This window comes from Acomys russatus, chromosome 13, assembly GCF_903995435.1.
Source record: "Acomys russatus chromosome 13, mAcoRus1.1, whole genome shotgun sequence".
Lineage (NCBI taxonomy): Eukaryota > Metazoa > Chordata > Mammalia > Rodentia > Muridae > Acomys > Acomys russatus.
In genome coordinates, this window is record NC_067149.1 from 47,581,483 (window position 1) to 47,709,945 (window position 128,463).

The window sequence follows — 128,463 nt, forward strand, 5'->3', positions numbered from 1 at the left end:
GCAGCTGGAAAAGCCCGGCCGGGGGCTATACGCTTCCCCGTGTGGTGAGAAAGCACTTGGCAGCTGGCGGTTAAGGCCGGCCGACGTGAGCACGGAGACGGGCTGAGACCAAGCGGTCACGGAGAGGCGAGAGGCCGCGGTGAGATTCTTCGTAAACATATGAGAGAATAAAACAAGAGGCACGGAAGTTCTGTCAAGAGTCAGATGCTTGTCCAAACACAGACCATAGGGTTAAAAAGCAGAGCTCGGGGGCCAGCCGAGGCGGACCCGGCCACAGCAGGGGGCCCACCTTGTTTCCGCGTCCCTAACACACAAAGAGGAACAGGAACCGCCTCACCGGAAACAGAACCTCTGCCCTCTCTGAGGCATTACACATTCCTCCGCGCGCCGGAAAGAGCGCGTTCCACCTTGCGGGATCGCGTCTCCGTGGCCTTTCCTCGAGGAGAGGTCGTGGAGCCTTCAAAGGCCACGCACCCGGGGTGGGCGGGGTGCGCGGAGCTTTGGCGGGCACGCCGAGAAGAAGCCACGCCGGCTGCCCTGAAAGGGAGGAAGGGGACAGGACCCGACTAGGGAGTCGCGGCGGCGCGGGGGATTTTGTTTCCTGCGGTGGCGGACTGATTTAGCAGCACGTTAACTTCCGGAAGCGTCCGGTCCCTGAGAGGAAAAGCCCTGAAGGAAACAATAACAAACGACGGGAGGAAGCGGCTTCTGGGGTTTCTGTGAGGGCCAGTTCTCTCCTGAGAAGATGCGCTGCGGCCCCTGTGAAGAGACGTGAGAGGGCTTTAGGTGGCCGTCACCCAGCTTCTCCCCCCCCCCCCGCCTGTCGCCTCAGGGCCCCCCTGGCTGTAACCATGGCGGGCGTGGGCCCGGGGGGCTACGCGGCGGAGTTCGTGCCTCCGCCCGAGTGCCCGGTCTTTGAGCCCAGCTGGGAGGAGTTCACGGACCCGCTCAGTTTCATCGGCCGCATCCGGCCTTTGGCTGAGAAAACCGGCATCTGCAAAATCCGTCCACCCAAGGTAGCCGAGCCCGGGTGGGGGGGGGGCGGGCGGGGGTCCTTACTTTTGCTGGAACTTTCCTGTAGCTCCTTCCTCGTTACTCGGTAGCCGGAGGCTACTTTTGGGGATGTTTTTAAATTTTTTAATTTTAATTTTAATTTTTTGCCTTGGTTTCTTCGGCAGTTTCAGGTCCACTTTTACATTTATTTTAATGGCGTGTGTGTGTGTGTGTGTGTGTGTGTGTGTGTGTGTGTGTGTGTGTGTGTGTATGCGCGCGCGGAGAGAGGTCAGAGGACATTTTGTGGGAGTCGACTCTCTCCTGCGTTGTGAGTCTCAGGGATCGAACGCAGATTGTCAGGCTCTGCCCTTCCCACTGGGCCGTCTCCCTAGCTCTAAGGTTCACCTTCACACGAGAGAAAGTGGTGTCCCGGCGACCTGTCTGACTTCAGAATTGATTTGGGCACGGATACTGTTGTGTGGGTCGGCGCTAAGGACGACAAATGGCTTCGGGCCATTCCTAGGAAAGGTGGCTGAAGTGCCCTGTCATTCGCCCGTGCACAACCATTGTGTTGCCGTCCTAAAAACTCCACTTTCTGTCGGCTGTTCTGTGTCCGAGCCTGCTAATGCTCCAGTTATCAAAGCTTTCCCAAGATGTAATCTGAGCTCTAGTTGTCTACAGAATGATGTCACGAGGCTAGAACCCCCAAGCTAATTATTACTGCAACAAGAAAGGCATCCTTGAGTTAGATAATGAGCGTCAGCTATTTATTCATTTTTTTTTTAATGTAGAGGTTTACAAAGAGTTGATCAATAAATGGGGATGGAGGAAAACGTTGAAGTCTCTTGATGTAAGAAAGAAAGTTAGGGACAAAGATTTTAGAACTGTAATATAAGTGACCAAATTTGCCTATAAATTGGTTAATTTTCCTTACCTTTTAAGGTTCGGAAAGCAAATGATATCCCCATGAGAGGAATTAATTTCCTAAGAGGTTAAGTGATAAGCTCAAGGTCAAAGGGGTTTTTTCTTTATTCATTAAGCTAGTGCTTTCCAAGTAATGTTTTTGGGGTGGAGAGAGTGCTGCAAGACCCTGGATTCAACCCCCAGTAACATGGGAGAAAAACAACATTGGAAAATCAGCACCAGGGTCGACTGGATATTGTTAAAATGAGTTCTGTAAGCCCTGTTAAGAGTAGAACCAATTTTTGACTGTGGGCATTTTGCAGTACGTTTTTCTTTTGTTGAGATGGTCAAGCTATGTAGTATGGGCTGACTTGGAACTCTTGATCCTCCTGCCTCTACTTCTGAGTACCAGGATTACAGGCATGTGCCATAACCAATCATTGGATTATTACCATTTTTTAACTTTTACTTGGTAAATCTGTGTGTTTATTGGACACTGTTTTGTGTTTCACAAGCTCATTGTATTCTTACTGGATAACCTTGGAGGTATAATTGTGTATTGTGGGGTGGTAAGATTTGAGAATTTCGCCGGGCGTGGTGGCGCACGCCTTTAATCCCAGCACTCGGGAGGCAGAGGCAGGCGGATCACTGTGAGTTCGACGCCAGCCTGGTCTACAAAGTGAGTCCAGGATGGCCAAGGCTACACAGAGAAACCCTGCCTCGGGGGAAAAAAAAAGATTTGAGAATTTCTTTTCCAAGTAATATTAAAATGAAAACTTTCTATAGGAATATTGCTTTGTTTTTTGTCTCTACAGTGAAGATTTACATATACTAATGTAGTGTTACTATGATTTGTGGCAGCTCCATGCAAAATAACCAGAATAATTCTTCCCACTTAGGATTGGCAACCTCCATTTGCATGTGAAGTGAAAACCTTCCGTTTCACTCCTAGAGTCCAGCGCCTGAATGAACTTGAGGTGAGTATTAGACCAATATTTCTGCCTTCTGTTTTGTTTTACTTCTTTCTTAGTGGCTGTGGTGTGTGGGGCTCAGGGCTTCCCACAGACTGAGCAGATGCTCTACTATGGCTTTGTAGCTCCAGCCTCCCGATTGTTTACCTCAGGATATAAATGGAGAACTTTGAAAAGTTCATGTACCAGGGCCCCAAGTTTGTGTTAACTGGGATTTAATAGAATAGTTAGTTGATATTTGAGAAAGGTGCCTTTTAAGACTGTTTGAAATAGTTCAAGTTACTACATTTTTTATTTTAATATTTTGGGCTTTTCAAGCCAAGATTCTCTGTGTAATAGCCCTGGCTGTCCTGGAAATCTCGTTGTAGACCAGACTGGCCTAGAACACACAGAGATCCACCTGCCTCTGCCTCCCAAGTGCTGGGGCTAAAAGTGTGCTTCACCATGCCAGGCAGTTACCTTTTTTCTTTGTCACTTAACTGGGATAATAGAAAAGTATTTTTTAACATTTTCATAGTGGAAGCCGGGCGTGGTGGCGCACGCCTTTAATCCCAGCACTCGGGAGGCAGAGGCAGGCGGATCACTGTGAGTTCGAGGCCAGCCTGGTCTACAAAGTGAGTCCAGGATGGCCAAGGCTACACAGAGAAACCCTGTCTCGAAAAACCAAAAAAAAAAAAAAAAAAAATTTTCATAGTGGAAAAACATAGTAGTTACCTTGAGATAACTGGAAATCTATTTTTCTTTCTTCTTTTTATTTGGCCTAAGATGTTACTTATCTTTTTTTGTTTTGTTTTTGTTTTTGTTTTTGTTTTTGTTTTTCGAGACAGGGTTTCTCTGTGTAGCCTTGGCCATCCTGGACTCACTTTGTAGACCAGGCTGCCCTCGAACTCACAGCGATCCACCTGCCTCTGCCTCCCGAGTGCTGGGATTAAAGGCGTGCTGATGTCACTTATCTTGATACATAGCCCAGGAGCACCTGGCTCTCCTGATCCCCTGCCTCTCCCTCCTGTGTGTTGGAGTCACAGGTGTGCACTGTCTTGTCCAGTCTGTATGATACTAGGGATAGAACCTTGGGTTTCAGCAAGTGCTCCTCCAATTGAGCTACTTCCTCCCGTCCGTTTCCACCCTCCCACCTCCATGAGCCAGGCTTTCTTTGTAGCCAATATGGTTTAGTCTGGAACTTACTATGTAGTCCAGGCTAGCTTTTGAACTCACGGAAGTCCTGTCTGAGCCTGCTGAGTGTTCTGGGGTTACCAAAGGCTCTTGCTATGATGCCTAGCTCTGTACTTGGATTTTTTCCCCCTAATTAAATTTATGTAAGATAGCATACAAAAGTATGATGTTTTCATATTGTTGGATATAAAAAGGGAGGCGGCAGTGGTTGGTTCAGTAAATAAGCTGACAAGTGATTACTCTTTGGGAATAAAGTTTATTAGAGAAAGGGCCTATAGACCATGCTTGTGCTTTTATGTAGGAAAGCATTAGAAAGAAGCAGAATTACATTTAAAATAGCATAACAGTGGCTAGAGAGATGGCTCAACAGTTAAGAGTACTTGTTGCAGCCAGGCGGTGGTGGCGCATGCCTTTAATCCCAGCACTCAGGAGGCAGAGGCAGTAGGATCTCTGAGTTCTAGGACAGCCTGGTCAACAAAGTGAGTTCTAGGACAGCCAAAGCTACACAGAGAAATCTTGTCTCAAAACAACAACAACACCCCCCCACCCCCCCCCCCCACCCCCAAAAAAAGGATTTGTTGCTCTTTTAGAGGCTCTGGTTTGGATTCCCAGCATTGACATGGTGGTTTCTACCTTCTGAAACTCATTTTCCAGGATCAGGTGCGAGATCTGTAGACATACTACATTTATACACATTCAAAAAACCCCAACTGTTGTTGTTGTTGTTTTAGTTTTGGTTTTTAGTTTTTCGAGACAGGGTTTCTCTGTGTAGCCCTGGCTGTCCTGGAACTCACTCTGTAGACCAGGCTGGATTCAAACTTAGAGATCCCCTGCCTCTGCTGATTGTGGAGTTAAAGGCATGGACCACCATGGCTGCCTGATGCTTTCTTATTTATTTATTTATTTATTTATTTTTTAAAGATTTATTTATTGATATGAGTGCTTTATCTGCAGAAGAGGCCATCAGATAACATTATAGATGGTTGTGAGCCACCATGTAGTTGCTGGGAATTGAACTCAGGACCTCTGGAAGAGCAGGCAGTGCCTTTAACCACTGAACCATTTCTCCAGTCCCCTGAGGCTTTCTTTTAACATCTAGCAAAGAACTTTATTAAGAAAGATAGCTTTTGGGACTAGAGATGGCTTAGCAGTTAAAAACACTGGCAGCTCTTCTAAAGGACACAGGTTCAAATCCCAGCACCCACATGGCAGCTCACAACCGTCTGTAACTCCAGTTTCAGGGGATCTGACACCCTCACACAGACATATATGCAGGCAAAACACCAATGCACATAAAATAAAAATAAATTTTAAAAAAGGAAGATAGCTTAAAATAAGAGTAAGAGAGACAGCGGTCACAGACAGAATAATGGGGAAGAAGGCAGAGCTGAGGTAGGGGGTAATTTAGGCACTGCTACTTTTTTTTGGATTAGAGGCAAAGGTAACAAAAGGTTTCAGGCTTTTTGTTGGTCAGTAGGTGTTGAAGTATTGCGACTTGATATACCCTATTGCTCTTCACAGTCACAGTTATCATTGGGCTTCCATAGTAGAGGTCACTTGTGTTGCTGTTTTCTGTGTCCAAGCCTGCTAACACTCAATTTATTAAATCCTTTTAACGTGGCCACACAACCGGAGTTCAACCCTCAAGTCCCTGCCCCCTCTGCTGTGTCTCCAGCCCTGTGTTGCTGATTTCTGTATTTTAATACCTTTAGGCAATGACTAGAGTAAGATTGGACTTCTTGGATCAACTGGCAAAATTTTGGGAACTTCAAGGATCTACGTTGAAGATCCCCGTGGTGGAGAGAAAAATCCTGGATTTGTATGCTTTAAGCAAGGTGAGGCTGATACTTGGCTTAGAAGTTGAACAGAAGAGCTGAGATGCAGCTCAGTGGTGGTTAGTAGTACATGCTCAGTTTGTGCCGGATCTCCCATGAAGAAATTGATTCTTGAATTCTTGATTCTAAAAATTTTAAATAATGTCTGTGTAAAAGTCTTGGGTATCCTAGAACTTGCTTTGTAGATTAGGCTGCCCTCAAACTCAGATCCTCCTGCCTCTGCTGCCCCCCACCCCGGGCTGGTGTTAAAGACATGAGTCACCATGCCTGGCAAATTTTTCAATTTAGTTTTTTTTTTTTTTTTTTTTTTTTTTTTGGTTTTTCGAGACAGGGTCTCTCTGTGTAGCCTTGGCCATCCTGGACTCACTTTGTAGACCAGGCTGGCCTCGAACTCACAGCGATTCGCCTGCCTCTGCCTCCCGAGTGCTGGAATTAAAGGCGTGCGCCACCACGCCCGGCTTCAATTTAGTTTTAAAAATACTTGAACTTTTTGCAGTGCTAGGCAGCCACTTTGCCATGAGCCATATCCTAGGGATTACACTCGGGTCCTCATGCTTTCACCATAGCCACTGTAACTGTGGAATCATCTCCCCCGGCTCTATCACCAACACTGCCCCATTTTGTTGTGGTTTTTTTTTTTTTTTTTTTTTTTGAGACAGGATCTTGCTTTATGTCCCTGGATGCCCTGGAACTTCTTGATCCTCTTGCTTCCTTTAAATGTTTCAGTTACAATTACAGGTGTGTGCCTGGGGGTGGAGGTGTGGTGGTGGCAGTGGCTGTGCACATCTTTAATCCCAGCACTCAGGAGGCAGAGGCAAGTGGATTGCTATGAGTTTGAGGCCAGCCTGGTCTACAAATCGAGTCTAGGACAACCAAGGCTCTGTTATACAGAGAAACCCTGTCTCGAAAAATCAAAACAAAACAATTACAGGTGTGCATCACCATACTAACTCTTTATTTATTTATTTAGGGGGAGAAAAAAAAAGCTTTTTTTTTTTTTTTTAAAATAAATTTGAGGCAGTGTTTTGCCTTATTGCTGGCCTCAGATTTTCTATTTAGATCAAACTGGCCTCAGACTTTGTATGTTTGTACACACTTGCAACACAGTGTGCATGTGGAGGTCGGATGGCAGCCTTGCGTGTTGGTCCTCATCTTCCAACTGTTTGAGATAGGGTCTATTGCTTGATGTTCTCCACTGTGTGTGCTAGGCTAGCAGGTCAAGTTTCTAGGGGTTCATGTGTCTCTTCCTCATCCATAGGAACACTAAAATGATAGACTCAGTAGCTTGCCTAGTTTTTGCATGGGTTCTGAGGATTTGAATTCAGGTTCTCACACTTACTTGTGTGCTGTCTTAGTTTCTTTTATTTTTGCTGGGATTAAATACTTTGGCAAAGCTACTTCAAGGATAAAGGGCTTATTCTGTCACATAATTCCAGGTTAGAGTCTATCATGGTGGAGAAGGAGCTTGAGGGAGGCTTCTGGTATCTATAGTAAGGAGCAAAGAGCAATGAATGCCTGTGCCCAGCTCTCTTTCTGCATTCTGGGTAGTCCAGGGTTTCTACCCAGGGCATGGTTCTCCCATATCAGTTAACCTAAACAAGATGACCCCTCACAGGCACAGCCAGACCGTATCTTCAGGAGATTCTAGATCCTGCTGATAGTGAATACTAATTGTCACATGTGGCAAAGCTGTTTACATACTATGTCCCAGCTCTGCCCTCAGCGGCATCAAACTTACATAGGTACACAAAAGCATGCTTGGCCCCTACAGTTGCTTATGTGTGCATGTGTATGTGACAGTGTGTACCTATGGACGTTTGGAATCCAGAGGAAGGCATTGAGTGTCTCTCTCTATCTCACTCTTCCTTATTCCAGTGTTTTTCAACCTGTGGGTCTTGACCCTATAGGGATTGCCTATCAGATAATCCTACATATCAGATGTTTACATTACAATTTATAACAATAGCAAAATTAATAGTTATGAAGTAGCAATGAAATAATTTTGTGGTTGGGATGTCACCACAACATGAGGAACTGTATTAAAAGGGTTGCAGCTTTAGGAAGGTTGAAAACCACTGCCTTACTTCTTTGAGGCAGAATCTTGAAATCTAAATTCATAAACTCTTAGTTTTTTCCACTGGGGTGGAAGCCAGCAAGCTCTAGCAATCCTTCTGTTTCTGTTCTCCATCGCATCAGCATTAACAGGTACACACGAAACCATGCCTAGCTTATTACATGGGTATAGTAGCAAATTTAGGTCCTCATAGTTGCATGGTAATTGATCATAACTATCTCTTTAGCCCCTATAAGTTTCTTTTAAGAATTCTTTTTTGAGCTGGGCGGTGGTGGCTCAAGTCTTTAATCCCAGCACTCGGGAGGCAGAGGTAGGCAGATCTCTGTGAGTGCAAGGCCAACTTGGCCTACAAAAAGAGTTCAGGACAGTCAACGCTATGTAGAGAAACTGTCCAGGGTAGCGGGGAGGGGAGAGATTGTTTTTTGGAGCTGGGTAATTGGTGACACACACCTTTAATCTCAGCACTTAGGAGGCAGGGACAGGCAGATATCTGAGTTCCAGGACAGGGCTACACAGAAAAACCCTGTCTTGAGAATTAAAAAAAAATTCTCTTTTGGTTAGACATGGTGGTCCATACTTTGAATCGTGTCACTTGGGAGGTAGAGATAGGTCTCCCTCAGTGTGAGGCCAGCGTGGTCTGAGTGAGCTGTAGGCCAGCTAGGGTGACATTGTGAGACCCTGTCTTTCTTTTGAGGGGGGGGGGCTGGAGAGTGGGTGGGGCATGGGGGGGCATGACACACACCACATACACACATTCTTTTTTTGTTTTTTTGAGATGGGGTTTCTCTGTGTTGCATTGGCTGTCCTGGACTCCCTTTGTCCCTTTGTAGACCAGGCTGGCCTTGAACTCACAAATCCGCCTGCCTCTGCCTCCCTAAGTGCTGGGAGTACAGGCATGCCTCACTGCCACCTGGTGTCATTACTTTTCAAAATACTGTTTTTGTGTGCCATGGTGCATATATGGAAGTCAGAGGACAACTCTCAGAAGTTGGTTCTCCTTCTATTGTGGGCTCCAAGGATTCAAACTCTGTCAGGCATGGGCCAGCAGGTACTTTTATGTGATGAGCTGGCTTGCTGGCCTGAGTAATAGGCTTTACAAAATAAATAAGATTTCAACTAACCCTCTTTTGAACTCTTTCGCATTTCCAAGTACTAAATTTATGATGCTTTTCCCTTTTTGGCACTATGTATTATATATGAATTTTTTACTGAGTTGTAGATCTAGTGAAATGGCTCAGTGGTAAAGTGTTGTGCCACTTCATGATTTGATTTTGATCCCTGTAATCCAAGTAAAGGAAGGTAGAAAGAAAGAACAAACTCCACAAAATTGTCCTCTGACCTTTAGGAGAGCGTGGTGGTACACATGCACTGCTTACTATAAATACCCAGTAAATAAAAAGATCTTTTTATTTGTTTGCTGGTTTCTTAAGACTGGATTCCTCTGTGGAGCCATGGATATCGTGGAACTCTTTCTGTAGACCAGCCTGGCCTCAAACTCAGAGATCACCTGCATCTGCCTCCTGAGTGCTGCTGGTATTAAAGATGTGTACCACCATGCACAACATAAAAGGTCTTAAATCTAGGACACTATATGTCCTTACATTCTTTTTTTTTTTCTTCCTCTCTTGAGAGACAGGGTCTCATGTGTCTCCAGCTTATTGAGTGGCCCAAGACAACCTTGAAATTCTGATCATCCTATCTCTACTGATACTCCAGCCCATCCTTTTAGGATTTTTGTTTGTTTCATTACATAAATATATTTATACCCAAACAAAACTTTTTTTTGTTTTGTTTGTTTTTTTGACATAGGGTTTCTCTGTGTATCCTTCCTTGGTGGTCCTGGACTAGCTTTGTAGACCAGGCTGACCTCTGAACTCACAGCGATCCACCTGCCTCTGCCTCCTGAGTGCTGGGATTAAAGGCATATGCCACGACATCCGGCCTCCAAACGAAATCTTATGTGACTCAAAACTACTTTTGTATTCACTGTGAAGCTGAGGTTGGCCTTGAGCTCTGATTCTCTTATTTGAGTCGTGGGATATGCATAACTGGCATGCTCAAGCTTTGAGCATGTCCCCGACCCTGTATGTGTGTGTGTATACATGTATATGTCTTTGTGTTTATGTGTATATGCACATGTGCATGCGGGTGCCTCTGGAGTCCTAAAGAGGTAGACATTGGATCCACACAGCAGCTAGAATTAACAAGCTTAATGAGCTTCCTCCCAGTTTGGGTATTAGGAACCAAACTGGTCCTCTGCAAGAGGAGCACTTTTTTTACTCTCACCCTCTCCTGGACTCACTTTGTAGACAGGCTGATTCTTGAACTCACAAAGATCCATCTGTCTCTACCTCCCAAGTGCTGGGATCTTTCTCTCTCTCTGCTTTGGTTTGGTTTTGCTTTTGGTTTTTCGAGACAGGGTTTCTCTGTTTAGCCCTGGCCATCCTGGACTTGCTTTGTAGACCAAGCTGGCCTCGAACTCACAGAGGTCCACCTGCCTCTCTCTGCCTACCTGAGGACTGGGATTATAGGCATGCACCAATGCACCTGGAGATTATCTTTCTTTGGAAGTGGACCCAGTAACTATTAAGTTTAAAGATTAGATATTTATAAAAATCATTGTTTGTTCCTTTGTATGTTAACAGAGTGTCAGTTTAATAAAAGAAAAATTGCATTTTAAGATCTGCTTATTTATTTTATGTATTTGAGTGCTTTGTCTGAATGTACACCTGCAGACCAGAAGAAGGCTTTATATCACATTGTAGATGGTTATGAGCCACCATGTGGTTCCTGGGAATTGAACTTAGGGCCTCTGGAAGAGAAGCTAGGGAGGGCTCTTAGCCACAGACCCACCTCTCCAGCCTGAAAATTTCCATTTTAAGTTCATAATAGTTTTTCATTTTGTTGGTTTTTTGAGAGAAGGTTTCTCTGTATAACACAGCCCTAGCTGTCCTGGACTCTTTATAGACCAGGTTGGCCTTGAATTCACAGAGATCTCCCTGACTCTGCCTTCCAAGTGCTACGATTAAAGGCATGTCCCCCCCCCCCACCCCCAGCATAGTTTTTATATTTACAGACAAGATACATTGTTAGGATGCTGGAATTTTACTTGCCTGGTGAAACTTTTTTGTTTGATTTGTTTTGTTTTTCAAGACAGGGTTTCTCTGTTAAGCCTTGGCTGTCCTGGACTCGCTGTGTAGACCAAGCTGGCCTCAAACTCACATCGATCCACCTGCCTGTGCCTCCCGAGTGCTGGGATTAAAGGTGTGTGTCACCATGCCCGCCCCCAGTGGAACTTTTAAAACATTAATTTTGTATGTGTGCACATGCATGATCTCAGACATGAAGTATTTGTGGAAGTCAGGACAACTTGTAGGAACTGGTTGTCTTACCCATGTGGGTTTTAGGGATGCAACTCAAATCATCAGGCTTGGCAGCAAGAACCTATCTGCTGAGCCATCTTCTTGGCCTACTTATTTTATTTTTACAGTCAGAATCTCATGTATCCCAGTCTGGTCTCCAACTTACTATGTAGCCAAAGATGCCCTCCTGTCTCCACCTCCTGCGAGCTTGAATTACAGATGTGCACTACCACACCTAGGTTTTGGGGTACTGGGCGTCAAACTCAGGGCTTTCATGTGAACTAGGCAAGCACTCTACCAGCTGCTCTGGAGGAAAAGCTTTTATCTTTTAAGATCATAGAAGTTAGGATGCTTGAAACTAACATCTTTCCCTAAAGAATTCCAACTTCTTTTTTTCAGATTGTTGCCAGCAAAGGAGGTTTTGAAATAGTCACCAAAGAGAAGAAATGGTCTAAAGTGGGTAGCCGCTTAGGATATCTGCCAGGGAAAGGAACTGGGTCTCTTCTGAAGTCACACTATGAAAGAATTCTCTACCCATATGAGCTTTTCCAGTCTGGTGTCAGCCTTATGGTGAGATGCATCATTGTTCTTAGAGTTCATAAATCTAATTTGCCAATTATGAACTAAGTGATATCATTATAAGTGATATGTTTATGCATAACAAAGTGGAATAGCTGCCAGGTGTGGTGGCGCATGCCTTTAATCCCAGCACTCGGGAGGCAGAGGCTGGATGATCGCTGTGAGTTTGAGGCCAGCCTGGTCTACAAAGTGAGTCCAGGACAGCCAGGGCTACACAGAGAAACCCAGTCTCAAAACACAACACACACACACACACACACACACACACACACACCATGGAATGGCTTTCTCTAGACACCAAAATTTGACAAGAAAATGTGTTAAAGTCTAAAAATCAGAGCTATTTCTGTTGGCTCTGTTTCTTAATAATTAAACTTTATTATACAACCCAACTAGCTTACACAAGAAGGGAAAAAGGTTAAAGGGACAAAAGAGTGAACCTTCCGGTATCCGTTCTACTGGATGGGTTCTTACTTAGGTGTCTCTCTGGCCCGCGTGCTGGTCCAGCCAGTCCGCTGCTCCACACCTGCTCAAGCCCCGGCTCAACTTGTTCTCTCCTCCTCACCTGCTTGAGTCACATGGGAAGGGCCGTCTCCTTCTCCCATTGAGGGTCAGTTAGAAAAACAATAGCCCAGTTGGGGTTCCCAGGTCTGCTTCCTGAATTCCAGGCCCAGGATGGCTCCACTCAGTCTGTCACAAGGTATTCATGGGGTGCCCCAAGGATAAAGCCCACCAAGACTGCTTCCACCTGGGACAAAGCTTAATCTTTCCCACATATTTCTAGTGGTTTACAAGGTAAAGGATAATGAGAATGAATGATGTGTTCATATTTAAGATAAATCTTTGATTTTTGTAAAAAGTTTTGTTTTGGCCTATTTTGGATTTTTAAAAATGGTTTTATTTCATCTTTTGCTTTTGTTTTCTGTTTTGTTTTTTGAGGCAGGGTTTCTCTGTGTAGCCTTGGCTGTCCTGGACTCAATTTGTAGACCAGGCTGGCCTCAAACTCACAGCGATCTGCCTGCCTCTGCCTCCCGAGTGCTGGGATTAAAGGCGTGTGCCACTGAGCTTAGCTTATTTTGGATTTTTGAGACAGGGTCTCACTGTATAGCCTGGAACTCACTTTGTGGCCCAGATTGGCCTCCAGTTTATAGAGGCCTACCTCTGCCTCTGCCTCTTAAGTGCTGGGATTAAAAGTATGAGTTGTGCCAGGTGTGGTGGATCACTTCTTTAATCTTAGCACTCAGGAGGCAGAGAAGTTGGATTGATATGAGTTTAAGGCCAGTCTGGTCTACAAATAAGAGTACCAGGACAGCCAGGGCTATTACACAGAGAAATCTTGACTAAGAGTGGCCAGGTCCAGCCCTCGCCCCACTTCTCTAATGTTGCCTAAAGCTTAAAGTGGCCATTTCCGAGGTCTGAGCCTTAAATAGTTTCTTATTCTTAGCACTTTGGCCAGTTAAAAGTCGTTGCAGTAAGCACCACATACTGCAGAAAGAAGCTTTTCTGATCAAAGCTGACACCAACATTAATACACGATCATAAACATTTAAAATGCAATGTGACAGGGATATTCTGGCCATTTAGCAAAATAACAGCGGTAAATTCCTCACTAGGGTGTATCACCTTTCTAGCCATAGGCTTTTTTTTTTTTTTTTTTTTCCTTTTCTTTTTTTCCTTCCTTTGAGACAAGGTTTCTCTGTGTAGCCTTGGCTGTCCTGGACTCAATTTGTAGACCACGCTGGACTCTAACTCAAAGATCTGCCTGCCTCTGCCTCCCCTAGTCTGAGATTACAAGCATGTGCCACTGCGCCTGGCTAAGCCATAGGCTTTTTGATTATGTGTATAGTATGGCTTCCAGTCTGTGGAACAGACTTCAAATACAAGCATGAAGTGGTTGGTCACCACCATAGCTGTCATGCCACTATTATGTTAGTAGGTCCACCATGTCTGTCAAATTGGTAATGCACCATGCATTACTGAATAAGACTGATGATGTCTTTGTAGCAGCCTACATAGCATTTTCCAGTACTCTGAAAGCTAGCCAATATGAAGAAGCTTCTAGCTCAGTTCTAACTTACTTTGTGAGGAATGTAATGGGTCAATTTTGAATGTTACTCTTTTTTCTCACTGGCCTTCCTAGTAGTCAGGATCTTACTGTGATTAATTTACAAGTTGAAGTTTTGGGCTCGGAGAGATAATTCAGCAGCAGAGAGACTTGCTGCTCTTGCAAAGGACCCAGCTTCAGTTCCTAGGCACCTACATGGCAGCTACAACCATCTGAAACTCCAGCTGCTGGGGATCTGGTCCCCTTTCTGGTCTTCCAGGGCACCAGACATGCATGCACTTATATGTATGCAGGTAAAACATTCAACACACAAAATCTTTTAAAAATCTTTGCAAGATAGTTTATTCTAACTGTAAGTGTACAGGAAAAGTATATAGGGTTCAGCACTATGCACATTTTCATTTTCAGACCTCTGCTGGGGCGCTTAGAACTAATGCCGCACAGATAGGAGGGGCTTCCCTATCACCAATACTATGCTATCTTTGTTGGTTTTTGTTTTGTTTTTAAGTTCTTTGAGACAAGGTTTCTTTGTGTGGCATTGGCTGTCCTGGACTCAACACTGTGCCCGGCTTTAATGGCTGGGCCATCTTTTCCGTCCAGTTTGTGTATGTCTGTGTGTGGGTATGTGCAAATGAGTGCAGGTGCCCACAGAGGTCAAAGAGGTTGTCTTCTCCAGAAGCTGGAGTCTAGGCACTTGAGAGCTGCCTGATGTGGGTTCTGGGAACCATAATTGGGTCCTCTGTAAGAGCAGCGTATGGTCTTACCTGCTGAGCCATCTCCAGCCCCTAGTGCACTCTTTCAGTATTGTTGTTTTAGAGTACATTTTGATAGCTAGTAGTATAAGTTCTCTAATTTTGTTCTTTTTCATTATTTTCAGACAGTTTGCATTTTCATATAAATTTTAGTGTTTGCTTTTAATTTCCATAAAAAGAAACCCTGGTGGGCATGTTAAAAAATACAGACAAGTAGGGTCTAGAAAGATGCCTCAAAGGTTAAGAACACTGGCTGTTCTCTCCCAAAGGTCCTGAGTTCAATTCCCAGCAACTACACAGTGGCTCATAACCACCTAGAAAGAGGTCTAGTGCCCTTTTTTGGCCTGCTGGCACACATGCAAGCAGAATACTGTAAAATAATAAATAAATCTTTTTTTTTAAACCCCCCCAAAAAAAAGGAAGGAAGAAAGAAAAATACAAACAAGCAAAGCCCATTGGGAGCTTGGTGTAGTGATGGATGCTTATAATCCTAAAGAATCAGAACTTCAAAGTCATTGTCTGCTACTTAGGGAGTTCTAGGCCTACAAGAGACACTCCGAAGAACAAAGCAGATGTTGCTTTTTCAGGGATTATTTTGAGCTTATAGATGAGTTGAGGTCAGGATTGCCATCTGGTTTCATGTACTGTTAGGAAGTTACCAAAATTTTGCTAATTTTCCATTCATTTGAAAACTTGTTTTATTAGTGTATTTTCTCTTATTTTGTGTCCTTCTTTTTTAGGGTGTACAAATGCCTGACTTAGATCTTAAGGAAAAAATTGAGGCTGAAGTTCTCAGTACTGATATCCAGCCTTCCCCAGAGCGGGGAACAAGAATGAATATTCCGCCAAAGAGAACAAGACGTGTCAAGTCTCAGGTATCTGTCAATGTCTGTGGAGCATTTAAAATTTTCTTGTAGCCAGGTGTAGTCTCGCACTTCTGTGCTCAGCACTCAGGCCAAGGCTACCCAGGGAAACCCTGTCTTGGAAAACAAATCTATTTTTTTTTTGTCTGTGGTGTGTGTTTATGTACATACCATAGTATGTATGTGAAGGTCAGAGGACAACTTTTGAAAGTCAGCTCTCTCTTACCATGTGGTTCCCAGGACACAATTCAGGCTTGGTGGGACATGCTTTACTTGGTAAGCCATCTTCAGTAGCCCCCTGGACCATTCCCACCCCCACAGGGTTTCTCTGTGTAGCTTTGGCTGTCCTGGACTCGCTTTGTAGACCAGGCAGGCCTCGAACTCACAGTGATCTGCCTGCCTCTGCCTCCTGAGTGCTGGGATTAAAGGAGTGCGCCACCACACCTGGCCTCATTCTTTTTTTTTTTTTTTTTTTCTTTTTCGAGACAGGGTTTCTCTGTGTAACAGCTTTAGCTGTCCTGGAACTTAACTCTGTAGACCAGGCTGGCATCGAGCTCACAGAGATCCGCCTGCCTTTGCCTCCCAAGTGCTGGGATTAAAGGCGTGCGCCAGCACGCCTGGCCAGATCCTTATTCTTGTATAGCAATCTCTTTAAATATTGAAATAGTTTCCCTAGGTCCCAGATTCTATTTTCTTTTAATTTTAATTTAATTTATGTGTATGGGTGTTTTAACTACATGTATATCTGTGCACCACTTACACCCTTGGAGGCAGGAAAAGGGTGTCGGATCACCTGGAACTGGAGAAACAAATGGTTGTTAGTTCCCATTGTGGGTGGTGGGAATTGAACTTTGGGTGCTCTGGAAGAACAGCTAATGCACTTAACTGTTGAGCCTTCTCTCTCGCTCTCCCCTAACTTCTCTTTGGTTATTTGTTTTGAGACTGGATCTTTCTACATTGCCTAGACTGGCTTAAGGGTCTCACCTGCTTCTGCTTCCCAAGTACTGGGACTAAAGGCCTGGGCCATCACTGCCCAGCTAAGACCTTATCTCTTAAAGAAAACTAATTATGTGATTCAAACTAGTAATGCTAATATTAATTTTATTTATTTATTTATTTTAGTCAGATTCTGGAGAAGTAAATAGAAACACAGAACTGAAGAAACTTCAGATTTTTGGGGCTGGACCCAAAGTTGTGGGCCTGGCAGTAGGAGCAAAAGATAAAGAAGGTAAAATCTGTTACTGGTATGAAAGGATGTGCAGTGGCATGGTTGTCAAAAGGCTCAAGTGATATTTGAATTTCACTCTGTACTGGGAATTCTTAACATTTGTAAACTTGCTACATGGTATGTAGGTAGACTGGCTTTTTTTTTTTTTTTTTTGGTGGTAGAACTATTAAACGTAATATGTAAGGAACAAATATCACACTGCATTTTTGGACTTTTAGAAGAATTATCTGTCCTTCTCCATATCCAGGATACAACATGGAAATTTAGTGTCTAAAAGGTAGTTTAGTTTCACTAATGACTAAGTTACTGCTTGCCATGTAGTGCTCTCAAAGTAGTTGTGGTTTGTTTGTTTGTTTGTTTTCCTTTTTTTTAAGAGATAGAGTTTCCCTGTGTAGCTGTGGCTGTCGTCAACTCGCTTTATAGACTAGACTGGCCTCGAACTCACAGAGATCTGCCTTCCTCTGCCTCCCAAGTGTTGGTAGTACAGGCATGCACTATCATGCCCAGCTCCTGGCTGTTTTTTTGTTTTGTTTTGTTTTGTTTTTTAAAGATTTCTTTATTATATATACAGTGCTCTGCCTGCATGTACACCTGCACGCCAGAAGAGGGCATCAGATCACATTATAGATGGTTGTGAGCCACCATGTGGTTGCTGGGAATTGAACTCAGCCTCTGGAAGAGCAGTCAGTGCTCTTAACCTTGGAGCTATCTCTCCAGCTCCTGGCTGTTATTTTTAAAGTAAAGGGATTCTCAGACTTCTAGTGTGAAAACATACTGAGAAGAGGTAAACTTTTAAACTCTGACCATCATTTTAATGCTTTAAATAATTTGTCCTTTTTATGTTATACCATTGAAATAATTCTTTAAGGAACCTAATTTAGCGTCATATTAGAAAATTTCCTGAGTAGAATTCCTGATGTAGCAATCACGTTGCACTATTCTTACATACTTCGGTTTTTTGTTTTGTTTTGTTTTTTTGGTTTTTCAAGACAAGGTTTCTCTGTGTAGCCTTGGCTGTCCTGGACTCACTTTGTAGACCAGGCTGTCCTCGAACTCACAGCAATCCTCCTGCCTCTTCCTCCCGAGTGCTGGGATTAAAGGCATGTGTCACCACGCCTGGCTTTACTTCAGTTTTTTTAGACAGAGTTTCTCTGTGTAATAGACTTGGCTGTCCTAGAACTCTCTTTGTAGACCAGGCTGGCCTTGAACTCACAGAGATGCACCTGCCTCTGCCCCCGAGTGCTGGGATTAAAGGGATGCACCACCACACCCAGCTCTCTTCTATACATGTTAACTTAAAAAATTATTTTCATGAAGAAGAGGCTGCACATACTTGACTCTAATAATCTAATGAACTATTAAGATCACATATCACTCTGGTTTTTTTTTTTTTTTTTTTTTTTTTTTTTTTTTTTTTTTTTTTGGTTTTTCGAGACAGGGTTTCTCTGTGTAGCCCTGGCCATCCTGGACTCACTTTGTAGACCAGGCTGGCCTTGAACTCACAGTGATCCGCCTGCCTCTGCCTCCCAAGTGCTGGGATTAAAGGCGTGCGCCACCACGCCCGGCTATCACTCTGTGTTTATGAGATGGGTATTTGTGAGTTGAACTGTAGGGGATCCGATAATATTGTTCTACTCTCAAAACTTGTTTGCTATATAATTCCGGCTATTCAGAAGGCTAAGACAGAACATAGGTTTGAGGCATGGCTGGACTAGAGTAAATTTCTCACCAATCTGGGCAGTTTGGAGAAACAAAATAGCATTAAAGAAGGCTAGAGATATAGGTCAGTAGTATTTTGCCTATACAAAATCAGTCGGGTGGCCGGGCATGGTGTCGCACGCCTTTAATCCCAGCACTCGGAAGGCAGAGACAGGTGGATCACTGTGAGTTCGAGGCCAGCCTGGTGTATAAAGCAAGTCCAGGACAGCCAAGGCTACACAGAGCGACCCTGTCTCAAAAAAAAAAAATCAGTCTGGTATTACAAAAATGAAAAAAGAACAACACACAACCAGTGTGATAATACTTATCAGACATGTTTTTTAAAATTACCCTTTTAAGAATAAGTCCTGGGGCTGGAGAGATAGCTCAGAGATTAAGAACACTTTCTGTTCTTCAGAAGGTTCTGAGTCCAATTCTCAGCAACCATATGGTGGCTCAGAACTATCTAGAATGAGATTTAGTGCCCTCTTGATGTTCAAGTCTTAAAAAAAAAAAAGAATTAAGTATCTCAGACAGACATTGTGAGACCCTTTTTCCAAAATTAAATGAATAAATAAATCTTTCAACTTTTGTTCTGATTTGCTGGTTACTTTTCTTTATTCTTTTTGGCAACCCTCCTGTTTTGCCTCACAAGTCTGAGATTACAGATGTGAGCCACCATGCGGGTGTTTTGTGATGTGGTTTCACTGTGTAGCTGTGGCTATCCTATAAATTGCTATGTAAACCAGTCTGGTCTCAAACGCAAATATATCTGCCTGCCTTTCCTCCTGAGTGTTGACATTAAAGGTATGCACAACCATTCCTGATCTTTTGCCATCCCTACAGTTATTGTTTTCCATGTAGTCATCTTAAAGAAAAAGCTGTAACTACCTTAAGAGCCCCTCTAAAGCATACATATAGACAGAACGTAGTAAGTACTGCATACAGGCAGCATTGAAGGATTTAACTCCCTGGATTTGTCTAGATTAGAATCCCAAATCTGCTATATAGTGACTGTGATCTTGAAGAAGTTATCTGATTTCTCTGTACCTTAGGTTCTTATCTTCAGCTGCAGACAATAACAGTCTACCTCATAGTGTCGTAAGACTTTAATTTAAATAATTTAAAATAGTTTGTTGTCTGTAGTAATCGCTCAACTTCAGCTTTTACTTTCATTGTATAACTTTTTATTTCAAGATGAGGTCACCCGAAGACGAAAAGTTACCAACAGGTCAGACTCATTTAACATGCAAATGAGACAACGGAAAGGAACTCTCTCTGTTAACTTTGTAAGTGCTTTGGGATTTGTCAGGAGGGAAAGAATTTATTTTTTATTCTGGTGTTTCTTAATATATGGTGTTAGATTAGCTCACTTGACTAGAAGGCATGGTGGAAAAGCTCAGCTTGTAGCTTTGGTTTATGTAATGTTAACTTTGCTTTGTCTTGTGTACACTCCCCTAAATAATATGCGTGTGGGAACTGAGTTAGAGAAGTCAATATAAATCTTTATAGTTAGCCATTTATACCTTGAGGTTCTATTTCCACTGATTCAACTAAATACAGATTGGAAATGTTTTTGTTTGTTTGTTTGTTTTGTTTTTCCAGATAGGGTTTCTCTGTTACACAGAGCCCTGGCTGTCTTCGACTCACTCTAGATCAGGCTGGCCTCGAACTCAAGGCAGTCCACCTGCCTCTGCCTCTGCCTCCCAAGTGCTGGACTTAAAGGTGTGTGCCACTATACCCGGCTCAGACTGAAGACTTAAGAAAAATTGTTTCTGGAGCTGGAGAAGTGCACAGTGGTTAATGCACTGGGTGCCCTTCCACTATCTGTAATTCTAGTTGCAGGGGATCTGATGACTTCTTGTGTCCTTTGGCTTCTGAGAGCACCAGGCATGCACATGGTACACAGCAAAGAAAAACAAAAGAAAACAAAACAACAACAACAACAAAAAAACGAAAAACAAACCCTCCATACACATTTAAAAAATTACTACTGTGCTGAGCAGTACAGAGTTGTTTTGGTTTTTGTTTTTAAATGAGGTAGGTTCTGGCTATATAGGCCAGGGTGGCCTAGAGCTCAGAGTGAAGCCTAAGTGGCCTTAGGCGTGAGGTAATTCTGGCTTAACCTCTTGTGCTGGGATTACAGGCATGCATCAGCAAACAAGCCCACCATACATCAACCCTTTATTTTGACATTATTTACTAAAGAATGTAGTGTGGCCTTTTGGCTTTTTTAAGGTAGGGTTTATCTGTGTAACAGCCCTGGAGCTCTCTGTAGGCCAGGCTGGCCTTGAAACTAACAGAAATCAGCCTGCCTCTGTCTCCTGAGTCCTAGAATTAAAGGGCTTAGTGTGGCAGTTTCTAAAGCAATTACATAGTATAAGTAATCTGTAGATTACTTGCTCTGAGTGAGGATATGTATAGAACATAGACAAATATTATGCCATTTTATTTTATATAAAGAATATAAATACCCATGGGTTTTGGTATCTACTTGGGTAGGTACTGTGGTTGGATCCTGGAACCAAACACTCGTGAATTTCTTTTTCTTTTAAATTTATTTATTATGTATACATTGTACATTAGATCACTTACAGATGGTTGTGAGCCACCATGTAGTTCCTGGGATTGAACTCAGGACCTCTGGGAAAGCACTTAGTGCTCTTCACCGCTGAGCCATCTCTCCAGCCCCAACACTCGCAGATTTCAAGGATTTAAACAATTTTACATTTTTATTTGTTTATTTATTTTCATGTGCATTGGTGTTTTGCCTGCATGCAAGTCTGTGTAAAAATGTTGGATCTCAGCCCGGCATGGTGACCCACACCTTTAATCCCAGCACTCGGGAGGCAGAGGCAGGTGTATCACTGTGAGTTTGAGGCCAGCCTGGTCTACAAAGTGAATGTAGGACAGCCCAGGCTACACAGAACCAAAAAAAAAAAGTTGGATCTCCTGGAACTGGAGTTACAGATAGTTGTGAGCTGCCATGTGAGTGCTGGGAATTGAATTTGGGTCTTCTGGAAGAGCAGCCAGTGCTCTAGATCACTGGGCAGTCTCTCCAGCGTCTTCCAAGGATTCTTAAAAATCATTAAGGAGCGGTATTTGATAGTTCTCAGTACTCTGTATTATAGTATTTGTATGTGGAATGAATGAATGATGCTTTTGAAGTATAAATTTACTTTTCCATACCCTTGGTTATAGTGCTTTTGATTCTGGTACCTTCTTATATTTTTGCTAATTTGCCTATAGAAGTTCTGGGGAAAACTGTTTGAAATAGATATTTTTAGGATTAAGCTATGTTTAATTATTAGTGTACGTTGTTTTATTTATGTTAAGGAGTAGTTCATGGGAAAAATACTTTATATTATAGAAAATATACTTATTTTTACTTACCTTCTTTCATAGGTTGATCTCTATGTTTGTATGTTTTGTGGCCGGGGAAACAATGAGGATAAATTGCTTTTGTGTGATGGATGTGATGACAGCTATCATACATTTTGTCTGCTTCCACCACTACCTGATGTGCCCAAAGGAGACTGGAGGTGTCCTAAGTGTGTTGCTGAGGTACGAACTTAACCTTATGGGTCCATTTAAAACTAAAGACAGTAATTCATGCATGCAATATAAACTCGTTCCTAAAAGCTTGTCCTGGTCTCGTTTATAATTGTTGAAAAATCTCTAGGATTTTAAAAAGCTATTTTGAATGGATGTGTAATAACCGTATTTGCTGCAGCTTGTCTTAATTTTTTTTTTCTTTCTCTGACTATTGGTTAATTTTATTTTAGTTGAATGAGACATTTTTTGGGGGGTGGGTATTGAAGACAGGGCTTCTCTGTGTAATAGCCCAGGCTGTCCTAGACTCACTTTGTGGTCTAGGCTGGCCTTGAACTCACAGTGTACTGCCTACCTCTGCCTAATGAGTGCTGAGATTAAAGGCGTGTGCCCCACATCTTTTTCTTATTCTCTGTCTCTCTCTTTTCTTTTTCTTTTTTTTTGAGATAGGATTTCTCCGTGTTAGCCTTGGCTATCCTGGACTCACTGTGTAGACCAGGCTGGCCTTAAACTAACAGAGATCTGCCTGCCTCTGCCTCCCAGAGTGCTGGGATTAAAGGCGTGCCTGGTGTTAAACGAAGCTTTGTATAGATGGGCTTTTGGAAATAATCATTTTGAAAAACAGGATTTTTTTTCCCCCTCTTTGAGACAAGGTCTTATATTGTGTCCCAATCTGCCTTTGAACTCAGTGGAACCCTCTTGCCTCATCCTCCCTATTTATTTTGCTAGAATAAAAATTAAGGTGACATATAGAGGTTTTCTTTTTTTGTGAGTGTGTTTTGCCTGCGTTTATATTTTTATACCACATGCATGTTTGATACCTGTGGAGGCCAAAAGAAGAGATCACATCTACTATTAGTTACTTTGTTATTGCTGTGAGAAAACATTATGGCTAAGGGAACTTGTTGAAGAAAGTTAACTGTAGACTTGATACCAGATGGATAAGAGTCTGTTATGGCCAAGATACACAGCAAAGCAGCAGGCATAGCTACAGGAGCAGAAAGCTGAGTATTCACACTCTGAACCATAATTTCAAGAAAATAGAATGAACTAAAGGACACAAGTGTTTACACTCTAAAAAGCCTGCCTCCAGTGACACATTTCTGTCAAGAAGAGCATACTTTCTAAACCTTCCCAGACCAAGCATTCAGATGCCTGAGAGTATGGGGAGTGGTACAGACCATCACAGATTCCCTGACCTGGGGTTAGATGTAGTTTTTGGGAAATAAACCCAGGTCCTCTGAAAGAGCAGCTGGTGCTCTTAACAGCTGAGGCATTTCTCCAGCTCCTATGGATGATTTTTAAATTAAATTTAGAATTAGACATGTCACTCTAAAATTTGAGATTTATCCATCTATTATAAATAGATGATGCTTTTTAGCTGTCCAAATGTGACTTGATAGTACTTTTTTTTGTTTTTGGTTTTTTATTCTACTTTTATTTTTAATCTTTCTTTTTTTCTTCATTCTGTCTCCTTCCTTCCCTTTCTTCTTTTTCCTTGACAAGATTTTCTATGTAGTCCTAGGCTGACCTGGACTGCTTTGTAGACCAGGCTGCCCTCAAACTCAGAGGTCTGTCTGCCTCTGCCTCCCAAGTGCTGGGAGTATAGGGGCGCACCACCATGCCCAGCCTGGCCTTTTAATTACTACTTGCTTTCTGCTAAAAGACTTAGAAGTATTTGAATTTCTGGTGATGGTAGTATGGAGAAACCATTCACCCAGCCTAATAGTCCCATGGATAGTCTACAACACAGGCCTTTCTTTCCTCTGAGTATTTATTTACTTCCTCTTAGAACTTGTCTTGGTGGCAGAACATAATACTAGCCCCAGTACCTAAGGCAGTCTCAATACCTTAGAAGAATTAACATGGAGTGAGATTCTGGTTTCAAGCAATAATATGTTGTAAATAACTGATACTTGTTTTGCTGTATAAGGGTGATTATATTTGTTTCAGCTAGAGAAATGATTAAGAAAAGCCATATTTGAGGCATTTACTTGTTGTATGGATAGATATCGAACCTAGGACCTGATAGCATGATTCCATTGAGTTACCATCCATTTTTCTTTATATCTGAAGAGTTTAATGCTTTCTTTTTCAGTTTCAGTGAGCTTACCCTTAGATATCTTTTTCTTTCCCAGGAATGTAACAAACCTCGAGAAGCCTTTGGATTTGAGCAAGCTGTAAGAGAATACACACTTCAAAGCTTTGGAGAGATGGCCGATAATTTTAAGTCTGATTATTTCAATATGCCAGTCCATGTGAGTAGCTATCATTTAGCTTGATTTGTAGAGAAGCAAAGATTTTTTTTCTGTCAAGTTTTATTAGAAATCAGGAACAATAAAAAAAAAAAAAAAGCTAGAGAATACCAAATCTCAAAACTGAGGACCTGTTAATTTCTTTTTCTTTTCTTTCTTTCTTTTTTTAAAATTTATTTCTTTTTTATTTATTCAGTATTCTGCTTGCATGTCAGAAGAGACCACCAGATCTCATTATAGATGGTTGTGAGCCACCGTGTGGTTGCTGGCGATTGAACTCAGGACCTTTGGGAGAACAGACAGTGCTCTTAACCTCTGAGCCATCTCTCCAGCCTGGGACCTGTTAATTTCACTCTTTTGTTTTTTTGTTGTTTTTGAAATGAGGTCTCACTGTGTAGCCTTGGCTGGCCTGGAACTCAGAGATCCACTTGCCTCTGCTGAGATCAAAGGCGTGCCCCACTACAACCTGTATGAAAAAATCTTAAAGTTCAAATTTTAGTTATGTTTAGCTTTTCCCTATGCTCAATGGAGAGATATGGGAATTGATTCTGTTCTAGGAAATGGGATGATTTGTTTGTTTTTAGTTATGTTTTTGTTCAGTTGGTCTGTGTATTATGTTTAAGAGGATTATAGTTAAAATGAGTTAGTTATTATCTTTGGCTTTTTGTTTTGTTTTGTTTTTGGAATAGATGGTTCCTACAGAACTAGTAGAAAAGGAATTCTGGCGGCTAGTAAGCAGCATTGAAGAAGATGTCATTGTAGAGTATGGTGCTGATATTTCTTCAAAAGATTTTGGAAGTGGATTCCCGATAAAGGATGGTCAGAGAAAGATGTTGCCAGAAGAAGAGGTGTGTATACTGTTATGTAAACTACGTAAAATGTTACGTAAACTCAGAAGCTGATACTGCGTTTCACAGTAAACTTTCTCTAATCCTAAGGGACCATGCCAGTGTAAAATATGAAATAGGTAGCATTTAGGCAACATAAATAATCTTTAATTTTATGAACAATGCTTATGAAATGGCCATGGGTGTCCATGCCTATAATCCCAAGGCTTTGGAAACAGAGGTAGGAGAGTTATGTGTAGTTCAGCTTGAGCTGTATATTGAGACTGTCATGAACAAATCATATTCAATATTCTTTTGTTTCTTGTATTCTGAGACAGGGTTTCTCTGTGTAGCCTTGGCTGTCCTAGACTAACTTTGTAGACCAGGCTGGCCTTGAACTCACAGAGATCCGTCTGCCTCTGCCTCTGCCTCCTAAGTGCTGGGATTAAAGGTGTGCGCCACCATGCCCGGCTTCAATATTTCTTTAATAATTATTTTATCAGGGGCTGGAGAGATGGCTCAGAGGTTAAGAGAACTAACTGACTGCCCCTTCAGATGTCCCGTGTTCAATTCCCAGCAACCACATGATGGCTCACAACTATCTATAATATGATCTAAAGCCCTCTTCTGGTCTGTGGGTGTACATGCAGGCAGAGTACTATATACATAATAATAAATGCATAAATCTTAAAAAATTATTTTATCTCTAAATTTTAAAACTAATTTAGTTAAAATTGTAATCCATTTTGAAAGTTGTTTGTTAAAAAATTTATTATACTCTTGATGCAGAGGCAGGCAGATGTTTCTGGGGCCAGCCTGATCTACCAAGTTCCGGGAAAAAAAAAAAACAAAACAAACAACAGTTTTGTTTCATATATGTGTGTGTCCAGCCTGATCTACCAAGTTCCGGGGGAAAAAAAAAAAAAAAAAAACAAACAACAGTTTTGTTTCATATATGTGTGTGTCACACAGGCTGGAGGATCGTTTGGGGTACTAAAAGGGCAATTTATGAGAGCCTGTTCTCTTTTCTATAGAGTGAGTCTTAGGGATCTAACTTAGGTTGTCAGGTTTAGCAGCAGGTACCTTTTCTCATGCAGCCACGTCACTGGCCCTAGTTCAAAGGTTTTGCCTAGCTCTTTCTGTTCCACAAGAAAGTGGGCTGGAGAGATGACTGGGTGGTTAAGAATACTTGTTCCAGCCAGGCATGGTGGCACACACCTTTAATCCCAGCTCTTGGGAGGCAGAAGCAAGACAGATCGCTGTGAGTTCGAGGCCAGCCTGGTCTACAAAGCTGGTTCAGGACAGCCAAGGCTACACAGAGAGACGCTGTCTCGAAAAACCAAAAAAAAAAAAAAAAAAAAAAGAAGAAGAAGAAGAAGAAGAAGAATACTTGTTTCAGCTGGTGCAGTGGCGCATGCCTGTAATCCCAGCACTGGGGAAGCAGAGGCAGGCAGATCTCTGTGAGTTCAAGATTAGCCTTGTCTACAAAGAGAGTCCAGGACAGCCATGGAAACCCTGTCTACACAAATCAAAAACAAAAAGAGAAACTCTTCCAGATATCCAGGATTCTCTTCTGGCCTCTGAGGGTACACATGCATACATGCAGGCACACTTACAGTAAGTAAAATCTATTAAGTTTGATGTATGCAGCTGGGTACTTGTTGGACACTCATAAATCTACTTGGAATGCTGAGCAAAGAGAATTGCTTGCACCTACAAGTTTGTGTCCACCTTGGTAATATAGTAAGAGACCATTTTATTAAAAAAGAAAGTTTTTTTTTATTTTTCTTTTTAGTTTTTTCGAGACAGGGTTTCTCTGTGTAGCCTTGGCCATCCTGGACTCACTTTGTAGACCAGGCTGGCCTCGAACTCACAGCGATCCACCTGCCTCTGCCTCCTGAGTGCTGGGATTAAAGGCTTGCGCCACCACCGCCCACCTCTTATTTGTAATTTCTAAAATAAGTTTTCTTCAAGTGCTGGCTAGGTAGAGTTTCTTGTATGCTTTTGAGATCTTTGCCCTGTAAAGATGCACAAAGCTAAGTTGAGTTGATCTTTTTTTCCCCCTTTTTACTTGTTACCTTTTCTATTTCTTTATTGCTATCAGTAATTTGTTTGTTGGTCTGTTGAGACACGGTTCTCTGTGTATCCTTGGCTGTCCTGGACTCACTTTGTAGACCAGGCTGGCCTCAAACTCACAGAGATCCACCTGCCTCTGCCTCCCCAGTGGTGGGATTAAAGGCGTGGGCCACCACATGCGGGGCTTGTTGGAAATAATTTAAGCATTTTGCCTTAATTAGGAAGAAGCAAGTAATTAAGGACTAGGGAAATGGCTCAAGTATGCTCAGTATATGCCTATAATTCCACACTGGTGGAGACCGCGCCGTCCCTGGACTTGTTGGCCAGACAGCATAGGCAGGTTCAGTAAGTAAGCTTCTCTCAAGAGGTACGGTGGTGTAGAGTGTGGTGGTGCATGCCTTAATCCCAGCATTCAGGCTAGAGGGTTTTATGAGTTCAGAGCAAGCCTGGTCTATACAGCAAGACCTAGGACTACATAACTCTGCTTCAAAGATACACACACACGCACACGCACGCACACCCTACGTGCGTGCGTGCATACATACATGCCAATGAATTTGAAAAGTGTGGGTGACTTTCAATTTTAGATCAGTGATTCTCAACGTGTGGGTCACAACCCCTTGGGGGGGTTCAAATGGTCACCTAAGGCTATTAGAAAATATAGATATTTACATGATAATTAATAACACTAGGAAAAGTACAGTTATGAAGTAGCAAGAAAAGTAATTTTACGGGCTTCCCCCCCCCCCCCCCAAAGGAAAGGGTTTCTCTGTGTAACAGCTCTGGCTGTCCTGGAACTCGCACTGTAGTCCAATCTGTCCTCGAACTCATAGAGATCTGCCTGCCTGCCTGCCTCTGCCTCCCAAATGCTGGGATTAAAGGTGTGTGCGACCAGTGCCCAGCACAGTTACCAACTTTCTGTTGCAGGTTTTATTCCTCTATTCGGTTAGTGTTCCTCTGGAAATTTCATACTTGTGCAAAGTAAAAAAGACAAATAATGTGTTGGAATCTTTAGGAAAATGTTTAAACATTGTGGATCCTCTAGTATCCAGTTTGAGAAGTGCTCTGCAAAAAAGTGATAAGTACTGAAACATATGCCCATTTTCTTCACCCATAGAAGTGCCTGTATTAACACTGACAATACCTTTTACATTCTGTTTCTAGAAACTCGGGATTTTCATATTTTTTAAGTTCATCTATAAAATAAGCTGCTTTGTTAGTCTTAAATTTTATCCAGTTTTTCCTGATGTATATCTCCTGAAGGGAGAGGATATAATTATTTTCTGCATAATACCAACTTAACATAGTACTGTAAATTAAGAATTATGTATCTTGTCAATGTCTAGCACTGTGCTCTTGCTAAATACTGTGATGATCATTCTGGAAAGTTATTGCCTTTTTAGAAAGATTCTCATTTAGCACTTGTAAACTCTGATTTTTTAACTTTTTTTTTCTTCTTTTATAGGAATATGCACTTTCTGGTTGGAATTTGAATAACATGCCTGTTCTGGAGCAGTCTGTTCTTGCACACATTAATGTGGACATTTCTGGTATGAAGGTGCCATGGCTCTATGTGGGAATGTGTTTTTCCTCTTTTTGCTGGCATATTGAAGATCACTGGAGTTATTCCATTAACTACTTGCATTGGTATGTCCACACTTGTTACAGCGTATGTACTTGGGTTTTGGTTTTTTGTTTGTTTGTTTATTTGTTTGTGTTTTGGTGGCAAAGCAGGGAGTGATATTAGGAATTAAATCCAGGATGTCATATGTGCCAAGTACTTGGTCTACCAATGAGCTATCTCCTCGGCTCTGATTTTTTTTTTTAAACCATTGTTTAATTTTTAATTTTTTGAGATAAGCTAGCCTCAAACTTCTGTGTAGTTCACCTTGAGCTGCTGGATCTCCTGACTATAGTACTACCAGAGTGCTAGAATTATAGGCATGTTCACCACGCTAGGCCTGGTTACTTATTTTTTAAGATGGAATAATATTAGCTGATATATTAGGGAGAACTGACTTTAAAAGTACTTTTTACATAAAAGCAAAATAGTGTATTGAAATGGAGAGGGGAGCTGTTTCGGACCAACTTCTCTTTCAAAATATGTGTAATAACTAGATCCTAGAGTAGGTTCTTTTGGTTTGTGTTTCGAAATGTTATTTGTTATTTTTTATTTTATGTGTATGGGTGTTTTACTTGTATGTATGTCTATGGGCCACGTGTGTTCTGTGCCACAGAGGCCAAAAGAAGGCAGGCACCAGATTTTCTGGAACTAGAGTTACAGTTTTGAGGAGCCATGCAGCTTCGGGGAATTGAAATCAGATAAGAGTTCAGATAGAGTGGCCAGTACTCTTAACCACTGAGCCATCTTTCTAGCCCCAAGTTTTAAATTGTGTAGTATATGTGAAAATACTTAATGATGACTTTTATTTTGCAAAGTGAGGGATTAAAAGACCTTGTTCGTAGTAGCATTAAAGTTCTGAGGTATATCCTCAGTCTAATTTTGACATACATTTTAAATTTATATCTTATGTATATATGTAGGTGTGTGGGTGTGTCTGAGTGTGTGTGTGTATGCCACATGTGTGTATGAGCCTTTAGAGGCCAAAAGTGGGTATCAGATTACCTGGACTAGGAGTTTTGTGTGTTTGTGAGCTGCAGGTAGGTGCTAGGAACTGAACCTGGTCCACAGAAAGAACAATAAGTGGTCTTAGCCACCAAGCCATTCCATTCCTCAAGCTTTGAAGTATCTTGAAGGTAAAATGGGGTATGTAAGATAGCTAAGAGATTTGATTTGGCATTTGAAACTTGAAGCAATTTTTCATTTTTATAACATTTCCTCTAAAAATGCCTAAGGTGCATTAAATAAATTCATTTGCTACATTTTTTGTTTTGTTTTGTTTGTTTGCCCCCCCCCCCTTTGCTGATTTTTTTTTTTTTTTTTTTTTTTGATTTGGACTCAAAGATTTTTCATTCACTTACCAAGTTCCTTATGTAATATGAATACTATTTTAAATGGGTGCCTTTGTTTTTCCTTCATTTTTAATAACTAGTTAAAAGTAAGTGAAGGTTGGAGATACAGCTCAGAGGTTAAGGGCACTGGATGTTCTTCCAATCCTGAGTTCAATTCCCAGCAACCACATGGTGCCTCACAATCATCTATAATGAGATCTGGTGCCCTCTTCTGGTGGGCAGGCACACATGCAGGCAGAATATTATAGACATAATAAATAAATAAATCTTAAAAAAAAAAAAAAGTAGGTGAAATTGAAATTTTACTACCTCAGTTGGAGTAGCCATATTTCAAGTGCTTTATGGTCATATGTGATTAGGAGCTATTTGATTTACTAGCACAAACAAAATATATTTTTAAAAATACTACCTTTTAAAGATTTATTTTATTCTATTTATGTGTATATATATGAGCCTCTCTGTGTGTCTCTCCTCTTTTCTCTCTCTTTCTCCCTCTCTCTCCCGCTCTCGCTCTCTCACTCTTTCGCCCTCACTCTCTCTGTGTCTACCCCACATAAGTACAGGTTCCTGAAGAGACCAGAAGAGGGCATTAGATCCCCAGAACTGAAGTTACAGGCAGTTGTGAGCTACCCTATGTAGGTGCTGGGAATTGAGCCTGTGTATTCTTGCAGAACCAGCAGCTCTCTTAACTGCTGAGCTATCTCTCCAGGATCCAGCTCAGTTATTTTTTATCACTACAGTGAATCCTATAGGGCTCAAGGAGTAGCTCTCATCTAGAGGTTTCTGAATTATAAGAATTAGGAAATGCAACTATTTTGTAAATAGTTTGATTAATTGAATTCATTTCTTCTTGGGTTTTTAAAAATTACTTTGATAAAATAAAACACCATGATCAAAAGCAACTGAGAGAGGAAAGGATTTATTTTGTTTTACAGCTTATAGTCAGTCATCCAGGGAAGTCAGGACAGAAACCTAGAGGCAGGAACTGACTCAGAGCTCATAGAAGAGCGCTTTTTACTGGCTTCCTTTTCATGGCTTTCTCAGCCTGCTTTCTTACAGCACCTAGGAGCACCAGCCTAGTGGTAAGGTACCCATGGTAAGCTGGGCCCTCCTACATTGATCATCAGTCAAGAAAACATACCACAGGCTTGACCACTGGTCAGTCTGGTGGGGGCATTTTCCCAGTTAAGTTCCCTCTTCCAAAATGACTCTTAGCTTTTTTTTGGGTTTACATAAAACTAGCCAGTACTATTTCCTATGTATGTATTTAGTATTCTAAATGAACTCTAATCCATAATATACTAGACTAATGCTGCCTGGTTTTTGTTTGTTTGTTTGTTTTTTGTTTTTTGTTTTTTTTTTTTTTGTAGACCAGCATGTTTAAAGGTTGAATAGTTTGTAGTATTAGCTTATTTACATGGATAGGAAAATTGAAGTTAATGAAGTTATTTATACATATTCTGAAAATCATTGACTCTTTGCTTTACCCATTGTGATGGTAATTGGAAGACTCCTGAGAATCAAGGCAGAATGTCCATATCCTTTTGAACAGTGACTTCCATGTATTACATTTTCTGTTGGAAGGGTATTTTTATTTATCCCTTATTTATGTACTTTGGGTCATTTTCCCAGTGGCAGCAAGTGTGCATCTTATCTGTCCATATATTCTTGCCTTATTTACTGTATTAATAACAGCATGGATTTATGAGACATTTGCCAGGATTGTGGGCATATCACTTATGGACATGGTTAATTACAATTTAGTGGATTTGAATGAAAGACCCTGGCTTCATCGGTACCATGTTCTACCTAGCTAAACAGTTATTTCTTTTGCTAGGGGCGAGCCAAAGACATGGTATGGTGTGCCGTCTCATGCCGCAGAACAACTGGAGGAGGTGATGAGGGAGCTGGCCCCTGAGCTATTTGAATCACAGCCTGATCTCCTACATCAGTTAGTAACCATCATGAACCCAAATGTGCTCATGGAGCATGGTGTGCCTGTGAGTCTTTTGTGTCTTCCTTCAGCATTTTCAAAGATTTTTCTAGCTTTTGATTAGATATACTCACAAGGATTTTTGTTTTATATTGGGCAGGGGAGTTGTAACTATATGTGAAAGGCCCTGTAGTATAGCCAAATTAGAATTTATACTTTAACTGGAACTTTAATCTGATTAAAAAGGGAAGCTTTAAAGTATTTTGAGTCATGTTTTATATCTTACAGTCGTCTCTTTGAATAGCCTTCTGTTTTTCAATAAAAATTGTTCATTCTCTTTTTCTTTTTAAATTTTTGTTGTTTGTTTTGTTTTGTTTTTTAGATAGAGTTACTTGGTGACTCTTCTGTGGTCTCCACAGCAAGTGTGGACCAGGCGGTACTAGAGAAATCCACTTGCTTTTGCTTCCTGAGTGCTGGCATTAAAAGTGCACACCACCATGCCCAGCTCTTCTTGAATTTAAGAATGGTTTTTAAAAACTTGTATGGTCATTTTCACAATTTGAAATACATTTTTGTTTTTATTAAGACATTCAGTTTTGCCAGGCGGTAGTAGTGCATGCCCTTAATTCCATCTCTCAGGAAGCAGAGGCAACTATCTCTATGAGTTTGAGGACAGCCAGGGTTGCTACACAGTGAAATCCTGTCTTAAACACAAAAAAGAAAGAAAACAGAGAGAGAGGAGAGGAGAGGAAAAGGAAAGAAAGCATTTTTTTTTTCACACATTACTTAAATGTGTGTTGTGTGTTTTCTAAATATTTGGGTTTTTTTTTTTTTTTAAATTAAAGATTTATTTTATGTGTATGAATGTTTTTCCTGCAAGTATGCATGTGCATCATGTACGTATATAGTGCCTGAGGAAGTCAGAAGGGGCTTTAGGTCCCTTGGAACTGGAGGTAAGGATGGTTGTGAACCACAGTATGGGTGCTGGGAATCAAACCTGGGTCCTCTGCAGGAGCGATAAGTGCTCTTAATGGATGAGACATCTCTCCAGCCCTTTGGAATTAATTAATTGGTTTTTTGAGACAGGGTTTTTCTGTGTGGCTCTGGCTGTCCTAGAACTCACCCTTTAGACCAGGCTAGCCTCAAATTCAGAGATCCACCTGCCTCTGCTGGGATTAAAGGTGTGTGTGAGCTACTGCTTACCCAGTATGTGTATGAGTGTTTCACTTGCGTTTTTATGTGTGTGCTATGTGTGTTCCTGGTGCTTTCAGAGTCCAAAAGAAGACACTAGATCCCATGTAATAGATGTTACAGCTTATTGCCAACTGCCATGTGGGTTGTGGAAACTGACCTGGGTCTTTTAGAAGAGCAGTAAGCGCTCTTAACTGCTAAGCCATCTCTCTGGTCCCTTTTAAAACGTTGTTGTTCTTGTTGTTTTTTATTGTGTTTTCTTGTTTTGTGTTTTTGGTTGTGAGCCTATCCTTTAATGGCCGAGCCATCTCTCCAGCCCTGTTGTTCCATGGTGCATGTGTGGTAGTTTTGAGAACACTTGTAGGGATCAGTTCTCTAATGACACCACGTGGATCCTGGAGATTGAGTTCAGGTCATCAGGCAGGGTAGTAAGTGCCTGTGCCCACTGAGTGACCTCAGTGACTCTCAGATCTTACGTTCTGTATTCTCTCTACTTAACTACAACTCCTTTAAAATGATAGCTGTTGTAGTTTCATTCTGTTGTGTCATAAAACACTGACCAAAACAAGTTAAGGAAAGGATTTATTTCAGCTTAAAATTCCCAATCATACTTAGTCTATCATCGAGGGAAATAAAAAGCAGGAAGTTGAAGACAGGCCTGCATGACTGTTCAACACAGCATCACCTTAGGGCAAAGAACTCAAATCAAAAAGATACTGCAGAAACCACGGAAGATGTCTGTTGCTGGCTAAGGCAGGCTGATGCTTAGCTTCCTTTTTTATATAGCCTAGGACCATCTTCCCAGGGAATGCTACCACTACATGGAGGGAGCTGAAGTAGTAGTACACTGACTGGCTACATTAATCAAAACAGTCTTCTTCCACAGACCAGACTCATCTAGGAAATTCTTCAGTTGATGCACTTCTAATTAAAAAATTTAAGCTGGACATGGTAGTGCATGCCAGTCAGGGAGTTCATGTCCAGCAAATTTGAGTTTTTATGTTTCATTTTAATTTCTATTTTTAAACCTTTTTATTCATTTTTATTAGATAATGTTTTTTTCAAAACAGGGTTTCTCTATAATAACCTTGGCTGTTCTGGATTTGATTTGTACACCAAGCTGCCTTGAACTCACAGAAACCCACCTGCCTTTGCCTCCCAAGTGCTAGGATTAAAGGCTTGCATCACCACCACCCGGCTAGAGATAGGGTCTTAACAATGTAGCTTCTAACTGTCCTGGAACTCATTATATGAGCAGGATGGTCTCAGACTTGTAGATATATTCCTGCTCCTGCTTCCTGAGTGCTGGCATCACACTTCAGTTTTTTTGTTTCGGTTTTTTGATACAGGGTTTCTCTGTGTAGTCTTGCCTGTCCTGGACTCACTTTGTAGACCAGGCTGGCCTCGAACTCACAGCAATCCACTTGCCTCTGCCTTCTGAGTGCTGGGATTAAAGGCGTGTGCCACCACATCCAGCACTACACTTCAGTTTTTTATATAGAAGATAACAACATAAAAATGTTCTTTGGACTCTCCTTTTAGCTTAGATTTTGGTGGGGTTTTTTGAGACTGGGTTTTGTTGCTTTGTCTCATGTAGCAGCTGGACTTGAATTTGCTATAGAAGTTTGCTACAGACAATATGGCATTTGGTACAACTTATTTTCCTCTTTTTCCTTTTTCTTTGTTTCTTTGAGCTACTGAGGCTGGAACTCAAGGCTTTGTGCCACTAAGCTACATTTCCTTAGGGATTATTTGTTTTGTCCAGGTTTGGCACTGAATTTATAATCCTGTTTCTGCCTGCCAAGTTCTAGATTTACAAGTATCTGCTACCATGCTCACTTCATATAATGGTAGTACAAAGGTAGATAAAATAATTTAAATTACCTTTGTCTTCACTAGGTGGATTTATACTAGAACTCAAGAGTATTTAAGGCTACTTGAAACAGTTGTTGCCACTGTCTTGAAATACCTTTCATATATATATTTTTTAAAATAAGGACTCCTTTTATTACTATTTGCTCATTTATTTATTTTGGCTTTTCGAGAAAGGGTTTCTCTGTAGCCTTGGCTGTCCTGGACTCACTTTGTAGACCAAGCTGGCCTCGAACTCACAGCGATCCGTCTGCCTTTGCCTCCCAAGTGCTGAGATTGCAGGCGTGCACCACCACTGCCTGGCCATACCTTTCATATTTACTTGCTAATTTTCTCTGAATCAAAAACTGATGTGTATCTGTTGGATACACTGTGTGTGTGTGTGTATATATTTGAGACAGGGTTTTTCTGTGTAGCCTTGGCTGTTCTGGACTCACTCTGTAGACCAGGCTGGCTCAAACTCACAGAGATCCATCTACTTGCCCCTGCCTACCAAGTGCTGGGATTACCACGCACGGCTGGTAAATATATTTTTGAAGGTCTTAAACTGTTATTAAACCAGCATGGTGGTGCACGCCTTTAATCCCAGCACTTGGAGGCAGAAGTAGACCGGTCTCTTGAGTAGGGGCCAACCTGGTCTACAGATAAAATTCTAAGATAGCCAGGGGTGTTACATAGAGAAACCTGTCTCAAAAAAAGAAAATAAAATCGGGCATGGTGGTGCATGCTACACAGAAAAACCCTATTAAAATTAATTTTAGGGCTGGAGAGATGGCTCAGCAGTTGGGAGCACTGACTGTTCTTCCAGAGGACCCACATGGCAGCTCACAACTGTGTGTAACTCCAAAATCTGACACCCACAGACATAAAATGCATATAAAATAAAAATAAATTATTAAAATTAATTTTAAACATACTCATAATATTATCATAAAACACAGTAACATTTGGGAAACTGACTGGGAGATATCCCATTACATCCACTGATCAATTTAGTTTCTAAAAATTATCCACAATTGTAGGAAATTTATTCTTTTACTTTAATTTACAACACAGGAACAAAAACCAAGTTTTTTAGTTTTAAATAAAAAAACTTTTTAAAGACAGGGTCTCATTTAGCCCAAGCTTATAGCAATGAATAATCTTGAGCTCTTGATCCTCCTGGTTCCTTTTCCCAAGTGCAAGAATAATAGACATTCACCATTAAGTGTAAGAATTTTAACTTAGGAAGTGAGTACCATTTTCTGTTTAAGAGTTTCTTTTGGCTGCTAATTCTTGTTGTATATTATAACATTAATCAGTATTTTAAGACAGCAGAGTTCTGTTGTTTTTTTTTAATCCTATTTTCTATGATGTACATAAGGTAATGTTCTATATTCTCTCTTCCTAATTTGCATTTAGGTGTTCAGGACTAATCAGTGTGCTGGGGAGTTCGTTGTGACGTTTCCTCGTGCCTATCATTCTGGATTTAACCAGGGATACAACTTTGCTGAAGCTGTGAACTTCTGTACTGCTGACTGGGTCTGTTCTATAGCACGTGGCTGTTGTACGTCTACTAACACCCCTATAAAATGCAGTATTTACTTAGCTGGATTTTGATAGAGCCCATGAATATTTTAGGGCATATTGGAGTGGCTATTGTAATTAGAATTTTCATTGTGTTGCTTACTTACTATTTTCCCTGGTATGTTTGCAATTAAATGTGAGGTTACTTGTTTGTCACTTTATGAGGGAATATATATGTTTCCTCTAGTCTTCATTTTCTCTGAGCACTTTTGAATCTTAAATGTATAAGTGGTGGTACTGAAGAGATTCTCAGCAGTTGAGAGCTGTGTCTGCTCTTCTATAGGACTTGGGTTCAATACCCAGATCCCGCATGGCAGATCATAACTATCTGTAACTCCAGTTCCCGGGGATCTGACATCCCACATTCAGACACACATGCAGGCAAAACACCTCAATACACATAAAATAAAAATAAATACATCTTTTAAGAAAGTATAAATGATAATGCAACACTTGCTAAATAAAAACATAATGAGTTATGGCTATATCATGTTGATTGGCAAAAGACTGCCAAAGTTATTTTCCTGTGTATAAGACGACCCCCTCTTCCAATGCACACCCTGTGCAGCAGACTCAGGCTGTAAACTCTATATTATAGCTGGAAAAGTTAAAGTTGGAGGGTCGTCATATATACTGGAAAATACGGTTACTTACTACACGCTGTTTTTCTCCCTCAGTGATGCTGGGTTCTTTGGCCTTTTAACAGTTTGGTAGGGGAACACTTTAGTAACATTGATCCTAACATTTTCTTTTTTTGTTTGTTTTTGGTGTTTGGTTTTTTGAGACAGAGTTTCTCTATGTAGCCTTGGCTGTCCTAGACTAACTTTATAGACCAGGCTGGCCTCGAACTCACAAAGAACTGCCTGCCTCTACCTCCCAGAGTGCTGGGATTACAGACACACGCCACCTTGTCCAGCCTGATCTTACATTTTCTGTGTGTAACTAAATTGTTAAATTTCATGATTAGTCATACAGAGAAAATACAGTAATAAAATGGGTAATGTTTTGTGTTTTGGCGTGGAACCTTGCTCTGTTGCTTAACCTGCCCATGAACTTCTAGGCTAAGAACTCTGGACATGGCCTATGAGCTGTGTCTTGTTTCAGTCCAGTATTCTAAACTTCTTCCTTATTTGGCTGTGCAATAATGTAGTGCAATTAAAACTCAGCTAAGGGTTTGCTTTGGGCCTGAGCTCTTTTGAAAAATAACTAACAATTATGATTTAATGATACTGAATAGGTATAGGGTAGGATACAGGATGATTCAGGTAAGAGTTGAAGACTATTTATTGATTTCGGTTTTTCAAGACGGGGTTTCTCTGTGTAGTTCTGACTGTCTGGGACTCTCTTTGTAGACCAGGCTAGCCTTGAACTCACAGTGATTCACCTGCCTCTGCCTCTCTAGTCCTGGGATTAAAGGCGTGTGCCACCATGCCCAGCAGGTCCATTTTCTTATTTTTCCATTCTGTTACAGGTTTGAATTTAAGTAAGAGGTTTAACCACATATATACATACATACATACATATATATATATATATATATATATATATATTTTTTTTTTTTTTTTTTTTTTTTTTTTTAACTGAGCATAGGAAAGATGAAAGGAGAAAATGTATGTAGTTTTTATAACTTCGTTTATGAACTGGCTGTAGAAACTTTCAGATTCCATCTTAAGGAAACTTTGTATTTCGGTTTGGGTGGCTAACCCAGGACCTTGTGCTTGCTAAGGCATGCTGTACCAGTGAACTATACCTCCCAACGACAGAGTATATCTGTTGATTTGTTTAAAATGTCATTTATTGGGCTGGAGAGATGGCTCAGCTGTTAAGAGCACTGACTGCTCTTCCAGAGGACCTGAGCTCAATCCTCAGCAACCACATGGTGGTTCACAACCATCTATAATGTGATCTGATGCCCTCTTCTGGCCTGCAGGTGTACATGAAAGCAGAACGCTGTATACATAATAGTAAATAAATCTTTTTTAAAGAAAATATCATTTGTTTTACTGCTAGAGAAAACAAAGTATATTATCTAGGAATTTCACAGTTTTGAAATCTTTCTGCAAGGCTAGCTGTAGAAGCTGGAATATAACTCATCTTTTGCTTTGCTTCTTATTTTTTAAAAAATGACAAGTCAGGCTATGTAAGTTGCTTCTTTTCATTTTTGTCCCTTCTGATAATGCTTTACTTTTTGTTCTATGGACTCTTACGTTTTGAATACTTCCACTTAATACTTTATGACCTGAACTTTAAATTTTTTGCAATATTTTTTTTTCTTTTTCACCTAAGAGTAGCCCTATGTTAGACTGGTTTTAGAATTTGGTACCTCATATAACAAGACACCTCACTTTTTTATTTGTTTATTTTTTTTAATGGAGTTTTGTGTGTCCTAGTCTATGTGCCCTTGAACAAAGGATGGCCTTGAACTTCTGATCTTCATCACTTCCCAAATGATGGAATCATAACTTTATGTCGCCCTGTCCTGCTCTTCAGTTTCTTTTTTGTTAGGTTTGGTTGGGTGGTGTTTTGCTTTTGTTTTGTTGTTTGTTTGTTTGAGACAAGGGGTCTCACTATGTAGATGAGGCTGGCTTTGAATTCAGAGATCCTCTTGCCTCTGTCTCCCAAGTGCTGAGATTAAAGACATGTGGTACTAGTCCCGGCTCTCTTCAGTTTCTTGATATACACAGTGAGTTAGAAAATCTACAGCTTAGGGCAGAAACTTAGCATCTCAGTTTATGGACATTATCTGGGGAAAGAATTTGGCTGAGTTACAAAGCATTATTTTATGTTCTTTATAATAAAAGTGAGAAGGTAAATAAAGGTCTATTTGGTAGAACATATGGTAAGTAATTTAATAAAGAAATCTGTTGTTTTCAGTTGCCCATTGGACGTCAGTGTGTAAATCACTATCGTCGGCTAAGGCGCCATTGTGTCTTTTCACACGAGGAACTCATTTTCAAGATGGCAGCAGATCCAGAATGCTTAGATGTAGGGTTGGCTGCCATGGTTTGCAAAGAGTTGACCCTCATGACTGAAGAAGAAACACGATTAAGGCAATCAGTTGTTCAGATGGTGAGTATGCTGAGTACATTTCTTTCCTGCCTTCCCTCTTGTTTTAATAGCTATTTTATTTTGTTTTGTTTTTTGTTCTTACAATTTTTATATATATATGATGTGGTGATACAGGCCTTTAATCCCTGTACTCTGGAGGCAGAGGCGGGTGAATCTCTGAATTCCAAGGCCAGCCTGGTCTACAAAGTGAGTCCAGGACAGCCAACGCTACACACAAAACCCTGTCTTGAAAAACCAAAAAATAAAAAATAAAATAAATTATATATGAAGTGTATTTCATCATTCCCCACTCCTCCTCTAACTCTTCCCCTATTTCTCCTCACCTCGACTTAAATTTATGGCCTCTTTTTCCTTAAATTACTATTTAATTTCTTAAATTAATGTATATGAGTTAATATATAAACACAACCTTCAGAGTCCACTTAGTCTTGCTTGTATGTTTATGTTTTGGGGGACTGACTACTTAGTATTAGATAACCAACTAGAGGACTCATCACTGGGAAGCCTGATTCTCCCTCTGGGCAGTCATGACTTAACCTATAGCTCTTCTGGGGGTGGGCCCTCTTGAGCTTTCCCCGTGCATACTGGCATGTCAGCTGGTGGTGTCATTGTCTAGGTCTTGTTGAGGCTACTGTGTTGTTGAGGTTTCATGAGCGCAGCTTCCCTGTCATAGACAGAAGACACATCTCCCATCAGACACTCTGACCATCTGTCTTTCCTTGCCCCTCTTCTGTCATTTTTCCTGAGCCTTATGTTTAGGGTTTATGTTGTTAGATGTGTCCGTTAGTTCTACATAACCCCGTCAGCTACTGTCTCCATTTGGGCTAGTTTATTGAGTTTTTGTAATGGTCTCTGCCCAAAAGAAACTTTTAGTCTGTGGATATAAAGGTAAATATTTAGAATGCAGCTAGAAATTGTCCCGATTTAGGAAAGCAACAGATTCTTTTCTAGGTAGTTGAGTAGGTCTCTATAGCACCAGGCTTGAACTCCTCCCTGTTGAGCAAGCCTAAGTCCAATTCTGCAGCTGCTGGTTACTGCCAGGATATAAGTGCCACTATTGAACCTCTGCTGATATCTTGCCATGTTGGTCATTATTGTGCTTTGCAAGTGTCACACTGGATAGGACTATTGACTTTTTTTTTTCCTTTGGCAGCCTGCATAGTTCCTCTGGTGCCATAAAAGCCAGGCTGCAGGCTTCTGGATTAGAGCGAACTTGATTTTTCTTCGTCCTGTCTCCAAAGTGTACGATGTCTTCAGCAATAGGGACATACCCTCAACTTGTAGGAGGCAAACAAGGGCAACAACATTAGCCTATATTCTTTCGGGCGTCACTTAGACTCACTTGGCTAGCAACTCAAAAGGAGCTTTCTTTTCCATGTCTAGTACTGGGTTTTTTTATTAGATATTCTGTGGTACTTAGGGGGAGCATTATCACCCCAAGTATCATATAACTTCACTTAAATTTGCGTGTGTGTGTGTGTGTGTGTACATATTATCTATATTCTGTGCAAGTTTAGATACACAGTTTGAATCTCTATGGCATTTACAAATATCCTGAGTTTCTAGTCTTCTTTATCCTTTGTTCCTTCTCACTCAGTATTGTGTCTGCTTTCTCCTCACGTTTCCTATTTCCCTCTTAATAGCACTTGTGTACTGCTATTCTCTAGGGTTGTTCCCACACAGTCACCACCCTCTGTGATCCTCTTTTATTTTCCCAGTTTCTGTGGTTACTCCAGGTTATGTACTTATATCTCAAGACTTGGAGCTAGGAACTGCAAATAAAGAACTTGCAGTGTTTGTCTTTCTGGGTCTGGGTTACCTCACTCAATATGTTTTCTACTTATTTTCATTTACCTGCAAATTTAATATCATGTTTCTTACAGTTAAGTAGTATTCCATTGTGTATATGAACAACATTTTTATTATCCATTTATCAGTTAAAGGATATTTAGGTTGTTGCCATTTCCTAGCTATTGTGAATAGAGCAGCAGTGAACATGGCTTAGCATCTATCTATGGAAAAAAGTGTCAAGTCCTTTGGGCACAAGCCAAGTAGTGGAACAAGTGAGTCATAAAGAAGATTTATTTTCAGCTTCGAGTTTTTGTTTTGTTTTGTTTTTAGAGATAGGGTTTCTCTGTGTAGCCTTGGGTGTCCTGGACTTACTTTGTAGACAGGCTGGCCTTGAACTCACAGCGATCTGCCTGCCTCTGCCTCCCAAGTGCTGGGATTAAAGGCGCGCGCTACCACTCCCAGCGCTTTTCTAAATTTTTTGTGCTGTTTCTAGTGATAGAATTTTAAGGTTTTTTGTTTTTTTAAAAGACACAGTCTCACTATGTAGTCCTGGCTGTCCTGAAACTTTCAGAGAGATCAGCCTGCATCTGTCTTCTGAATGTTGGGACTAAAAGTATGCTACCATGCCTGATTTTTTTTTTTTTTTTTTTTTAAGCTACTGTTTTATGTTTCAATTGAGACCTGATCTGATAATACAACTTATATTCTAGGGTGTCGTGATGTCAGAAGAAGAAGTCTTTGAACTTGTTCCTGATGATGAGCGACAGTGTTCAGCATGCCGAACCACGTGTTTTCTCTCAGCTCTCACATGCTCCTGTAATCCTGAGCGGCTTGTATGTCTGCACCATCCAACTGATTTGTGCTCATGCCCCATGCAGAACAAATGCCTTAGGTATTTAAAGGGTTTTTGTTTGTTTGTTTTGTTTTGTTTTGTTTGTTCGTGAGAGATAGGGTCTCTCTGTTTTTCTGTCTGTTCTGGAGCTCACTATGTAGATCAGGCTAGCTTTGAACTCACAGAGATCCTCATGAGTGCTGGAGTAAAAGCAGTCACACATTATCTTTTACAAAAAGAAAGTCTTAATGTTCTTTGCTTTCTTTCCTGTTCCTAAACAAGGAACTTCTCCTTGATACCTACTTATCAATTGAAGGACCAGTCCTTTAAAATTAGCCCTAACTAGCCTCACTGTAATTAGTTTCATGGCCAGTTAATGCCATATGTTTCTTGTGTCTGTCTCTCTCTCCATTAAAACTGTGAGTTTCTTTGATTCTTTTCTCTTATTTCCAGCTTGTTGTATTTTGAAATCTTTACTTATATGGTTTTTATTTTTATTTTTTATAGGTACCGCTATCCACTAGAAGACCTCCCATCTCTACTTTATGGTGTAAAAGTGAGAGCACAGTCCTATGATACTTGGGTCAGCCGTGTTACAGAAGCATTATCAGCTAGCTTCAACCATAAGAAAGGTTAAGTTTCCTCCTTTATTATGAAAACTGTCACTTTAAAAGAAACCTTTAATTGCTTTTTATTCTATCCTAACAAATGGACTATGCACTTACCTTTCTCATATCCATGTACTAAACAGACCTGATATAACTTAGCTTCTGAGATCAGATATTAGGTATGGTGGTTTGCTATGGCTGTAGGCTATGCCTAGTTTTAAGATAATCTCCTGTGACCTGGAATGTGCTTTGTTGCCCTAGCTAGCCTCAGTCTAATGACTTTTCTTCCCTTGGTGTCAATACTGAGATTACAATACTGTATCACTACATCTAATGAGAATCACTTTTAAATGAAAAGGCTGACATAAAATGGGACAGATACATTGTAGTAGGTGTAAGTAGAGAGCTAAATTTAGTAAAGACACTGAAAGTCTTTGTTTTTTATTTAACTTTATTTTTTATTTTTATTTTTTGGTTTTTTGAGACAATGCTTCTCTGTGTATCCTTGGCTGTCCTGGACTCACTTTGTAGACTGGATTGGCCTCAAACTCACAGAGATCCACCTGCCTCTGCCTCTGCCTCCCTGTTTTTGAGAGAGACAAGGACAGGGAAGAAGGGAATAGGGGTGAAGGCAAGAGATTAAACTTACCTTATTTGAGTGAAGTCTTCAAATAAGCACCTTGTCAGAAGCATTTATACTGGAGACTTCAAAGCTTCATCATTTCTACTGGTGTGTTAGTGACTCTCTTGGGTGAGCTTTGTGACTGTTGTGTAATAGTCCTTTGTGCCTATCATGGTGTTTATCTTTACAGATTTGATTGAATTAAGAGTGATGCTGGAAGATGCTGAGGATAGAAAATACCCAGAGAATGATCTCTTTCGAAAGCTCAGGGATGCAGTGAAAGAAGCAGAGACCTGTGGTTCTGTGGCTCAGCTGCTCCTCAGCAAAAAGCAAAAACACAGGTAAATTAATAAGAGTGGGATTCTTCCTGGATTTCTGTTCTTTTTATTTTAATTGGCCTATAAGGCTCTGTGTTATTTTTGCTATGGCCATGTCTCTTCCATCCGCAGTAACTTCCCATCTTCCTCTTCATGTCCCACTTCTCTATGCTCATAAATTGTAAACAGTTTTTTAAATGTAAGCTAGCTGTAAACTACATCAATAAAATAGCAAATACACCTGCTAGTTTCAATACTGAAAAACAATGCTGATGTTTATGTAGTGTCTTTGGAGAAAAGACTGGGCTATATATTCATCTTTATCTGAAGTAACTAAAGACACATAGGCTCAGACTCTCAGCGATTCTCCTGCCTGTGCCTCCCAAGTAGTAGGATTAAAGGCGTGCACCACAACACCCAGCAAATTAAGCCTTTTGTTTGTTTATTTTTTGTTTTTTGAGACAGGGTTTTACTGTGTAGTCTTAACTGTCCTACATTCACTTTGTAGACCCGACTGCCCTCGAACTCACAGAGATCCGCCTGCCTCTTCCTCCCAAGTGCAAATTAAGCTCTCTTAACAACATGGGTCAAGTTTTGTAATAACAGAAGATCTGAACAAAATATTTTTAGTTCAGGTAATTAGCTTTATTCTTACTTTTAGTTAGAAGTGATTTACTTTTTAAGGAGAAGTTATATTTCTAATTTCACATTCTTCAACAAGCTCTTGTTTGACTTGTTCTTCATACATCTCAGGTGTGCTATTGTTTAGGGAATTCCCATTTCCTTCTCATTTAGTTCAGAGTTTTCTTTTTTAAGATTTATTTATTATGTATACAGCGTTTTGCCTGCATATAACACCTGCATACCAGAAGAGGGCACCAGATCTCATTATACATGGTTGTGAGCCACCATGTGGTTGCTGGGAATTGAACTCGACTTAGAAGGACAGCCAGTGCTCTTAACCTCTGAGCCATCTCTCCAGCCCCCCTTCCTCATTTTTTTTTTTTTTTAAAATTCTATACATTCTTAATATTTGTACAGCTTTTTCTCATAATTCTTTGCATTGGATTTTTAAGTTTTGGGGTTTTTTTGTGGTTTTTTTTTTTGTTTTTTTTTTTTGTTTTGTTTTGTTTTGTTTTTCTTTCTTTTTTCTTTTTTCTTTTTTCTTTTTTTTTTTTTTTTTTTAAATCTAATCAGAGAACCTTTGCTAGAAATATTTTTCAGTGGACATTAACTTGCTTTTAGGACACTGACCTCTTTTGAGAGTCTCATAAAAGCTTGGCCATATTTTTCTATGTCTCGATATTATTTCATTTCAGGCAGTGCTCAGCCCTTACTCTTTTTTTTTTTTTTTTTTTTCCTTTGAGACAGGGTTTCTCTATGTAACCTTGGCTGTCCTGGACTCGCTTTGTAGACCAGGCTGGCCTCGAACCCACAGTGATCCACCTGCCTCTGCCTCCCAAGTGCTGGGATTAAAGGCATGCACCACCACACCTGGTGCTCAGCTCTTTTCAAAAAAAGTACCTATGTAAAAGATTTTTGGGGAACACCTGCGCAGAGGTGACAACATGAATGAGATTGGCTCTGTGGGTGTGGCGAGGAGAGACATGAGGCTGAGCTGGGTCCTGACAATACTGTCCATTTGCCTCAGTACCCTGGCCACAGCCCCAAGCCGAAGGCAAACAGAAGCTGCAGATTGATGTGAAAAAATGTGTGGGCCACTGTCCCATCAAGTCTAGAAAGGGAGATGTCTTACACATGCATTGCACAGCAAAGCTAGAAGATGGGACAGCAGCCTACTACAGAACCAGCCCTTTGTTTTCTTCCTTGCCACTGGCCAGGTCATCAAGGGCTGGGACCAGGGGCTGCTGGGGATGTGTGAAGGAGAAGAGGGGAAGCTGGTGATCCCATCTGAGCCAGGGTATGGGGAGTGGGAAGCTCTCTCAAACATCCCAGGTGGAGCAACCCTGGTGTTTGAGGTGTTGCTGCTCAAGACTGAGCGATGTTCAGAACTGTAGCAAGTTGCTGAGGGTTAGGAAGCCCCTGTCAGGGACCAGACTGCTTTAAAACAAAATAAACAAACAACTTTTAAGCCCCCCCCAAGAATATAAACAAAAACATTTTGAGGGAAACTGAAGAGATGGCTTAGTGTTAAGACCACGGACTATCCCAGAGGACCCAGGTTTAGTTCCCAGCACCCACATGGCTTCAGTTGCAAGAGATCTGATGCCTTCTTCTGCCTTCCTAGAGCATTGCGCTCACGACATACAGACATACGTGCAGGCAAAACATGAATACAAAGAAAATAAAAATAGCTTTAGTGAAACAAAAAAAAAAAATAATAATGTGGGATAGATTTGGGGAGTTCATTAGTCTGAGGCAACTGAAAAACCTGTTTCCAGTGTGAGTGTCTTAAGACACAAGGATTTCATCTTCTCAGTGAGCATCATGTTTCACCATGGGAATTTACTTAATGTTTCAAAGGTGTAGCAGTTACAGATTAGAAGGACTGTTACTTGGTGAGTTGTGTTTTATGTTAACTGTCTGTGGGGGTTTAGTCAACACTAGAATTCTAAGATTGCTAAGTGTTGGATTCTGAAGGGAGTAGGAGCCCCATTTACTATCAGAATGACTGTATTTTTTCTATGTAATTTTTCTGTACTATTTCATATCAGGCAGAGTTCAGATAGTGGGAAGACTCGGACCAAACTGACAGTAGAAGAATTGAAGGCCTTTGTCCAGCAACTCTTTAGTCTTCCATGTGTCATCAGCCAAACTCGACAAGTAAAGGTGAAACATTAATCTGTTTTGTTTTGTTAATGAGCTTCTGTTCCAACTTAGAATTATATGTTTAGACTGGTGTTTGGTTTTACTTATTCCTTTTCCTCATATATATGTTATCTAAGGTTACTTATTAGGCAGTCTTTTGGCTTTCTTTCTTTCAAGTTATTTTGTCTGTGTGTGTGCACCTGTGTACCAAGTGTGTAAGGTACTCGTAGAGGCCAGGACATCAGACCCCCAAGAACTGCAGCTACAGATCGTTTTTATCTTCGATGTGAGTGCTAAGACTCAACATGGGTTCTCTGGAAGAGCAGCCAGTGCTAGTGCTTTTAACCACTGAACCATCATCTATCCAGCCCCTTAGCTTTATTTAAAAATCCTGAACTATGACCAATTTAGAATTATTATTTATACACATTTTGGGTCCGAGCCCCCATATAACCCAAATGTATTTTAAATGCACTGTTAATAAAAAGAATCAGGGGTGTAGTGATAAGTTACCAATAACGTACGAGCTTTTACAATCAGGCTTTGGCGTTTCTTGGACTATTATTATTTAATGATCACATAGAAATCTTTTTTTTTTTTTTTTTAGGGCTGGAGAGATGGCTCAAAGGTTAAGAGAATTGACTGCTCTTCTAAAGGTCTTGAGTTCAATTCCCAGCAACCACATAGTGACTCACAACCATCTATAATAAGATCTGGTGTCCTCTTCTGGCTTGCAGGTGTACATTCAGGCAAAACATTGTATACATAGTAAATAAATGAATCTTTTTTTTAAAAAAAAGCCTTTAAAAAAAGAATTTATTTTTATTTTATGTACGTTGGTGTTTTGTCTGCATGTATGTCTATATGAGGGTATCCCTGGAACTGGAGTTACGGACAGTGATGTGGTTGCTGGGAATTGAACCCAGGTTCTCTGGAAGAACAGCCAGTGCTCCTAACCACTGAGCTATCTCTTCAGCCCCTGATCACATAAAAAAAATTTTTTTTTGGCCAGGCGCGGTGACGCACGCCTTTACTCCCAGCACTCAGGATGTAGAGGCAGGTGGATATCTGTGAGTTTGAGGCCAGCCTGGTGTACAAAGTGAGTCCAGGACAGTCAAGGCTGTACAGAAAAAACCCTGTCTCGAAATCCCCCCCAAAAATATCTTTAAATAAAAAAATTTTTAAATAATTTCTTCAAATTACATCCGATTATTATCCCTTCACTTGTATCTTCCTGTTCTCACCTCTCTCCCACATAAAAATCTTAAAGGTGGCCAGGCAGTGGTGGCCTACACCTTTATCCCAGTGATAGGAAGGTGTAGGCAGGTGGATCTCTGAGTTGGAGGCCCGCCTAGTCTACAAAGCAAGTTCTAGGATATACAGAGAAATACTATCCTTTTGTTGTTGTTTTTGTTTTTTGTTTTCTGAGACAAGATTTCTCTGTGTAACAGCTCTAGCTGTCCTGGAACTCCCATTGTAGAATCGTCTGGCCTTGAACTCACAGAGTGAGGCCTCTGCTTCCAGAGTGTTGGGATTAAAGGCATGGGCCACCACACCTGGCTAAAGATACCCTGTCTTAAAAACAAAAATTAAATAAAGGAGAGGGGAGATAGAGAAAGAAATTAGTTACTAGGTAACATACTTAAGATTTTATTATGTCTGGGGCCAGGACAGCCAGGGGGCAGCGCTAGAAAACCCATCTCAAAAAAACCAAAAAAAAAAAAAAAAAAAAACAGAAACAAAAAGGATTTTATTATGTCTGATTTTTTTTTTTTTTTTTTTTTGGTTTTTCGAGACAGGGTTTCTCTGTGTAGCCTTGGCCATCCTGGACTCACTTTGTAGACCAGGGTGGCCTAGAACTCACAGATATCTACCTGCCTCTACATCCTGAGTGCTGGGATTAAAGTGGTGCGCCACCACGCCCGGCCAGTGTCTGAATATTTTTTGTGCTATTCTGGAAAGATTATAATAGGGCTTAAAGGCCGGGCGTGGTGGCGCACCCCTTTAATCCCAGCACTCAGGAGGCAGAGGCAGGTGGATCTTTGTGAGTTCGAGGCCAGCGTGGTCTACAAAGCAAGTCCAGGACAGCCAAGGCTACACAGAGAGACCCTGTCTCGAAAAAACAAAACAAAAAAGAGGGCTGAAAATTGATAGTTTGCCACTATTTCTTGCATTTGCTCTTTTTTCTTTTTCTTTTTTTCTTTTTAATAGTAGTGTTGAGAGTTGGGGATCAAACCCAAGGCCTTGCACATACTAAACAAGTATTCCATAAGTAACTGTATGCTCAAACAAAATTCACTGTTTATTTTTGGTCTGTTTTTTACCTTTTCAGAATCTGCTGGATGATGTAGAAGAATTTCATGAACGTGCCCAGGAGGCCATGATGGATGAAACCCCAGATTCTTCCAAACTCCAAATGTTGATAGACATGGGCGCTAGTCTCTATGTGGAACTACCTGAGCTGCCTCGGCTGAAGCAAGAGCTACAGCAGGCTCGGTGGCTGGATGAAGTAAGACTAACCCTGTCAGATCCACAGCAAGTCACTTTAGATGTCATGAAGAAATTGATAGACTCAGGAGTAGGCTTGGCACCTCACCACGCTGTGGAAAAGGCGATGGCTGAACTACAAGAACTCCTTACAGTCTCCGAACGATGGGAGGAGAAGGCTAAGGTCTGCCTGCAGGCAAGGTGAACACATTTTGTCTCTTTAATAACTTAAGTAAAGGGGTAGGGAGAGATGTCTCAGTGTTTGGGTGTGCTGGTTATGTCTGGCTTGGTGGCATACACCTATACTCGGCAGACAGAGATAGGCAGATCTCTGAGTTCGAGGCCAGCCTGGTCTCCAAAGAGAGTTCCAGGACAGCCAGGGTTACACAGAGAAACTCTGGCTCAAAAAAAACAAAAAAAAGAGCATTGGTTGCTTTTCCAGAGGACTCAGTTTCAAGTTTCAGTACAGGCAGCATATAATTGTCTGTAAAATTAATCCTAGAAGATTTTGATATCCTCTTTTCACCTCCTTCACTCCAGGTACACACATAGTGGGCACATAGATATATGCAAGAGAAAACACTCATACACATAAAATAATAAGTAGAATGAGATGGAGGAACAAAAAGCCCATTTCATCAGCTTACATTTGTCTTGTGCCTTCTTGACTAATCACTAGTTATCAAATGAGCCTACATGTAGAGAGTTTCAGATATGTTCACACTCTTGTGTAGTGGATCTTGTTAAGTAACTACAAATGATAGGAAATAGTATTGTTTCAGATCCATGTTGTTAACACAATTAGAAAATCAGAATTATGAAATGCTTCTTGATGGTGTAGAGTGCTGGCTTAGCAGCTAAGAGTGCTGGCTATTCTTCCAGAGGCTCTCTGGTATGACTCTTAGCACCCACATGGTGGCTGACAACTGTCTGTAACTTCAGTTCCAGAGGATCCAAATGCAGACATACACACAGGCAAGACACTAGTATAAGCATTTGATAGGAAACACTTGAGGTAGCTTCATAGTTTTAAACAAACTGTTTAACTAAACAGTTAAAAGGAGCCCCATGTAGTCTGGAAATTGAACTCAGGACCTTTGGAAGAGCAGCCAGTGTTCTTAACTGCTGAGCTATCTCACTAGCTGCTGCTGCTGCTGCTGCTTCTTCTCCTTCTTCCTCTTCTCCTCCTCCTCCTCCTCCTCCTCTTCCTCCTCCTCCTTCTTCTTCTTCTTACTACTACTACTACTACTACCACCACCACCACCTTTAAGTCTTTTTTTTAATTGCTCACTTTACATCCTGATCATAGCTCCTTCCCTCCTCTCATCCTGATCCCACCCTCCCTCCCTATTTCCCCCATATCCCCTCCTTTACTCCCCAGAGAGGAAGAACCCCACCCACCCACTCCAGCATATCTAGTCACATCAGGACTCAAGGCATCCCCTTCGCCTGTGTCCCAGCAAGGCAGTCCTGCCAGGGGAAAGTGCCAAAACAGCAGGTAGCAGAGTCCATGTCAGAACCAGGCCCCACTTCCCTCACTAGGGTATCCACATAATGACCGAGCTGCCCATCAGCTACATCTGTGCAGGGGCCCAGGTCCAGTCCATGCATGGTCCCTGGCTGGAGCCCCAGTTTCCACAGGCCCTCATGGGCACTGGTTAGTTGGCTCTGTTGATCCTCCCATGGAGTTCCTGTCCCTTCTGTGTCCTCCATCCTTACCCCACTCTTCCTCAAGACTTCCTGAGCTCCACCCCATGTTTGGCTGTGGGTCTCTGCATTTGTTTCCATCAGCTGCTGGGTGATGCCACTCAGAAGGCAGCCATACTAAGCTACCATCCGTAAGCACAACAGAGTATCATCAATAGTACCAGGGGTTGGCTGTCTTCCATGGGTGGGTCTCAAATTGGTCCAGGCACTGGCTGGACATTTCCTCAATCTTTTTCATCTCTGGTCCTACAAGATGTACAAGTTCTGGGTCAAAGTTTCTGTGTCTAGAAATCATCATGTCTAGTTAAAGGGTGTCCTCTTCAGTCCTCATGACCCCTGCTGTACTAGGAGTTTCAGCTGGAGTCACCCTCATATCCTCCCTGGAGCCTAACCTGTCATAGGTTTCCAGCTTGTCACGGAGAAGCCCCTGCCTAAGGTTTCTCCTCTCTCTGTAAGCCCTCTGTCCTCTCGCTCCCACTCACTCCAGGTCTGATGTTGACTCTCATTTCTCTCCATACTTGCTCTCTTATCATGTTCCCTCTCTTTAACCACTTCTGAGTCCTCCTTGTTACTTATCTTCTTTTGGTCTGTGCATTGTAGAATGGTCATAATGTATTATATGGCTAAAATCCACGTATAAGTGAGTTCATACCATGTGTATCTTCCTGGGTCTGGGTTACCTCACTCAGGATGATCTTTTCTAGTTCCATTCATTTGCCTGCACATTGCATTATTTCCTTGTTTTGTGTGTGTTTGTGTGTTTTGTTTTGTTTTGTTCTTGAAGCTTGTCATCGCCTATATTTGATTAGTCACTAAACTCTGATTTTTACTTCAGTATGTTTTTGTCTGTCTTTTAAGTCTATTGCCACTAACCTACTTATAATATTCCTTATATTTTTTCTTGAGTTTTGTAATGTGTTTGTGGAGTACTTACTTCATATCACATACTATTTCTACACTGTGAGGACAGCAGTGAACAAGACCCAAAAGGTTCCAATTCCCATAGAGCTAATATTTTAGTGAGGAGAGAAAGTGGGTAAATGAATTTTATTTTGTTTTTGTTTTTTTGAGACAGGGTTCCTCTGTATAGCCTTGGCTGTCCTGGACTCACTCTGTAGATCAGCCTGGCCTTGAACTCACAGTGATCCCCCTGCCTCTGCCTCCCAAGTGCTGGGATTACAGGTGTGTGCCATCACACCCGGCCTGGATAAATGAATTTTAGATACTTAATGCCTTGAAGAAAAGAAAAGGTGGTGGTGTTTGGCCAAGTGATGCACTCAGGAGGCAGAGGCAGGTGGATCTCTAGTGAGTTCTAGGCCAGCCTGGTGTACAGAGCTAGTTATAGGACAACCAAGTCTACACAAAGAAACTGTCTCAAAAATCTTTCCCCCAACAGAGGTCGTGTCATTGCTTGATTTTATATCTAGTCTCATCTTTTGCCATTATTCTTGCATATTTCAAATAGTGATTCACATCTTCCACCCCAGTCCCATTTCCTCAAGCATTTCATCCTCTTTCTTCATACTTTGTCTATTTATTTCGTTCCCTCGTCCTGTACCATCTGTGATATATTTCTTTCTTTTTTTTTTTTTTTTTTTTTTTTCTGTGATATATTTCTACACTATGCTTGTCACCACCATTGTTTTTTACTGTCTTATTTTAAAAGGATAAGAAAAGTTAGGATCATTTTATTTTTAAGAAGCCTTCCTTCACCTATTAAGTCAATGAAATACTCCTATTTTGCTTTTGTTTTATTGGTTTTTCTGAGACAGGGTCTCACTGCATATCCCTGATTGGCCTAGAACTTGCTTTATAAACCTTGAGCTTAGAAAAATCCACCTTCCTTTGCATCCTGCATACTGAAATTACGTGTGTGTGTGTGTGTGTGTGTGTGTGTGTGTGTGTGTGTGTGTGTGTCCATATATGTTCCTACTCTATTTGATGACACCTTTCCTTTACCATTGTGCCTATCACCACAACTCATATGTCCTTATTAGTAGTCCTCTTCCCATGTCTGGATGTGGTGGCTTACCCTAGGACTTGAGAAGTAGAAGCTGAAGGATAAAGAATTCAAGGCCAACCTAAGCTATATAAGAACCTTTCTACACACACACACACACACACACACACACACACACACCCATGAAATCATCCTTCCAAGTTTGAAAATACTTATGAGTTAAAAAAGAAAACAAAACAAAAGTCACTCTGGCTCATAGACAGTCTTCAATACCTGGAATGCCTCCTGACATGGAATTCATGAGTGGTGAGACTTCCCATTGCTACATAGTGGATGTGTGGGACTCAGGATTCTGCATGTGTTTACTGCCCAAATTCTTATATTTCATGCTCACTCATACTCCACATGTTCCCTGCATCCACCACACTATCTCCCATCTCAAGCAGAAGCTGCCAACTTAACAAAGTTTGTCTGTACTTTTTTCCCCATTACATAATATACTTGTTTAGCACCTTGGTCAAAGCACTTTAAATTTTCTAGGAAGAATTATTTACTACTGTCTGTGCCTATGAGCCTAAAGTAATTTGTTCCTAGTTTCCAGTGCCAGTATAAGTCCTAGATTTTAACTAATGAGAATGAGGTCTTAGTTTTGTTCATCAGTGAATAATTACATATTAATGAATGTAGTTGAAGGAAAGTAGATAGCCAGCATTAGTGGTTTCTGTTCTATTGCTCCCTGTATTGTTAGCCATGCCCATCTCTGATCATTGCAGGTAGTGTAGAGAGGCAGAGTAGTAGTAAAAGGAGCCTGGAGCCAAGATCATTCTGATTCAATACATCATGTGTGTCTTGTACTAAATTCAACTATTTTATGAGAACTCTAGTGTTGTCTGTAAAATAGAAATAACAATGGTAGCTTGGTAGCTGCTTTGTTTGCCTTATGGGAGTGTGATAAGAAATAAGTGAGTTCGCTGGGCGTGGTGGTGCATGCCTTTAATCCCAGCACTCGGGAGGCAGAGGCAGGCGGATCGCTGTGAGTTTGAGGCCAGCCTGGTCTACAAAGTGAGTCCAGGGTGGCCAAGGCTACACAGAGAAACCCTGTCTCGAAAAACCCAAAAAAAAAAAAAAAAAGAAAGAAAGAAATAAGTGAGTTCATGAATATGAGTTACTTAGGCATTATAAAATGCTATTTTAGTTCTTTCAGTAATTGGACTTTTACTTAGTATCTTACTGTTTTATTGTTCATTTAGACCTCGGCACAGTATGGCAAATTTAGAAAATATTGTGAATGAAGCCAAGAACATTCCAGCCTTTTTACCCAATGTGTTATCCTTAAAAGAAGCCTTACAAAAGGCTCGTGAATGGACAGCTAAAGTGGAAGCTATTCAGGTAAAGAAACATTCAGATTAGCCTACCTATCAGGTAAATGCCTTCTCAAAAACAAATTGTATAAAACTTACTTTATTAGAATAAGTATAGTAAAGTAAGTGTCTGGAGCTCACCTGTTCTTTCCTCTGATTTTACTTTATTTTTTATAATGTTTAACTTTTTTTTTTTTTTTTTTTTTTTTTTTTAAGATTTAGTTATCATTTCTACAGTATTCTGCCCACACATGTGCCTGCCCACCACAAGAAGGGTCGTAAGGCACCATGTGGTTGCTGGGAATTGAACTCAGGACCTTCAGAAGAGCTGACGGTGCTCTTAACCTCTGAAACTAACTCTCCAGCCCTTTCCTCTGATTTTAAAATTCAGAATAAATAATAAATATTTAAAGGTTACTAGTTTTAGTTAAGAAAGTTGATGGAGTTTGGTGTTCTCCCATCTCAAGTTGAAACTGCCAACTTAAAAACAAAATTTATCAGCCGGGCATGGTGGCACACGCTTTTAATCTCAGCACTCGGGAGGCAGAGGCAGGTGATCGATGTGAGTTCGAGGCCAGCCTGATCTACAAAGTGAGTGTAGGACAGCCAAGGCTAACATAGAGAGACTCTATCTCGAAAAACCAAACCAAAACAAAACAAAAATTTCTCAAAAAAAAAAAAAGCATATATATATACACACACACACACACACACACACACACACACACACACACACACACACACACACATATACATACATACATACATACATACATGGTGGCACATGCCTATAATCCCAGCACTTGGGGAGGTAGAGGCAAGCAGATCTCTGAGTTCAAAGACAGCCTGGTCTACAAAGTGAGTCCAGGACAGCCAAGGCTACAAGATAAACCCTGTCTTTAAAAAAAAAAAAAACAAAATTTATCCATACTTTTTTCATTTTCTTTCATTAGATAATGTGCTTTTTTAGAGCCTTGGTCAAAGCACTTTCAATTCATTAGGCAGAATTATTTATTGTCTGTGGCTATGAGCCTAATTATCTTTCCTGTAAGCTGGTTTATTGGCATAGCAGGGGACAGTTGGGGAGCAGTGTTTACACAACATTGAGACAGCAGAGTCTCAGAACAAGGATTGCAACCAGATATGGGGCTACAGAAATCAGCACAGTAACCTTATGCATACACTTCTCTTTGGTAGAGTGCTGATTCGGAGATTCTAAGTGAACAGGTCTTTTACTAGGACAACTCTTCAGGTTACATGACTTGTAGGTGGACCTACAAGTTATTCTGTAATCAAGGGACAGTAGTTTGACACCAGAGTAAGTAAGTAAGTGAAAATATTATTTGTTGACCCTGTCACTATCTGAGCACTTTTATTTATATCTTTAGCTAACTCTTTTTATTCTGGTACCTTAGTGCTTTATGCCAATATGGTGTTTCATAATAACATAGTATATTATTACTTAAAATCACTGTTTATGTATTCGTGCCTTAGTGTATGTACATGTAACACATACATGCAGAAGTTCACAAAAACTAGAAGAGTGTATTAGACTTCCTGGCCCTGCAGTAATAGGCTGTTGTGAGCTATCATGTAGGTGTTGTTAACTGAGCCTGGGTTTTCTGCATGAACAGAAAGCTCTTAATCATTGAATCATTGCTCAGGTCCCCAGTCTCTGAGTTATTATTTTAAAGAATTCATAGATTTATTTGGTTATTTTTTTGAAACAGTGTTTCATATAGCCTAAGCTGCTTCAAATTTGCTATGTAGCTGAGGTGAGCCTTGAACTCTGACTCTACCTCCTATCTTCTGAGAGCTGGGATTATAGGCATGTACCACCATTTCTGGCATAAATTCATAGACTTCCTGTTTTTATTTTCCCAGATGTATCAGCATATCTTTCAACATAAAAATTTTAAGCAAGTATATCAGTTACTACACAAGAAATAACCTTTTACTAGAATGTAGTATAATGGTTCTGAAAACAGTAGTGATTTTATAACATGGAAGTACTAACACACCATGAATTTGGGAGGAAAATAGTTCTTCATAGCTTTCATTGTATAACATAAGCAGTAGGTGGTTGTCCAGTCTAAGATACTGCTTTTAAAATATGTCCGTAAAAATTTATTTGGAGTTGTAATGGTAAAATGGATTTCCACTTTATAGTAAACATTCTTCCATTGTGACTTTATTTATGGGGCATGAAGTAATGGCTCAGGGTTAAGAGGACTTACTACTTCTTCAGAGGACCTGGGTTCAGTTCCCAGCACCTACCTGGCAGCTCAGTCATCTGTAACTCCAGTTCCAGGGGACCCAGCACCTCTGGACTCTGAGCACTCACATGCTACACATACATACAGGCAAGACAGCCATACTCATAAAATTACAAAAGATTTTTTTTGCATCTAGTAGCAAATTCATTCTTCATTTCTAATTACATTTATATATTTCTGTTCTTCACCTTGTCTTTTGAAATACTTTTTTTTTTTTTTTTTTTTTTTTTTTTTTGTGTGTTTGAGACAGGGTTTCTATGTGTAACAGCCCTGGCTGTCCTGGACTTAGTTTGTAGACCAGGTTGGCCCCAAACTCACAGAGATCTGCCTGCCTCTGCCTCCCAAGTGCTTGGATTAAAAGTGTGCGCCACCATGCTCGGCAATACTTTTTATCTTACCGCTGCCTTTATTGTTAAAAGAAAATTTTTGGTAACTTGTTCATTCAAAAACTTAATTCTTTGCTGGGCGATCGTGGCACACATCTTTAATCCCAGCACTTGAGAGGTAGAGGCAGCTAGGTATCTCTTGAGTTTGAGGACAGCCAAGGCTATGCAAAGAAACTCTATCTTGAAAAAAAAAACAAAACAAACCAAACAAACATATGAAGTCCTTGGGAGGCAAGTGGATATCTGTGAGTATGAGGCCAGTGGGGCCTACAAAGGGAATTTGAGTCCATCAAGGTCTACATAATTGAGATACTGTCTCAGAAATAAAGTAAATTTAAGTTTTAATTTTTACTAACCTTTTCTGTAGAAAATTTGAAATGAAATTCATTAAAGAGATCCAATTACAGGGCCAAGCATGGCGGTGCACACTTTTAATCCCAGCACTCAGGGGGGAGAGACAGGCTTATTGCTGTGAGTTTAAGGACAGCCAGGGCTACATAGAGAAACTCTGTCTCGAGAGAAAGAGGGAGAGGTAGAGAGATGGGAAATTGGGGGTCAGGGGTAGCCAATTGTTTTATTTAGAAAAAAACACTAAGACTGAGGATGTCCCTAAGTGGGACCAGTGCCTGCCTAGTGTACAAGGCCTGGGTTCCATTCCCTTTTTTGTATTTAAAAAAAAAAATGTTAACATTAACTGAGTTCCTCCAAGTATATTGCCAGACTCCATTGTTTGTGAATCTACTTTTTCCAGAGTGGCACCAACTATGCTTACTTGGAGCAGCTTGAGAGCTTATCTGCTAAAGGACGCCCTATCCCTGTGCGTCTTGATGCATTGCCTCAGGTGGAATCACAGGTAGCAGCAGCTCGGGCCTGGAGAGAACGGACTGGGCGGACCTTCCTTAAGAAGAATTCGAGCCATACATTGTTACAGGTAAAGAGAAATGCACGTGTATGCTTCAGTGCTCTGACAGAAGTTGGTAATAAACCAGTACCTGTGAGGTGTTGGTGAAAGGTTCTTTCAGTTACATTAGTCTTCAATATGACTGACTTAGCGTTAGGTAGCGTTAAATGTCAAGTTGAAACCTGGAGTGGTTTTTTTGGGGTTTTGTTGTTTTTGTTTTTGTTTTGAGACCGGGTTTCTCTGTGTAGCCTTGGCTGTCCTGGACTCCCTTTGTAGACCAGGCTGGCCTCGAACTCCACAGCAATCCGCCTGCCTCTGCCTCCTGAGTGCTGAAACCTGGAGTTTTAAGCAAACTTTTTTTTTTTTTTTTTTTTTTCATAAATCTGTGCTGTATCCAGACAAAGCAGCCAGCATATATTGTAACCTCTGTTATTAGACTTTACTGAAGAATATTATCCCTCAAAGACAAGTTTAATATCTTGAGCAGTTGAACATAGTAGTTAAAGAAGATAGACTGGAATTTCAACCTTTATCCTTGGTCAAGTTGTCCCTTGACTGAGTCTATTTCTCTTACCAATAAAATCTGGGAAGTGATATCTGCTGTGTACAGGTGTGAAAATTTAATTAGATAACATACTTGGAGCTATGGTAGCTGAGGGAGGAGGATCGCCACAAATTATAGGCCAGCCTGGGCTAAAGAAGTAGGATCCTGCCTCTAAAACATTAAAGACAAATAAATCAATTAGGTACCTTGGACATGGCGAATGTCAAGTGTTTTCAATTTTTTTTTCTAAACAAGAGTTATATTTAAAATTTTGCAGGTGCTAAGTCCACGAACTGATATTGGTGTATATGGAAGTGGTAAAAACAGGAGGAAAAAAGTAAAAGAAATAATAGAAAAGGAAAAGGAGAAGGACCTAGACCTTGAGCCTTTGAGTGACTTAGAAGAAGGACTGGAGGAGACCAGAGATGCAGCCATGGTGGTAAGGAGCTACATGATGGACCTTGAATTTGCTTTCTGAATGCAAAATTCTGTGAAGATGTTAACAGGTTTTTAATGTTCATTTACGTGAGGGAGAGAGAGAGAGGGAGGGAGAGAGGGAGGGGAGAGAGAGCGCACGCAAAAAGTTTGCTATTTGTTCTCTTCCCAAAAGGGTTTTTATTTCTACCTTTTGGGGGCGGGGTGGCAGGGTGCTGCTTTTGGGAATTGAACTTAGGATCTCATGTACGGTCAAGTGCTATCTCACTGAGTTATATTCCCAAGCTCCACATTTATTCCTTATTGCTCTTCTAGTACTTACGAGGTACTCCATAGAAGTAGTCCATACTTTACTGAGTAGTTTTATTCGTTTTGTGGTCTTAGAATTAAATGTGGGTGTCGTGACTCCTAGAATGCTCTACTGCTGAGCTGTACACTTTGTCTGCTCAGCAGTCGTTCACTGTTAAGTATTTTGCTTGTTACTAAGCCTTTTCTACTATAGGTAAGAAAATGAATTTCCTAGTATGGCCTCCTCTTTTCATCTCAAATATTTACTATTTATTTGTGGCAAGAATATTTAAAGGCATCTTTTGGTGGTCTTGAAATAATACTTTACATTATTACTACATGGATAAAAGCTACTCTTAAATGTACTTTTAAAAGTAGCCCTTTTTAGCCAAGCATAGTGGCGCATGCCTTTGATCCCAGCACTTGGGAGGCAGAGGCAGGCGGATCTCTTGAGTTCACAGCCAGCCTGGTTTACAAAGAAAGTTCAGGACAACCAAGACTACACATAAAACCCTGTCTCAAAAAACCGAAGGGGAGAAAAAAAGAACACAGACTAAGAAGAGTGGGCTTATTAAGAGCCTGAGAAGTAGAATGAAAATAAAGATTAGTAAGGGAAATGCATAATTGAAGGGAGTTGTATACATGCAACAAACTATATATATACTATATAACTTAATAAGATTCTGTCTATAAGTAACCCAAATTTGAGGCCACAGAAAATGACCTTCCATTATAGAGCCTGCCTAGTAAGTCAATCTTGTTGGCAAATAGAACTGGAAATTATTGCACAACTGTTTTGGACCTACCAGCAATTTTAAAAGAAAATGTGTTGATGGTATGCATCATCTTTAAGTTCTATTTGTTATTTAGTGGGTTAAAATGACTTTTATAAGATACTGTTCTAGTAAATCATTGGGCTTTGTTTTGTTCCGAAATGAAATGAAGATGTCTTCCAGAGGAAAGAAAGAATGTATATATGAACAGAACTTGCCCTTGAGGAATGGTACACTAATAGTTCCTATTTGTGTCATGCTGGGTATTGGATGAGGCACTTTGGTATATTATTGTATTTAATCCTTAAAACAATAAAATGTAGTTAGCAAGCCTGTACTTTTCAGAAGACTTAAACCCAGAAAAGTTGTGCTGCAGATCAATGGTCAGCAACTCCAGTAGCCAGGCTTGTTACCTAGGCTGCTTGATCTCAAGACACACCCTCCTTATACTGTCCCCTATAGAAAGTACTATGATATGTCGATTTCACAGAGGAGAAATGTTTGTGTGGAAACTGGAAGGAGAACCCACATGTCAGGAAATTGCCACTGGTGGTGTTTAAAGTACAGGCAGTACTTACTTATGATGCTGGAACTTTGGAGAAACATCCCTCAGCTTGAGCATTTGCTACTTTGTGGGTACTTTAGAATGACTCCCTTTTTTTGGTATTTTGAGACAGGGTTTCTCTGTGTAGCCCTGGCTGTCCTAGACTAGCTTTGTAGACCAGGCTGGTCTCGAACTCACAGCGATCCGCCTGCCTCTGCCTCCCGAGTGCTGGGGTTACAGGCATGCAGCACTGTGCCCAGCAGAATGACTCTCTTTAATTAAATGCTTGTTGTGTACAGGTGGCAGTTTTCAAAGAACGAGAGCAAAAGGAGATTGAAGCCATGCATTCCCTCAGAGCAGCCAACCTAGCCAAGATGACAATTGTGGACCGTATAGAAGAAGTGAAATTTTGTATTTGCCGCAAGACAGCCAGTCGGTTTATGCTACAGTGTGAGCTCTGCAAAGACTGGTTCCATAATAGCTGTGTTCCCCTTCCTAAATCAAGTTCCCAGAAAAAGGGATCCAGCTGGCAGGCTAAAGATGTAAAATTCCTTTGTCCTCTTTGCATGAGATCTCGAAGGCCGAGGCTAGAGACTATTTTGTCACTTCTGGTATCCCTTCAAAAGTTGCCTGTGCGGTTGCCTGAAGGAGAGGCACTACAGTGTTTGACAGAACGAGCCATGAGTTGGCAAGATAGAGCACGGCAAGCCTTAGCCACAGATGAGCTGTCCTCTGCCCTGGCCAAACTCTCTGTGTTAAGCCAGCGTATGGTGGAACAAGCAGCTCGAGAAAAAACTGAAAAGATTATCAGTGCAGAACTCCAAAAAGCAGCGGCCAATCCAGACTTACAGGTGAGCTTCTAATTTACCCTTTTGTTTTATGTGGTAATGTTTGTCGGTGTGTGACTGGTAAATTAAATGTATTTAACCTATTGACTTAGGTAGGAAAGCAACTATAATTTGTTAGCAGTTATATGATCCATAGCATCTTCCTCCTTCTGCGTACACAGCTTTGCTTTTCTTCCTTTAAGTAAAAATTCAAGTCATTTTAGTGAAATACCATCTGAAAGTTTTCACGTAGATTAGAGCACATTTATTTTCTGCTAACTATTGAAATCTTTAGTTACATTTTGTTGGTGTTAAGCATACATTGATTACCTATGTTTGTTTAGTCTGTCTGCTCACCTTTGTTGTTTAGGGACACTTACCTAGTTTCCAGCAGTCTGCTTTTAACCGAGCAGTAAGCAGTGTATCATCTTCCCCCCGCCAAACAATGGACTATGATGATGAAGAAAACAGATTCTGATGAAGATATTCGGGAGACATACGGCTATGACATGAAGGTAATTACAGGGAGAGGATAGGGATACGTATCTGGTGAGTTCTATTTTAAAAATAGATGACCATCGATATTTGAGGACTAAGGGTGGAAGAGAAGCCTAGTCATACATTTGTATTGAGTATGTGGTGACAGCAGTTTTTCAAAATTTAAAGAAAAAAAAACTGAAACTTTAAAAAATAATTTACATTTGTGGTGAAGTACCCCTGGGCTTGGTGGCGCACACCTTTAACCCCAGCTCTCAGGAGGCAGAGGCAGGCAAAGAGGCCATCCTGGTCTAGCCTTGGCTGTCCAGGATCTCACTCTGTAGACCAGGCTAGCCTTGAATTTACAGAGATCCTCTTACCCCTGCCTCCTACATGCTGGAATTAAAGGTGTGCACACCACTGCCCTATTTTAGTGTAGTTTTAATTGGTATTTCTCTAATAGCTAATTATGTTAGAACTTTCATGAGCTTCTTACTCTATGGGCTTCTTTGAAAATGTTTATTCAGTTTATCTGTCTATTGATGAATTATTTGTTTCTTTGGGTAATTTTGTTTTAGAGTTCTTCATATATTTCCCATTATAATCCTCTCAGATATATGACTGACAAAGATTTTCCCCCATGCTCCTCTCTGTTGTTTCCTTTGCTATGCACAGACCTTTTAATTTTAGCCAATCACTTCTTGGTATTATTTTCTTGGTGATTGAAGACTTATTTAAAAATGTTTATCTCTGACTATATCATGAAGTGATTTTCTTGAGTAGATTCAAAGTTTCATGTCCTATATTAAGGTCTTTCATTCATTTTGAGTTTGTTTTTGACAGGATATCCAGTTATCTCATTTGCTGAAAAAGCTGCTTTTTCTTCAGTGTTTGTTTTGGGCACCTTTGTGAGAAATCAGAAAGCTGTAACTGCGTGGGTCTGCTGGGTTCTATATTATAATGTTAGTCTTGTCTCTTTGTACGCTAGTATTGTTCATCTTTTATTACTGTGGTTCACTGTTTGTTTGTTTGTTCGAGACAGGGTTTCTCTGTGTATACTTGGCTGTCCTGGACTAATTTTGTAGACCAGGCTGGCCTCAAACTCACAGAGATCAGTCTGCCTTTGCCTCCTGAGTGCTGAGATTAAAGGCGTGTGCCACTATGCCCAACTATTACTGTGGCTCTTTAATATACTTTGAAATCAGGGTTGATGCTTCCTTTGCTCAGAAATATACTTTGGCTACTTGAGGGCTTTTTATTTCTGTGAAGGCTGCCTTTGGATTGCATTGAATCTGTAATTTTGGTAATTTCTACAATATTCTATTGATTTATGAAATGAGAAGTTGTTTTGTCTAGTGTCGTGAGGTTTTTGGTTTTTTGGTTTTAACTTTCAGTGTAAACGTTCTTAGTATGTTTGTTATTGGGATATAGAAAAGCTAGTGATTTTTATATTTTGATGTATATGTGTATATACATATTTATGTGTGTGTGTAGGTGTGCATGAAGGCCAGGAGTTGATAGGTTCCTTTGTTGCTTTCCATTTTTTGTTTGCATGTAAGTTTGTATATGTTGTATGTGTGTTTACCTATGTATGAGTGAGAGTATGTGTATGCATGCTTGTGTGCATTTTATGTAGAGGTCTGAGGTTGATATTAGGTGTGTTTTTCTGGGCCAGTTTCTTCTTTATTTGTTGGTACAGTGTCTCCTGTTAACTCTGTGGCTCTCAGATTCCAGCTAGTTAGTTATCTTGCCCCCAAAGATCCTGTCTGCCTCCAGGACACAGATAGTTGCCTGCTCAGGTTTTTCATTTAAAAACTCTAGTCATCACACTTTTGCAGCAAGCACTTTTATCCACCAAGCCATCTTCACAACCTGGGGCCAAAAAGTCCCGGGGCCTTTCTGTCTCTGCCTCCCCAGTTCTTAGTGTTCAGGTGTGCTGCCATATCTGGCTTTATTTTTCTGCCTAGGTACTGGGATCCGGCTTGAAGTTTTTTGTTTGTTTGTTTTGTTTTGAGACAGGGTTTCTCTGAATAACAGCCTGGGCTATCTTGGACTCACTTTGTAGACCAGGCTAGCCTGGAACTCACAGTAATCCATCTGCCTCTGCCACCTGAGTGCTGGGATTAAAGGCACGTGCCACCATGCCCAGCTCAGACTTGACATTTTTGTTTTTATGCAGCAAGCATGACTGACCCATCTCCCCACCTGAAGCTAGTGATTGTTCTGTTGATTTGAGAGAGAGAGAGAGAGAGAGAGAGAGAGAGAGAGAGAGAGAGAGAGAGAGAGAGAGAGAACTTTGCCTGCAGAGAGAGAGAGAGAGAGAGAGAGAACTTTGCCTGCAGTGCACCAAATGTGTGCCTGCCACCCACAGAGGCTAGAAGAGAGGATCAGACCCCTGGAACTGGAGTTACAGATAATTACAGACTACCATGTACGTTGGGAATCCGGTCCTCTAAAGGAGAGCAAGTGCTTTTAACCACTGAACCAAAAATTTTGTGGTGTTGTCTTATATGTATGGAAATAGGTGTGTGGGTATGTGTGCATGTGTGTGGATCCACAAGTCAACCATGGTATGGCTTCTCAAGGAGCCATCAGCCTTATTTTAAGTTTTAAAAATCACATTTGTTTTCATATACATACTCATTCCCTTGTGACACATGTATAGAGATCATAGGACAACTTGTGGAAGTTGGTTCTTTCCTTCCAATACAATACATGGCTCTTGGGAATGAAACTTGGGTCATACTTGACAGCAAGTATCCTTACCAGCTGAGCTGTCTTGCTGCTCTACCTTGTTGTAGTCCATTCCTTTCCTTTTCCTAGCCAGCCTGGAACTCCATATCTAGACTATGCTAGCCTTGAACTAAGTAGAGATAAATCCACTTCCCTCTTCTGATTTTATTTGGGGTTTTCTTAGTGAGCAGTACTCTCTTGATAGCTCAGTGCCCAATACCACTTAGAGAGAAGACAAATCTCTATGATTAGACAAATTAGACATAGAAATACAGTTATTGGCCAATTACTACCACCAGAGGAATGAAAATGACCAAGATTTCCTAATTTTTGAAGTTAAAATTATTAAAGTGATAATGAAAAATTAGTGAGAGGAAAAAAAATTCCTTGGAGAATCATCTGAGACCTAACTAGAACTGTCAGAAATGTATAATTTGTATATTGTCATTCAAGTTCATCATTGTATTACACAAGAGAAGTTGGTACGGTTGTAGGTTTGAAAACCTTTGGAAAAGATTGCCTGTCTTTAAAAAGTCACATTTGAACTTTCCTTCATCTTCTTAAGTCCATTTTGTATTTCTGTTAAAAGGTCAAGAATTACTAATTTGGGACTAAAGAGATGGTTCAGTGGTCAAGAGCACATACTTCTCTTGCAGAGGACATGAATTTGTTTTTCAGCACCTACATTGGATAGCTCACACCCAGCTCTAGGGAAAGCCAATATTTCTGACCTCAGTGGGTACCTGTTCTCACATGTACAGTCACACACACACACAATTAAAAATAAATTCTAAAAAATGATTATTAGTAGTAAGGATGTTTTTATGGGCAATAGATTCATTCCAGGAGGTAGATTACTCTTTAAAAAAGATTTATTTATTTTATGTGCATTGATGCCTGTATGTATGTCTGTGAGGATGTCAGATCCTCTGGAACTGGAGCGACAGACAATTGTGACCTGCCATGTGGGTGCTGGGAATTGAACCTCGGTCCTCTGGAAGAGTAGCCAGTGGTCTTTACCCCTCAGCCATCTCTCTAGCCCTTGGAGGTAAATTATTTAGTTGTACTTTTGTACCTTATCTTTGTGGATTATTTTTTGCTTGACTTTCCCTTTTGGGCTCAAGTCATTAAAGCTGTTTTTGGTGTGCAGGAGGGTGCCAGGTTGATATTTTCTGTATTATTTAATATTATAGTTAATTCTGATATCATATTTTTATCCAAAAAGTGTCTTATATCAGAAGTTTATAGCCTGAAAACCTTCATTTATAGTTTTTTGTAGACTAAGTGGTTATAATTCTAACATCTCTTTGTTCTTTAGGATACAGCCAGTGTGAAGTCCTCTAGCAGTCTGGAACCCAACCTCTTTTGTGATGAAGAGATTCCCATCAAGTCTGAGGAAGTGGTCACTCACATGTGGACAGCACCTTCATTCTGTGCAGAACATGCATATTCTTCTGCTTCTAAGAGTTGTTCTCAAGGTATTAGTTACTTTTGGAAAGGTGTAGAATCTGGGCGTATTGGCACATGTTTGTAATCCAAGCACGTGGAAGGTGCAGGCAGGAGAGAGAGCCCAAGAGCTCAAGTTAATTCCTGACTAGATAGCAAATTTGAGGCCAGTGTAGGCTACATGAGACCTTGTCTTTATAAAATCAGAAATGGGCCTGGGAGGTGTTTCAGTACCAGCCATGCAAGTTTGACAACCTAAGTTTGATTTCCAGATCCCTCATAAAAATGCAAGATGCCATGGCATACATCTATAATCCTAGTGCTGGTGTAGTAAGTCAGCAGTGGGGATAGGAGATTTGACTGGGAGTTCTCAGGCCAGCCAGTCTTCAGTAAACACCACAACGAGAAAAACAATAGGTCCCTCAACAAAGGATTTGGAACATGCTGTGGTGCATGTGTACCTGTCCTCATGTGCGCACACACACATATAAATAAAAAGGAAACAAGGGTTGGAGATGAAGTTCAGTGGTCGAGGATTTGTCTAGCAAGTACAAGGTCTAGGTTTGGTCCCAAGCCCTAAGACAAAAAAAAAAAAAGAAAAAAAGAAAATGTATTTAGTAAGTAAGGTAAAACAGATGGAAAAGACATCATATTACTGCACATTGTCATTTCCTCTTGAATACATAACCTGGTTGTCACTTACTAAGAGAACTTGAAAACACTATTGTGGTTGTAAAAAGCCGAAATCTGTTTTCATTTTCTGTAATTGGATGATAGCCTGAAAAGGTAATAGAATATAGAGTCCTAATTAGGGAAATTTTTACAACTTGCATGATCACGTGTCATGTTTGTATGGACTCTCGGTCAGACCTTTGCTTACCCTCTGCTTGATTAGCACCAGCTGTTAAGGAACTCATTGCTGCTTAAGACTGTTCATACTGGCCCTGGATATTCTTTTATTTTGTATAGATTTTTCTGTTTTGTTTTGTTTTTGTGTTTAGAGACAGAGTCTCAGTCTGTAGCTTTAACTGGTCTAATTCCCTTTGTGTAGCCTCCATTGGCTTCAAATTTACAGCAATCCTCTAGCATCCGCTTTTTTATTTTTTTTTTTAATGGTTTTTTGAGACAGAGTTTCTTTTCTCTCTGTAGACTTAACTATTCTGGACTTGATTTGTAGACCAAGCTGGCCTTAAACTCACAGAGATCTACCTGCCTCTGCCTCCTGAGTGCTGGGATTACAAGTGTGTGTGCCACTGTACCTGCTTAGACTTCAGTATTTGTTTGTTTGGTAAGTTCTTTTTGTTTGGTTTGTTGTTGGGGTGGTGGGGGTGGTATTAAAGGTATGCACCACCATGCCCAGCTGGGTTTTTCATTTTTGTCTTAAGTTTTTTGTTTTTTCCATTTTTCGAGACAGGGTTTTCTCTGTATAACAGAGCCCTGGCTGTCCTGTAATCTCTTGTAGACCAAGCTGGCCTCGAACTCACAGAGATCCGCCTGCCTCTGCCTCCCGAGTGCTGGGATTAAAAGTGTGGGCCACCATGCTCGGTGTGTATGAGTGTTTTGTCTTCTGTGTACATGCCTGGTACCTGATGAAGAGGGCATTGGATCCCCTCTGTGATGGGACTCTGTGTCTTCTGCAAGAACAACAAATGTTTTTTGTTTGGTTGGTTGGTTTTTTGTTTGTTTTCTAGACAGGGTTTCTCTGTGTAGCCTTGGCTGTCCTGGACTTGCTTTGTGAACTCATAGTGATCTGCCTGCCTCTGTTTGCGGAGTACTCAGATTAAGACCATACGCCACCATGAGCAGCAAGAACAAATGTTCTTAACCACTGAGCCATCTCACAAGTCCCAGGTTTTAGTAATTTTGATGCTAGGAAGGTCTTTCTTTAGGCGAATGCTTTCTCGGTGATGTTCACTTTTCTTGTGCCGAGAGAAAATGAGTACTACTTTATTTTACTCCTGGAATATCAAATTATTTTCTCTATGAAAAATTTTTAGGATTTTATGGATCATTATATTATTATCATTATATTATTGTCTGTTTATTAGGAAGATAAGTGTTTCTATAGCTAACGTCATAATTTTTCTGTATTATATAAAATGGAGAGAACATGAGTTGTGTTTTTATTTTTTTGAGGTAGGGCTTCTCTGTGTAGCCTTGGTTGTCCTGGATCAAGCTCTGTAGACCTGCCTCTGCCTTCTGAGTGCTGGGATTAAAGGTGTGTGTGGGTGTGTGTTGGTTTTTTGTTTTTGTTTTTGTTTTTTTCCTCTTTTAAAGCAACATGCATAAAACCCTATTTTGTATGAATAAAATGAATTAAGTTATATAAATTTACTATAGAGGGGAGAGGTAAATTTTTTCTTAACATTTACTTTTTAAAAATTCATATACCATTTTCACTTCTTTGCTTTATTTCTTGTTGTCTTGGGGAAAAGGATCTAGCACTCCGAGAAAGCAGCCTCGGAAGAGCCCTTTGATTCCCAGGAGTTTGGAGCCTCCAGTATTGGAATTGTCTCCTGCAGCGAAAGCCCAGTTGGAAGAACTCATGATGGTAGGAGACCTCTTGGAAGTGTCTCTGGATGAGACACAGCACATATGGCGGATTTTGCAGGCCACACATCCACCCTCAGAGGACAGATTCTTACATATCATGGAGGTATGACTTCATACTAACTTTATTAGGAATTTATCATGCATATTTTCCTTAGGAGCACCACAGATACTGGCAAAGGGATGGCTGAGTGGACAGTAGTTTCAGAGTCTTGTTCTCTCATATGTACTTCCTTGTTTCCTTTATTGAGATTCTTTGGTTTTTTGAGACAGGCTTTCTCTGTGTAGCCTTGGCTGCCCTGGACTGGCTTTGTAGACCAGGCGGGCCTTGAACTCAACAGGGATCTGCCTTCCTCTGCCCCCAAGTGCTGGGATTAAAGGCGTACACCAACATGTGGGCTGGCTCTTTATGGAAATTCTATGTAATAATTCTTTTTTTTCTCACCCCCCACTTCCCACTACTGGGAACAAGTTTCTCTTTGTTGTCTTGGCTGTCCTGGAACTCACTGTGTAGACTAGGATGTTCTCAATCTCAAGGAAATCCACCTGCCTCAGCCACCTGAGTGCATGCATTAAAGGTGTGATCCACTACTGCCTGGCCCAGTAATTCTTTTATTTCTACTTGAAAGAAGGAAGAATTAAAAAAGTTTAGCCAAGTATTATGGTGAAGGCTTTAATCCTAAAACAGGGGAAATGGAGGCAAGAAGATCAGGCATTCAAAGTCATCTTTGGCTCAGCCACACAAGCCCTTGTCTTAGAAACAAAAATATCAAGCAGTTTAGGGGCTGGAGAGATGTTAAGAGCATATATATGCTCTACATTGGTTCCCAGCACCCAGGTTGTGTGGCTTACAGCCACCTGTAACTCCAGATCCAAAAGATCTGAAACCCTCCTGTACTCTGAAAGTCCCTATACTCACATGCATATACCCATACAGAGACAGACAGACAGACATTAATTTAAAATATCTCTTCTTTTAAAATCGAGTAGTTCTATAACAGGTATCTTAGTTAACTGGGTAAATGTTCTAATTTTTAAAAGGTAGTGCTGAGGAAGTGACTCAGTGAGCAAAGTGTTTGCTGTGCAAATATGAAGACCAGAGTTTTGCATGTACATATTTTTTTTTAAGTATAGCTGGACACAGTGCCACATGCCATTAGTTCTCGCACTCAGGGAGGCAGAGGTAGGTGGATCTCTCTGAGTTCAAAGCCAGTTGGTCTACAAAGCAAGTCCAGGACAGCCAAGGCTACACAAAGAAACCCTGTTTCAACCAGCCCCTAGCCCTCCCACCCCCAGACAGTCAGTGTTCTTGGTGGCCTACCTATAATCCCAGTTTGTGGGAGGCAGAGGCAGAGTATCTTTGCAGTAAGCTGGCTAGCCATGCTAGTCAAAATGGTGAGTTCCATGTTCAACATGAGACTGTATCTCAGATTATAAGGTAGAGAGTGATTGAGGAAGATACCTGAGGTTAACATCAGGCCCCCACACACGTTGGAACTTGTATACACATACCACATGCACTTGAACCTGCATGTGTGTGCGTACATATGCACCCAAAGGAAAGAAAAGGCTAGGAGTGGCTAAGTAGAATCGGATGAGTTGGAAGGGAGTTCACACTCATGTACTACATTTGTATTAGCAGTTTAGTCTTGTTTTGGGGGGTTTTTGTTGTTGTTTTTTGTTTTGTTTTTTCAAGACAGGGTTTCTCTGTGTAGCCTTGGCTGTCCTGCACTCGCTTTATAGACCAGGCTGGCCTTGAACTCACAGCAATCTGCCTGCCTCTGCCTCCGTAGTGCCCGGCTTAGCAATTTATATTTCATAATGATGTTTTTACATCCATGATCCCTTTTTATCATGCTAGGATTATAGACATGATCAATCCATTTCTGATTGGGGTTGCTATTGTTTTCTACTCTTTTTTCTTCATTGAATATTCTTTCTGTCTTTCAAAGAGGTCACACTGTGTCACCTTGTCTGTCTTTGACTTCAACAAGATCTACTTGCTTCTGCCTCTGGAGTTCTGGGAGACTAAAGTTGTACAAAACCACAGTTAGCTTAATCAGTCTCTTACTTTCCTTTTTTCTTGAGTCAGGGACTTCAGCAACCCAGCTTACTGTCACACTTTCTGAGTAGCAAAGGATGACCATAACCTCCTGATCTTCCTGCCTCTACCTCCCAAGTGCTGGGACTACAGCAAGCAGTCCCCACGTCTGGTTTTATGGTTTATGATGTACTGGGCATCAAACTCAGGGCTTTGTTAACATTCTACCAGCTGAGCTACATGCCCAGCAAATCTGTCTCTTAAACAGCTTTAGAATAATACACTTTTTGTTGTATAAAGAATGTTGGTACAGTGGCTACAACACAAAAGCCATCATTGTTCCTTTTTGAGTAACTAGTTCACTTGTATTATGTACATTCATACTGTATGCAAACATCATCACAGTCCATTCCTAGAACTCATTTTGGGGAGTGGGAAGTGGAGGAAAAAACCAAGCTGCCTTTGAACTTGCAGCAATCCCAGTGACTGCCTCCCATGTGCTGGGATTACAGATGTGCATCACCCATGTGCATCATGCCCAGACCTGTACCATTAAAATTAAGTGTTTCCCCTCTTTACCTCATATTTTGTTTTTTGTGTGTCTGCTAATTTTCTTGTTCTAAAGTACCTCAGTTAAGAGAATGACACTATTTTTAAAGTTTTGCATTGATTGTTTTTTTTTTTTTTTTAAAGGATGATAGTATGGAAGAGAAACCATTAAAAATGAAAGGAAAAGATTCTTCAGAGAAGAAACGGAAACGGAAGCTAGAAAAGGTAGAACAATTTTTTGGAGAAGGAAAACAGAAGACAAAGGAACTAAAAAAAATAGATAAGCCTAAAAAGAAGAAATTAAAATTAAATGTAGACAAATCAAAAGAGCTGAATAAATTGGCCAAGAAGTTAGCAAAAGAAGAAGAGCGAAAGAAAAAGAAAGAAAAGGCTGCTGCAGCCAAAGTAGAGCTTGTGAAAGAGAGTACTGAGAAGAAAAGAGAGAGAAAGGTGCTGGACATCCCCTCCAAGTATGACTGGTCAGGAGCAGAGGAGTCTGATGATGAGAATGCTGTATGTGCAGCACAGAACTGCCAGAGGCCGTGCAAGGACAAGGTGAGCTGTAAGCGTCCGCTGGCTGCTGTGAAAGGGCCAGCGCTAATGGTTGTAGAGATAGATATGTGTAATACAACAGTATAGTTGTGATTCTAGGATTTGAACTTTAAGCATAATTTTTTTCTAAGTTTATATAAACCATTTTAATAAAGCTCCTTAAGTGTGCTTTAATGGAGGAAACACAATTTTTAAAAGTCATTTACAGCCAAGCAGTGGTGGCACACACCTTTAATCCCAGCACTTGGGAGACAGAGGCAGGCAGATCGCTGTGAGTGAGGCCAGCCTGGTCTAGAGAGTGAGTCCAGGACAGCCAAATATACACAAAGAAACTCTCTCAAAAAAACCAAAGACAGAGCCGGGCGTGGTGGCGCACGCCTTTAATCCCAGCACTCGGGAGGCAGAGGCAGGCGGATCGCTGTGAGTTCGAGGCCAGCCCTGGTCTACAAAGTGAGTCCAGGATGGCCAAGGCTACACAGAGAGACCCTGTCTCGAAAAACCAAAAAAAAAAAAGGAAAAAAAAAAAACCAAAGACAAAACAAAAAGTCATTTACCACCTGGAGGGATAGCTCAGAGGTTAAGAGCACTGCCTGCTCTGCTCTTCCAAAGATCCTGAGTTCAATTCCCAGCAACCACATGGTGCCTCATAACCATCTATAATGAGATCTGGTGCCTTCTTCTGGCATTCAAGTGCACATGTAGGCAAAATAGTATATACTTAATAAATAAATAATTTTTAAAAAGTCATTTACTAGAAACATAAAAAAGTTAATTGACACTCTTGGCAAGCATTGTACTTCATAATCAATGTGCAGGTCAAGCTTCAAAATACTCTTTCCACCTCCCTTCCTGTGGTGTGATTCAGAGCTGTTAGCCACAGTCACCTGAAAAGTCTGTCTTTATCTTATTCACACTCTAGATGAAGGTACTCTCTTAAATGGAATGATTTTTTTTTTTTTTAAATCAGACTGTTAGGTGTATTGCAGATACATGTAGTAACTATTTAACCATAAATTTTAAGTATATAATTTAGTGTTGACGTTACTAGGGGCATAAAAACTCAATTCTCCCTCTCTCTCCCTCCCCCGCCCCCCAGTTGGTTGGTTGGTTTTTGTTTTGTTTTGTTGAGACAGGGTTTTTCTGTGTAGCCTTGGCTGTCCTGGACTCGCTTTGTAGACCAGGCTGGCCTCAAACTCACAGCAATCCACCTGCTTCTGCCTCCCTAGTGCTGGGATTAAAGGTGTGTATCACCACACCCAGCTCAATTTTCTTTTTAAGATTTGTTTGTTTGCTATATATGAGTGTTCCATTTGCATGTAAACCTGTATGCCAGATCACATTATAGATGGTTGTGAACCACCATGTAGTTGCTGGGAATTAAACTCTGGAAGAGCAGTCAGTGCTCCTAACACTAAGCAATCTCTCCATCTTCAAAATCTCAATTCTTTTAAGTGACTGGAGATATCTTTTATTCTTCCTGTTAAGAATACTAGTAAGGAGAGCTGGAGAGATGGCTCAGAGGTTAAGGGCACTTGACTGCTCCTCCAGACGTCCTGAGTACAATCCCAGCAACCACATGGTGGCTCACAGCCATCTATGATGAGATCTGGTGCCCTCTTCTGGCCTGCAGATGTACATGCAGGTAGAGCATTGTATGCATAATAATAAATAAATAAATCTTTAAAAGAATACTAGTAAGGAGCCATTGTGGTGATACAGATTTGTAATTCAGTACCTGGGAGGCTGAGAAAATGTGGAATTCAAATTAGAGGCTAGTTTGGGCTACCTAGTGAGACCCTGTGTCAACAATATGTATAATTTTAAAGGGCTCTGGGGAGAAGGCTCAGTTGAAGGGCTTGCATGCAAGCATAAGGTCCTGAGTTTGGATCCTTACACAAACTGGGCATAAAAGCATGTGTCTGCAATGGTAGCTCTGAGGTGAAGGAGAAGGAAGGCAGGTGTAGCCCCCAAACTTGATGGCCACAGTCCAGCACTTGCTGTGCTCTCGGATCAGTGAGAGATCCTTTCTCAAAGTAAAATGGAAAGCATTAGAGGAAGACATGCTGTCAACTGCTGCCACACACAGCTTATAGTTTTAAATGTAGTCTCATACTGTTTGATATTTAGAATTTTATTAGCTCCTCAGTTTGAAAATAAAGAATAAACTGTACCACTGTTTCCTGAAATTGTACCTCATTTACCTTCTGAACTAAAATCTTAGCATATTTTTGGAGCCTAAAAGAGACATATGAGCATCTTATGTTTACAGATGATGATATGACCTAAGTTACATAACGAACTAATGGTAGAACCACAAACCAAAAGTCAACCTTGGCCCTTTGACTGTTCCAGACTCACATTCTCTGCTAATACCCCAAGTCGTGAATCCTTTTTTTGTTCATTTACTAAAGAGGCCGGCCAATAGAAAGTTAGCTTTTCCTCTTTAGCTATGAAAACAGCAGCTCAGTGTTGTTAGATCTTTCTTATCTCTTCTTTCTTCTTTAGCTAACTTTTAATCATTTCAATGCTAACACTATGTCACTTCTCTTATCCCTCTCATCTTCCTTCAGCATGTAGCCACCAAAGGCACCACCACTGCATTCACTATATATACAATTAAGTATAAATTAACTTATGAAGCTGCCTCAAAAATTCCAACTATCTTAATCAAATGTTTGATGTACAACTTCAAAACAACAAGATAATAAGAAAAACACTTTTAATGCCGGGTGTGATGGTGCATGCCTTTAATGCCAGCACTTGGGAGGCAGAGGAACAAGGATCTCTGTGAATTCGAGGCTGGCCAAGATAACACAGAGAAACCCTGTCTCAAAAAACATCCAAAAAAAACTTTTTCAAAAACATATCATATTCTTTAAAACATCATACTGAATGTCCCTTCATCATTTCTCCTATCAGTAATGGCTGTTATTTTTTCTAAAAATGGAAAGATTGAAAAAAAAAAAAAAAAAAAAGATTAAGTGGCTACTTGAATGTACATAACTTCAGTTTCAAAACAGCTTACAAAGAGTAAAGAAAGGTAATATCTTTGGGCCCAGGGGTCCCGCTCAAACTAAGGCACCAGCCAAGGACAATACAGGAGGTAAACTTTAAACCACTTCCCAGATCTAGCCAATGGTCAGAATATTCTCCACAGTGGAGTGGAGAGTGTGATATGACTTTCTCACGTACTCTGGTGCCTCACATTTGACCATGTCCCCTGGAGGGGGAGACCTGGTGGCACTCAGAGGATGGACAGCAAGTAGCCAAGAAGAGACTTGATACCCTATGAGAATATATAGGGGGAGGTAATCCCCCTCAGGAACAGTCATAGGGGAGGGGAATAATGGGAAAATGGGGGGGGGAGGAATGGGAGGATACAAGGGATGGGATAAACATTGAGATGTAACAAGAATAAATTAATAAAAAAAAAAAAAAAAAGAAAGGTAATATCAGAGGAAGGGGAAGTTTTCTGAAAGTTTGTTTCTTTCATCAGTTATGCAGTTTGAGCTGAAATTAACTTTTAATCCCAGCACTCAGATAAAAGTGTGCCCCCCTCTCAAATATATTATGTATACAGTGTTCTACAGGTATACATGCAGGCAGAAGAGGGCACCAGATCTCATTATAGATGGTTGTGAGCCACCATGTGATTGCTGGGAATTGAACTCAGGACCTTTGGAAGAGCAGAACAGGCAGTGCTCTTAACCTCTGAGCCATCTCTCCAGCCTTCTCTGAACTCTCTTTGTGGAACTTTTTATTATTCACTTCTTCATAAGAAGTTTGCTATGAGCTGGGTGTGATGGTACACACCTTTAATCCCAGCACTCAGGAGGCAGAGGCAGGTGGATCGCTGTGAGTTCAAGGCCAGCCTGTTCTACAAAGTGAGTCCAGGACAACCAAGACTACACAAGAGAAACCCTGTCTTGTGTGTGTGTGTTGAGGGGCGGGGGAAGTTTGTTACAGTAAATTAAAATATTTACATTTATGAATATTTGTCAAATATTTAGTATTTGCTACCCTTTGGTGTTGAAAGAATTTTGTGAAGATGTTGGTCAACCAAATAATTTATATTATTGGCTTTACCAGTCATAGCTCCTTTTAGTGTGGATTATCAAAAGCTAGATGAAGTAGCTGTTAAGACACGTACCTGGTACTAAGATAGGTTTGTGACCAACTGTCACAGTTTTCCCAGGGCTGCCTAGATTTTAACACTGAAGATTTCGGAAACTGGGAAATCTGTCATTCTTAGACAAACTGAAATGGTTAGTTAGAGTGTTCAGAGTACATAAGTTGGTTAAAACTAGTAAGCTGAGATATCACTAAATATCAACCCCCAATAGTATTATGCTGTACAGTGTCAATAAAATACAGATTGCCAAGACCTTAACTCTGAGTATGAAATCACACAACAAAATAAGAATGTCAAGCTATCATTATTTCTCCTCTTCCATTTCCCTCCATTTCCCCTTCTATTTCTTCTTTCTCTTGATGGTGCTGGGGATAAAGCTCAGATCCTTAAAAATGCTAGGCAAACATTCTTAGCACTAAGCTGATAGACATCCAGCTTACTATATTACTTGATGTAGGGGGAGAGGAGGAGCGAGTCATGTGATAGTCAGAGAACAGTAGCCAGTTCTCTCCTTCTACCATGTGGCGTCTACCCAAAGAGTCAACTCAAGTTGTAAGGCTTGGCAGCAAGGCCTCTCACTTACAAAAGATCTTTCTGGCCCTATTTCTCTTGAACAGACATCTGAGCACAGTAACTAATTTATTATACTGTATTATTAGATTGGGGGGGGGGGGTTGAGACAGTGTAGCCTTGGCTATCCTGGACTCACTTTGTAGACCAGGCTGGCCTCGAACTCACAGCAGTCTGCCTGCCTCTGTCTCCCGAGTGCTGAGATTAAAGGTGTGCGCCTCCACGCCCGGCTTTCAATTTCTTAGCTATACTTTTGCTTTCTTGTGAGGCAAAGCATATAGTTACAAATGGAATTTAGTTGAGGTGGGAATAGTTAAATTGCTCTGAATTAGCCAGACATTGTGGCACACACCTTTAATTCCAGCACTCAAGAAGCAGAGGCAGGAGGATCTCAAAAAACCAACAACAACAAAAGAAAAGTTGCTCTGAATTTATAGGAAGCACAAAGAAGAGAGAGCAGTGGTCTGACTTAAATTTATAAGAATCATCTAGAAAAGCCGGGCGTGGTGGTGCACGCCTTTAATCCCAGCACTCGGGAGGCAGAGGCAGGCGGATCGCTGTGAGTTCGAGGCCAGCCTGGTCTACAAAGCGAGTCCATGATGGCCAAGGCTACACAGAGAAACCCTGTCTCGAAAAACCAAAAAAAAAAAAAAGAATCATCTAGAAATCGACGCTTTGTTCTCCGAGTGTGTACTTTCCTTTGCTTAATAAACTTATAACTTAGCCACAGTAATCCCAACATTGTGAAGGCTGAGATGGGAGGTCTCATGTTTGAGCCTGGTAGAGTGCTGGACTGAAGATGAAGTTTGCAGCTAGCAAGACTGTATGCTTAGGAAGGAACGCCTAAAGGATGTGATTATAGGAATAAAAAAAGCAGATATTTAAGAATGCTTATAAAAGACATGATAAAAGCTAAATGGCAATTTTTTATAAATAATTTTTCCATCTCTTTTACAAGTGCAAAACTTACTAACATGGCTCTCGTAAGCTTTACAAACTATGGAAGCATTTTGAAAACCACTCACCTTCCCTAAATAAAACTTATTTACCTAGCCAAGGCTTCCTTGGTTCTTATTCACTGGCTGTGCTGAGAGACTTTTTTGATCCCTTCGTATTCCTTTGCCCCAAGGTCTGATAAAGCTCATGGTTTTAAGTGGCTTCCTGTATGGACACCACAGTGATCAGTCAGCCTTTATATTGTGAAGGGGGATGGCCGTAGCTCTTTTCATCTTAATGAAAGAATCTTGTCTTCCATGACATTAAGTATAAGAACTGCAATCACCTTCCAAACCGAAAAGCCTCAAGTTACACATTCCTCCTTTACTGTTAACTCCAAGGTTCTAAGTCACCAAACTAAAGCCCTTTCCTGCCTCTTCTAGTCACTGTAGGCTATGAAGAGTCAGTGCTTGTCTGGCATGTGCCGCTGACACCTGTCATTTTTTCCAGACTAATTTTAAACCCCAGAATAATCTATTGACCTGTGTCTTTGACTGTTGTAATTGGTTAACTTGTAAGATTTGACCTCTGATATTTGCTAACTTTTTATAGGGAGTTGTATTTGTAACGGAAGAAGAGAAGAATAAAAAATAGTAGTTTTAAAAGTGGCCTATGTGACTGCTTTTCTAAAAAGGTATTTAATGCTCTTAGTACTTTGGCTTATCTCTTTGAAATAAAGCTAATCCACAGGATTGCCTCACATTGTTGTACTCTTCCTTTCTTGATTGTTAATTGCATTATCTTAGAGCCTAGAAATTGTTAATATTAGCTAAAACTACTTGGCTGCTCTATTAGAAGTTTCTTTTTTTGTCAAGTATTCCCCAATCACGTTTCTGCCTCACAAGGAACCCCAGGTATTCATGAGGTAATGGAGTACCTAAGAGGCCTAATGTTGTGGACACACTATGGTAAAATATAATTTGGGGGTATTAACTTCTCAGCTTCTTTCTTTGAAAAATAACCCCATAAGAAGTGATATCTATCTCTGGATATCCCCGTTGTTTGCTCTCCTTTAATCCAAGAACGCTCTCTGGTTTGCTTTTACTCTGGCCTTACTGTTATGATACTAAACATTTCCCAATCTTTATTTTCTACAGGTAGACTGGGTACAATGTGATGGTGGCTGTGATGAGTGGTTTCATCAAGTTTGTGTTGGTGTATCCCCAGAAATGGCTGAAAATGAAGATTACATCTGTATAAACTGTGCAAAGAAGCAGGGGCCAGATAGCCCGAGCCAAGCACCACCACCTCCCTTCATAATGACCTACAAAGTACCAGTGGAGGATCTTAAAGAGAACAGTTAGCAGATGTTTGGTTAGCTTGCAACATGGGGGGAACTGGACCACACTGAGACCTTACTCATCAAGCAGAGTGGTCCCAACCACTCAGAATGTTGTTTCCAAAGATGAATGGACTTCAGGGAAAGTCCTCTTACTGCTGGCTTCCTCTGTGCATGGATTGTGTGGGCTCCATTCTCTATCATCTGTGCAGGGGGTGTCTTCTTTGGTGCAGCAGCCAAGTATTTCAAGTCTTGACTCCCATGAGTATGGTTTGCTAAATTAAGGTCAGGTTCTTCGTGGAACTCTGAGGTGGCTGTTTGGCATTAACACATTGATGTGCTTAGTGGGGCATATAAGATGTGGCTTGTGACCAATTGATACTAGTTGTAGGTTACAACCTACAGGCGGTGCCATCAGAAGGCCCTGGTTGTTTGAATCTCCTTAGTTAGGATAGTTGGACAGGAGTCAGAGTACAACTCTCTTTCCATAATTACTTGCATTTATGCACTACTGAACCAGTTGAGAGGAGCAGGCCAAAGTTTAGAAGTCTTTAGAAGTCTTGGAGTGGCAGTGCAGCCTACGGACCTCAGCTGCTTGTGCTCATTTGTATCAATAAGAAAATCTGACTAGACTGGATTCTGAGAAGAATGGGTTTGCTTGTTTGTTTTTCTTATTTCAAGGCTAGTAGCCTTGGTTTGAGAAGTCTGGGTCTACGCTTTAGAGACGAGAGCCACTTGGATCCAGGCTTCTGGAGGAAGTAGGGGGAACTATGAGAACACTTTACTGAGCCTCAGTGATGCATGCTTACCTGGGAAACCCTTGTTCACAAGTATTCCAGACTCCACCATGCTTCAGGCATGGCCATGAGCAAGACTGGCAAATAACAGCTTTTGCCTTGCAGCCCTAACCCTAATTAATGCTCGTAGTTTCCAACATGGCCCCAGCAGATGTCGATGAATAATACCATGGCTTCATCAGAGGATTTGGAGTTATAGGTCCTCTGGGCATGAAGCTGTTTTAGTAAATCTGTTTTTAAAAAGAAAGACTTGTTTTTACTTTTTTCTAAATGTCTCTGACTACTGACTGTTCTATAGATTATTTTTCCTTTTTTAACATACATATATGAATATAGATAGAGATATATATATATTTACTGTTACCAGCAACGTACGACAGAGTTTAGCATCAAAAATCCATTTGGGAGTTTGCATTTTCTTTTGCTTTTTGATAAATCCCATTCCTTTCTTGTAGTACAAAGAGTTAGCAATCCCTTCTTCATTCTCACCTAAACATATCTTCCACTTTTCTTCTATTCAAATAGATAATATATTTCTTCCATGTTGGGACTTCTCCCTGTGTGTTGGGCAGCTTGGTCTTAGTCAGTGCTGAATGTTTTGTACGTTTGAAACTATGGTGCTGTGTCTCTCACCCCCTCACCCCCCCCCCCCCCCCCTCCCCCCCCCCCCCCCCCGCATTGGGTTCTGTGTTCTTACAAAGGTCTTAGGTGTACTCTGTAAACTCCTACTAGAAGGGGACTAATATATTTTAAAAGACAAAAAGTTTTTCTAAAAATAATGTTTATCTTCATTTTCCTGTGTTCTTTATTTTGGTTTAAGAACCTGCAGTTTGACTTAAACTCATCAGTTGTCCTTTTAAAGGGAGCATTGAGCAAACCTAGAAAGTTTATAGTCTCTGCTCTCCTTTGCCTCAGTCTCCTAAAGAATTGTCTTCTAGTAACTAGAAGTGAGATGTACTGTCCAGTTACAGACTGTATGGGTATGAGGGTAACCTCAAAAGGCATCTTAGGAAAAGAAAAAAGTTTTCTTACAAAACCCCTTACCCCAAGTGCCAACCAGGTTTGACCGTGCTTAGTATCCAAGGTCAGATGAGACACACACATGCAGGTGGTACGGCTGTAGGTACGACATCCAGTTTCTGTAAACACTTGTTCTGGTTTATACTACCTACTTTTTGGTCTCTTCACTTAATATTAGGTAACATTTGAATATCTTGACCAGTTACATGGTTTGAATGTGTTGCTGTGTTTGTGTCTTGAATTTCCATCTGATTTGAGTGTGGGTTAAAGTTTCAATAATGGTTACACAGTTAACTAAGTAATTAGTTAATTTCATACATGCTTATTTTGCCAAACTATGAAAATGTCACTTAAGAATTTTATTTGGTTATTGTTATAATGAAAAAAGCACAATATTTCTTAACTTAGTCTTTGTAAAAGACTTGGCATACTTGTGGTTTAAAAGTTGAGTGTACTCCAACTCTTCAGAAATTTAAAACATAAGTGATGGAATCCCAGAATACATTTTTTAATTTTGATTTTCCTTCCAGTTAACTGCTTTCCAGTAACTGTGTCACCAACAGTACAGTCATGAGGATACTGAAAGGTGGCTGTCTGAGGAATCATTTGTGTGCTTTGTACAGTGTTCATCTGCTGGAGACTTCAGAAATAGGCAGTGGTGACCTGCGGATAGCTGCGTGTCATCTTCTGACATCTTCAAACTTTTAAATATAAATTTAATTGATTAATTTGGCTCCTTCTGTACTTATTTGAAGAATTTGGTTTGTCTTAACCATAGAATTAGACCAAAACTCGAAAGCATGTAAGAGGGGCTGGAAAGATGACTCAACGGTTAAGAGCACTGGCTGCTCTTCCAGAGGACCCAGGTTCAGTTCTCAGCACTACACGGTGGCTCACATCCATCTGTAACTTCAGTCCCAGGGACCCTATGTCCTCTTCTGGATTCTAAACACACTGCATACATGTGGTACGCAGACATACATTCAGGAAGGTACTCAGACATATAAAATAGAAGTAATTAAACTCTTTTAAAAATTCTTTTTCTTTTAAGGCTGTGAGAAACTACTAGCACTCCACCCACAAATCAAAAAACCTATAGTTTGTGGTTAACGAAATAAGAGTTGTCTATTTAAGGAAACGTAGATGTTCTAATGTAAAGCATTGTTTCACAAAAATTACAACTAAATTTTTCTGTATTTGTTTACATTTTATATTAAAACTTGATTTATGTTTCTCTTTCTGTCTCCTCAAAGCTTCAGTTCTTTATTATTAGTGTTTTAACTTAAGCATTTGATATTTTCTAGAGTTCCTCAAGTATCTTGGATTGGCCTCACAGTGGCCTCTGTTGCTTAGAGGAGCACCACAGGTTGAAGAAAGAAAACAAATATTTTCTAAGCTATTTATCACTGCCTTAATTACAGATATTTTAACAAAAGTAACCGAAGAATGAAAAAAGTTGAAGTCTGCTGGGTGTGGTGGCACACACTCTAATCCCAGCATTTAAGCAGGAGTTTATGATCAGCCTAGTCTACATAGTGAATTCCATACCAGTTAGGGCTATAAATGAAGATCCAGTCTTTAAAAAAAAAAAAACAAAAACAGTAGTAGTTTAGTCTTTCATAATTCTTAACAGGAAAAGTCATTTGAACTGTGCAAGCCCATATTCAGAAGTACAAGGTAGCAGTAGTTACTGGTCCCTAGCTGGGAGAGAAGCATCGTCCTCTCACATGTTTGTCTCACTTAATGGTGTTCCTGCAGAAGTCACTTGTGCAGTGTGGAGCTGGAGAGGTGTGGCTCCCTCACTAAGTTCCTCTGAGCCTGTCTGAGCCGCAGTAGGACAGTGAATTACTGTGTGCCGCACTTGAAAGAGCTGAAAGGCACACATGACTCTGTGATTGTCTATAGCCTGATAGGAACGTGGCAAACCCTGCCGGACCCGTGAGATTAGCGTGATTTTACTAGTACTTCCCTCCTGTCTCTGCTTTTGTCCTCAGCAGGGGTCCAAGGAATGTCAATTCGTCTTTAGTTTGCTGGATGCAGTTCAGAGCACAAAGAAACTGCTTGTCATCTGGGCATGGTGGCACATACCTTTTAATCCTGGCATTTGAAAGACAGAGGTGGCCTGGTTTATATAGTGTGTTCCAGGACAGCCAGAGCTGCAAAATAGAGAACCTGTCTTCCCCCCACCCCCAGAAAAAAGAATGAAAAACAAGGAACTGCTTGTCTTGTGTGTCCCCCAGTAATGTAGGGAAAAGGGGGAAAACAAGCCTGCCTTTGCAGAGTAGTGCTGCACACCTTTAATCTCAGCGGCAGAAGCAAGCTGATCTCGTGAGTTCAAGGCCAGCCTGGTCTACAGAGCAAGTTCCAGGACAGCCAAGGCTACACAGAGACCCTGTCTCTGAAAAAGAGCAAGTTTGCCTTTCAAAGGTTAGGACTTAAGGGAGAAATCAGCAATTTGGAGTGGATTTTGAAAATTGGAAATTCAAAGCTGTTGAAGTCCCAAATAACTTTAAACCCAGGTCCAATAAAGGTTCATATGGGAATTAGCTTTGTGTGTGTGGTGTGTTGCTTTTGTAGTAGGTCCTTAAGTACAGGACCTTCCAGACGTCCAGTCCCTTTAAATCAGACTGTGTCATGACTGTGTGGATTTGCCAAGTGTTTATAGCCAAAGAGGGAAAGAATGAACATTGATGTATTTGAAATTGGAGTGTTCTCATGGCCTGGATCCACTCACCACTGTATGGCATAGGATGTGCACTGGGAGGAGATAACACCATCGCTCTTCTACAACAACGTGTTTGTCTAAACTAAATTTAAGAACCACAACCAGTCAGTTGATGATTCCCTTACATAGTCATTAAATTCTACCAGCCTTGTTGGTTGTGCCTTACACAGAACTTACAACTTCCTGATGTTTGAGCATGTTTTTCTTTTTTACTTTTTTCTTTTTGGTCTGATAAAATAGTATATGTGGTTAATTTTATTACATCAAAATTTTTTCTCATTATGTCTGTGCTCAGATTCCCCATCCCAACTCTCAACCCATCCTGTCATTTGTATTGGTGGTGATTTTGTTGGGTTTTTTTTGTTGTTGTTGTTTTGTTTTGTTTTTCAAGATAGGGTTTCTCTGTGTAACCCTGGCTATCCTGAACTCGATTTGTAGACCAGGCTGGCCTTTGAGCTCATAGGGACCTGCCTACCTCTCGAGTGCTGGGATTAAAGGCATGTGCCACCACATTCAGCTGTTGGTGATTTTATATGCTAACCAAGTAAAGGTAAATTCTGAGAATGAATACGGGAAATCTTTAAGAAAATTCACCAATAAACGGGAGCCACTTTTAACCTGAGCCAACTGTTTTTAATATTTTACCTGCCATTTATAAAATAAATTGCCAAGCTGAAAAAATGATTGGGTGGTGTGGGTAGCCTGTTTTGGGAAAAGAGAGTGTAGGGAGAAGTAATTATTTAGGATTTCACATGTCCAGTTTTTTGTTTTGTCTGCAGTGGCGTTTAGCACAGATTTACAGGAGCCACATGCGGATCTCTGTGAGTTCAAGGCCAGCCTGATCTACAAAGCAACTCCAGGACAGCCAAGGCTACACAGAAAACTTGTCTCAAAAAACGGATGGATGGATGGATAAATAAATAAGGGGGCTGGAGAAATGGCTCGGAGGTTAAGAGCACTGGTTGTTCTTCCTGAAGTCCTGAGTTCAATTCCCAGCAACCTCATGGTGGCTCACAACCATCTACAATGAGATCTGGTACCCTCTTCAGACATGCAGGCACACATGTGGGTAGAATACTGTATAAGTAATAAATCTTTTAAAAATAAATTAATCAAAGCCTCTCTAAGCAGTGTTTCTCTCTCTAGCCTAACAATGCTAGAAGGTATATGAGAAACATCTCTGAGATGATGTAACCTCCAGAAATGACTGGTACTTATGTTTTTGCCATTCTTAAAATTACTTGGGGGCTGTTAATATGGTGCATCAAATAAAGGCATTTGTCCCCAAGCTTGTTAACCTGAGTTTGATTCCCAATATCACGTGGAAGGAAAGAACTGACTCCCAAAAGTTGTCCTCAGACCTCCATGTACTTATTGTGCCATATGCTGCACACGCAATAAATACATAATAAAAATGTAAGAATTAAAATTACTTTCCTTCAAGGCTCTTTCTCACTGGTGCTCCTTTTCTGGGTATTGCTTTATAGATCCATTAATGATTCCCACACATTAAAAAAAAATGTTGTTGGGCATTGGTGGTGCACACCTTTAATCCCAGCACTCGGGAGGCAGAGGCAGGCGTATCTCTGTAAATTTGAGGCCAGCCTGGTCTACAAAGTGAGTCCAAGACAGCCAAGGCTATGCAGAGAAACCCTGTCTTGGGGGGGGCGAAGGATATCACAGCAATCCACCTGCCTCTGCCTCTGCCTCTGCTTCACAGGGTGCTGGGATTACCAGTGTTGCCACTGGGCCCAGCCAACTCTTGATTTTTTTTAAAGATCTATATATGTTGTAAGCAATCTATATTTTGTGTTGCAGATTTTGAGCACCTTGTCATTATTCTTTAGCTTTTATATAATCAACTTCTTTAATTTTATGGCTTGTGGTTTTTCTGGCATATTTTAAATGACCTCCACCATTACATGTTATTAGAGGGCCTCCCTGATGGCTTAATACTTTGATAGTTTTATTCTTTGTTATATTTTGTTCTGTCTTGAGTTAATCAGTGTGTGAAATGCCAGCTTTCTTTAGTTTATTCCCCCCTTGACTGCATTTCTACAGCTTTTTAAAAAATATTTTATTTTATGTATATGAGTGCTTTATCTGCATGTATACCTGCAGGCCAGAAGAAGGCACTGGAGGGTGTAGATGGTTGTGAGCCACCATGTGGTTGCTGGGAAATGAACTCAGGACCTCCGGAAGAGTAGACAGTGCTCTTAGCCTCCGAGCCATCTCTCCAGCCCTTGGCTGCATTTCTCAAGTTACAAACAGCATTTTGTTCATTCATCTGCTATTGGTCATATATATGCTTGCACCTCTGCATCTGTATAGTCATTTCAAAACCTGTAGTGCAAATGCACCCTCACATATGTGTGCGTTCAGTATGCTTGCTGTGTTGGTTACCAATTATGCATAACGTTATCACCATAGACTTGTATTATGTACACATTGTATCATAGGAGCACCCATAGTTCCAGCGCTCCCATGGGGATAGCAGGAAGAAGGAGCATTTAGGACCACCCTCAGCTGCATGTTTTAAGGCAAGGCTGTGTGATAAGTGAGTCCTTGTCTCAAGAAAACATGGCAGTGGGGCCAATGAGATGGGTCAGTGGGTCAAAGGGCTTGCTGCAGAAGTCTTGACAAACTTAGAGGTGTGAAACCCACAGTGGAAAGGGAGTGAGCCAATTCCAGAGAGTTGCCCTCTGACCTCTACATGTATGTTTCTCTCCCTTCCTCTCCCTCTCACACTCTTTTCCCTTCTCTCTACCCTGCCTGCTTTCTTTCCTATCTGCCACCCTCCTCTTTCTTCCTCTCTGTCTCCTACCACTAATGCCTATACAACAATACTAAAATCTAGACATTTAGAGACTTTATCTCATGTGTCTGGCTGCCTGCATGTGTGTCTGTGCATCACATGTGTGCCTTGTGCCAGCTGAAGCCAAAAGAGGGCATTAGATTTCCTGGAAGTGAAGTTCCTGAGGTTGTGAACCACCGTGTCAATGCTGGCAACTGAACCTTGGTCCGCTGCAAAAGCAGTAAGTGCTTGTTAACCACTGAGCCATCTCTCCAGCCCCCAATTAAAAAAAAAAAAAAAAAAAAAAAGGTAATGTCCGTGCTTTCCCAGAAGGTGACTTTCACATCACTCCCTCCCTTTTGGTTCTTTACATTTCTTTCTACCAAGAGCCTTGGTGGTGTAGAGTGTGTGCGACATAGATGCAGCATTAATGGCCGAACACTCAGCAGTCCCTTACCACTTCTGACCAGTTATGAGCCTCTGCAGTTCCCATCAGACTTACTGAGCCACCTAGCTAACTCCTAATCTATGACATTTAGCAAAATAACAGGAACAGCTTTTCTGCTAGGGCCCATGACAGCCTATTAGATGTTTTTCTGTTGTTGGGCTAAAATACTATACAGCAACTTTTTAAAAAAGATTTATTTATTTACTATTACAGATACAGTGCTCTACCTGCATGTACACCTACAGGCCAGAAGAGGGCAGCAGATCACATTATAGATGGTTGGGAGTCACCATGTGGTTGCTGGGAGTTGAAGTCAGGACCTCTGGAAGAGCAGACAGTGCTCATAATCTTTGAGCTATCTCTACAGCCCTAAAAGGGAGATCTTTTTGGGCTTGCAGTCCTCATGGAGAACTTGGCAGGCAGACATAACAGCAAGGAGGCAGGAGTAGGAAACTGAGAGCTGACGTCGTCAAACCCAAGCACAAAGAGCGGGCGAATAGGGCAAGGCTGTATATTTGAAAAGCCTGCTCCTAGTGACACACATACATCCCCCAGCAAGAATGCACTACACGAACATCCCCAAACAGTGGCACCACATAGGAACTAAGTGTCCAAAAACCTGCGCCTGCTGGGGACATTTCACATGCAAACTAGTACACCTCCCCAGCGGTGGACTTTTGATCCGGTGTGCTGCCTGGTCTTACATCAACTTAACACACACACTAGAATTATCTGAAAGAAGAAACCTCAGCTGGGAAAATGTCTCCTTAAGGTCCAGCTGTAAGGCATTTTGTATTACTTTGTTTTGTTTTTCTAAACATGGTTTCTCTGTGTAGCCCTGGTTTTCCTAGAGAACTGTATACCAAGCTGGCCTTGAACTCATAGCCCAGCCTAAAGCTTTTTGTTGTTGTTGTTGTTGTTTTGGTTTTTGTTTTGTTTTTCGAGACAGGGTTTCTCTGTGTAACAGCTCTAGCTGTATAGCTATCCTGGACTCGCCTTGTACACCAGACTGGCCTCAGACTCACAGAGATCTGCCTGCCTCTGTCTCCCAAGTGCTGGGATTAAAGTCATGTGCCACAATGCCTGGCTGGCTTTTAGTCTTTCTTTGGACCAGTATTTATTTATTATGTCCCCTTTCCTTCTTATTGGAATGGTAATGTATATTGTGTGCCATTGTTAGCTGGAAGCATGTAATTTGCTTTTTTTATTTACAAGGGGCTACACTTAAAAGAGATTGCCTTGAGTCTCAGAAGAGATTTTGAAGTTTGTTTTTTGTTTTGGTTTGGTTTGGTTTTGTTGTTTGTTTGAGATAGGATTTCTCTGGAACTCACTCCATAGACATGGCTGGCCTAGAACTCACAGACCTCTACCTGCTTCTGACTCCACAGTAATGAGACTGACTAAACGTGTGCCACCATTGCCCAGCAGTTTGAGGCAGCCAGGACTACAGGGTGAGTTCTAGGACAGCCAGCACTACACAGATAAACCCTGTCTTAAAACAAACAAACAGGGCTGGAGAGATGGCTCAGAGGTTAAGGGCACAGACTGCTTGCTCCTCCAGAGGTCCTGAGTTCAACCCCCAGCAACCACATGGTGGCTCCCAACCATCTACAACGAGATCTGATGCACTCTCCTGGCCTGCATGTGTACAAGCAGGCAGAGCACTGTATTCATAATAAATAAATATTTCTTTTAAAAATTTTAAACAAACAAACACACAAAAATGATGTTCCTTTCCAACAGCTCTTCAAGTCCCCACATGGGTTTCCCACCTCAGCCAGGTCCTTTCTGGAATGTTGGGGTGAGGCAGAGGTCGGACAGAACAAGCCACCTTAAAGTCAAGCAGGACTCCTCTCCCACTCTCTGGAGGTCAAGGGGTTCTTTTTCTAAATACAGAAATACCAGAGGAGGGGGCTGGAGAGATGGCTCAGAGGTTAAGAGCACTGACTGCTCTTCCAAAGGTCATGAGTTCAATTCCCAGCAACCACATGGTGGCTCACAACCATCTATAACAATATCTGGTGCTCTCTTCTGATGTGCAAGCAGAATGTTATATAGATAATAAATAAATAAATCTTAAAAAAAAAAGAAAGAAATACCAGAGGAACCCTCAAATTGTGAGGAATGGGACCCCCCACTTCATAATGCTTCCAGAGATTCAGAATGGCGGAACCCAGGTGGTTTATTCTTACGATCTTGCAAGGTCGGGTACCATAAGGGCAGACACTCTGTTTAGTCATGAAACAGGATTTTGTTGTGGTGGTGGTTTTTTTGTTTTGCTTTTGTTTTTGTTTTTCGACACAGGGTTTCTCTGTGTAGCCTTGGCTGTCTTTGACTCACTTTGTAGACCAGGCTGGCCTCAAACTCACAGCAATCCTCCTGCCTCTGCCTCCCGGAGTGCTGGGATTAAAGGCGTGCGCCACCACCACCCAGCTATGTTTTGCTTTGTTTTTGAGGCAAGTTCTCACTGTATAGTCCTGGCTGGCCTAGAACTCACAGAGATCCACCCTGCCTCTGCCCGCTGAGTGCTTGGGTTGAAGGCATGGGTTACCGTGCACACTGGGACAGCAGGTCCCTCGTGCTCTTCCACCACTGGCTGAGTACCAAGGGAAGTTAGTCTATCCGTACACCGCACACGTCTTATTCCTCACCCCCTCTTTCCATGCCAGTACTCAGCCACATAGTTTTCAGCCTGTGTTTTCTCATCTTGAGACGAACTTTTGGTTTGAAATGAAGAAAGCAAGCAGATACCAGCCGCGGGGGGCCCAGTGCACTTGCTTACCCTACAATTAAACTCGTCTAAGGCATGCTTGTGTTGAAAATGGGCCATCACATTTATTTCTCACAAAGGCAGCCAAAAGGAATGAGAGAGGGAAGAGAGCTGGGTGGCTCTCGGCAGGTGTGAAGATCATTGAGGAGGGTGGCAACCAGCAGGCTATACTTACAGAGGAGTTGAAAGGAACTTTCAGATTGATCGTGGGGCCACCTCAAGCTGCCCTGTTTGAGTGGGGGGTCAAAGACAGGATTTGAGAAAGGTGCAGGTGGTTCTAATGACTTGTACTTTTCCCTGTGAGACAAAAGACCATAACTGGCAGGTCATTGTACTGAAGATCCAACTGGTCTGAGAAGATATTTTTTTGGTTTTGTTTTGTTTTGTTTGAGACAGGGTTTATCTGTATGTAACAACTCTGGCTGTCCTGGAACTCGCTCTGTAGTTCAGTCTGACAACACCTGATGCAGAGGGGGTCAGGCTGGCAGGCCAAAAGAACTGAACATCTGACGTAGAGGAGAAGGGACTGTCAGTGTCCAGTAGCATGACATAACATGGAGCCTGCTGTTCATTTGGAGTGGGAAAGATAAGAAGTCACAGGGCACTTAGTGTGAGTGTGCCTTTCTGTTACTTAGGATCAACAACAAACATTTATAAATAAAAAGAACAAAGCTGAATGGTGGTGGCGCACACCTTTAATGCCATCACTTAGGAGGCAGAGGCAGGCTGATCTCTGAGTTCGAGGCCAGCCTGGTCTACACAGTGAGTTCCAAAACAGCCATGGCTACAAAGAGAAACCCTGTCTCAAATATGTGTGTGTGTGTGTGTGTGTGTGTGTGTGTGTGTGTGTGTGTGTGTGTTTAAGGCTAGCCTGGTCTACAAAACAAGTCCAGGACAACCAGGGCTACACACAGAGAAACTCTGTCTCAAAAACCAAAACCCAAACAAATAAACACTTTTTTAACTATGATTTTTTTTTTTAAGATTTATTTACTTATTACTTATACAATATCCTGCCTGCATGTACATCAGCAGTCCAGAAGAGGGCACCAGATCTCATTACAGATGGTTGTGAGCCACCATGGGGTTGCTGAGAGTTGAACTCAGGACCTCTGGAAGGACAACCAGCACTCTTAACTGCTGAGCCATTTCTCCAGTCCCAAACAAACATTTTTTTTAACAAAATATAAAATCCTATGTTTTAAGTCAACTACAAAATGTTACTAAGAACAGAACAATATCTCTGTGGGATTTGAATGAGAATGCCCCATGCTCCATAGGCTCATATGTTTGAATACTTGGTCCCTAGTTGGTAACTATTTGGGAAGGATAAGGAGGTGTGGTCACTGGGTCCAGCTTTCAGGTTTCAAAAAATGCAGACCCTTCCCAGTATTCTCTTTGTCCTACAGATGGATCAAGTTATGGATCCTCAGCTGTCCCAGCCCCCATGCCTTTGGTCCACTGTCTTGGACTCTAACCCCCTGAAACCATAGGCCCAAACTTAAATACTTTCATTCTTTTTTTTTTTTTTTTTTTTTTTAAGGTTTACTTATTTATAATTTGTACAGTATTCTGTCCACATGTATGCTTGCACTCCAGAAGAGGGCACCAGATCCCATTTTGGATGATTATGAGCCACCATGTGGTTGCTGGGGATTGAACTCAGGACCTTTGGAAGAACAGACAGTGCTCTTAACCTCTGAGCCATCTCTCCAGCCCCTACTTTCTTTTTTAAAAATACTTTTTGTTTGTTTGTTAGTATACAGTGCTCTGCTTGCCCACCAGAAGAGGGCACCAGATCTCATCACAGATGGTTGTGATCCACAGATGGATGTGGCTGCTGGGAATTGAACTCAGGACCTCTGGAAGAGCAGCAGCCAGTGCTCTTAACCTCTGAGCCATCTCTCCAGGCCAAAATACTTTCTTTTATAAGTTGCCTTGGTCATGGTGTTTTGTCACTGCACTAGAAAAGTAATTAAAATAAATCTTTAGCATTGTTGTTGCTTTAGACACAGGAATTCAGTTTTAGTTTTACACTGGTGTCTTTATGTTAGAATGTCAACACTTTTAGGCGAGTCTTACTAATTCCCAAACTGTATGTAATGCTGGGGAGTACTAATTAATCTCTTGTATTCTTTCTATCTTTGTCTAAATTTATGGTCAAGATGGAGCAAATTCTCAGATAATGATCTAACAGTGTCAATTACATGATATGTTTCAATTTTTAAAATGTGAGAGCATGGTAGGTAGTCAGTGTATTTTTCAAAGTTCTCCTACAAAGACTGTACAAAGTACACACATTATTTCCCAACCAGCCACCCATATCCAGCTGTGCACTTTAAGGGCTAAGCTCCTGAAGCTTCTTTTACTAAGCTGTCTGTTGAGTTAAACCTCAAGCTGGATTTCCTTGCTAGTTACTCTATCTGCTCACTGTGTCACCACACCTGGCTGTTTTCTTTCTTTCTTTCTTTCTTTTTAAGTTTTATTTATTTATTATTATGTATATAGTGCTCTGCCTACGTGTATACTGGCAGGCCAGAAGAGGGCACCAGATCTCATTATAGATGGCCATGAGCCACCATGTGGTTGCTGGGAATTGAACTCAGAACCTCTGGAACAGCAGATGGGGCTCTTAACTGCTGAGCCATCTCTCCAGCCCTTCTTCTGTTTTTGAGACAGGGTTTCTCTGTGTAGTCCTGGCTGCCCTGGAACTCACTCTGTAGACCAGACTTGCCTCGAACTCAGAGATCTGCCTGCCTCTGCCTCCTGAGTGCTAGGATTAAAAGCACTAAACAGTATTTTAAGAATTTGTTTTTGGCTGAGTGTGGTGGCGCATGACTTTAGTTCCATCACTTGGGAAGCAGAGGCAGGTGAATCTCTGAGTTCGAGGCCACCCTGGTGTACAGAGTGAGTCCAGGACAGCAAAGCCTACACAGAGGAACTGTGTCTCAAAAAACTCAACCAGTCAGCCAAAACAAAAAACAAAAAACAAAAAAACAAAGACTTAAACTACCACATAGAAGGTGGAAATTTCAAAGATTAGTTGAGGTCTATTGAGTAAAAGCTTCCTTCTAGTCAAAATAATGGATTCTGTGTTCTACCTCCAGCCCTGGGTAGAGACATGAAATTCGATGTGTCCAGAAGTTATATACTATTGTCTATTCCCTTAAGAGTTAATCCAGAAGGCTGGAGAGATGGCTCAGAGGTTAAGAGCACTGACTGTGCTTCCAAAGGTCCTGAGTTCAATTCCCAGCAACTACATGGTGGCTCACAACCATCTATAATAAGACCTAGTGCCCTCTTGTAGTGTGTAGGTGTACATGCAGGCAGAACATTGTATACATAATAAATAAATAAATAAAATCTTAAAAAAAAAAAAAAAAAAAAGAGTTAATCCAGAGTGGGGCAGGGTGGCGCACACCTGTAATCCCAGCACTCTGGGAGGCAGAGGCAGGTGTATCTCTGTGAGTTCAAGGCCAGCCGGGTCTACAAAGTGAGTCCAGGACAGCCAGGATCACATAGAAAAATCTCGTCTCAAAAAAAAAAAAAAAAAAAAAAAAAAAAAAAAGAATTAATTCTCTAGGCCTGTCAGTCACCAAGAAGAATCAGGAAAACTGATTTACCTGAACTCATGCTAAGGAGGTTAATGAGATAATGTACTTATCTTCCCCAAAAGCCCCTCCCTCACACATCCGCTTACAGCATTTCTCCCATGCCCCACTGCCAAGCTTGCTCATTTTTCTGAGTTTTTCCAACTTGATACTGTCAGTAAAGATTATACATGTACCCTGCCCCCCAAATTATACATGCAGGGCTGGAGAGATGGCTCAGCTGTTAAGAGCAGTGAATGCTCTTCCACAGGACCTAGGTTCTATTTCCAGTACCCACATGGTGGTTTACAATTGTCTGTAACTCCAGTTCTGAGGGATGTGACACCCTCTTCTGGCCTCTGTAGGCACCAGGCATACATGCAGGTAAAAGACACACACACGCACACGCACACACATATTAATTTTAAAATATTAAACATCCAGTTATGAGGTGGCAGGTAACCATGCAGATGTGGAAAGCTTCCTGCCAGGAACTTTGTGTTATCTTGCATCGGCCATAAAGCTAGGTGTGCACTTCAACGATCTGTCATCAAGTGCAGAGGCCATTTACAGCCTGAGTTCACATAAACATGCAGTGCAAAAAAAAAAAAAAAAAGTTACGAGCCGTTTCCTTTGACACTGACACTTTCCACACTATCTCCTTCATAGGCCTCATTGAGAGTTACATCAGATTAGTTGCCTGAAGAAAAGAGAACCAGGGGCTGGTTTGTAGGTGGTTCCTCACGATACACGGGCCACACAGAGCTAGAGGCCTGCCACGTAGGAGGCTCACTCAGATGTCGGGAGAAATAGCTCAGCAGGAAAAATCACGCTCAGGAAAGAGGACTTGAGTTCAGATGCCCAGACTCCACGTAAAATCTGGGCACTGTGTTATCCATCTATAGCAAGCTGTGCGTCCCACAAAAACCTCTCACCACAGCTCTGAGTAACACAACACCTCCTTGTGGTCTCCGGTCTCTGCACTGTCCCAGGTGTAATTTATAAGAGGGGTCTTCTTGTTGTCTTGGGGGTCTTGGCTGGCTGACGTTCAAAGACAAGGGCCAGAATACTGGCGATTCTTCCTGTCCCCCTTAACCTCATTGGTGCAGGCTTCCAAGCTTCCCTGAACACAGGACAGCTTCACCGATCTTGTCACTTGAACATCTATGTAACATTTAGATAAAGTTTAGACAAAATAATCCAAATAATTTTTTTTTTTTTTTGAAATCTTGGTTTTGCTATGACTCAATTTCCCAAGTGGTTAAAGCCTAAAAAAAAAGTTAGCTAAGGCACAGGTAGCTATCCTTTTTTTTTTTAAATTATTTATTTATTTATTTATTTATTTATTTAATGTATATGAGTATTTTACCTTCATGTACACCTGCAGGCCAGACGAGGGCATCAGATCACATTATAGATGTTTGTGAGGCACCATATGGTTGCTGAGACTTGAACTCAGCACCTTTGAAAGAACAAGTGGTGCTCTTACCCACTGAGCCATCTCTCCAGCCCCACGGGCAGTTATCTTAATTAGACAGGCATATATTCTTGTCCCTTTGACCAGTTCCTATAAATGCTATGAATAGATCAGTATAACCTTAGTGATTCTAATAAATTGTATCCATCTAACATATATCATCCTCAAGACCCATTCTCTACCAACCTTGCACAATGTAGTCAAAACTTCAGTGACTTTGTTTTAAACTTTTACAGTTTTGTTCCACTTTCTTCAATCTTAGAACAAAATCTTATTTTATCATACCAAATCCACCTTATCTAAAATATTCTCTTTTCTTGTTAACCCCTTAACTTCATACTTAAATTTTTTGTTTTGTTTTGTTTTTCAAGACGGTGTTTCTCTGTGTAGCCTTGGCTGTCCTAGACTCACTTTGTAGACCAGGCTGGCCTCGAACTCACAGCGATCCACCTGCCTCTGCCTCCCGAGTGCTGGGATTAAAGGTATGGGTGGCCATACTTAAATCTTTTTCAACAGTTCTTTTTCATAATTGCTGATTGTTTTCCACCCTAAATATAAATTAAATACATGGCATTTTGTAGAAAATTAAGAATGCTTCTATTTTAAATTTCCAAGTTACCAAGACGGTTGTAAGTCTCAAAAAAAGAAAAAAAAAAAAAAAACTCCTCTCCACTTGGACCTTTGCCACTATCACGCTCTTTTCACCCTGTGGCCTGAGAATTAGAAAAAGTCAAACTATCTAGGCTGGAGAGATGGTTCCTCTGTGTTAAGAGCGTTTATCCTTCCTTAAGAGAAGCAGAGTTAGGTTTCCAGCACCTGTAGGTATAATTATTGTATAATTCAAATGCTCTTGTCTGTACCCCAATATCTGGTGGCAATCCTTGTTCTGAGAATCTCCTGTCTCGATGTTGTACAAACTCTGCTCCCCATTTGTCCCCTGATACAGCCAATCGCTGAACAGGGAAGAAAATAATGCTGGACTTTCTGCCAGCCAGGGGAGGAGGATTTAGAGGAGGAGGTAGGGGATTCAGCCATGGGAGAGGTCCAGCTGACGTCAGGAGAGGAGCTGGAGCAAGGAAAGTTAGAAAGTGCAAGTATCTCTGTGAGGTACGCTGGGAGGAAACCAGATAGTTTAACGGGTTAAGAATAGAAATAATAGGGCTCAGTGGTTAAGAGCACTGCCTGTTCTTCCAAAGGACCCGGGTTCAATTCCCAGCACCCACATGGCAGCTCACAACTGTCTGTAACTCCATGATCTGACACTCGTGCATTAAAATTAAATAAAATATTTTTTAAAAAAAGAATAGAAATAATAAATGCTCAGCTATTGTGTTGTCAAGCTTATTATTAAACAAATATAAAAGAATCTCAATTGTTTGTGTGATAACCAGGTTAAGAGAGAAACTGAGAAACAGTTTTATAAAAATAATTTACCATTTTGGAGTACAAAGTGGGCCTAAACTTACGTAGACAGTACAACTACAGAGCAGTTTCTTAGTTCTGTTCATTAAGAGAGCAACTGCAGTTTTTAAAGCAAGAGCTCACAGTTTCCTGATTGGACACAGTCCCCTTTTACCCCACCCCCACCCCCACAGAGCAGCAAGGCCTCCAGGAGGCTGCAAGGAAAAAAACAAGAAACTGATACAAACCCCAGAGGGGCAATTCTTTTAGGGAACCATTGCTAAGGAAAAAAAGTGGCTCTTTAACACAAGCAAACTTCTCAAAGCCAGATTTTCCTAGCCAAGGAAGAAATCCCTTTGAGAAGGGGCTCCTGCTGGCCTGACTCCTGTAGGCCGCAGGAACCAAAGCTTGTGGGTCAATGACTTCCCAGAGTGGGGGAAGGGTCAGGAGGGAGGCAGAAAAAAACGTCTCTCCCTGGAAGCAGGGGCCACAGACAGACTGAGAAGCCATCTGAACTGGTAAGGTCTAAGGGAAGCTGGGTCTAAGAAAAGTAAAGTCCTTAGGGAGAAGTTGTGAGATTAAAGAAGATTATTTTCTATGTTGAAAATGAAGGAGGACACAGAGATGAAGTGCTTCTGGATTCCATTTGAGTTTGTTTCTCTTAGCATACAAGTAATTTTTCAGTGGTGGTTACAGTTTTGTATATCCTCTTGGGGAGAGGTGAGGATAAGACAGACTTGGAGAAAGAAGAGACTAAGACATATACATTATATACTAAATTAAAGGCCATAGAACAGAGGTTGGAGGAACCTTTGAATCGAAATAGGGAACCTTCAGATAAATCCAATCTAGAACTTACAATAACACCAAAAAGAGGTAGTTCCAGATGAGGAAATTGTGTCTCCGTGGCACAATCGGTTGTCAAGTTCGGCTGTTGGCTGAAAGGTTGGTGCTTCAAGCTCACTTGGGGACACGTGTGACACAGATGAGGAAAATCTGCAAAGGCTTGAAGAGATTGCACAATGGCAGCCCACTGAGATGTTGGGTAGCAAGGCTTCCGCCATAGGTCATAGGTCAACATGATCTGACTAGACATTGTGTATATGTTTTTAAGACTCAGTTACTGGATGAAGGTCTGTATGCTAAAGTAAAAATGCGGGTGCTATTCGGTGCTGCCCTGGAACAAGGCCATGTGGCGGCTTGTGCGCTCTGTTCTTTAGAGTTTGGAGAACTGAAGTATTCCCACCATGCTATGGGTTCCTATTCGGAATTCCTGTGGCCTTTTGCCCTCAATTAGAGCATGAGCCTATGGCTACACATGTGTTAGAGATGGTGCCTGTCTTGGGAGATGCTTTTGCAAATCAGGTTGATGGCGCTTCAGCATGTATACCCATTGGAATACAACTAGACATTATGACATAAAACCTGCCCTATGGGTCATACAATTATGAAAAGATCTGAGAATTCTTAAAAGGTGGTCACCTGCTAAGATACACTGACTGCTGAATTAGATCAGCTTATAAAGGTCCTAATTCCAAAATGGAAGACAGGAAATATGTTTCGTTGGGGGAGGAAAATATGTTCTTGTCTCAACAGGAAAGAAAAAGCTATGCATTCCATTTAAACTGATGGAAATCAGATTTGACAGGGGAAGACCTCCTGAAGGTCTTGGCCACAGACTGAAGGAACAACATCAAGACATCAGGAAACATAATTTGCTGATCCCGCCACATGGGAACAGCTCTGAGAGTGACTGAGACGTGAACATGTCTCCAGCCAAGACTTCAGCTATGCCAATGAATCTTTGGCTACAAAATCCTTAGGACTTATCATGAAACTCTTTTTATTTTTTTTACTTTTTATGACACTCTTTTGAATGTCATAGATAAAAATTTATATTACATTCTGGTGCCTTACCTGCTCAAATAGGTTTTTATATATTTGCCGAGCAAGGGGACCAGATACCAAAAAAGACAAGGCAAGTAGCCCGGATGATCCAGCCTCACAGATGACCTCAATAACTGTTTCCTCAAAAAATCTTCATGCGAGACAATTTCAAAACAACTACCTAGATTGTCCAGCATCACATACCATTCCACTCCGGGCTTTAGTTAAGCTCTGAACTTTCTCAGCACTCAGAGACTGGACAGCAACAGTTACAGCTAACTTTCTTAAGATGGTACAGGCAGGGTAGTGGTGGTGCACGCCTTTAATACCAGTGCTTGGGAGGGAGAGACAATCAAATCTTGGTGAGTTCAAGGCCAGTCTGGTCTACCAAGTGAGTTCCAAGACAACCAAGGCCACACAGAGAAACCCTGTCTTGAAAAAAGAAAAAAAAGATGGGCAATATCCCATTTTTCTTGGGCTCCTAAAAAGAAAAACTACATATCAAATTATCAGAGGGCAATTTGAAAAAAACTATGTCCCCGTTTCCAGAAGAGGTAGATGGCATTTGGTCATTCTATAGGTGATGGATGTTTGTTATTGTTTTAAAGGGTTGGTTATAGGAACAAGAAATAAAAGGGAAGAATATTGAATTTACTTTGAGACCAAAGAGCATACATGTTGCAGGACATTTGATCCCATTGTAAACCCTGAGATTGTGAGCTGTACAAACCTGTTTCTTGGGGCTGGAGAGATGGTTCAGAGGTTAAGAGCACTGGCTGTTCTTCCAAAGATCCTGAGTTCAATTCCCAGCAATCACATATTGGCTCACAACCATCTATAATGACATCGGGTGTCCTCTTCTGGTGTGCAGATGTACATACAGGCAGAACACTGTATACATAATAAATAAAAACTGTTTTTAAAAAATAAAAAATAAACCTGTTTCTTGTTTGGTGTGGCTCAGCTCTAGCACACACCTTTAATTCAAGAGTTATCTGTATACAGGACTTAATAAGTTAATTAACCCTAGGTCAAGAGGCAAGAAACCAGCTGACAGGGAGTGAGTAGGATGGGGGGACTTTGAGAGGAGAGTATTCAAGACTGGTGTGGAGAAGCAGAAGGAGCTCTTCGGCTTTTAGGCCTTTGGCTTTTTCCTCCTGAACTATCAGGTGAGCTAGCAAGCTTTTGGCCTTGGGCTTTTTGGCTTTGAGCTTTTGGTTTTTGACTTTTCCTTCAGCAAGTGAGCCAAGTAGGAAGGTCACCTGGGTGCTTTCTTTGCCTCTCTGAGCTAGCAGGTTTTCACCCTAGCATCTGGCACCTGAGTCTTCATTGGTAAAAATTGAACAATTTGGGATTTCTCATTCTTTATAACAACAGGGACCTTAAATGGTTCTTTATAAATAATTTAATTAAATTGATGGCTTTTACATTTTTAAAAATTACTGTGTGTGTGTGTGTGTGTGTGTGTGTGTGTGTGCACATTGCACTGTAGGAGGGAGTAGTCTTCACTTCCTCCCCTTTGACAATGTCCCCACCACCACCACCCACACTGGCAGTTTTTCTTATTTTCCCTGGATCTTTTGTTCCCCATTTTTCAGCTCAGTCACATTCTCACCCTCTGAAAATCCCAGCCACCAAGGAAGTGCTCTATACTGCGGTACCACCAAGGAAGTGCTCCATACTGTGGTGCCACCAAGGAAGTGCTCTATACTGCAGTGCCACCAAGGAAGTGCGCTATACTGTAGTGCCACCAAGGAAGTGCACTATACTGTGGTGCCACCAAGGAAGTGGCCTAAACTGTGGTGCTCCTACCTCAGTTCATGCCTGGGTGCTCACTTGAGCCTTTTTGTTCCTGGTGTACTTCTGGTTTGGGGTCCCTTTTAGTCCTGAAGTCAGAGGGTGTCTCCACATCCAAGGCTGCAGGGTGTACCTCCCAAGGTGGGATTCAGCTCCCAAGACCCTTGGTAATGAGGAGAGAGCCCCGTGCTGGGTCTGGGCGTGTGTTTCAAGAAAATGATCACATGATCCAAAGGGTTTGAGCAAGGCAAAAGTTTGCTTCTGCAGAAGACCGCTCAGCCGCGTCAAACTGAACACTTGATCACAGCCCGTGAGAGTCCTGCCAGGTCTTTACTCCCAACACTCAGGGGTCCTGGGCCTTACTCTGGGGCCAGACCTTGGCCTCACAATTCTTACATGACACGTTGATTTTTAGCAGAGTGCAACCAAGAGCTCATATTTCCGTTACAGGAAGTATTAACCCTGGAGGAATTTGAATTCCTACCAAGTCGCTTCTTTGATCTTTTTTTAAATTGAGCTATGTGTTATTTAACCCTTTGATAGGAAAGACAGTTCATTTTGTTTACATTTCCCACATTTAAGACTTTTTTTCAGGTCTCTCTCTTTTCTTTTTCTTTCTTTCTCTCTTTCTTTCTTTCTTTCTTTCTTCTTCTTCTTCTTCTTTTTTAACACAGGGTTTCTCTGTGAAACCCTGTTGTTCTGGAACTCACTCTGTAGACTAGGCTGACCTTGAACTCAGAGAGCCCTTAAAGGTGTGTGACACCATTCCTGACAAGACAAGCTTTTTAAAACAAAAACTTCAGTGTCTGTACAGGACACTTCCCTGTGAGTTCTTATTGGTCAGGGAGGTCCTGGAGACCTATGCCTGTGTCCAATGATCTTGGCTGCACCCCATCACTAGATGGCAAGGCACATCTAGATTGTAGAAGACATGACACACTTTGTTTTCAGACAGAGAAGTCAGTCTGGAACTGACCTGAAAACTTCCTGTTGACTAGCTTTTACACTACGGAGGGGGTGGGGTTGGGGGCGGGGAGGGGGGGGCAGGGTGAGGGGGGAAATGACCATTTGTGCAATAGTGACATGACTCAATGACTCTTCTGGGAGTAACCTCAAGATTCTGGTTGAATTCGACGCCTGATCCACAGGAAAGAATTCATGCCTGGTTCTCGAACTGCCTTCTAAGTATTTGTTTATATCCATAGATTTCTGCTGCTCTCAGCCTTGCCCAAAAGTCGGGCAGCAGTTAAAGAGTAAGTGGCTGTTGATGCTCAATCCTAAATGAGACTTTTGTATCCACCCCGTTCCCCCAAAGCAGGGGAAACAAGGCAGAGAGGTAGTCGGAAGAATAAATGAGCCAGAGGATAAGGAGGAGCGATGTGAATGAAGTGCAGTCTCCTGGACACGACACGGCTGTTGCACTCATGAACTCATTAGCATCTCTGGTCATCTGCACAAAATCAAGGCAGTCGACTTTCCAGCTTCGGCGGCGGCGGGGGAGGGGCTCGCAAGGCCCCACCCCTAGCCGAGACACTATTGGCCGTCGCTGGCTGCAGGGAAAGGGTAGGGTCGATTTTCTTTGGGTGTGTGTATGGCCTCTGGTAGGCAGGCTGCCAACGCTCCTATGGATGGCCCCACACCCGTGGGCATGGGGAGAGCACTAATTGGACCCAGTGAGTCACTTTTGAAAAAAGAGGATGTGTGTGAAGGCGAGAAGGAGACAAGTCGAGGGATGAGCGCAGGGGAAACGAAGTAAGAGAATATGTTACATTGTGTACATGTATCAAATTGGTCAAAGAATAATTTTTAAGCAAAAAGTAGAATAATAATCTGAGCTTTATTGACACAGCCACTCCAGATGTGTCTCTGGATATGTGCACCGTGTGAGCAATACTTGCAAACCACTCGAAGTGTCAGGTAACGCTGGAGTAGTTCATGCAGGGGCAGCAGAAGAGGTGGGAGGTGGGCGCCAGACTAGCTGATGGCCCTGCCAAGCAAGCTGAATGATCAGGAAGGGAGAGTCGACACTTCACTGAGCACTTTCCGACGGACAGAGCAGGTGTGCACTCAGTCCTTAGACTAACCTTGTGACTTTGGCACAGTTATTACTGGTTTATAAATTAGAAAATTAAGATCCAATTTCTGCTTAAAAGACTTACTTCTAAACCAGCTGGTTAGCAGTTAGATTGTGCTGCTGCTGGGGCCACAGCTGAGTCCCTTAGTCTCTTGTAGAAGCCTGTTCCTGTACTGGGAACCTCCTGCTGCCAACTGCTCCTTTGGAAAACTACCCCATGGGCTGTGTCTTTCTGGCATCTGCCAGTCACCCACTGGGTTGGCCAGGCCAAAGGGAATCTAAAGATAAGCCTTTTGAGGTTTACAAGGTGGGGTTTAGGTGCCAGGAGCCTGCTTTAAGATTAATCCAGGGCCTTAGTGTTAGTCCTGTCTGGATCTGTCCCATTTGTTCAATATGCACCTGGATTCCAAGGTCCCAAATGCCCGAATCGAGGAGAAACCAGCAGCATCTTTACCGAGCAGCTTCCACACCTTTCTGTTCCCCCGACTCTTAAACCGTGTCTCCTCTTCAAAACTGAAAGCACAGAGTCACCACCCAAGCAAGACCTTTGCTGTCCTTCCAAACCCACAAGCCTGTTTTCACCTTTTCATTTATTTATTTAGTTAGTTAGTTAGTTTGAGACAAGGTTTTTCTATGTTACCCTAGCTGTCCTGGAACTCACTCTAGACCAGGCTGGTCTTGGTGAGAGACCCGGCTGCCTCTGTCTCCTGAGTGCTGCGGGGTTAAAGGCGTGCGCTACCACACCTGGTTATTTTCACCATTTCTGTTACCTCTCACATTCCCAGCAGTGGAAAGGCCAGTCTCTCCAGTGGGCTCAGGAGCTGGCTGTCTACACAAGTGGTCTCCACTTCCCTCCTCTGACCCACTTTTAACTCTTCACACTCAGCAATGTTAAAGGCCCCATCTGTTTGCTTTGCTCAAGCCATGAGATGACTAATGCCCTGGCCATGCTTTGTTTTTGGTTTTTCAAGACAGGGTTTTGACCCGACCTGCAGGGTTCTGCAGGGTTCGACTAAAACTCGGGAGGGAGGTCACCTGTTGAGAATGCAAGACACAAAGAAGGAGAGCAAGTCTGATTGATCAACTCTCAAACTTTATTAGTCAGGCAGCAGCTTTTATAGTTCGCAACCCAGCTGGAGGCTTTTCTCAGAACACAGGGAATTCCAGGCAGGGTCATAATGTCCTGCCACACAGGGCATCTTGCTTTGTCTTCATCTAGCTTTAGTCTAACTGCTGACTCACAACAGGGCCACTTCATCCCTATCTGTCTTTAGCTGCTGACTCACAACAGGGTCAGCTGTTTCTGGTGAAATGCAAGCTCTGGGAAAGACAGAGACTTAAAGGTGTGGACTTGGACAAGATGGCTGAACATTGGCCATATGACCTATCGTCCCCAACTGAGTTTCGCTGTGTAGCCTTGGCTGTCCTGGACTCACTTTGTAGACTAGGCTGGCCTCGAACTCACAGCGATCTGCCTGCCTCTGCCTGCCAGAGTGCTGAGAGTAAAGGCATGTGCCACCATGCCCGGCACTGTCACATTTCTTTCTTTATTTTTTTGTTTTTTACTTGCCTGCTATTTCAAAGCCCTATACTCAGGGTAATTCTGTTAATGGTGTTCTTGGTGCTTTTACTTTCCAAATACTTTAGTTTCATCATTTAAGGTCATAGATCATACTTTAAACTACCATAATGTCCTTGGATTTAACATTTCTAGATAGGCAGGAATAGAAAAACCTGGCTAAATTTATGTTTAATTTACTATGTAATTTCAGAGAAATGACTGTGTAAGTCATACTGCAAGTGTGGGGGGAAACTGCATGTAAGCATTTGGTGCTAAATCCTCAGTGAACGACGTGAACAGATCTAAGTGTTTGTTGAGTATGCGAAGGTAGGATTCAACGCTTAAAGGGAGAAACTACAGACTTTCATGGACTTGATAAATATGGCTTAAATTACATGGTCCGGCTATTAAGACTAGAAAGAGGTAGAGAAAAATGACAAATGAGCATTACGACAGTGAGACGGGCTTGTTTCCCTATTAACAGCGCTACAATCCATAAACACAAGATTGGGGAAAGACTGAGCAAACAGACTCCCTTGAGTCCCGCGTCAGGTACTGGACTAAAATGACTAACTGGAGAAATAGATCTTGACAGGGTCATTGTAAATGGGGAAGAAGGTACTGTGGCGAGGGCAGTCAGGGCTCTACAGCAAGTTGACAGCGGGGCGGAGCCGACACACGAGGTGAGCCAAGGAGGCGGGGCAGCGCACCTAGGTGGAGACGGGGGCGGGGCCAGAGGAAGAACAGCCCCGCCCAGCACCCCCTTCCCGCCCCCGTCCCGAGCGGCCCGCCCTCGGGGGAGCCGGAAGCCGGGTGTAGGAGGCCCGGGGAAGGAAGCCCTGTGAGGCTTACTAACTAGCCCAAGGTTGGGGCTGGGGAAGCCCTCGCTGTCCGGCGGAGCCAGCGGCCGGCGCTCCGCCACAGTGCCGGGACCATGGGGACTCCGCGCCGCCGCCCACCGGTGGTTCCCGAGCCCGCGCTGGGACTGCTGCTTCTGCTGCTGAGCGCGCTGGCCCCGGGCCGCGCCACCCCGCGCCTCTTGGACTTCCCGGCTCCGGTCTGCGCGCAGGAGGTGAGAACGAAGTTCGGCGGTGCGAGGATGCTGGGGCCGTCGCGGGTGGTAGAGGGCTGTCAGAAGGGCTGGGGTGGGAAGGGCCGTTGGGGGTGCGAAGGAGTGGGCAGCCCCTACTCCGGTGGGCCGGGGGGGGGGAGGGCGGGTGGAGGCTTTGAAAGTCCGCCCTCGGGACTCGGAGGAGGCCTGGACGTGAGCGCGACGTGGAGGCGCACTGGCGACAACACCAGGAATGAGAGGGAGTTCTAGGGAAACTACGCGGGCGCCGGTGTCACGGGCAGCGCGAAGTGGGAGTGACAGTTCCGTCTGGGCCTCGGAATTGGGAGACGGGGACACTCGAGGCTGGCAGCTCTGGATGGACAGGGACCTAGAGAAGGGGCCTTGGCAAGAGCTGAACCGATCGGGGTTGGCCCCTGACTCCATGCTGCCTGGGAAGCCGTCCTCCATTTCTACCAGGCTCAGACGCCTAGCCCGGCCCCCGGGTTCCCCTACTGGTTGGGTAGTGCGGGCGAGCCCAGTGCCCAGGGGAATCAAACAGGATGTGGTCTGGGCACCCGAGGAGGACTGAAACATAACGCCTAGCCCATCTTTCCTCCACCACGTGTGTCCCAGAACCGAGAACCTCAGAGATGAGTTAACACGTGTGGAAGTCTGCCCATTTGTGACTGCCACAGAGGACCCCACCCCCTACTCACCCCCCGCTGCGCTCATAGGAACCGGACACACCCCTGCTGGTTGAACCTTGCTGTTGAACCTGATAGTTGTCCAAAAACAAAACCAAAAAAGCCGAACCTGTGCAAAACATTGTGCCTATTCCACAAATAAACGCTCCCTCCCATCTCCCCTCCCACACTTCTCTTTCTTCCACTAGTTTCCCCAGCCCCTTCCTCTCCACTTCCACCCCAGGAACTGTGTTCAGTAGCTGAGTCAGAGGGGGTGCAACAAAAGGACAGTTCTTACCTAATTTTGTAGATTTACCGAAAGAGGGTGGAGAGAGGGTGACCATTTTACAGCATTTTAGGGGGGGGGAGGCGTTTTGTTTTGTTTTGTTTTGTTTTAATCTGAGGGCTGTTGAGAAATGTCATAGTGATCCCATATTGGGCAAATCAGAGTGACATCTTCAGACAGGACAAAAGTGCACAACATGGAGGATTGCTGTTTGTTTCTTTTGTACTTTCATGCAACACATATTCTGTTCATTTGCCAAGGGCCAAATACAAGTAAACTGAAACTAAAGAAATACTGCTGGGACTCCAGTGTCCAGGGTGAAGTTGTCTTGGACGTAGGAACTGTCTTTCAAGGCAGTCGTGCAAGTGTTCTCTGTACAACCAATGAGTGTGCAAAATTCCAGGCAGAAGAAAATGACTTCCAGCCAGACTGTTTTTCTTTGAAAAGGCGTTTGGACAGTTTTGTTCCAAAGTAGAAGCCTCAGAAACAGTTTGGTTAAAGTATTCATGCCCTCTGGTAGAAGGTGCCTGAGCCAATCCTAGGTAAAGTGGATTGCTGGAGGGTGGGGTGGCTGTGGAGCAGGAGAGGGGCTGGGGTGGGACTTAGCTAGAGGGGTTGTGAGGTCTGTGGAAGCTAACCTAGACTCTGAGCTACAGTCCCTGCCATAAATCTTGGGGGGCTTTTGGGATTTGGTTTAATTTAGTTTTAATGTATTTATTTTGGTTTTGGTTTTGTTTCCCAGACAGGGTTTCTTTGCTTATCCCTGGCTGTCCTGGATCTTACTCTGTAGACCAGGCTGGACTCAGAGATCTGTCTGCTTCTGCCTCCCAAGTGTTGGGATTAAAGGTGTACACCAGCACTGCCCATGGTTTTTATTTTAATTTAGATTTTGTTTTTTTTTTTAAATGTATATGTAAGTGTTTTGCTTTCGTATATGTATTGCACCGCATGTATACCCAGTGCTCATAGAAGTAAGAGGGTATTGGATCTGCTGGAACTAGAGTTATAGACAGTTGTGAGCCACCATGTGGGTGCTGGAGGTCTCCCCTGGGCTCTGCAGGACAGGTGCTCTTCCCTGCTGAGCCATCCATCTTTCCAGCCCCCCAAGGATTTGACTTTCTTTGGGGAGGTGCTGGTGACTACATTTCTCTGCAGCGTCCTCCTGCCCTCTCCTCTGTTACTTCACACACAACTCAGCTCCGCAGGCTGACAGCTTCCCTGCCTATTGGCTTTAAAGTCCTTTTTAAAAGAAGCTAGAGCTCGGGGTGGGGCTTAGTGGTTTCCGGGCTCCACCCCCAGAACTGCACTGAGGAAAACCCACACTGTTCACACACACACACACACACACACACTCATACCCACCCCATGCACACACAACACATACATACATATACACACAGACGCACAACACACACATACATATATACACACGGACACACACAACACATACATACATGCACACACAGACACACCAACATACATGCATACATACAGACACACATGTTCTGGCGGACACAGTGTGGTTTATTTCCACAGTGAGAGGACTGGATGAGACATCTCAAAGGGAGCCTGCCGCTGTCTACAACATAAGTAAATGACCATTGGAAACGAATTGATTTAGCGGCCAGTGACTCCCTCGGATGACTGGAAGGAGGCTTCAGCATCCCTGCTCTGTTCCTTGTTCCAGGCTGCAAGCACAGTCCAGGGGCTTGATAAATATGTGATGCTTGAAAGCATGAAAGAGTAGAGGAGGGAAGAGGGAAGGGTCCCCTGTTTTTCAAGCAGTGGTAAACTCAGGCCGTTGCATTTGTTCGGGCTGCCTGGAATTAGCACCTCAAAACCTGGGTGACTCTAATTCCCTAATGGACACCAACCCTGGAGACACCATAAGTAATTAATTGTACTTCGTTGGCCTGGCTCGGCTTCTTATAGTTCCATTCCCTGTTAACTGCCATTCTTACGGAAAGCCAGTGAGCAGCACCTGGGGTTCATCAGCGGGAACACTCACCACTGTTTACAGGCAGGATGTGTGTTACCATTATCAGTTCGTTTTCCTGAGTGCTTGTGGTTTTGACTTGTGGTAGAATGACTGTTTGGCATCGCCCTTCTGTCTTGCGGTTGCCGGAAACTGCTCAGCCTTACCATTCTCCCCAAAGCTAAAAGAGTTGTGCTCAGTGGGTGCTCCTTTGATGGACACTCTCCTGTAGGCAAGGCTGCAGTGCCAGTGATGTAATCAGTGATGTAACCAGTCCTGGTCATACCTGGACCAGCTCTCACCCTAGCTGCCCATTGCCTTTGTTAAGCTAATCTGCCATCAGAAAACCCTAGCATCAATTAGCAACCAGCAAATAAGAGCCTGGTGCTCACTCAGACCTAGCCCCAGGCAAGCCTCCCTATCTCCTGCACTGCAGCCCTCTGTCCTCATCTATAGTGGGAGTGGTCCTCTCCTCCTGGGTTGTGGGAGAGCCTCCACTCCACTGTCTATGAAGACCTCAGGCTGCGTGCACTGGAGTGCTCCATCAACCTGTACCAGGCAGTTGGTAATGTTTGCTCAACGCCCAGAGCTAAGCAATCTTTCACTTCTTCTTTTAATCATCCTGCCATGACTATAGAGAAGAGGCCTGCGCGTTGTAAACATCCCTTTGCTGCGAGGCAGGGTAGTAGTGCTGGGGCATGGAGCAAAGCAGCTCTGGGACCTGGAGCCACTTGGCTCTAAGTTCCCTGTGCCACAGATGTGGCTTGCCTGACAGTGAAGAAATGTTCTGAGGTATGTCTTGGTGACCTCATCACAGAGTACACACATGCAGACCTAGGGCAATTCAGTAAGTATTAGCTGCTATCATAATCTTTTCTTTTTGAGGGGGGGCTGTTTTTTTGTGACAGGGATTCTCTGTGTAGCCTTGACTGTCTGGACTCATTTTGTAGAACAGACTGGCCTCAAACTCACAGAGCTCCACCTGCCCCTGCCTCCTAGAGTGCTGGGATTAAAGGCATGCACCACCACCAACTGGCAATAAATTATATTCTTTTTTTTTTTTAAGCAAAGGTTTTTGTTTTTGCTTTTTAAATGTTCATTTATTTATTATTTATACAGTATTCTCCCTGTATGTGTGCTTGCACCAGATCTCATTACAGATGGTTGTGAACCACCATGTGGTTACTGGGAATTGAACTCAGGACCTTTGGGAAGAACATATGGTGCTCTTAACCTCTGAGCCATCTCTCCAGCCCTGTTAAACTATATTCTTGTCCATCTGTTTTGGGGGAATGAGTGGTTGGTGTTGGTGGCTGAGGATGACCGCATGTATGCTGTTGGGACTGAACCCAGGCTGTACATGTGCTAAATATTTCCTATTGAATGGTACCTAGGAGTAGGAATTTTGAAAGGATTAAGGATGCAGCTTGGGAGGAAATTATTGGGCAGAACAATATCTATATTAGTAGTGTCCAAAGACGATACCAAATACATCTTACATTAATTATTAAAGAAGATTAGGAAGGCTGCCGAGGTAGTTCTCTGGGTAAAGGCCCTTTCATTCATACCTGATGCCCTGAGTTCAATCCCTGGGACTCACAGGGTAAAGGAAAGCCCCAAGTCCTGAAAGTTATCTCCTGACCTCTGAGTGTATGCCTACTTGCATTCACACACACAGTAAATAAAAATGGAAAAAAATTGCAAGGGCTGAAGAGATGAGTTAGGGTAAGATGCTTGCTAGGAAAGCACAAAGACCTGAGTTCAGATACCTAGCAGCCACGTAAAGCCAAGTGTGGCAGCTGTGCCTATGTGCCCAGTGCTGGAGGACAGAAGCACACGCATCCATCCTCGCTGGCCGGCGTGGAGCAGTGAGTTCCAGATTCAGTGAGAGACCTTGACTCAAAATAGTAACAACAACAAAATAATAATAATAGTACAGAGAAAGTGAGATCCTGTCTCAAAACAACAAGAGGTAGAGAAATGATTGAGGAGGGCACCTGGACACCAGCCCCTGGCTTGCACACATACCTGCACACACATGCATATGCATACCCCACCCCACTCACATTAGTGTAAATTCTATATTGGAATTAAATTATGAGGGGAAAAAAGTAAGCAGGGCTGGAGAGATGGCTTGGTGGTTAAGAACACTGGCTGCTCTTCCAGAGGATCAGGGTTCAATTCCCAGCACCCATGCCTAACTTGTCACCCCAGTTCCAGCGGATCCTGCTCCGCCTTCTAACTTCTGCAGGCCGCAGGTGTGCATGTGGCACACACACAGATGTAGTGCAGGCAATGCACACAGAATACATGTCTTTCTTTCTTTAGTTGGTTGTTTGGTTGTCTGGTTGGTTTTTAGACAGGATTTCTTCTCTGTGTAACAGAACTCTGCCTGTCCTGGATTCACTTTGTAGACCAGGCTGGCCTTGAACTCACAGAGATCTGTCTATCTCTGCCTCCCTGAGTGCTAGGACTAAAGGCAGTAGCACTTGAAGCATCAAGCTGTTCCTGTCAGCTGTAGCATGCTTGTCGGCTGAGTGTTTCCAACAGCGCCCCCTTCCTCCTCTTGTCAGGATAGCTACCATCCTGCCCTGGATTTTAGGTAGCTACTGTCCCAAATGGAGTGTGTCTGTTTGTTGTTTCTATAAAAGTTCCCGATCTCAAGACCAGTTTCTGTCCCTCTGTGTTACGGTTCACAGGAGATCCTGAGGGGACGAGAGGAGTAGTTATATGGGAGTTAGTCTGAGAAGATAGTGGGGTGTGTGCCTGTCAGAGTGAGCAGAGACGGCGAGATAGGTTTTGTTCTAAACCTGCAAGGGACATTTGACAGGCTGTGATGTGAGGCCGGGGACAGCCAAGGACAATTAATTATAAAGAACTAGGCGGGGTGGGAGTACAGGAAGTCTGGACCCAAAGAGCACGTGAACTGTTGTCCCAAACAGGTAGGAAGGACACAGATGAAATAACAGACTCAGAATGGACCCTGGCATGACATCAGAATTGTCCCGTGGCCCATTTTCTGAATAAACACCAGGCAACCACATCACCCTAAGTCCTGCACTCTGCTCCTAGTGGGGAGGCAGATGCTGGCCAATGCCCAGCCTCCACACAGTGCACCTTCTAGCTCTTCCTCAGATCCGCATCTGATCCCAGCCACAGGATAGCGTGGGCCCATCTGGGTAGTTCAAAGCCTTGGAAGTGGCAGCACCTGAGTTCCAGGGCTTCCTTGCCACATTGCCAGCACTGACCATGGAGGTCACCCCTTAGAGGACCAGACACCAGCTCTGGAGGAGGTCCCCTATCACCCATGCCAGACACTGGCAGGGAAGTGGCTCTGTGAACGCTGCTGCTTGCTGAGCTGGAGCCTCTTAAATCGGTGCCCAGTTTTTGCCCAGGGTTTGAAGGGTTTGTGAAGCAGAAGTAAAAAGCGAAGGGTCTCCTTCGTCACCTCCCACACTCACACCTTGCTCTGGTTCTTTACTCCTGTAGTTAGTGTAATTTCCCAGCAACACTCTGAAAAGACTATTCTGACTTTATGTTGAAGAAGCTGAGGCTTTGAGTAAGGTGGCTCAACCCAGGGGTGTGAGGGCAGGTAGGGTGTGCATGAGTGTGTGAGGGTGTGTGTATGTGAGGATGTGAATGAGTGCCTGTGTGTGTGTGCATGTGTGTGAGTGCGTGTGCATGAGAGAGAGAGAGAGAGAGAGAGAGAGAGAGAGAGAGAGAGAGAGAGAGAGAGAGAGCGCCCCAGAGTAGTTAGGTACACTTTTCCTAAGAGGGACTTAGTACATTTTCCATAGTTGATCTGCAGTAGGAACTGTAAAATTGACCCTTCACCTCTTAGGGAAACTGGAAACCTTAGAACTTAAGGACCTTCTTTGCTAGACAACTCTCTTTGTTTTTTGTGTTTGTTTTGTTTCATTTGGCTTTATTTTGTTTTTATTGTTTAAATTCCCAACCCATAACAGTTACTCAAAAACCCTCCAGTTCTAGCCCTGCATGGTAGCCCACACCTTCAGTTCCGGCACTCAAGAAAGCAGAGGCAAGCTGACCTCTGTGAGTTCCAGGTCAGCCAGGTCTAGGCTACATAGTGAGACCCTGCCTCAAAAAGGAAGCCAAAAAAAAAAAAAAAAAAAAAAGATTTCAATAAATAAATAAACCTCCAGTTGTGTCTGTTGTCTGCCTACCACACACCTTCTTGCTGGACAGAAAAAAATGTGGGAGCCATTGAGCTACCTGAGAGCAGAGAGTGAGAGTGAGATGTGAGCAAGATGGCGGGGGGTGGGAAGGAGGGCAGTTGGGGTGAGGAGAACACACCACCACCACAACAACACTGTATAAACTGTTCCCATGCGGCAGAACAGGCACCTGGGCCACTGTGAGCCTGGTCTTTCTCATCTGTAATCAACACTTTCTTTTTCCCACAGGGGCTGAACTGCAAAATCAAGAATAGTAAGTCCTCTTTTCTGTTCCACTTACTGCTTGCTGCTCTGTTAATGCAGTGACAGCCTCCTGCTGACTTCCGCAGGACAGCCTCGTGTGTGTGTGTGTGTGTGTGTGTGTGTGTGTGTGTGTGTGTGTGTGTGTGTGTGTGTGTGTAGGCACGCACACGCGCACGCCCCAGATGGGAGTTGTCACTGTCTGCAGGGCCATCTTGGGTATAGGCGTCAGTGCTCCTTCATTCATTATGCAAAAGTCAAGCAGTGCTCAGCTGCCATCTGGGTTTTGTGTGTTGCCAGGGCTGGTACCCTAGTCACCCACCTATGTTCTGACCCATTCAGTTTGTCGCAGCATCCATGGTGCTAGCTTGGCTTTGGGTTTTTATTTTCTTTTTCTTTTTCTTTTTAATTTGTTTACCTGTTTGTTCATTTGTCTGTGAGAAGTTTTTTTCCTATGCTGGATATAGAAACCTTTTATCCAGACTCAGTAGACAAACTGCACGAAGCCACCATCCCAGCCCCTGGTTTTGTTTTAAGGATGAGGCACATACCTTAAGTGTCAGTGCTAATTAGGGGCTATGACAAATAAAAACAAAGAAGCTCTCACTACTGCTCCTCCCTCCTGTGCCCCTGTTTCTAATGGCTGCTTCTTTTCTTTTCTTTTCTTTCTTTCTTTCTTTTTTTTTTTTTAGACAGAGTTTCTCTGTGTAACAGCCCTGGCTGTCCTGGACTCCTTTTGTAGACCAGACTGGCCTGGAACTCACAGAGATGCTCCTGCCTCTGCCTCCCGGGTGCTGGAATTAAAGGCGTGCACCACCACTTCTTTTCAAAACCCTTCTCCCCAAATGTCCTTTGTCCTTGGAGCTTTGCCAGCATCCCAGACCAGCATCAGAAAAGAGCAAGCTGGGCAGAGAGCTTGAGGGCACCGCTGGAAGGTTGAGAACAGTTGCAACCTTGAACCATGTTATAACTTGCAGCAGCTCTTGGATGCTCTGAGCAGATCTTACGGTCTTGGCTGGGAGCCTCTGAAGGTTGTTCTCCCCTCCAGGTACCTGCCTGGATGACAGCTGGATCCACCTTCAAAACCTGACCTCGTCGTCCCCAAAGCAGGTCAATATCAAGCTGAACTTTGCCTCCACCCAGCGCGGAGACCTGGTCCCTGTGCTGCACATTGAGTGGACATTGCAGACAGACGGTGAGTGGCCATATCAGCCAGTGCCTGGGTTTGCCCTTCAGAGGAGACTGCCGCTGACTCCCATTTGGTGCTGGAAGGCTCCATCATCTACGCAGCGAGAACTTTGAACTTTGCCCATGTTAGCTGCATGCCCCGAGTATCTCCTGTTCACACTGCCTTTATGACAGGCCTTCCCTTGCATGAGCTTGGTATCACATGGGAAGAAAAGGGAAGTGTTTTTTGTTTGGTTGGTTAGTTGGTTTGGTTTTTGAGACAGAGTTTCTCTGTGTAGCCCCGGCTGTCCTGGACTCACTTTGTAGACCAGGCTGGCCTCGAACTCACAGCGATCCACCTGCCTCGGCCTCCCCGAGTGCTGGGATTACAGGCGTGCACCACCATGCCTGGCTGCAAGTGGTTAATTTTATAAATAATTCCAAATATTTGCTAGAAAAAAAAAATGGTACTATTTTGCCAGCTGTTTTTTCTCTTGCCTTAAGAGCCAGAACTTTTCAAAACATACTCCAAACCTCTTAGTGGGCAGTTGACTGTAGAGTTTCTGAATGGGCCCAGCCCCAGATCTGTGAAGGGGTGTCAGCACGCGTTCTCTGTGGATCCCTAACTGGAGGCTATAGGCTGATTGCTGCAGCCTCTGGGAGGATGAGGACTTAGCTGCCTTTAGCATTATGTCCTGCTGCCAGGGCTCTGACCTCACAGTCACAAAGTCTTTGCTCGCTTCCTGGTATAGAATGTCCCTTGTCCTGGTCCCATTAGAAGGTACTTTCTAAAAGGCCTAAGAGTGGGGAAGTGGGAAGTTAAGTAAGAGGGCAGATGGGGAAGCGCCCCGCCCTGGAGGGCGCTTGGTCTGCATCTGTGTGCCCCTCTCCTCCCTGGCCTGCAGCCAGCATCCTGTACCTCAAGGGCGTAGAGCTTTCCGTCCTGCAGCTGAACACCAATGAGAGGCTGTGCGTGGAGCTCGTGTTTCTATCCAGGCTACAGCATCATCGTAAGCGGGTAAGTAGGCAGCTTGACTGGACTGTGTTCCTAAGTGACACCAGCACAGGCTTCTGGCCCCCAGAGGGTACACCTAACTGAGAGGATTAGTTCAAAATGGCTGTCTGCTGTCAGGCACAGTGAGGGACAGAGCCTGCACACCACCCTGCTTATGATTATTCCTCTCACTTGACCTAGCATTTTTGTTTTTTGTTTTTTTGAGACAGGGTTTCTCTGTGTAGACTTGGCTGTCCTGGAACTCCCTCTGTAGGGACTCGAACTCAGAGATCTACTTGCCTTGCTTACCAGTGCTGGAATTAAAAGCATGTGCCCTCGCCCCTGCTGTTCTTCAGCAGGGAATGGCCTGGCCATCTACTGATGGATTTTTAAACAGTCAGAAAGGACAAAGATAGCACGCCTCTAATTTGAAGTGCTGTGGTTATCTCTCTGCTTGTCTGGTTTTTTTTTTGGCTGATTGTGGGGAGGTGTGAGATTGGGACTTGGGACACGAGTGGGTGAGGGTGCTGGATGACTCACGCCATTCCCTCTCCTTCCTCAGTGGCGGTTTGCCTTCAGCCACTTTGTAGTAGATCCTGGCCAGGAGTATGAAGTGACTGTTCACCACCTGCCCAAGCCCATCCCTGATGGAGACCCAAACCACAAGTCCGTGACCATCTCTGTGCCTGGTAAGAGTGCCCTTTCAAAGTGTCCACTTGGTACTGGGCCCTGGGTGAAAAAAGCAGCCATGGTGGGGGTGGGGTGCCCCAGAGAGCAGAGTCCAACCCTGAGGCACAGTGGCTGCAGGTCCCGTGTGCCTCCAGCTGAGGCCGAAGCCTTTAAGTCTTGTGTCCTCTCTTGTGTGGAGACCCCAGGGCTATGTTGGCAACTAGAGTCCCTCCCTTTGTGCAGAAAAGTAGCTTCCATCCTAGAAAATGCCAGATCCCTGAAGGGCAGTGATCTGTGTATTCAACCTCGACCAGTTTCCCTCACTTTGCTTACTTTACCCCCACATCCCACCTGCATTTGTCCAGCACGCTTCCTACATATCATACCCTCTTTCCCTACCAATCCATGCTGTCTGTGATCATCACTGTCTTAGCTCTTGGGAACCGTCATTTCTTCTGTGTCACTTTCTGTGTCTGCCTTTTCCAGAACCTTGGCCATCGCTGACATCATTTGTCATTGTAGGCAGTCAGGTGATTTTGTCTTTTGTTCTTGTTTTTGTTTTACTGGTAGCTATGGAGAGAGAACTCCGAGCCACACATACACGGGGCAAACATTTTATTACTTAGTCACACCCCAGCCCAAGAAATGCTCCTTAAAGATGGCGATGACCCCTCCCTCAGAAGCACATACTCTCATGAGTGCACGCACATCTGCTTCCTTTCCCTCATAGCCTCTTACCTGACAGGATACCGAATGCTTTCACTGCGCTCTTCTATAGCATTCATCTGCAAAAAGAAGTAGTAATTTCCATTGTATGTACAGTGCCCAGAGCATCGCACACAGGATGTACATAAGAACTTGCTAAACGACTGTTCTCTCTCCCTATCCCCGGGCAGGTGTTAGAAATACCTGGTTCCCAGGTGCCTGTCTGGGTTTGATCCACAGTTATATGGGCAAAAAAAGAAAGAAAAAGAGAGAAAGAAAGAATCCAGGCATGTTGGCACATGCCTTTAATCCTAACATTCTGGAGGTGGAGGCAGGTGGATCTCTGTGAGTTCAAGGCCAGCTTGGTCTATAGAGTGAGGTCCAAGACAGCCAGAGATGTTACACAGAGAAACCCTGTCTCGGAAAAAAACAAACAAACAAATAAATAAACGCTGACTCCTGCCACCTGCCTAAGGCTTCTGAATAAGAACCTAATAATAAGTGTGTGGAAAATCAGAGAGGCTGCAGTGGGGGGCCAGAAGAGCTCCCAATATATAAAAGGCAAAGCAGAGGCTACCCTGGGCAGAAGGATGTGTGTGGGAGAAAACTGGAGTAAACCAGAAATTTCTAGCCCCGTGAAGCAAGCTCTGAGCTCAGGAGGAATATGCTTGAGTTAGGAAGGCTCTCTAAAAGTTGAGGGTGTTGCCCCAGTGTGATGGGCTTTCTGGCCAGGGGCAGCTATCTCTGTCTGGAGCAGGCTGTGACGGTGCCTCTTTGAATGCACTCCCCAGGGCCACAACAATCTCGGCCCCCAGTGTCAGAAATCTGTAAGAATAGGCTGGGTGTGGTGGTGCACACCTTTAAAACCCCAGCACTTGGGAGGCAGAGGCAGGTGGATCCTTGTGAGTTTGAGGCCAGCCTGGTCTATAGTGAGTTCCAGGACAGCCAGGGCTGTGTAGACTGACCCTGTCTCAGAAAAAAAAAACAAAACAAAAAACACCAAACTTTGCAAGAACAAACTCCCTAAAGGCAGAGACTTTACTGATTTCTCTTTTATCGTGGTTGGCAGACTGCGAGGATGCCCAGATGAAGATGACGACACCGTGCGTGAGCTCAGGTAACTGGCTGGCCTAGGAGATCTCATCCTGGGCACATTAACATGCATGTAGTAGAGTAAAATTGGGCATGTGCCCAGTCGTGTGCTTGCCCGTGTAACACACATGCCATGGAGACACTTACTCCTTCTCACTCCCACCCTACACTGTGCCCTTGGCAGGCAGCCTGTGGGATCCCAACATCACTGTGGAGACCTTGGACACCAACCATCTGCGTGTGAGCTTCACCCTGTGGAATGAATCCATCCCCTACCATATCTTGCTAGATAGTTTTCCACACTCAGAGAACCAAAGCTGCTTTGATGACTTTAAGGCAATACCTGCGGTAAGTATTTCTTACTCCCTCCCCCCAGACACAAGTTAAAATTCCCTCTATAGTCCTTAACCTTCCTCCCTAGCTAACCCTGTTACCAGAGCCCAACACTGAGCTCGGGTGCGCTGGCTGCTGTCTGCCCTCTCAGGAGGGAGAGGGTTCCCATACCTTTGCAGTTTGTTGAGAATAATAGTTCATTAACATAGGTACGGTGGCTGAGTGAGCAGTTAGAGTGTAAATCTAAATATAGAAAGGTAAGTCCTCTTTTTGCTAAACCTCCACGTGAAGTTCATAATAAATTGCAAGTTGAAAGAAATAGGAAAATTTTCTCTATAGAGCCCTGTCCCCTGCAGATTGAAGCCAGGTGTAAGGTATTGAGTTACTTATCAGTTGGTAAAGCAGCAATTATATTGCCCAGCCCACTGCCCCACCCATCTTCCCCACACCCATCCAGTCCGTGTCCTCCACACCCATCCAGTCTGTGTCCTCCACACCCATCCAATCTGTGTCCTCCACTCCCATCCAGTCTGTGTCCTCCACACCCATCCAGTCCGTGTCCTCCACACCCATCCAGTCCGTGTCCTCCACACCCATCCAGTCCGTGTCCTCCACTCCCATCCAGTCCGTGTCCTCCACACCCATCCAGTCCGTGTCCTCCACACCCATCCAGTCCGTGTCCTCCACACCCATCCAGTCCGTGTCCTCCACACCCATCGAGTCCGTGTCCTCCACTCCCATCCAGTCCGTGTCCTCCACTCCCATCCAGTCCGTGTCCTCCACACCCATCCATCTGTGTCCTCCACACCCATCTAATCTGTGTCCTCCACACCCATCCAGTCCGTGTCCTCCACACCCATCCAGTCCGTGTCCTCCACACCCATCCAGTCCGTGTCCTCCACTCCCATCCAGTCCGTGTCCTCCACACCCATCCAGTCCGTGTCCTCCACACCCATCCATCTGTGTCCTCCACACCCATCCAGTCCGTGTCCTCCACTCCCATCCAGTCCGTGTCCTCCACACCCATCCATCTGTGTCCTCCACACCCATCCAGTCCGTGTCCTCCACACCCATCCAATCTGTGTCCTCCACACCCATCCATCTGTGTCCTCCACACCCATCCAGTCCGTGTCCTCCACTCCCATCCAGTCCGTGTCCTCCACACCCATCCATCTGTGTCCTCCACACCCATCTAATCTGTGTCCTCCACACCCATCCAGTCTGTGTCCTCCACACCCATCCATCTGTGTCCTCCACACCCATCCATCTGTGTCCTCCACACCCATCCATCTGTGTCCTCCACACCCATCCAGTCCGTGTCCTCCACACCCATCCAGCCCGTGTCCTCCACTCCCATCCAGTCCGTGTCCTCCACACCCATCCAGTCCGTGTCCTCCACACCCATCCATATGTGTCCTCCACACCCATCCAGTCCGTGTCCTCCACTCCCATCCAGTCCGTGTCCTCCACACCCATCCATCTGTGTCCTCCACACCCATCCAGTCCGTGTCCTCCACACCCATCCAATCTGTGTCCTCCACACCCATCCATCTGTGTCCTCACCCATCCAGTCCGTGTCCTCCACTCCCATCCAGTCCGTGTCCTCCACACCCATCCATCTGTGTCCTCCACACCCATCCAGTCCGTGTCCTCCACACCCATCCAGTCTGTGTCCTCCACACCCATCCATCTGTGTCCTCCACACCCATCCATCTGTGTCCTCCACACCCATCCAGTCTGTGTCCTCCACACCCATCTAATCCGTGTCCTCCACACCCATCCATCTGTGTCCTCCACACCCATCCAGTCTGTGTCCTCCACACCCATCCAGTCTGTGTCCTCCACACCCATCCAGTCCGTGTCCTCCACACCCATCCAGTCCGTGTCCTCCACACCCATCCAGTCTGTGTCCTCCACACCCGTCCTATCCATATTCTCCCTGCCCCACATTCTTGCCTGGTCTTTTTATTTGGCTGTATTTATTCAACTTACTCTCTAAAATTATTTTTGAAATTTAAAAAGAAGCAAGGCGATTATGACAGAAGGAAAAGAGATAGGATGACGCCAGGTGAGAGCAGAGAGCGTGCTGAGTACCCTGTATGCCTGCTGCATATGCACAGACTGCAGTGAGTACAGCAGCAGAGCAAAGAGGGACATGCCAACTGCTGAATGTGCTTATACACGCGTCACAGGCTGGCCACCCTACAGAAATGCTGGTTTCTTTGGACCAGAGATCAGAAAAGCGCCTCTCCCTCTGGCATTTGTAAGAGGGGCACTGATCTACAAAGGGTCACTTTCCCAGCAGACAACACCAAGGTCTTACCCAGCTAGTGTCTTCCACCTCTCTCTCTGCAGCCCAGAGAAGAAGAATTCCACCAGCGATCCAACATCACATTCACCCTAAGCAAGTCTAGCTTGTGCTGCCGCCACCGTGTGCAGGTGAGTGGTAGAGTGCTAGGAGGGCGTGTGCAGGTGGCCTTCCATTCAGATGGGTACAGCAGGCATGGTGGGCAGCTCCAGCCACTGCTGACTGACACCACATCTGCCTTTCTCCCACTGGTCCTCCCAGCCTGGTAGGGGCTTTACCCTTTTGTATGTGTGGGAGGCCTGGCCTAACCACCACATTGAAGAAGGAGGGTAGGCTGTGTGAGTTGGTGTCTTACTGTATTTCCCAAGCTGTCCTGAGCAGCTGGGATACAGGTACTGCTACCACATGCGGCTCACCGGCCATGTGGAGACCCGAGCCTGGCCACAGCGTCTGTTACTCACAGATTGCCTCTTTTGCTATGAGGGTATCAGTGGGCATCTCCTGCTCCCCCAGGTCCAGCCCTTCTTCAACAGCTGCCTGAATGACTGCTTGAGACATGCTGTGACAGTGCACTGCCCAGACATCTCACCGGACCCAGGTAGGAGAGAAAGCTGTCCTAGTGTAAGTGGGGTAAGCGTGGATGAAGGCTGTCCACAGGAGGAGTGCTCACGTGGGGAGAGGGAGATTCAGCTAGAGCTGCTGTGACCCAACCAAGGCAGAGTGCAGAATAATGCCTCTGGGCTGCACTCCTTGCTGCCTTTCACTAGCTTTGTACCCATAGGCAGAAGACTTGGCCTTTCTGGTCTTTTCTTTTTTTGGTTTTTCTAAACATGGTTTCTCGGTTACACAAGCCCTGGCTGTCCTGGACTCAGACCAAGCTGGCTTCAAACTCAAAGAGATCATCCTGCCTCTGCCTCCCAAGGGCTAGGATTAAAGACGTGCACCACCACACCTAGTGTCTTAAGCATTTTTTTCAGTTTTTAGAGACAGGGTTTCTCTGTGTTATCTTGGCTGTCCTGGACTCGCTTTGTAGACCAGGCTGGCCTCGAACTCACAGCGATCCACCTGCCTCTGCCTCCCAAGTGCTGGGATTAAAGGCGTGCACCAGCATGCCCGGCGATTTAACTTCTTTTATCAACATGGTCTCCTTTGCTGAAAAAGCGAGATAGTTATTCTCAGAGTTAGAATTATGTACCACAGAAGTGCTTTAAGATGCCAAGTTCACGTATGAAAAAAATTGAGGCCCAGATATTAATTTGCCCATGTTCACACATGAAAGACACAGCCCCAGGCTCCTACTTGAGCCTGTAGGGGTTGGCAGCCACATGTCCTTGACTCTCAGCCTCTGCCATGTGCAGATCAGACAGGGGCAGATGTGTGTTGTGGTGGAAGGCCCCCACTGGAAGAGCAGTGTCTCTCAGCACCTCGGCTGAAGGGGCTCCATGGAGAAGGCTCCACCAAGTGTAGCTATGCCTGACCATGTGTTTAAGGCTATCAGTGGCATCTCTAGTGGGTGAAGGTCATCAGTGGGCATCTCCGATGGGTGAAGACGTCAGTGGGTGGGCATCTCTGATAGGCTAATTGGTGGGCATCTGTGATGGGCGTGGATGACTGCTAATCATTAAGAGTAACCCTGTTCCTGTTTCCTTTTGTTCTAATACAGTTTCCATTGCCGGTAAGTCCTTCCTACAGTCAAAGCCATTCCCAAGGGATCACTATAGTGATGATACAGTGATGAGGGCAGAGCCTGGGCTAGGGTGGGTGGGGGCTGGGGCCCTTGCCCAGACTCATGTTGTTCTGTTTGTCACAGACTATATTCCCCTCTGGGTGTATGGCTTCATCACAGGCATCGCCATTCTGCTCGTGGGCTCTGTCATCCTGCTGGTGGTCTGCATGACCTGGAGGCTTTCTGGTAAGGAGCAGCAGGGCTTCCCGTCCTCCCGGGCTTGTAGTCTAGACTTCTGCTGCTCTGGGTTTAAGGGGCATCCTTCACTCCACCCTTCGGTGCCGAACTAAGCAGAGACATGGTGTCTGTCACACAACCTGGTGAGACCTGGAATTAAGGATGATCTCCCTGTGGGGCTGTCTGAGCCCCAGGCTTCTCTTTGACCAAATGGCAGTTATAAATATTTTTTTTTAATTTATTTATTTATTGTATATGAGTGCTTTATCTGCAGAAGAGGGCATCAGATCACATCACAGATGGTTTTGAGCCACCATGTGGTTGCTGGGAATTGAACTCAGGACCTCTGGAAGAGCAGGTGGCGCTCTTTAACCACTGAGCCATCTCTCCAGCCCCCGGCAGTTATAAATATTATAAATATGCACATCATGACACTGTGGCAAGGACTAAAGGAAGTAACGTGAATTCCTTCCTCAGAACCTGGCACGTGGTATTTGCGCAGTGCTGTTCACTACGGTGATATGTATTTTTTTCTTGTTAAAGTTAGTGTTTCTAAAATCAAGAGGAGCTAGGGTAGAGTTTCCTGCATCAGTGTGATCAGGCAAACAGCAGCCTGGACAGCTTCATCTTCAAGTCCCAGGGCTTGTGCCTCTGAGATCAGAGCCGATCCTGAGGGATAGGGGGCTGCAGTGGGAAAGACTCAGGCTCCTGACCCTGAGCTCACAAGGGAAGACCCTCGCCCCTCACCTGCTTTGTAGTGTCAGGAGCCCTAATCTTAGATTCCGTTTCCTCTTCTGTAAAATTGGTTGCAGATGCTTCCAGGGACCCAGAGTAACTGTTCATTTCCTTCGTTCCTTTCTTCTGGCTGAGTCTTAGTGGGGAGAGTGTGTGTTGACCGGCGAAGGGGCTTGGCTTTCCCTGACTTGTGACAGAGTGTGTCACCCGGGAAAGCTGCTGGTACCCTTGCCAGTGTTCATGGTTCATCTTGAATTGTGGGGTCCATAAGATTCTGGGAAGAGTCACATGACATCTCTTGCTAATGCTGAACCATGCTGCTGTTACATCTCCACTACCTCCTGGACTGGGAGAGAGAAGGAAAACCTCGCCTCGTTAGAGCATCTTTGCCAGTTTCTGGGCAAAGGCCTAAAGAATGAGGATTGAAATTAGATGCTAACCCTCTTCTTTAACGCGGAGCTGAGATGTAACGCGGGCTAGAGCACTTGCCCAATATACCTGGGTTCCCTCCCTGGACCACAAAGAAACAACTCCCTGGTCACATGTCCGAGGGGAGCAATTACCTAAGAGTGTGGTTCCCCTTCCTCACCTCAAGACACCCGGAGGAAGTGTTGCAAGGCCCATGGGCTTGCTTCTGGCAGACAGTGTTGTAAGATGTCTGCTGCTTGCCTTATGGACTGCCTTTCCCTCCAGTGGAGTCTCCTCACAGCCGCCTAGGAAGCGGAACTGCAGCAGGGGCCAGGGAGCACATCTCAGTCAGGTCCAGACCTCGGTACTTCCCACGTAGCCTGGAGAATGTTCCTCCACAGACCTGCTCCTCAGAGAGACAGTGACCTGTCAAAGGCATGAATGGCTAACTGGAGCCACTGACTTGGGGCTCACACCTACAGGGCTGCTGGGGCAGGGGGGCTGTCTACCTTTATCATTCAGCAGCCTTCCATCTGACACCTGTGAGCTAGTCACCCCTGTCTCTCCTTAGAATAAACCATTCAATAGATGTCTTTTCCTTGCAGGGGCTGATCATGAGAAACACACTGATGACTCCAAGATCAATGGTTAGTAGCCCGTGCTCTGAGGGGTGGTCTGCCTTTCTCTCTGAAGCCTGCGGTGGGTTCTTGGGATGGATGGATGGATAGGCTGCGTTTCTGGTCAAACTTCTGAGTCCTTTCAGAAGGCTCCACCCTTACTTAGGCCACAGGTCCCTACCTCATGCAGAGAGGGATTTTGGGGTACCCTAAACACAGGGGCTAGGGTTCCTTTTTTTTTTAATTAATTTTTTTATTGATTTTTTTTTCAAGTCAAGGTTTCTCTTGTATTCCTGACTGTCCTGGACTCACTTTGTAGACCAGGCTGGCCTCCAACTCACAGAGATCTGCCTGCCTCTGCCTCCTGAGGACTGGGATTAAAGACATGTACCACCACGCCCTGCTTAGAGATTGGTTCTTTTTCATGAAAGGTCCCTCACTGATTTTCCACACCTCACAAGACAGTGTAGCAGCATCTGGCCTACCAGAGGGCTGTTTGCTGAAGATAAAAAGCCAAGCTCCACCTTCCGTGCAGGTAGCTTATAGGCTGCTCTAGAGCAGTGGTTCTCAACCCTCCTAATGCTGTGACCCTTTAATACAGTTCCTCATGCTGTGGTGGCTGCCAGACGTAAAATTATGTTCATTGCTACTTCATAGCTGCAAATTTGCTTCTGTAACAAATCGTGACATAAATATATGATATGCAGGCTATCTGATATGTGACCCCTGTGAAAGGGTCATTTACTACCCCAAAGCGTTGAGAACTGCTGCTCTAGTGGATACTGCCTAGGTCCAGGCCTGGGCATGAGGATCAGCACATGTTTCCTTATCTCTCACAGGCATCTTGCCTTTAGCCGACCTGACTCCCCTACCCCTGAAGCCCAGAAAGGTCTGGATCGTCTACTCAGCTGACCACCCGCTGTATGTGGAGGTGGTCCTAAAGTTCGCCCAGTTCCTGATCACTGCCTGCGGCACTGAAGTAGCCCTGGACCTCCTGGAAGAGCAGCTTATCTCAGAGGTGGGGGTCATGACCTGGGTGAGCCGACAGAAGCAAGAAATGGTAGAGAGCAACTCCAAAATCATCATCCTGTGCTCCCGAGGCACCCAGGCCAAGTGGAAGGCCATCTTGGGCTGGTCTGAGCCGGCTCTCCAGCTACGGTGTGACCGGTGGAAGCCTGCAGGGGACCTCTTTACTGCGGCCATGAACATGATCCTGCCAGATTTCAAGAGGCCAGCCTGCTTCGGCACCTACATCGTTTGCTACTTCAGTGGCATCAGCAGGGAGGGTGATGTCCCCGACCTTTTCAACATCACCTCCAGGTACCCACTCATGGATAAATTTGAGGAGGTCTACTTCCGGATCCAGGACCTGGAGATGTTTGAACCTGGCCGGATGCACCACGTCAAAGAGCTCACAGGGGAGAATTACCTGCAGAGCCCTAGTGGCCGGCAGCTCAAGGAAGCTGTGGTTAGGTTCCAGGAGTGGCAAACCCAGTGTCCTGACTGGTTTGAACGCGAGAACCTCTGCCTAGCAGATGACCAAGATCTCCCATCCATGGATGAAGAAGTGTTTGAAGACCCACCGCTGCCACTAGGGGAAAGAATTGTTAAGCAACGGCCCCTGGTGCTGGAGCCTGCTTCTGACAGCTGCTTTGCAGTCGATGTCCGTGTCATTGAGGAAGAAAGTGCAGTGGCAAAGCTGGATCTCCAGCTGCGGCCACAAAGAGAGCTGGAGGCTCAGGCCCTCCAAACCATAGTGCTGCCGCCAGAACAGGTCCCCACAGCTCGCGTGGTGGAACCTGTCTATCTTCCAGATGGCAGGGCAGCTGCTACCCAGCTGATTGTGGCAGAGGACAGCGAGGCCTGCCCGCTGCTGGGCGCCCAGAGAAACAGCATCCTCTGCGTCCCCATGGACTCAGATGACTTGCCTCTTTGTAGCACTCCTGACCACCTCCACAGTGATGCAAGAGAGCAGCTAGAGAGCCTGATGCTGTCAGTGCTACAGCAGACACTGAGCGGACAGGCCCAGGAGAGCTGGGTGAGGCCCGCAGCGGTCCTCAAGGACTACACACCCTCTGAGGAGGAGCAGCGGCAGTCAGTGCAGTCGGACCAGGGCTACATCTCCAGAAGTTCCCCACAGCCCCCTGACTGGCTCACAGAGGAGGAAGAGCTAGAACTGGGTCAGTCCGCTGAGCCTCCCTCTCCTGAGGTCCTGCAGAACCTGCGGAGCCTCCAGCGGCAGCTTTTCTTCTGGGAACTTGAGAAGAACCCTGGATGGGACAGCTTGGAGCCACGGAGGCCAGCCACAGACGAGCAGGCTCCCTCCTAGGGCCTCCTGGGCCTAGTGCTTTCGAGGATGTATGTTGTAATGTTGTGTGTTTGTGTGTGTGGGAAGTGCCTGCTATGACATGGATAGCTAAGTCTGGCATAACGTGGTATATCTGAAGTCCCAGCACCTAGGGACTGGAACTTGATCTCCTGAACCCCAGGCAGAGGCAGGCAGATCTCTGTGAGTTCGAGGCCAGCCTGGTCTACAGAGTGATTCCAAGACAACCAGGATTTACACAGAGAAACCCTGTCCTACAAAAATCAACAAAAACAAAACAAGAAAATCTAATAAGGATGGAAAATTAGCTAGGATGATAATCAGAGACACGAGGCTGCAAGAGAACCCTAATATCCCTGGGGGGAGGGGGTAAGGTCTGGGCAGTGGGGAGCTGCTTTCACGAGAGAGGGGCAGCCTGTAGGTTGAGCTGGAGCTCAGGGTGGGGCGAGCTTTGTGGGCTACGGTAGGAGCGGCTGGGGCCTTCTCTCATAAGTGGATCTGTTGCCCTGTGGGGGAGGAAACCGCATGCCAAATATACCCAGAAGCCTTCGAATCAGGATAGAAATGGGTAATGGAGAAGCAGGAAGAGGCGTGTGAGATTCTGCGCTCAGGCGCTGCCAGGCTGTGGGAGGGCTGTGGCGCCTGAGTTTTCATGGGCTGATCCCAGCTGCTTGTGAGCCTGAGACCCCTCAGGTACAGTGATGGTGTAAAGTAAGGTATGGGGGTAGTGGGGCTGGGGGTTGGGGCGCATGGCAGTGGAGAACAAGGCAGGCCCTCCAAGGTCAGAGGAAAGCATATCACTGTATACCTAAGATGTGAGGAGAGGTTGTTTAAAGTAACCAGGGAGCCCTCTTGGGGCAGATAGCAGGCTTGCACCTTGGGTCCCTGAGAAGGCACAAGTATGCATGCCCTGGGCCTGGGCCGGGCTTCTACCTGTTGCCAAATTTTCAGGCTTCTGTGGGAAAAGGACCATGAAATGCTGCGGGGAAAGAAAATAACAGCGACTTTGTGTGTGCGTGTGTGTGTACAATAATGAAGACTTAATAAAGTTGTTATGTTGGTAAAATCCATAGTTGTAATAGAATCACCTCTTATGACAAGTCCAGAAATTTCTACTTGGAGAAGCCTTATAGACACATCTAGCCTAGCGCTAGCAAGCCCTTGAGTTCCAAGTCTCAGACAGTGCATGGCCCATATCCAGCTCTGCGGGAGCTAAGGTGAGAGAAAGAAGGCCCCTCCCTCATCCTGCACCCCCAGCACTCAGGAGGCAGAGACAGGTAGATCTCTGAGTTCAAGGACAGCCAAGTCTACAGAGAGACCCTGTCTTGAAACACCAAGGCAGAAAGAGTCTTTGGGTCTAGATGCCAGTCAAGCCTGTTACATCCGCCCCCCCCCCCAGCTTCAAATATGGATTAAACGTATAGGGGTTCTCCCAGCAGCAGGCAAATCAGCCCCACATGAGCACAGAACTGGCTCCCACAGTGTGCTCACCACCCAGCTGCTGCCCACTAGATCACAGCAGTAAATTGGTCTTTCAGCCCCTTTCTTTCTGCCTAAGATCTTTAGTGAGACATTCACACACTGAACAGTTTACACTTCACCCTAGATAATCAAGTGCGTAGTATATTCAGAGCCCAGTGGCTGTCAGTGTAATCACTGATTTCGAACACCTTTGTTACCTCAGAAAGAAAGTTGGCACTTCCGCCTCAGCCCTGGGCAGCACTAGGTCTGCTTTCTCTCAACACTCTCTGGACATGTTGGTTCTAGACTTTCCATTCAGTGGGATCAGAATTCTCTGGGGCTTCTTGGCTATTTCATGTTCTTCACGTCCCATTTCTCCTTAGAAGTCTTTGTTCATCATGAGTGTTAGAAATTGTATAAACTGATGTCTGCTGACCAATGCCAAGATCAGCAAGAACATTAAAAGCATTCCTGTATGCTTGTGTTATTCTGAACCGGGCCCAATGAGACTGTTTTGGCCTGTCATGGTGGCACATGTGAGAGCCTGAGACAGGAGAGTTCCAAGGCTATAGTAAGAACCTGCCTCAAAACAGGAAGAAGAAAGAAAGATGTGAAAAAAAGATGACTCCACAGGCTCCACTGTGCTTGCCACCAAGCTTGGTGTCCTGTGTTCAGTCCCTGGGACTCAGCTGGAAGGAGGGGCTCTGGTCACAACACGCACGCGTGTGCACGCGCGTGCGCGCACCCACACACACACCACTAAATAGGAATAAATGGAGCCCTGTTTGGGGGCCAGGTGTGGTTCAGTGATAGAGCACTTGCCTAGCACACTTGTGTCCTCAGCAAAACCCGAAAAACTTGGGCCTGGAGATGCCTGAAAACACCTGCTGCTCTTGCAGAGGACCCAGGTTCAGATCCAACACCCACGTGGCAGCTCACAACCACCTACAATTCCAGTTCCAGGGCATCCAGTGCGTTCTTCTGGCCTTTAAGATACCAGACCCACACACACACGCACACAAAGAGATACGTGCACGCAGGTGTGCATACAGCAAAACACTCATATTTAAGATTTTATTTGCATCTATGCATACAGTATGGTTAGATCACATTCTAGATGGTTGTGAGCCACCTTGTGGTTGCTGGAAATTGAACCCAGGACCTTTGGAAGAGTAGTCAGTGCTCTTACCCACTGAGCCATCTCTCCAGCCCATCATGATCATCTATAATGTGACCTGATGCCCTCTTCTATCTGATGCTCTCTTCTGTCATGCCAGCATACATGTAATAGAGTGTTCATATACATAAATAAAATTTTTTTAAAAAGAAAAAGAAAAGCCTCCCACCGAAGGAAGCCACTGCCCCCACGTTCTGCTCTCTTGGCTCTTTGGTCATCTCCTAGAAAGTAGCAGGGGGAGGCCTGGTGAGTGCGAAGCACCAGTCAGCATGTGACATGTACCCATGTGAGTTCGGTGTATCCCCAGGGAAGCTCCTGACTATGGAGGTGGCCCTAGCCTTTTCCTGTCTTGAGCTTAATCAAGAAAGGTAGTGGGAACAATAAATAAGGAAAGAATAAGGGACAATTAGATAGTGACCTGGGCATGCGTCACTTGATACAGTGTTTCAGTCTAGATCTGGTTTCCCGGTGCTGCTTTGGAAGGTCCCATGCTCACCCCCTTAGCCGTGCTTCCAGCTGCACTCAAGGTGGCATCTGAATGGGAGACTAAGATGGATTGGTTTAGCTTTTACTTACCTTTGAAAGTAAGGCGGTGGTGGCGCATGCCTTTAATCCCAGCACTTGGGAGGCAGAGGCAGGTGGATCGCTGTGAGTTCGAGGCCAGCCTGGACTACAGAGCGAGTTCCAGGACAGCCAGAGCTGTTAAACAGAGAAACCCTGTCTCAAAAACAAAACAGAACAAAAACAGACAAACAAACAAACAAAAAACAAAACAAACAAACCAAAAAAAAACAGGAAAGGGCTCGGGCTGTAGCTCAGTGACAGGTGGCTCGCTTAGTCCGAGGCCTTGGGTCCCCACCCCAGCACCCAAAGAAAGACAAGAAAACATGAAAATAAAGTAGACACCAGACACCATAGGCCCCAGCCAGTGCGAGAGAGCAGCCGCTTAGGAGCTCTTCAGTTCAGTCAATGCACGGCTGGCACTGTAGCTTAGCGCTTAAGGCTCAAGTCACATGTGTTAGACAGAAAGTTCCTTCCGAAGAGCATCCCAGCCCCACTGTTCAGCAGCTAAGCTGCTTTAGATCAACATCTTTCCTAGGTTTCAGGTTGCTGTGTCTAAAATGGGCAGCACCGGCTGGAGAGATGGCTCAGAGGTTAAGAGCACCATCTGCTTTTCCGGGGGTCCTGAGTTCAATTCCCAGCAACCACATGGTGGCTCACAACCATCTATAA

At 43.2% G+C, this 128,463-nt stretch overlaps 2 protein-coding genes and 1 pseudogene across 2 annotated transcripts; all 3 read left to right on the plus strand.

The window, feature by feature from the left end:
• The first annotated feature begins 625 nt into the window (after positions 1-625).
• Kdm5a (lysine demethylase 5A) lies at positions 626-78,948 on the plus strand. Its single transcript, XM_051155258.1, is given in 29 exon segments — positions 626-1,016; positions 2,796-2,873; positions 5,753-5,875; positions 11,711-11,881; positions 15,448-15,582; positions 16,693-16,798; positions 19,694-19,785; positions 21,902-22,060; positions 24,187-24,306; positions 24,993-25,151; positions 28,672-28,853; positions 32,017-32,179; positions 36,577-36,696; positions 39,616-39,810; positions 42,312-42,493; positions 42,941-43,065; positions 43,854-44,004; positions 46,656-46,770; positions 49,082-49,437; positions 54,154-54,292; positions 57,678-57,857; positions 58,649-58,810; positions 60,711-61,262; positions 61,609-61,704; positions 61,706-61,753; positions 65,767-65,926; positions 68,330-68,550; positions 71,179-71,589; positions 78,382-78,948. Coding segments are annotated over 29 exon segments (5,073 nt in total). The 5' UTR covers positions 626-851; the 3' UTR covers positions 78,589-78,948.
• Positions 45,588-46,074, plus strand: LOC127197372 (peptidyl-prolyl cis-trans isomerase FKBP2-like; annotated as a pseudogene).
• A 24,745-nt stretch (positions 78,949-103,693) lies between the features above and the next one.
• Positions 103,694-125,019, plus strand: Il17ra (interleukin 17 receptor A). Its single transcript, XM_051155264.1, has 13 exons — positions 103,694-103,976; positions 111,324-111,348; positions 112,384-112,530; positions 113,408-113,520; positions 114,059-114,185; positions 115,940-115,987; positions 116,147-116,310; positions 118,651-118,734; positions 119,117-119,201; positions 120,267-120,278; positions 120,414-120,515; positions 122,255-122,296; positions 123,106-125,019. The coding sequence occupies exons 1-13, from the start codon at positions 103,839-103,841 to the stop codon at positions 124,593-124,595; spliced, it is 2,577 nt and encodes an 858-aa protein (XP_051011221.1). The 5' UTR covers positions 103,694-103,838; the 3' UTR covers positions 124,596-125,019.
• Positions 125,020-128,463: the final 3,444 nt, after the last annotated feature.

Bases quoted from the DNA above. Each gene is read 5' to 3' on its own strand.
- Il17ra (XM_051155264.1), top strand. From the start codon at position 103,839: ATGGGGACTCCGCGCCGCCGCCCACCGGTGGTTCCCGAGCCCGCGCTG. The intron at 103,977-111,323 runs GTGAGAACGAAG...TTTTTCCCACAG, and splicing joins CTCCGGTCTGCGCGCAGGAG to GGGCTGAACTGCAAAATCAA. The intron at 115,988-116,146 runs GTAACTGGCTGG...TGCCCTTGGCAG, and splicing joins GACACCGTGCGTGAGCTCAG to GCAGCCTGTGGGATCCCAAC.